This window comes from Podarcis cretensis (genome assembly GCF_951804945.1).
Source record: "Podarcis cretensis genome assembly, chromosome: 16".
In the NCBI taxonomy this organism is placed as follows: domain Eukaryota; kingdom Metazoa; phylum Chordata; class Lepidosauria; order Squamata; family Lacertidae; genus Podarcis; species Podarcis cretensis.
The window spans coordinates 20,375,981-20,515,962 of NC_137186.1; the positions used below are offsets into that span (position 1 = coordinate 20,375,981).

Genomic DNA, 139,982 nt, shown 5'->3' on the forward strand with positions numbered 1-139,982 from the left:
CATTACTTATTCAGAAAAATATATAACACAGCTGAGCTTTAATGTGTCGAAAAGCAGGCCACGCCTTGATGGGGGAAGGCCTGCATGTTGCCAACACTAGACCATTGCATTCCCCCACTCACCTTCTGCTTCCTAACTCTTATCTTCAGGTTTTTCAATAAGATTTTCCGGAAACATAAATTATCTTCCTTATCCAAGAATGTCCTGCCCACACCTGACCTTACCCAACTCCCAAAAAGAAGAGGCCATTCGTTTTCTTTCTTAAGGTAATATTTAATGAGCCAATATTATTCTGAGTGGGGCACTGATGTGAAGGGGAGAACAGCATGGCTCTAGTGAGCAAGTGTGTAACTGAGGAGCTACCTGTTATTCAAAAGCCTTTTATTCCTATGGTTGTCCAAAAGAGGGTTCGAAAACCAGCCAATAGTGCTCGTGAACACATTGTGAAAATAACATTGTGGAAGGCCTCCTGGAGAGACGGATGTAGGCAAGGCCCCACCAATTGATTTTTCTCTTTTCTGCCTCTGCCCCCCTCATAAGTGATGGAAAGCAACAAAAGAGCTTACAACCTCTTTATAGACACCAGTGGGCAACTGGTACTTTCCAGATAGCTAGCAGCTGGAAGGATCCAAAAGGGTACTTGAAGTGCCATGGGCCTAGAACACAGTCGAATTCGGTCATCAGCAGCACAGCCTGTCCCAGAAAGGGAGAGTGGTGCTTCCTTCTGAGTGGAGTATCCCTCCTTGTTCTTGGAGGTGGACATCCCATCCTGACCAGCCAGCAGGCTCTAGTATTTGGTGGTGAAGGACTGGAACTCGAGGGTACTGATCTCCCTCTCATTGGAGAACACAGCCTGGTCAATACGAGACATGGGACTTCCTACGCTGCGTAGCCAGTTCTTCCTACAGAGGAAAGGAACACAAGTTAGCAACCCACCCATGCTACCCTCGTCTCTCTTTTAGTCCCACCTGTGCTCTCTGCATGGTCATAAAAGGAACATGGATATTGACGGAACCAAAGGGTAATCAAATCTAGTGTGTACACACACACACACACACACACACACACACGTCTCTCTTTCTCTCGCTCTCTCTCTGCTAGAAAGAATGGGACTTTCCCATAGGCATTTGGTTGACTGCTATGATAACTGAAGGCCTTTGGTCTGATCCTGCAGGACTTTACTTATGTTCTTCCATTAAGTACACTAAATAAAGATTCAGAGAAATTGGCTCCAGCTGACACAAGAAACTAAGCCATGCCAGGGCAGATGAGGGGTAGATTCATGACATAGTGACTAGCCAATCTGGGCAAAATAAATTCATTTCCTGCTCCAATTTTAGGGCTCAATCAGGCTCATATCCTGAACAGTTAGAGCGGGGACTTTTTGATAGTTGCCCCAAAACAGTGGAATCCTTTCCTCCTTGAGATTAGGCTAGTATGTTATCTCTCTTTCCAAGGGGAATAAAGATCTTTCTGCTTTGCTGTGCCTTTCTAGTTTGGAGCATATTCCATAACTGTTTTCCTCTTCTGTTTGCTCTTTTGCTTCCTTTAGCTGGTGATAGTTCTAAATTACTTTAATTAGTATTTTACATTATTTTTATTACTGTTGCACTGTTAGTTAGAAATACTTCAAAAACCATTATGGTCGAAAAGCATAATGTATACCAATGTCATAGATGAATAATAATATCCTGGACAATGTCTATGAAGTATGTGGTGCTTTGCTGATTAAACTAAAAAGATAGGCCCCTGACCCAGTGAGCATTCAGTTTAAAGTAACTGCTTCCAGAGAGGTAGCTGCATTAGTCTGTTGCAGTATGAAGAACACACAAATGCTTGCAGACTGAGGACTAATTCAGACTATTATTGCAAGTAGGTTGTTCAGATATCACAAACAGGTGACTGGCAACGGCTTTTTCTTCTTTTTTTTAAGTATCAGGTTTTTTCCAGGAAAGGGTAAATCCAGATTAATGGGGGTGGGGGCATTTTCATGCCATCATGTGGACTCTACAAACAAACAGAAAACACCCCACCATTGCAAGCCTTTGAAATATCTATTCCACAATAAACACCTTTCTAGAAACACTCAAAAAATCTGCTGGGAATTTTAACAGTTTTATTATGGGATAAGCTTTCCAGGCCTATGGTCATCCGACAAAGCAGACTCTAATCCACAAAGGTTTATGCCAAAATAAAACTGCTAGTCTTTAAGGCGCAACAAGAATATATTTGTTTTGGTTTAAAATGTACCGTAAGCTGCCAATTGCCAATTTACCCAGCCTCTAATGAGAAATAGTTGCCCACATTCAGCAAAAAATAATAAACCTGTTTGTTGTTTTGTTTGTCTGTCTGTCTGTCTGTCTGTCTGTTTGTTTGTTTGTTTGTTTGTTTAGTCAGGAAGGAAGCATCTGAGGAACCTGGAGGAAAGCTTTTTCATCCTCAAAAAGTCCAAAGAACCCATGAATGAAGCTCTCCCGTTAACGAAAAATAAAGCTGTTCAAACATTGCCCACGCACGATAAACTTACTCAGCTGTTCTTCCATTTCAAAAATTGAAGTGAGTGCATATGGGGGGTACACGTGGGGGGGGGCGCTACAGATTCCCACCTGAACCCTAATTGAAAAGGAGTGGGGGCTCAATAGATGGCTGTACACTTTTGCTTTGTTATTCCCTGCCAGGATCTGAAAAAAAGAGAGCAGGAGGAGGAGAGAGTAAATGCGGGGTGGGGTGGGGTGGTGGAATACATGTTGCTATGGATTATCTCACTCCTGCTTATCTCCTGCAAGGGATGGAGTAGTATGGTTGCTATGGAAGCGGCCCCAATTTCCCCCTCCCCCCTCAAAGACATGAAGGTGGAAGAAATGGAGAAGCTGGTTGCTATGGAAACTGTCCCAGTTTCCTTGCATGTTCCCTCTCTCTATGTAACTTCAAGGTGATGGGGGGAAGACTTGTCGCTATAGAAACTGCCTCTGGTTGTCATCTCTCTGAAGGTGACAGAGCCCGTTGTTAGAGAAGCTGTCTCACCATCACCACAAACCCCCAGGGTCGCCCTGGGAGCGCACCATCCCTCTCCCCACCCCCTTCTCCACTCCCTTGCTCCACCCCCACCCCCACCCACTGCTGCTGCTGCTGCTCACAAATTCATAAAGCAATTTTCTCCATCTCCTCCTGGACCAACTTCCTAATTGCAAACTGACCCAAGTCTCAAATTTACAGGGTGTCAATTCACTGTTGAGGGAGAGTCTGGGGAGGTGCCCTATTTAGACACTTCAGATGGAGAGGGGAGGGAGGGGTGGAGTGGGATTGAAGGCTGTACAGATTGCCAATGCCAGGCTCTCTTCAGATAAGGATAATGGGAACCATTATTACAGGCCATTTATCCTTCTTCATCCCACCAGTTTTCCTCCAGATAAGAACCAGGGATGCCATTTTGGAAGGACAAGGGGGCAGTCACCCCACTTCCCATGTTTCAGATCACAGCAGCACCAACATCTCTGGATATTAGAAAGAATATACAAGTAACCATGACAATCACTTTTAAGATGAAATGCTCCCCCCTCGTTTCTCCCTTTGCAATTTAATTTTGAACATAACAAAGACCAGGCTTTTGAACTTTGCTATAAATCTTGCCCTGTCTCTTTCAATGGGGAGGTTTATTCACCTGAAGTGGTACATTAGTTCTGTATTCAGGCAGGGCACTAGATATTTAACAACAACAACAACAAAAAAAAGAGATGGCTCAAGAGAGACTCTGGTTAAGGAAGGAGTTTGCCTGACATCTATATACATGCCCAATGCCCTGTGCCTCACTCTGCTGAGTAACATAAAGTGTCAGTGTTGAAACATAGATGTATGGGACTTGCTGTGGTGGATTCAGGGTGCTCTGTCTATGATCAAGTCCAACAAGTCTTGGATTTTATGGGGAGCTCGTGTTCCAAGGTTTGTCTCCAGTTTCCATCTTGTTAATGCCATGAACAAAGCAGATTCCGCATGATGCACAAAGTTGTGCCCCTCTCCCCCTCTCCTTCACCCTGACCTTTTCTAGTCAGCTAAGCAAATTAAGTGGTTCCCCTTTAACCCTTTATACTCTGCTTAGCTGACACCACCCCTCACTCAATCCCCAAAATACAGGCCCTGAAGCTGCAAGTCAAAGTGCATCGTATCCAAGGCTGGCCAAGTTATTTTAGCACCCAATACAGAAAATCCCACAGGCACATTTCCCAGGCAGTAAATATATATATAACAACAATATATTAAATAACTAATAATTTGCAGCCCTTTCATAACAAACCGAATTAGCTGCCTCATTGTAAGGTCAGCCCTTCCCTCAGCCACTGCTGAAGGAGCCCAGTTCACATACTTACATGATCTCCACTTTCTCCTTGGGCCCTTGCACTTGTCCGGTCACTGTCCCGTGGGCAGTGTTCTTCACCCAGCCAACCACTCCCAACTTCCTCCCCTGCTCTTCTGTGTACTGGTGAAAAAAGCCAGAAAGATAGTGGTCAGGGAAGCTTGCAAGGCTGATTCTCAATGGCACATACATTGCTCAGTTTCTTCATTTGATGACTGGTGGCTGAATGAGTGAGCTGCCTTCATTGAGTTTTGTGATTATGCCAGGTGACATGGAAGCTCAGTCAGTGGTATATGCTCTGTGAGGTCTCTTTTCAGATGGACAAATGTTTTCATTCCTGGAAATGTTGACAGCGCAAAGTGAACAAAGAAGTATTATTAGGGTTCTGCTTCATTTCCCCATAGCATATGTGCATAGTACCTGTGGAATTATTATTGTTCTTTTATGCACTTTGACTTGCCGTTGTTTTATTGATTATAGTTTAGAAATTAGTTATAATTGTTAAGAGTGGATTTCTGTTTAATTTTTATATGTTGATAGTTAATATTATTCTATACTATTCCAATGGATTGTTGAATATTACTTTATTTGATATAAGTTGCTTATTTTAAAGTTATGTTTTATTATCACATTTCCGTATTGGATTAGATTGTTATAAGGTGTACATTCTTTGTTTCTTCAGCTTGTAAACCACCTTGGGTATTGTTAAATAGAAAGACGGTATACAAATTAAAAGTGAAATGAAAAAAATGAAATGAAATAATATCTCTGCCTGTTTGTACCCTGGTGGAAACAAAACCAACAGTACTACTATGGCAAAACCAAGCAACCCACAACATCAACAGCAATGAAATCTTTCTCTCTTCCTACAGAGATTTCTAAGGCCCTGATTGCCTCCCAGTCTTGACATCTCATTGGCTGGAAGAGGTATATAAACCTCCTAGGTTCACACTGACATTGATGTTTACTACTAGCAAGTCAGGAGTCAGACTGCTTTGTTCTCTACAGTTTAGTTTGCTTGAGTTTGCTTCCAAATGCCATACTCTCCTCTCTGCTCCTATGGGCAGCTTCTCTGGGTATACATTACTCTACACTAGACTTGGACCTGTATACAGGAGGAGTACAAGCTTCGGAAGCTGGCTTGAGAAGTGCTCTCTCCAGCTATTCCAGTAATATACCGTCCAAGTAGAAACATCAGCCTTTGCAGTCTTAAGCGCTACAATTTGGCTGTAGAATGCCTCACCATATCTCACACGCAGATATATCCTACCTTTCTAAAGAAGACACCTAGAAGATGAAAGAAAGAGAAGTCAGTCAGCGATCATATTCATCAAAGTATCAACAATCAAAGTCCTATAGCTACATATTTAGTGTATCTATAGTCCAGTCTTCTGTTCCCTCCAGTAGTGATTGTGTCCCATCTAGTCCAGCATCCTGTTCTCACAGTGGGCAGCCAGATATTTAGCAGGACATCAGCACGCCTCATGGCACACCTCCTTAATGAACAGGCTGTGTTACATTGTTTCTCTCTTCCCAATCAAGCCATGTGGCTTCAACTACCAACAATGTGTTGAAATTTTAGGGATTTTGGAAAGGGAACTCCTAGGCGACACACAAGTATTTATCACACCTGCAAGTATACAATTGCTAACTGGCCTATGCTTCCATGTGATCTAGTGACACATCTGTGAGGGACTGGTCCCTCACTCTGAAGGAAAGCAGATTTTGTAATTAGCATAATCTTCATATATATTGCCTTAATATAGATTTTAGAATTCTTCTCTTCTTCTTCACTGCCCCCCCACCCCATTCTAATAAATTGGTGTTTGTTTGTTTGTTTGTTTAAATGCTTGATTATTTGATATCATTTGAATGGTCGGTTGCCCACAATTTTATTTGACTGGTCTAATACTGACTTTCATTTTGGATTTAATACTTTCTCATTAGTGGTGATTATGCTTTTGCCTTCAGCAAGCTGTGTTCCAATCTTTATGCCTGATTTCCCCAGCTTTTCCTCCTGATATTTATGTATTAGTTTATTCCCTATTACACTTCTATCCCACTTTTCTTCCAGGATGCTCAAGGCAGCACACGTCCTTCGCCACCTATTTGCCCTCACAGCCCTGGAAAGCTTAAGAGAGCGCCTGGCCCAAAGTCATTCAGTGAGCTTCATGGCTGAATAGGGTTTAAACATGGGCCTCCCTGATTCTCCCCCAACGTGCTCACTCTAGCTCTCAAAATGTATATGATTTACCGTATTTGTTTTAGTGGTAAGTTGTCATTTTTTATTACTGAAAGGGATATCTTGTTGTGTCAATCCATCACATCCTAATCTGCACCTTCTTGTCCCTAACTGTTGTACCTGCCACCTGAATCTCCCTGTCCTATCATTTACCCATGAAATCATGACCCACTTGGCAGTTAATGGAGTGCCTTCAATCTGAAACTTTGCTCATATCACTTCTGTAGCCTTTGTTCCCCCTTAGTTCCCTGACCCACCCCCCAGCACCTTTGTTTGCCTACGTCCTTTCTCTCAACAGCACACATCTCTTTTTGGTGTGTCCCACGTGAAGTTAATTCCATTCAAAATCATCTTCCCTTATGGAAGCTCCATTCTTTTTTAGCATACTGTACATGTTCAATCTGAGCAGTTAGATCCTGCAAGGATATTGTTGAACATTCCATTAAATCACAGTAACTCAGCTAATAGCTAGGGCCTAGAGGTAACATGATTTTTTGGCCCATTGTATGTCCGATAATGTGAAACTAGCTCTAGCCTGCACTTCAAAGGGCTGACAGTCTAAAAGGCAAACCTACCACATCCTGTCACTAAGACCTAAGTGACAAAGGATGCAGCACAAGAACCCAAATTTCTTCCTTTTTGCCACAGAAGCAGCTCTTTCGAGTTCTCATTTCTGTACTGTGGTGGCTTAGGTTATGCTGCATCCTGAATGTTACAGATCACGTTACAAAATTGCTATTTTTTAAATAGAGTGGGGTGGGGGAGTGGATTAAATCAAGTAAATGAGGTTGAATCAAGGATGCTCAGCCTCCCTCCCTGTAATGGCCCAGATCTCCACACCGCAAAGATACAGCACCTTCCTACTGTGCTCTAGGATATGCAGATCCAACACCCAATTGCATTAATGTTCCCAATTAGTTTCCTCCATATACACCCGTGTGTATTATCTTCAATTAAGTTCCTCTGGAGTCCTTGCAGACTGTCATTCTAGCTGCACAGCAGCTCCAGCCAACCTAGCTGCAGTTAGAGCCGAATAAAGATTCTGCAGTTGGAGGAGAGGGCTCTGCTGCTAGCATCTTATTTCAAGGGCTATACTATTTGCAGTATGAGCCGCAGGGGAACTGAGCAACCATCTCCATAGCCCATGCACAAAAATCCCACCCAGAGCAGCACAATAGCAGTACAAGGGATGGGGGAAACTAAACAGACTCACCCTGGACTTCCCCATAAACCTCATAGTCGATTGCCCAGAGAACAGAAGCAGCCATGGTTCAGTGCAGGCCACGGGCAGTTGTTAGGAGCTTCCACAGAGACGGAGAGGGGTGTGCTATTCGATCTGCTTCACACTGCAGTCAGTTTGGCCAGCCTGTGTTACTAAATTCAGCCGCAGAGAACCAGGGGATGTGGCCTACCTGGAAAAAAGAAACAGGAAGAGAGTCTCTCTCATCTTTCAGCCAGACAGGTACAAAGAATCCTCAAGCCCATAGCAAAAGGGTTGTGGGGGGAGAGAGAGGGTTAAAATCTGAAGCATAAATCAGGTCCTCAACTCTCCTCTCTTAGGTGTGATCTAATGTGAAGGAACCTGATCTCGTGTTACAATTGGATGCTGTACCTACAGGTGACATTTACTGTGCAAGCAGAGTTACGAATACCTCCGGTGCCTAACATTTTATTCAAACACCTAGGATTTTGACATTTTTTCAACCCTGCCTGCAAGGTTGCCTTGCTGCAGTGCATACCGGTAATCCATAGGACAAAAATAACAACATTAGGAAGGCAGAAGGACAACAATCTAGCCTGCTTCCGACTAGTAATGTCCTATTCTCCTTACATATTTTTATATGAGATGTTGTCTGATTTACACATTTTTCAAGCAATTTTCCCTAACACAATGCATTTTATATACTATTTTCACTACTATATACCTTTTTGTACACATTTTCCCCTAATGTATGCATTTGACACGTATTATTTTATTGAAGTGTGGATTTCGAAGGATAGCTTTTATTTGTTTGCATATTGTTTTGGAAAGTACAAATTAGGTAGGTTTGCAATAAAATAAAACTGAACCAGATTAGTACCCATCCATAACTGTAACCCATGATACGTTAACAAAAAAACAAAAAAACAAAAAAAAAAACAGAAAAACAGAACATGCCATGCCAAACTCAACCCCCATGGAAATGTATGGCACTTTCATGAAAGGTTGCCACATCAAAATGCAAAATAGAAGAGAGACTCAGGTTCTATTTCTATGCATTATGAAAGAAGGAGTGTCCCTTCTGCTTTATGAAGTAGTGACAGTCTGCAAGAAAAGCCATAGTTTTAAAGGGGGGGGGGGAATGCCAGGCTTCTTTAGGCCACATTTGCACCTTCTTCTTTTCCTGCTGCTTTGACATAGCAGGAAGGGTAAATAACCAATTTGAGGTGCTTTATAGTTTACTGTATACCATAAGATGTAATGATGAGACACAGCAAAACCTCAGGGGGCAACACTGCTTCTGAAACTCAAGAGACCTTGGAGGGCTGCTGTCAAAGTAAACATTACTGCTCTCAACAGACAATTAACCTGACCTGGTATAAGGCATTTTATTATATTCCTATTTAGGATTCACATAGCACATATTATGTGTTCAGGGCTTATTTTCTGTAATGTTTTGGCATTATGTATGATCCAGCCCATTGTTTATTCCTCTTTATTCCTGTTTCTAGGCCTCTGAAAGAATGCTGCAATTAACAGGGTCAACCCGATACATTTTAATTGTCTTTCTCAGGCATCTGCACCTGCACAATCCAAACGCCTTCTTCCCAGATTCCTTGCATTGTTACAGGGAACAATGGGTGCAGCACCTGGTTGGCATGCGTGATCATGTGGTACACATGACACTAACAGCTTCACGAGTGATTTGTGTGCTCATGTCAACCTTGGAAGTCAGGTATTACCCTTTTTTCCTGTTCTTTTTAAAATTAGGAATCCCAAATGCCATAGTTACAGACAGAAGCCATCTGCCTGGCCTAAACTAATGAATTTGAGATTCTCTCTCTGTGATGCAGTGGTTAATCTTGAAGTGCAGGAGCTCATCATGACAGACCCCATAACCAAACCTCCAAGGAGAGCTCCAAAATGCAGACAGCTGTGTTGATCCCAAATGCATGCATACACAGACATCAAGGAGCAGAAGTACACGTTCAATGAATATCTAATACATGAAGATCAGCATGACTGCAATCCTATCCACAGTTTATTGGAAGTAAATATCACTGACCTCAGTGGTGCTTACTTCAGACTGCATAGGCTCAGGTTGTAAAGCATACAGAGATCTTCAGCCAGCTGAATTGCAGCCTTTAGCTTTTACTTAGGAATGCAAACAACCTTGCAAAGAATTGCTGCCATTTAAACTACTAGTATGAATTAGGAACCCCATATAAGAAAAGGAAAGACGTATCCAACCTCTGCTTGATCATTTCCCTCATTCTCTGACTTCCTTAGTTTCAAACAAACTTGAAAGATGCATTCACTTTCCAGGTGCTTCAGCATACAGCTCCATTACTTCTGACCTGAAAAAAAAAAAAGTCCTGGAGTTCTGCCACCCTTCCTTCCAGCACACCACTATAAATGACCATCACGGCCCCATTTTGTTTCCTCCACAAGGTTGGGAAAAAAATACCCACTTTCCCCTTCAATGCCAGGAACCCTATGTTTCAACCAAAACAAGTTTGACCTCAAAACTCCTTACCTTGCCATTTGAAGGGGCGTGGGTGGGCAGCATAATGTGCTAGCATTAGGGGCGGAAAATAGGAGATCGAACAAGGTTGGCAAGGAAACCAATGTCTGTACACCCAGTAATTTTAATAATGTGAATGTGGTAGGAGTGGGTAGGTGTGTTTAGCAGGGGTGCCCAAACTTTTTTCAAAGAGGGCCAGATTTGATAAAGTGAACACACATGAGGGCCAACTAAAATTGTTGCTTTTTTTACGATTTTACCCCAAAGTTATTGGGCCTTTTTTTAGGACTGAAGTTGTTGAGCTTTTTTTTTTTACCATTTTACCCCAGATTAGGCCCCCCCCCAAATGGACTTTGAACATGCGCCTGATTAGGGGAAAATGAAATGTGAGTTTGGAGATAAAAGTGGCTGTGTACTAGGGGAGACAGAGGGCAGCTTCGATGAGCACAGACCCAGCAATCTGGAAATTGTATATAGGAAGACAGCCCGCTGGTGCAGAGGTTAAAATGCTGGACTTGGACCCAAGAGAGACTGCAGTTCAAATCCCCACTTGGCCATGAAGTTTACAGGGTGAGCTTGGGCCAGTCGCTCGGTCTCAGCCTAACCTACCTCAAAGGGCTGTTGTGGGGCTTAATTGAGGGGAACCAGGTAGGATGCCTCGAGCTCCTTGGAGAGAAAGGTGGGATATAAATGCAATCAAACAAACAATCAATCAATCAATCTGGAGTGGGTGTTACTGAGATTGCTGGATCTGATGAGCTCCTGGGTGGGGGTGTCAGTCAATTCTTTTGAGGACAAAGCGTCTTTAAAGATAGGAGGGGTGGGGGGGATATCTGTTGAAGTCCCTTTTAACCAGGCTTTTGGTTGATTGGATTGACATCCTAGTCCTTTTAAAACGTGGGGGGTTTTTTGGTGATGTGTTATTGGGTTGTTGTTTTTATTTTGATTATATATTTTATGGTTTTTACCAGCATGCGTTTGACCAAACTGTGGGAGGCAGTGGAAGACAGGAGTGCCTAGCGTGCTCTGGTCCATGGGGTCACGAAGAGTCGGACACGACTAAACAACAGCAACAACATTTTGATTTTGTTCTTTGAACCGCCCAGAGACCTCTGTGTATAGGGCAGTATATAAATTCAATAAATAATAATATAAGGCTAGAGGTGGAATTAAAAGTGTGTTGCTGGAGTGGGGGGCGGGGGGAAATGTTCCTGAGACATAAAATGGAGATACTGTAATTATAACCGCGGCGTGTCATCTAAACTTAGCAATATCGAAGGACTGGTCGATATAGTTACAGGCATAGTGAGGGTTGAAAGCGAGTGGACGTGAAGGGTCAGTAAAGATTAATCATCATTACTATCATCATCGTTATTGTACCGGGAGGAGGAGGAGGATGGGTGTGTGGGAAGGAAGAAATGGGATTTGAAGAGGGGGACGGAACGGGTCTGACTCTTGACTGAAAGAGGGAGGAGCCGGGGACGCGCTTTCCTGTCCGCGAGGGGGGCGGGGGGAATGGTGTCCAATTTTGCGCGGGAAAAGAGACGGCCGCGCGCCTAGCCATGGGGGACGTGGCGTTGGCAACTCGCACGGTGAGCGCGCGCCCCCTGGGATGGGGCGGGAAGGCGTTTCATGTGGTTGAAATGTGTGATGGATTCAAGTGAAAAAAGAAGGGGGGGGTTGACAGTAGTGAGCTATGAGGGGGCTAATTTTAACGCACACATACTCTCTAATCAACCCCCTCATAGCTCACAACTATAATAAGTATCACAAACACCGCCTCAAAATGTGTGTGGATGAGGATGGGGAGGTTGTTGAGGGTGCTGGGAACCAAGGAGGAGCAGGTGGGCTTGTAGTTGTGAGGTGGTGTTGGGGTGGGGGGTGGGGAATGGGAGGCCTGGCCTGAGGTACGAAGAAAAGGTGGCAAGGGGATAACAACATTGGGAGCAACAAGTTGACCTAAATTGTTGAGGTCAACTCCTGGGAGGGAAGGTAGAGGAAAGAACTGTGGAAGAAGGGGGTAGAAGTTTGGGGTCAGGGGTTTTCCTTGTTTGTTGAAATTTACATAATGGGCTTTCCCCACACATCTATGAGGTAGAAAAAGAAAAGAGAACATCACATCGTTTCAGGGATATACTACATGGATAGGCACCAGGACTAAATAACAATGGAAACTATCAATTTCCCTAAATTTCTAGCTGAAATCCACATCATTCATTTAAAGCTTATCTGGTGCACATTTAAAGCACATGACCCCCTCCAAAGAAGGGCTTGGATTTAACTTTAGCTTCATTTAATGTCTCAATTTCCCTTTCTGTAAAGTCTGGGTAGTATAACCTACATGGCCAAAGTGTTCTAGTGCTGAAGACCAAAACAGATAATCTGAACAGCATCTTTTAGTGGGGGAGACTACAATAATTGCATCTGAATACAATTTCTTTTTATCTGACCTGTGAAGCAACATGGCCCAGAGTCAGCATTATATATTATAGCCTCTATGCTTAATTGATGTACATGCTCTTATTCTACCCTCTAGTGGCCACTGAGAACACATGTATATTGCTCAGGGCCTTGTGGCTTTCAGGTTGAAGGAACCTTCTGTTGAGCAAAATCTTCAATGGTCAAAATAAAGCTAGGGTTTTTGTATATCATGTAGAGAAACATTAGGGGCCAAATCAAAGGCATTCAGTTGATGCAAGGCATTTTGGAAACCTCCCACCTGAGGGAAAAACTCTGTGAAGAGATAATGATGCTGGCAGTGGTACTGTCTGATACATTCTAATCCACTTTTTACCTTGCTGCCAGGGATTACAGAATCTAGGGCTGCTGGAGGAGAAAGGCTTTGCTATTCAGTATACTTTGCCAGTGTTTTCCCCAAACATTTTCTTCCCCTAGGACAGACAACATTTGTTGTTGCAAGCTGTTTTCTTCCAAAGGACTTTCTCCCTCCAGGTTTGCTGTGATTCCCCAGCCAAGATTTCAGAATTTACTCCTGGATTAAGAGCGCCTGATCCATTCAGTTTCAGGAAGCAAAAGTAGAAAAAAAAAACCCAGTAGCAGATATTTATTTCTATGACTGATAACCTTTATATAGAACTCGTCTGGATGAGACCTCTATCCTAAAATAAAACCTCCTTATAGTTATTTCTGATTTTCAAACCTTTTAGAGAAAGAACCCTGATTGGAAATTCAAAATAGACACGGTAAAAAAATCATACCACAATCCTTGGGACGAAAGAAAAGCTTTGAGTAACACTGGTATTCTAGAATTGTGTGGTAGCAGTAAGAGAAACTGAATGCCGCCTTGGACCCAGAATTGCCTGTAATCCCTTTGAATCTTTTAGGGCATGACACCAGACCATCCCATTTCCAGGTGGTGGTTTCAATCCTGCCAGTGCTCAAATTAGTAGAACAGGATAGTGTGTGTCCACACTCTTCTTTCAGGACAGAATTTGTGTATATGATTACATGTTTCATTGCATGTTTCACAAGGCTCTTTACAATTTCAGATTCTAGAATATCTATTTGTTCGCCTTCGGTATGCAAAGGAAAAACAGTCAGAGGGATTTTCCACATTAGAACGGATACTTGTAGTTTCGGTGGACATTGAAGATTCTTTCCAGCGTGTGCATCATTCCCACTGTACTACTACTAGTGAGTATAGTTTAAATGGTGCCTTCAGAAGGACTCTTACAATGTCTATATTTTACAGAGGGGTAAAAAAAGAAGGCAGGTGGAACTTGATAATGCGCTCATATTTACCAACTAGGAATAACCCACCCACCCGGACAACCATTTTCAGGCCCTCTTGCCCTCTGCATGACTACCAATAGTTTGGATGACTGTTTCCAGCTTTCCCATTGTACTGTCATTTTACTCAGCAAGGTTAAACTGATTTGTGTTTTCATCACAGTGCCAGCCCAATACATTTTGCTGCTTGGAGCAAAGGACAAAAAGTCACTCCCTCCTATTTCATACAAAAAAGCTGACTTGATTGGCAGTTAAATCTTACTAGAACACTGGCTACAGGTCTGCATTGTTCACTGTACAGTGGTACCTCGGGTTACAGATGCTTCAGGTTACAGACGCGTCAGGTTACAGACTCCACTAACCCAGAAATAGTACCTCGGATTAAGAACTTTGCTTCAGGATAAGAACAGAAATTGTGCGGTGGCAGCGTGATGGCAGTGGGAAGCCCCATTAGCTAATGTGGTACCTCAGGTTAAGAACAGTTTCAGGTTAAGAACGGACCTCCAGAACGAATTAAGTTCTTAACCCCAGGTACCACTGTACATGTAGGCAGGAAGCTAGCTTAAGAGGTGCAAGGCAGGCCACTTGGCACACATAGTCCTGTCCTCCCAGCACTTACCACTTGAGGTATTCACTCTCCCTCATGCTACAACCAGTCTTGAATCGCCTATTACTGCTGTCGTGAAGCAGATTTTACATACATTTATGCTGTAACTGAGTTGTCACAGACCTTACTTTTTGCATTCCGCTGCCATTTAACTCTGACTTTTGTCTTTTCCCCTTGACACCTGATCACACTCCATGCATCAGATGAAGAGAGCTCTCATCCACAAAAGGTTATATGGCATAATAAAAACGAGTTAGTCTTTAAGGTGCCACAAGACTATTTGGTGGTTTTGGTGCAATGGACTGCATGTCTGGAAGCTGTATTTTGATGTGTCATTATTCATAGAACTTAACAGAAATCTGAAATAAAATACAGTAAATAAAAGTTGTCCCTTGTTTGTTCCTTGCAGTTTCAGCAAAAGGTGACTTCTGCTACAAACTTCTCAGTGATCAGATGTGTAGAGGTAAATAGCCTTTCAGTTACCAATGTCTGAAGGTTCCAGATTGTGGCTGTAGATTTCCTGATCTTGGAGACAGCTCAGGCTTAAGGCTTGCATCCCATAATAATGTCCTAAGTTACAGGTAGCTTTAGAAGGCCCAGGCAGTGCTTGAATTTATGGCAGGGGGAGGCAGGGGCAATCTCTTACCTTTTTTGACATCTACTGTTTTTAGAAGACTACAGTGGGGCATGATTTGTCTGAAACGGGGTGAGGGGAATCACGAGTTGAGCCGTGTGGAATCAGTTCAGGCCTGTCCTACCTTACTCCACATAATATAACCATGGCCTTAGGTAGGAAATTGTTCACATGCTATGCTAACATCAGTGTGGGAGAGTTTTAATGCCTAGTTGCTTTTCTTCCCATAATGAAGTTAGTTGGTGCCAGGTAATTTCACAGTTTCTGCGCAGCAAGAACAGCAGTGTTCCCCTGAGATTTATCTGTGTCTCCTCCTTCACACTAATAAAATATGGTAAAGCTGTCCTAAATATAAACCTTGCTAGTTTCATTTTAGAGCCAGAGTTGGAAGAGACTAAAAAAGGCCACTTAGTTCAATCCTCATATGCCCAAAGACAGGACCACCCACCTCCCCTCCCTTGACCCATACAATCCTGACCACCACCCACAGAACACTAACTTGGGATGCTTCCGGCAAGTGAGCAAAGCCACAGATTGCTATAAGCGATCAGTCGGACATAGGGATTCCCTCCTGAGTCCTAATATTGCAAATTCACTCAGCGCTTGCTGGTCCAGACATAATGCTGGCTTCCTTTTAAGCATAATTAAGAAGCCAACTGTGTGAATGTGTGCTCCATCTTTTTTGGGTGGCTATGTGTTCTACTTTGTAAGCCAGATAGTCTTCTGTAAAGGGCAGACCTTGGTTTGAAAGATTACCTGGTCAAAGAGCGAAAAGAAGAGAGGGGGGGGGGCTTTGAAATTACCCACCACCAGTTAGCTCCTGGACAGCAGACTGACCACTGGTCACTAAATCTTCCCAAATATACTGTAGTGTCATCTCCCTATTCCTTAAGCACCATTAAGGGAAAAACCAGTACCAGCCTTATTCACTGTTAATGCTGGGTTCCTGTTAGCCAGCACCTGGAACCAACATTAAAAGGTCTGCACGATCCCCAAGTCATTGTAAGGAAGATGTATTGTGGACAGCTACATACACACCTCTGTTCCATGTCTTCTAACCATAGTTTCATCCAGAGAACAGGATTTATTTGCTGGCCTTAACAATGTTTGTCTTACATTAGTAATTTTCCTTCCTGCAGAAATGAAAGATTTGCTGCCTTTATGCCAGAGCAAAGCCTTGAGTGGAAGGGGGTGTCCCCATGAATGTATAGACATCATGCCTTTTCAACTCTCCTTTGAGGTTAGACTCTTTTGTGGACTTGGCCCTTAATTCTCAAACCTGGTGCAAATTATCCTGCAGAGCCTGGATGATATCTTAGGCTGTGCACATATTACCACCTTAATACACAGCTGGGTTGTTCTTTTTCTCAATTTGGATCAAAACAGGATGGGGAAAAACACATCAAAATGCAGTATTTCATTAGAAACTGCAGGAAAGATATGGATTGTGGCTAATGACTTGTGTTCACTTCTTCCCAAACTAGCAGTTGGAGCACACTAGATGCAGTGTAAATGGGAATGTGTACACAATGAGGAGAACCCATGCGATGGCATTGGACATATCGATGCCAGCCCTGTGAACAATTATGAGGACATATTGGCCTGTCTGCAGTTTTGCTAGCTATAAATCTCTCTAAAATCCCTCCTGCTGCTTTTCCTCAAACACTGATGCCCTATAAGATCTGGACTGCAATATTTCAATTAGATTTCCTGTGAGGCCTCTGGTTAGAAATGTACTGCAACTGCATCTAAGAGCAAGGTGTTATATCTTTCCATGTAACAATGAAAGCTTCATAGCTCTTTGCTATAAGATCAAGCCCCAGGAGGATTTGCTAGTTCTTTTTTGGGGGGGGGGGTGTCTTTTTTTTTGCAACTGCCTGAACTTGAAAGTTGCCTCTAGTTTTTTTTACAAATAGTTGCTTGCAAATAAATATGTTACCTCTGTTCCTGCAGAGGACTGAGGGCCAAACTAGAGGTAATGTTAACTGTTTTGTTTTGTTTTTTTTAACAACCATAGTCTAAGTCCATGTTTTCATTTCTAAGAGTCTTGGGCCTCTGAACTCACATCTCCAAAAGCCTCTGGCTTTTATGGTGCCAGTCTTCACAACTGTGAGAGGGTGGCAATCTGCAGCTGTCCCTTTTTCATGTACTGTATCTTGGCCTCTTGCCTTCTCTTCAGAGAGATGTTTAGGTGGGATAGCTTTGTAGACCAGCCCTACTTATCTGCCCTACAAAACTGAAACCTCCAAAACTGCCGTTGCTGTCACAGTGTTTTCTAGAACATATGTACAGTAAAATGGGTTATATAGATGCCTAAAATCCACAGAAAACTGCTGGGAGGCAGGGAGTTATTCCTGCACCACCACCATAAATGTAAAGCACATTAGTTCTTCTGGTACAACTATCCCCAAGGTTAAAGTCAGTGGCCTGATTCTTCTTTACAGCATAATGACAGGTTCAAGGACCTAGATTCCAATTTGAACTGGTGAGTGAAAAAAATCCCCTTGCACGGTCTCTCTTATGTAAGGGAGTGGGTTGTGCCATGAGCAAACAGATGTATTAAAAATTTATTGGTTCCCACATTTCAAAAAACAGACAGTAAGAGGAAACGGGAGTCTTGTTTGTTTGAAATATAAAGTGCTGCACTTCACAGGTCCTGGTTGGCTTAAAGTGCTTTACAGTAACAAAGAAAGAATTGCATGCCCTCTCCTTTCCCTCACCAGTGTTTTCAGTCTCTAAATTGAAACTGAGGATTTGATGGCCACGCAAAGCGGTGACGTGAAATAAATTGAGATCTTTGGCAGCTTACGGAATAAAATACAGCTTTAAGGCAAAGTTTTTGGAAAGGGGCTCTTAACATGGTGCATCTTGTGGCTTTTCAGCTTGATGAGAAATCTGGAGCTATCGAGGAGGACTGTTTGGCATTGAAGCAATTCATCCACCGGATCAGCCTTACACACACAACAGTAAGATTCCACTTCTGCGTTTGGTTTTGTAGAATATCATTCCATCTGAAGCCTCCTCAGGACTAGTTGATTGAAAACAGGGGTGCTACGTTGAGGGGCTAGGAAGATGTTCAAGGAGCTGAATAAGAGGATAGTTCTCATTCTTGACCTTTGAAGCAGTCCAGGTGCTAGCAAACTTTTTTAGCAGGGAGCCGGTCCACTGTCCCTCAGACGTTGTGGGGGGCCGGACTATATTTTTTTGGGGGAAATGAATGAATTCCTATGCCCCACAAATAACTCAGAGATGCACATTCTATTCATGTGAAAACACACATTGATTTCCAGACCGTCCGCAGGCCGGATTTAAAGGCAATTGGGCCGGATCTGGCCCCCAGGCCTTAGTTTGCCTACCCGTGTGCTAGGATCCCCCCCCCCGATGCTGTTTGACTTGATTTTATTCATTTTATTTTCATACAAGGGAGGAAATGAATATTTTGCAGTTCTTATACAATATGAAGAATGCCGACATGGGGCTTGGTGTGTACACACATTGTGTCTAAAGGTATTTAAAAGGGAATGAGATTAAATGGGTTTAGTGCCTGCCACATCTGCCATGCTTCATTGGTTGCTGGCAGAGCTAGGGCGTGAAGTGGACAGAACTAGGCATGCACACAGCCATTGTCTGCATGTAAACCTATTGTTTACTCTGGGTTTCATGCAAAGTTTACTCTGCATTTCTTGAGGAGTGATTGCTTAATGATAGCATGCCAGTAAGCACAGGTGCAAAGTTAACTGGAATATATGAGGGCTGTAGTTTGATTGACAAAAGAACAGGCAGGAAGGGGAGACATAGCTAGTACTTCAGTATTACTCCCAGCCCCCAGTCAACACACCAACAAGACACTGAAAACAAATGTGCACCAGCCTAAGTGTGTTCTGTAAAAGTAGAGATTGTTGGGGATGAGAACCTCATGGAAGCCATATCTCCAACTCAGAAGCCATGCCTCCCAGTGTCAGGATTGAGGACTAACATAGCACTTTCTGAGAGGTATTCTGCCTTCAGCCCACCCACTATGCTGCAGGAAAGGCGGGGGGGGGGGGGATACTTGCCAACATTTTCAGATTAAACTCTTGGACGTAGGTTATACTGCAGGATGTAAAATTACTTTGTGTTTCGTATGGCTCACCTGTACTTAGTTATAGCTACAAATATATTGATTACTGTGGGGATCCCATCTCTTCTTACCCAGTCTTACAGGCAAAGGCTGTATGCATGCAAAAGTTCCCAAGTTCAGCCCCTGCCATCTTCTGGTGGGGCTGGGAAAGGCTCCTGTCTGAGACCTTGGAGAGCTACTGCCAGACAGTGTAGATGAGGGATGGTTAACATTTTCCAGGGATTGACAGGTGGCAAACGCTCTGGGGCCACATGTCAAAGTGTCCATGGCTGAAGTGCAAAAGTGGGTGGGTGAAGTGCAAAGGTTGGGCATGGTAGAAGCCAGTATTTCTTGCCATTACAAATTATTTGTATTATTTGTCACCACTTATTCATTTCCCCTTGTTTCTTATGAACTTCCATCACAGCCCCCATATTCCTTATTAATTTTCACTCCTTCTTTACTAAAACATTCTGCTTTTTGCCTGGCTTACCATGGGCACTGCAGTCTCTCAGCACTTCTCCATCCTAGCACACATCAGGATGCAGATCTTCCCTGCCCCCCCCCCCCAGATGACACAAGAGGCAAAACTGAGCTTAGATGGACCCATTGTCTGTCTTGATAGAAAGCCACTTCCTATGTTTCTTTGCTGTTTTGAGTCTAATTTGAATTCTCTACTGCTCTGCTCCGTAGGTAAAATTTCATTATTGTGTAAAAGTGAACGGCTCAATCTCTGCTGAGACTTATAAGTGAGTAAATGTTTCCACCACAAAGTAATATTGATAGCTGTAAAAGGTTTATAAGGTTCAGTTGTTCTGCCAGTTGACATGAAACAATAGTTATCACGCCTGCTGAAAAGGCGGGGAAAGAACCCAGCCCCTGGCCTGGCAACAAGAGAGCTGAGGCATGCCTTTTCTCTATCGGTGTGGGAGATACCTGAAACACCTGCTATCCATGACTGAGTTAACCATGACCCTGTATAGCATAATCATTGTATGATACTACAAGGGACCTGAACTTCCACCTCCCCCAAAATAAAAACAATATCGCATCCTTTACCTGCTAGCAGGGCAGCTCCTGCTCAGGGTTGCAACCCAAACATGTATCCTGAGGTACTTGGGGCTTTCTTTCATCAGCAGTCCAAACTGCTAAACCTAGATGTCTTTATTGTCTTTTGTTGTCACTTCAAAAGCCTACAGGCACACTTCAATCTCAAATGTATATATGGTTTCTAAACTAAACATTTTAGGGCCAACGTACTTACAGGTTTTCCTTGAGTACAGGAGAGATTGTGAAAGTTTCTATCAATCTCATTTGGTCTGCAGAATTGCCCGTGTTGAATTCTGCAGGCAGGTCTGTCCTGGTGGCTTTGCTGTCAGTTCCTACTCAGTGTGTGCCAAGAACAAAGGATGTCCTGTTCTCCTTTCAATGGCTTCAGAAGAGTCTGAAATTTAACTGCCCTGAATAAGTTGCCAATGATTTGGCACTTGGCAGTGTGGCCTGTGTTAGGCTGAACAGGCTCTTATTTAACATTAAGGCTGTGTGCGCACTCCTGTTTACTCTGCATCCATTGTGCACCTGCTGCTGGTTTGTGAAGTGTGCACACAATGTTAGCCACAATCCGTAACTATCCTGTCATTTCTTAAGAATACTGCATTTTTATGTTTTTGCTCCATACCAGCTTTGATCTGAATTGAGAAAAAGAATGACCTAGCAACATTTTAAGGCAACAATATGTACATAGCCAGTCTTGCAGCTCTAAAGCCCAATCTCATTTTTCTGGTAAAAAGTGGGGCGGGGGGGGGGGAGATGGATGGAAAAATCCATCCATAAGAAAAAACTGCAGAATCCACATTTTACAGATACTTCTGGATTTTTCTATGTCTTGTCTGCAGGTCAGAGTGTTTTCAGTAGTGCATTTAGTTAGCTCCTTTTCAGGGAGGAGTTGTTATTCACTTTTGGCAAGTGGCTATCAGCAGTGAAGTTGTAAGCATATACACCCCAGTGTAATTTGTATGTTAAAGGTCCTGAAACTATCAGAGGACTCTAAACATAATTATATTGCACTCTCTATAACTGAAAGCTAATGAACTTCCCAATCCTGGGAGAATCTGAAAAGCAAAGCAAAACCCAAAGCAAATCCGCTGCTGCTGTTTCATTTTTCAGTGCCCTAAATGGTAGCACTCTATTCTGTGACATGTTGTAGGTCCCACTTATTTATATTATTTATCTCCATTTGTCTCTCTCTTTCCCCTTCAAAAGATGGATATGGTGTCCAGGTCCAAGCTATTATCCTTAAAGTTCAAGTGCCTTAAAGTTCTTGAAAATTGACTGGCCCAGTCATAAAACTTTGTCATGCTGCAGCATATTCTGTGTTGCTCCTTTTAGAATGTGTGCAGTGCTAATTGAAAATTGTGAGCATTGGTTGCTAAGGAAAGGGTGTAGAAGGGGTCTTGTTTATTTATTTTTATTGGTGTTCTGTTTCATGATAAAACAAAACAAAACAAATGCTGTGATTGTTCAAAATATATATTCCTTCTGCTGCTAGCACAGAGAGGGGAGCTGCCACATGTTTGCCAGGTGGGACAAGACTACTGAGTGAAGGGAATCACTTTGTGAGGTGAGGAGTTGGAGGAAGGGGTCTGTACTGCAGGCACTAAGTTAGCAGTTACTGTTGAGCACTAATAAAGGAGATGGGATTCAGGGACACTAGTGGAATGTTTGGGATTGTACGAGGCATGATGAAAAGATTAAAAGGGGGCAGAACTGTTATTCTTCCTGTTTTACAAAACTGGAGCCAAAAGATTTTGGGCACAATGGACTGGAAGTTCTTTTGTACAAGCCGCGTGTCAGCTTACGGGAACTCTGCTAGAGCACTGTTGTAGGTGACCTTAGTAAGTTTCCATTGCTGGCCGAATTTGAATTTAGGATGAATGCCAGACATTGAGAGGGTTAAGCAATGCTGCTGCAGGGTGAAGGAGTCTGGGCGCCAGAATATTTGTTTCATCTCCTTAATCTTCTGGTCACAAAGCCCTGCTTTAGGCACCTCAGTTATTTGCTTGCAAAAATACTGGCTGAGATGTTTTTTTAAAAAAGAAGTAGAAGAGAACACCTTATCTCATAAGCAGTCTGTGTAGCCACCTGGTGGACATGGGTGCGGAGAGCTGGTTGTGTAGTAAGGATCCCTGGCTTTTGTGAAACAAGCACCTTAGAAAAACCAAAGCTAGCTGCCAAGTGGGACCTGCCATAGGCACCTATGAGACAGTGCCACATACCCACAACCCCCTAAATATGTCTTCAGATGCCCTCCAGGTGGCCATGGAAAATTAAGGGACTCTGAGTGGATAATTGTGGGGGAGGGTGCCAAGGCAGGCTGGATGGCTTGAAACCCTAAACAAAAGGCTTCCCATTAGAAAACAAGATACACTGCAACATTTTGTTGCAGGCTACACTTGTCTTATTGACTGTAAGAGATTTTCACCATGCTTTGCTACACAAAGTGGTGTGTGTGTACAACTTAGCCTGTGACAAAAAGAAGGTGCTATGCAATCCCATGTATGTTTGCTCAAAAATAAATTACAGTGTTCTAATGAAATTTATGTGAGTCTGTGTAACTTGAGCAAATTATAACCAGTCACAAAATGTGGGGTTTTTCCCCTGGTTGCATAATTTGAATTTGTTTAGCTCACAGATGTGACAAACCTAATAGAGTGCTGATTGATACAAAAGTATCTGAACTGTCAACGCAGTACAGGTCTGTTAGCTGCAGGTGGATGTCAGATGTGGCCTGAAAACACGATGGTTTAGCCCTGCCTTCCTCAAGCTGGTGCCCTCCATGTTGGCTGGGGCTGATGGGAGTTGCAGTCCAAAACACCTGAGGGACACTAGGTTGGAGAAAGCTGGTTTAGCCCATGGCCAGTCTTGCCTTCCTCCTGCTATTTCCTTGTTTTCTTCCTAAACCCCTTTGTCCCTTTCTTTTGTGTGTATGACCAGGTCAGCAGCCAGGGATGTGCCTTCATCTTGTGACAAAATCCACCCCATGACTGGTGAGCCAATTTGCCTCTTAATTCCAGATGAGGTAGCTGAAAGAGGCTTCAGTGGAGAGCTAAGGCTCATGCCTGTTGTCTCCCTGTGTCCCTGCCAGAAACCATACCCTAAGAAGCCAGCACAAATAGCTGCTGTCTCTGTATCCTTTGCTGTGATCAGTGAGTGGAAGGTCAAAGTGAATCTTGAAGGGGATTGAGATACGGATATGCTCGTACCCCTTCCAATCTGCGCCCCATCCCGAGAGATGAGGGTAGGGTGAGCAAGAATTACTCATCTCTGTCGCTGGTGTTGTGCAATGCCAGGTCTATAGGCAACAAAACCGCCACCCTGCGAGATTTCTTCATCTCGCAGGGGGTCGATCTGGCTTGTGTGACGGAGACCTGGGTGCGCGAAGGGGATACTGTTACCTTATGAGAGATGGCGCCCCCGGGTTTCTCCGTCCTCCACCAGTCGCGGACTGTGGGCCGGGGGGGAGGGGTGGCATTATTAATCCGGGAAGATTGTTCTTTCAGGGCTCTACCATTGCCATCGATCCCCGGCATTGAATGTGTTGGCCTAGTTTGGGGCTCCGAGGTGAGCTTGGCTGTCTGGCTGGTGTACCGGCCACCTAGCGCACCAGCAGCCACCCTGTCAGGCCTGCTGGAGGCGGTGGCCGGCTGGGCCTTGGAGTTCCCTAACCTATTGGTATTGGGGGACTTCAACATCCATGCTGATGCCACTCCCTCCTCACAGGCTCTGGACCTGGTGTCTTCCATGGCGACACTAGGGCTCTCCCAGTTTGTTTCAGGCCCCACACATCAAGCAGGCCACACGCTGGATCTGATCTTTGGCGTCGGTATAGATGTGATCATGTTTCCTTCGATGAAGGTGCCATGGTCTGATCACTACGCTCTGAAAGCCAGGATTGACGTTCCACCCCCCCCTGCTTAGGTGGCGAGCTGATTTGGGCTCACCCGCAGAGGCTGATGGACCCTGATAGATTCCGTCAAGCCTTGCGGGACCTTTCTCCCCCTGGCGACTCATTGACTGAGCTTGTTGAGGGCTGGAATACCCAGCTCCTGGCAGCCATCAATGAGATTGCACCTAAGCGCCCTCTGCGACCCCGCAGAAACCGGGCTCCCTGGTTTACCGAGGAGCTCCGGAAAATGAAGCGGGACCTCAGACGGCTAGAGTGAGTATGGCGGGGTGCCCGTGACGGAGCTTCAAGAACATCTTATAGGGTTTTTATGAAAACCTACGAGATGGCAGTGAAGGCCGCTAAGAAGTCCTACTTCTCGGCCTCCATTGCATCCGCTAGCTCTCGCCCGGTGCAATTATTTAGTATAATTCGGTCTTTAACGTCCCTCGAAGGACAGCCAAATTTAAATAACAATTTGACACACAGCTGTGAGGCATTTGCGAGCTTTTTTTGCGGAGAAGGTCCTGTTGCTCTGCCATGACCTCCCTGCCAATTTGGATACAATAAAGGAACTGGAGGCCCCTCGACTGTCCTCGGGTCCAGTATTGGACCACTTTGACCGGATATCCCCAGATGTGGACAGACTCCTCCGAGCTGGAAAGCCCACCACTTGTCCTCTCGACCCATGCCCGTCCTGGCTGATTAGAGCGTGTCCAGACGAGGTGCGGGCCCCCCTGGGGGATATCATCAATTTGTCCCTTGGCACCGGGACATTCCCTGGGGAACTGAAGGAGGCAGTGGTGCACCCGCTTTTAAAGAAAACATCATTAGATCCCTTAGATCTATTCAATTACCGCCCGGTTTCGAATCTTCCATTCCTGGGTAAGGTGATTAAGAGAGCGGTTGCTGAACAGCTTGGTAGGTTTCTGGATGAAACATCGGCTCTGGATCCATTCCAGTCCGGCTTCCGCGCTGGTCATGGGACCGAGACGGCTCTGGTCGCCCTAACAGATGATCTCCGCAGGCAGCTGGATTGAGGCGGGTCGGGGCTGCTGATTCTTCTAGACCTGTCAGCAGCCTTCAACATGGTCGATCACAAACTCCTGGACCACCGCCTTGCTGACGTGGGGATCCAGGGCACAGTCCTTCAATGGCTGCGCTCGTTTCTCTCTGGTCGGGGACCGAGGGTGGCGCTTGGGGGGGAATTGTCATCCCGCCACTCCTTGGAGTGTGGAGTGCCCCAGGGTGCGATACTCTCCCCGATGCTTTTTAACATCTTTATGCGCCCCCTTGCCCAGCTTGTCCGGAGTTTTGGGCTGGGCTGCCATCAGTATGCTGATGACACCCAACTCTATCTGTTGATGGATGGCCATCCTGACTTGGCCCCAGACACACTGATCAGATGCTTGGAAGCTGTGGCTGGATGGTTATGTGGGAGCCGGTTGAAGTTAAATCCTTCGAAGACAGAGGTCCTCTGGCTGGGACGGGACGATATGGGATTGAGGGGGGCAACTCCCATCTCTTGCGGGGGTGCAATTAGTGCCCTCACCGTCCGTTAAGAGTTTGGGTGTAATCTTCGATACCTCCCTCTCCATGGAGGCGCAGATTGCAGCTATAACAAAGGCAGCATTTTTTCATCTCCGTCAAGCTAAGCAGTTGGCTCCTTACCTCTCTCGCCCTGACCTAGCCACTGTGATCCACGTGACGGTCACCTCCAGACTGGATTATTGTAACTCGCTCTACGTGGGACTGCCCTTGAGACTGACCCAGAAACTCCAGCGGGTGCAGAATGCCGCAGCGAGACTCCTTACGGGGTCTTCGCTGCGAGATCACATTCATCCGGTGCTATACCAGCTGCACTGGCTCCCAGTGGAGTACAGGATCAGGTTTAAGGTGCTGGTTTTAACCTTCAAAGCCCTATGCGGCCTAGGACCCTCGTACCTATGGGACCGCCTCTCCTGGTATGCCCCACAGAGGAACTTACGGTCTTCAAATAAAAACATCTTGAAGGTCCCAGGCCACAGAGAGGTTAGGCTGGCCTCAACTAGAGCCAGGGCTTTTTCGGCTGTGGCTCCAACCTGGTGGAACGCTCTGTCACAAGAGTCAAGGGCCCTGCAGGACTTGACATCTTTCCGCAGGGCCTGCAAGACAGAGCTGTTCCACCAGGCCTTTGGTCAGGGCGCAGCCTGACTCCCTCCTTTGGCAATCTTTACAAAACTTTAGTTTATGGTTGCCATCAATTTTGATTTTAATTAATTTTTATAATGTTTTTATAATGTTGCACTGTTTTAGTGTTGTTAGCCGCCCTGAGCCCAGCTTCGGCTGGGGAGGGCGGGATATAAATAACATTTATTATTATTATTATTATTATTATTATTATTATTATTATTAATGTGGAGTAAGGTTCACTGTTTGCAGGTCTAATGTAACATAGGTGTAGCTGCCCCCCCATGAAGTAAAACAATAAAAATACTTAACTAACTGACCAATCATGTTGGTTCTGCCCTCCCCACACCCCCTGCAACAAAAGTCCTGCCCGCCCTAACCAAGTCCTGCCTCCCACAACAAAAATCTGGGCTACGCCCATGTACTGTAATAATACCACCATTCATTTGCTTATTTTTTCCTTAGCTAGTAATATATCTTTCTTTATGACCCAGCAGGTCTGCCTGTATTGTTCTCCACAAAGGAAGCATCATGTTCTTTTTTTAAAGATCCTTCATGTCTAATAGCATGGGAGAAATATGGCTATCAGGCAACACTGAATTCAGATCCCCATTGGGAAGAAGGTAAAGATGATATATTTGTCACTTGCACAACTACCTGTGCCCAGTGTGAACATGAAAAATATATGCTATCCATGTAACTTCTCTGGGGAATCTCATGAACGCCTGGGACTGAAAGCAGAAATATTTTGTATATTATATTTTCAGTGCAAATAACAACTTTCCTATTTACCCTCTCAAGAACTCTGTAACTTAGGGTTGCCAGCAACTCATGCATAGAAGTAACAAGTAAGAAAAGAAAAATGTTCTGGTGGTATCTGGTGAACAGAAATAGCCAATGCAAGTTGTTGTTTTTAATGAAATGCAAGAGAGAAGGAGGGATTATTTGGCTAGAATGAAAGAAATTAAGCAGAAGGTTGATAGGATATCATCACTGGTTTAGGAAGAACATATGGATATTTGCACGGAAAAGCGTGATTGGACAGTATTTGGGAATAATAGAATTGTAGAGCTGGAATGGACCCTGAGGGATAATCACACTTGACTGAACAAGCATTCATGCTTGGTGAAAACTCATGCAACAACACATTTGGTGGTGGGGAAACTAGGGACCATGCAAGGAAGCATGCGACCAATATAACATGTAGTTAGGTCTCTAGGTATGGGTGAGAGAAATGAGTGGCTCACCTAAGGCCATCCACTGAGCTTCACAGCTTGAGGTTGGAATCTGTGTCTTCTGCATTCAAACTGAACACACTGCTTCTTGGTCAGTGGAGGAGTGGAGCACAGAGGCAAGGGTTAAGTCCTCCTGGAGGCAGAGTAAAAAAAATTCAGTGGCCAGCTGCAGCAGGAAGTAACTTTCCACTGACTTCTGGTTTGTGATACAGCTTGACCATAAGAGGCCAGCCACTTTCTTTAAACTGTAAACAACTTGAAACATAGAACAGGTTAGAGAAATAGAGGGACAGGAGGGTGGTTTCCCTCCTGCAGATAGCATTAAAAAAAACCTGCCTTGATGATTCACTTGGGCTTTGGCTATATTGACATCTGTCCTCACTAGCACATGTGACTATTCCGGGATGAGGCGGGACTTGAGGGCTTGTCAAATAGCCCTGAGCTCCAGCCTCCTTTTAAAAAGAGATGCTGGCCCTCCTTGATTTTTTTTATAGCTTTGCAATACAAATCTAAATAATTTTTAAAAAAATTCTTGCACAATCATTATATGCAGGTAGACATAAGTACAAAGGTGGAATGTCTTCATTTGCCCTCAAAGTGCCTTCAAATCTGCCATCTTGCACAGCAGGGGTGTTAAACTAAAGAGTTTCAAAACAAAAAGATAGGTATTTTAAAAACTGGGGTGAAGCACATACTGGGGAATTAGTTTACCTTACACCATCCAATTGCTTTGATACAGTCATTCATCCTTGGTGCTATCTATATATGCCATGTGATGTGTTCTGTCTCTTAGATACGGCAAAACCTGATATCAGATACAAGCTTCATACCAGCCACCAACAGGACTCAGATGCTCAGGAACAAACGCTACTCCTCTTCCTCTTTCTCAGCTACTCAGATCAGTTTAATGACGAGACAGTCTATAATTTCTGTACACACTGCTATTTATTTCTACATTATTCTGGGGAGTGTAATAGAATAATGTACCATATGAGGTTTGGAATGATCTGCCATCTGAAGACTGGCCAGAGATGATGAATTATTTAAACTGAGATTTAGGGTCATGTTTACCCCACACTAAAAATACAAATTCTGTGCGGATGTGGTTTTTAGAACATTTAGTGGGGCCTCACAGCTGTTGTCTCTAGAAACAAAGCAAATAATAATAATTATTATTATTTATACATTACCCTTCTTTCTGAAGAGCCCAGGGCGGCAGACAAAATGCAAATTGCCAGGGCGGGGGGAAGTGGTTTAGAGACCATTTCCCTCAAATAACTGCCCAGTTAAAGAACAATTTGCAACACTGGCTGTGAGCAGAAGGGCATGCACACAGATTCAGAATCCAGGGTATTGGAGAAGCAGAGCCAAAACAAGTGTGTGCACTCTTTTAGCTTTCCACGGCTTTTGGTCCTTAAAATGCTCAGATCCTAGAACAGATATTCATCAATTGTTCTGGATTCCCTACTATGCATCATTATGCAGTTCTCAACATGTAATCCCCTACTTGTTTTTTCATGGTTTAAAAAAGCAGTCTTTCATATTAGAAGAGGAGGATACTGTCATTGCCATGAAAGTTTCTGCTTTGGGGGATTTGCTGAGAGGAACAGCTCCAGCTAGGTAAAGCTGCCTAGTTTAGCTTCTTCTGACTTATTTTTATCAAGCACAGCACTTAACAGTTATATTTTTAATAAACACAAGGAACCTGAGGGTGGAGACAGATCTGAGCAGTGCTTTCCCCCCTAAAAAAATGTTTAAGGGTACTCTCATTGTACGCCGGTTCCCTCGGCCAATAAAGCAAGATGACCACCGCAACCCCAGAGTCAGTCACAACTGGACCTAATGGTCAGGGGTCCTTTTACCTTTACCTTACATTTTCCTACTCATATTGAAATACTGCCCTCAATGAGGCCAAACTTAAATTCACAAAATGTTTAGGTGTATGCATACCCTTGCATCCCCCCAGAAACTTCAACCTTTTCATTTGCTAAGTATTCCTACATTCAAACAGTATAAAGCTCATGAGTAAAAGGTTGGTCCCTATCTAACATCGTGTTACTTGGTTCTTCTCTAGAGGGCCAGTCAGGTCAATTTGTCTATATAATATCAAAAAGTGTATTTGTTTCTTTAAAACATACCTTACTGTGATCTCTGAGCTTTTGGTACATTCCTCTTGTACTAATTTTGCATATAATATTTGCAGCTTGACCACTTGGTGTCCACTGCCCTTTACCTAGATTTAATCCTTTGTCATTTTCACTCTTTGTTTGATGCAGGGGACCGGCAAGTGATCTTATCACATCTCTCTCCTATCCTGTTGTGCAGCAAACAAGCTGTGAAAGGCTGCATCCAAGGAGTGGTCAATAGGATCCTGGAGCAGCATTACAAAGTATCCCAGGTGAGAGTTCACTGCAGAAGACAAGGACCATTGAGGTTAAGAGTTGTGGTGAGGGGCATGGGGCAGAGAGTAGGGGATCTTCAAATTCTTGTCACAGATCTGTCTCTGGAGAAGTGGTATGATTTCCAGTACTGGCAGTGAGTCGGGACTGAGGACAGGGAAATCTTGCTCTGATTTTTATAGGCTGTAAGACACCCAAATGCCATGCAATGCTCTTGGGTCTTCACAGGAACAGCAGAAACTGGCACAGTCTTTGCCCATCATGGTAGATGCCATTTCAAGTATAGTTTCAAGCAGCACTGAGAGTGAGTTCAGAAGGAAATGCCTCCAGTCTTTGCAGGTATGGCCAGAATGATTTATGTTACAGGTACCGTTACAACGCGCCTCTTCCACCAAGCTTTTTTTTTGGGGGGGGGGAGTGGTCTGGATGAATTTTATGAGTTTCCCCTTGTGGAACTGTTGTTTTATTATGTTTTTGTATCATCTGTAATATATAGCTTATTAAGTTTGTCCTTGTTTTGTTTCCACACACTGTCCTATAACTAAGGTGACGGCCGGTATATTCATAATAAAATAAATGTCACTGAGCAGTTGGAATTGGTGGTGTAACAACTGTGCAAATAAGCGTAGAATAAGGAAGTGAGATTTTCAAGGTTTATCCCTTGAACTTACTTTAGAAAGGCATATATGGAAGAAGAGGGAAGTGAACTGATGAACTGAACAAACACATGTTCAAGCTATATTGAGCAGAGTTAAAATACAATCTCAGAGGAGAGGGAGAAGTGGTTAGCACGTCAAAGGCAACGAGAAGCTGGTTGGTGTAGTGGTTACAGTGTTGTTCCTTGACTGGGGAGACCTGGATACAAATCCCCATTGTGCCTAGTCACTCTCTCTATCAGCCTCACCTCCTTCCCAGGGTTGTTAATATAAGATGGTGTGGTGGGGGAGGGGCATGTTGTAGAGGAAATCATGTAAACTGTACTGCCTTGAGCTCCTGGGAGGAAAGGTAGGAAATAAATGTAATGAATAAATGAATAAAGTTAAATTAAGCATGCTTCCAGATTACTCCATTTAAGTGAGTCCATTTTACCTTGTGAACTGCCCTGAGATCTTTTGATAAAGGGCAGTATATAAATCTAATGAATAATAATAAAGTGACATGCTCACTTCCTCTCTCATGGAGAGTAAAAGCTACAACTGTTTCTCTCTTTCCCTGTGTTTATATTTAATTATCTGTAGGTTGCAGATACCCAGAAGTTCCAAGTGACCATCAAAGATACCTTCAACAAAGTCATTCTTAAACAGTGGAAATGTAGCAGTGCATGTGACGCCAGAAGGGCAAGTTTCTCTGCTTAAGTGTGTTTGCTGGCCATCCTTAGATCCTTGTGATATCTCCATCCATCTTCTGTTCAGAACAGTCCTGGTTGCAACTACTAGCAACAAAGAGTTAATCTTTCACGAAAATATCTATTCTAGAATCCAGCTCAGACCTCAGTCTAGCCCATTTTGTGGAGAAATACCTTTTAACGATGACTGCTGACAAGTGCACCACGTTGCCCCCAACGGCAGAGGGTGCCTGGGGTGTGCTTATTGAAAATTTGTGAGTGCCTGGGCCCCCATGGCCCTGCATAGAGGGCGCCTATGTCTGCTTATGGGATTGGGCTCTCAGTTCAGCCCTGGACTCACAGTGGGCTTGGCAAATCAGTCTGAGCCTCACTTGTCCTTCCTATGGTGACTGATTTCATGAAGATACATGTGACTAGATGAAATGTCTTCTCAGGTCAGGCCTGCAGAGTGAATTTGCTGAGAGAGTTCTAGTACTGTTGATCTAACACCTCCCTTACATTATTGACTCTCCTTCCTTGGAGGTTTTTAAGCAGAGGTTGGACGGCCACCTGTCATGGATGCTTTAGCTGAGATTCCTGCATTGCAGGGGGTTGGACTAGATGACCCTTGGGTCCCTTCCAACTCTTAAGACTCTATGATCTATTGTGTGTCCCTTTCTTCTTTTGCAGCCATTGCCTAAAAATGATGAGGCAGGAGTAGGGTTGCTTAGTGCAGACCTTCCTTTACCCACCATTCACCAGAGGTTATTGGGCTCGAACTTCAGTTCTGCACAGCTGGAGCAAGGAGGAAAAGGTACATCAGAAAAGTGTGTGCATGAAGTCAAGACAGAGATCCAATGTACATTGTTGAAGCGTTTGTTTTATCAGATGTACTTAATGTAATTAAGAGAGAGAAAGAAAGGCAGGGCAGAGATCCTGGAGTTTAGATGATGAGAGACACTGCCGCTCCCGAAGCTGCTGCAGGTTTCCCTATAGGCCTTGGACACACACAAAAAATCAGTAGTGGCTCCTTAACAATCTGCAGCTCGTTTAGTGAGTTATTTTCAGCAGTAATTACATTATATAATGCTCAAAACACAGTCCTAGCACCAGCTGGTTCTTGTGATGTTGAGAATGAAATGTCTTCAGGTCCTTTTGAAGTAGGATTTTGAAGGGATCAAAGGTCTGGAATATTAACCTTTAGTCTCCTTGTCTGTCTGAATTATATGGAGCTCTGTTATATGTGGTATCTGGACTCCTGATTAAACCTGTGAGAAACATCCCATCAGCTAGTCACCTGCCTTACTTTGGCTCCCAAGGCATCCAGATGAGACAACTGAAAGCCAGGGTTGAAGCTGATTATCTTAGGAACAGACTATGCTTGGTGGAGACCAGGGTGTATTTATAATTTGGGTGTACTTGGGGTGGCTGAGGTGGATTGTACAGTCATTTCTTCACCTTTCACTAGATGAAGCTATTGGGTTACAATGTAAGTAAGAAATTATCCAGTTGAAGAAAGGGCATTGGTGGGTGGCCCCCGTTTATTAATAAAATTTTAAGTCAACTTTTGACTTGCCAGGAACCTTCGAAGCAGCAATACAGCCATCACAAGTTAATTCAAAAGCAGCATAGAAATAGTAAGAATATTTAAACTAACACTAGCAAGTCTGTAGAAAAATCAACAGAGAACAATTCCATCTAAGGCAAAGGGACTGTGAAGGTTGCGAAGGCAAATCTGGGTTTAGAAGGCAAAGAAATCCAGAACAGACCCTCACCAGATGCTCTAAGTGAATTTTGCATGTGTGTGACATGAGATTAATTAAAGAATGAGAGAAGCATAATGGTAGTTCTGTTTCGTTGATCTAAGCTTTTGTGTTGTTTCAGCATTGTTGATTGCACCTGTACATGTTTGTGGTTCACAAATTGTACTTGAGTGTGTGGCTTCATGAACACCAAGGGTGTCCTGCCCTGGTTTTATGTTCTGCAGGATTTCTGTTTGTCAATTCAGACTGTGGTGGAATGAGCCAAAAAGGAAGCAGGGAGATCCATATGGAGGATTCAGGAGAGCCACATGTCACTGGGGTGACTAAAAGCAAGGAAAAGAACAAGAGTCTGTTAGCAGAATCAGGCACCTCTTCAAGCTCTTTCTTCTCATATCCAACTAAAATTGGGTGTGGTGCTCTCCAAGATAAAAGCCAGGTGGTGTCTGCAGGTCCTTCAGTGAAGAAAATCCGAAGCAATGAAAATCTATGGCAGGTTTGTCAAGAAATATTGCACCATGAAACCAAAGCAGAATGAAAAGGCCCATCCCAGTTCCAGTTAATAACCAAAAGAAAGCAGTGTAGGGAGTAGGTGCCACTAGTCATATGGTTAATTGCCAAAGATGCCCAATACGTTGTCAGAGGAGCACCAGTGAGTTCTATCAACCCATCTGCAAAACAAGGCCAAGTGTGGAGAAGCAGTATTCACAGCTAGTTTGCAAGGCATTTTGAGAGGCCCTTTCCACTTTTCAAAACTGGGTAAATACAGATCTTCAATGGAATCAGTTTCAACAACTCTTAGTTGTCAAAACCTGTTTTTAACATGTAATGTAAAAAATGTACAAAATATTCTGGAAAGGCTGGGAAAACAAGAACACTTTCAATGGGGAATCAAAGGGCATGCTATCTAGCACCAAGCAAGGCTCTCTGGTCCTGCATTTAACAATACTAGCTCCCTGGCCACCACCCAGCTAACTTCAGAGTGTGGGAACTCAGAGGGACTCTGAATATGAACATAATATTAGGACAGGCTTCTGTGTAAATCTGAAAATAGTCTTCCCTCTGATGTCCTTATTTGATTTCACTTTTGTATTACAGGATGATCACTTTTGGAAACAAGAGGTCTCAAACTTGGCCAAGTGGACATCCTGAAATGGTTGCAGCCTGAGGACATTGTATTTCTGCATTCTGAAATTTCTGTGCAGGCCAATAAAAGGGGGGAAATCATTGATGGTCTCACTTCCCTTCTATTACAAGTTGAATTGGAGAGCAAATATATAACCTTGGCAAATAAAATATCCACCACTACTGCTGGACCCAAGAAAAGTGAAATCTCCCACCTGCCTAATTTTGGAGAGAGAACCAGTTCACTGGAGTGCAGAATCCTGAAAAATTGCAGTGGTACCTCGGGTTAAGTACTTAATTCGTTCCGGAGGTCCGTTCTTAACCTGAAGCACCACTTTAGCTAATGGAGCCTCCTGCTACCACTGCGCCACTGGAGCACGATTTCTGTTCTCATCCTGAAGCAAAGTTCTTAACCCGAGGTACTATTTCTGGGTTATCAGAGTCTGTAACCTGAAGCGTATGTAACCTGAGGTACCACTGTATTGGCAGGCATGTCCAGAGGGAAAGCATTGTCAAAGAGCATTCACACAAGAGCATACAACTACCAGAAGTGCAGGGCAGGAATGTAGTTTGTGAAGGCAGGTTCCATATTTGCCAGAAGAACAGGGGTGGGGTGGAGAAATTTGCAATGATATTCTGGGCAGGAAAGCTCTGAGAGACAGGGGGAGGCGCAGAGCAAAACAGTTTGGGGACTTTTGCCCTTACCAAAGAGGCATGAGTTTAGGAGGAAAGTTTCAAAAGAAATACACAGAAAATTATGGGGAGCTTTCTTGTTGTTCTTCAAAAAGTGAGGGGAGCTCCTGCTTTTCGTAGCTGGATGACAGACAGAAATTCAGCAGGTGAAGCTCTCCTTACAATTGTGCATCTGCTGACTGTCTTCCAATTAGTAAAAAGAAATGGTGGCTCCCCTCTTCCTAGGAAGAGAAGTTGGGCGAATGAATACAGTACTGGAAAACGAAACCATTCTGCTTATCTACTTGGGGCATGAAGTGGGGGGGGGGAGGGGTACCAGTCTGTTCGCAGCGGGGATGGGGGGGGAGAGAGCGCGGTGAAACCGCTGCAATGTGGGGAGGGGGTGGAGCTTGCCGTGGGAAACGCTTGCAAGCCGCGAAGTGGGCGGTGGGTGGAGCCCCCGCCCCGGCGCCCCCGCCTTGCCCCGGCTGGGGGTCTTACCGTCGCACTTGCTTGGCGGGCTGGGCCCGCTCCCCTGCCCTTGGCTGCGCCGCCCGCTCAGCTGGCTTCCTCTTCCGCGGCCTGGAGGCGGAGGCTCCTCCACGCGGCCCAGCCTGCCTTGCCTGGGCAGCCGGGCTGTTCTGATCTCCTATGTCGGAGGAGACGGCAGCGGGCGCGGAGCCGGGGGGCTCCGGCTCGGGGCTCTGCTGGGCCTCGCTCTTCTCCTGCCTCAGCCTGGCCTGCTGTTATGTGGGCAGCCTCTACGTGTGGAAGAGCCACTTGCCCAGGTGAGTGGAGGAGAGCCGAGATGCGCCCCCGTGGGGGGGAAAAAAAAAAGCCCCGCTCGGCTCCCCGCCGGGCCAGGCGCGCTGCGTCTTTCGCTTGCTCGGACCCCATCACCCACCCGCGAAGTCTTGGCTCGCAGGTTCCCTTGAAGCGTCTAGGCTCCCTGGAGGAGGGGGGAACCTTTCCCGCTCTTTGGGGGCTGGACGGGGAGGGGGTTGCTCGAAAACGCCGCGGCCCGAACAGACGGGAGGCGAGTGCTCCAGGTGAGGCAGAAGTTGCCCTGAGTGTCAGTTGCAACATTTAATGCACTGAGAAAGATTGTAAAATGAGTGCCCCCCCCCCCAGATCCGACGCTGCACTCCAAACGTGGGCGCTTAAGGTGGCCGAGCTTCTTTGAAGTCCGCGCTCAGCTATGAACGCCCGTCTGCAATGGATAGCAAGAACTTCTGGGAGTCTGTAGTATCCAGGAGCCTTTGCTGGCGTAGCCGGGCCCCCCTCCCGCACTATATAACTTTGCTTATATAATCGCTTTCTTCCTGGATTGAGACATGGGTCAGGCAAGAGTCTGTGGGTTTCTTTGCAAACTCTTCAAACGGGCAGGAAGCTCTGCGTTGAATGGGGGAAGCTGTTGGGGGTTCCTATCCCAGGGTAAGAAAAAACATGTAAGAAATAAACGCTGTGAATACTGTAGCTGTGCTCCTGCTGCAGTCTTGCCTTGTGGGGATTTGCATCTTTGCCGGGTGGGCAGCCTCAGCCAGGGCCTCTAGAGGTCCAGCTCCTGCAGCTTCTCCTGCTGGGCCTTTCTTTCTCCTTCCAGGGACCACCCAGCTGTCATCAAACGGAGGTTCACCAGCGTCCTCATTGTCTCCAGCCTCTCACCCATCTTCATCTGGGCCTGGAAAGAGGTGACAGGCATTAAGGTGAGATCATGGCCAGGTCTGGAAAATGCCTGGCCAAAATAAGTAGGAGGTTTCTGTCACTTCAAGCTTCTTTAATTAGTAAGGTCATTTATATGCCACCTTTTTAAACCCTAAAATCAAAACAATAAAACATACAAAACGGTCAGCATTTAAAAGCCAGAGAGTTTAAGACGCTGAAGGCACTAAAATGTTTTTAAATATCTGGGTATTTTTTGAAAAACCAAAACTTACCTGGTGCCTAAACGACTTGGGCGTGGGTTGCAGCACAGTAGATGCAAAGTAGAGCATCTACTTTGCATGCAAAAGGTTTTAGGTTCAATCCCTGGTATCTCCAGTTACTGAGCTGGATGTGGGCTGGTACCCATTATGTGCACTCAGGTTGGTACAGGAGGAGGCTGTTGGGTCCTAAGCTGCTTAGGACTTCAGTGGGTGAGCACCAGCCTTTTGAATTGGGCCTGGAAACAAATAGGCAGCCAGTGACATTCTTTCAAAACTGTTTTGGTGATCGGCATGATCAGTGCCATCCAAAACTCTGGCTGCTGCCTTCTCCCCTCATTCCTGTTCCGATGCCTCTGCTGTGCCCCTGTACATTTTGGAATGATTGTTTGTATAGTATTATGGGGGTGCCTCCATCACCACCACTTCTCGGGCATCTGAGCCTGTGAAGACTACGTAGGATGTTATTGGAACTGTGTGACATTGTTTACAGTAAGGCTTTTTATACCGCTTGTGTGATGGAAACCATCTACTGTCGCCCTAATGGAAAAGAAAATTGTCCTGGGGGACAGATTGCCAGTTATGTAAGAGTGTCTGGATGTGTATGGTGTCTGCTTTTAGCACAATGTTCGAACTTTGCATTCAGGAAGGCACCATACAGGTGGCAGTGATCTGGATGAACCCAGTGGTCTGACTTGATACCCAGTGGCTTCCTGTATTCCTATGCCTCCAGTTGTGGCTTGGCTCACTTGTGCAAGCCGTCATTTATTTCATAAAATTTATACACTGATTGATTGTACAAACAAGCAAACCTTAAAGCGGTTTACAAAAAGATAATAGAATCAAGGAAAAAATACAATACGTTAAAACATACACGGAAGTTAAAATACTAAACCGAGTTAAATTCACACCGGCATTTCTAAGAGCCCAGGTAGGCTTGCCTGAACAATCATGTTTTTAGATGGCGCCGAAAAGCTGTCATGAGCTATTTGTTATGTAAGCCCCAGGACAGTGCCCCAGTGGGGAGCCCATATTTATTAGCGTGTATAAAGGATCCTAGGTTCAGTTTTTAGTATCTCCAGTTAAAGGAGCTCCAGTAGCCCGGGGCAGTCAGGGAAGACAGTCCTCAGCTGGGTAGACCTGTGGCATGAATTGATGTCCGGTTGTGCTTTGTAACTTATATGCATTGCACCATTGCAAGCTATGGCAGATTGTTTGGGGAGGGGGGGAATTTGTGCTTCCCCAGGGCTAATGAAGGCGTTTCCTCTTCTGCTCAGCCAGATGCATCCCTTCTTGCCCTGATGGGCTTCCGGCTTGAGGGCATTATACCAGCAACCATCCTGCCTTTGCTGTTAACCATGGTAAGTGCAGCTCTTGATCAGCCAGCTAGGATTCAGCAGGGCTCATTTCAGTGGCGTAGCGTGGGGGGTGCAGAGGGGCCGGCTGCACCGGGCGCAACATCTGGGGGTTAGGGTTAGGGGGCGCAAATCCATGGGTTAGGGGGTGCAAATTACTTGCCTTGCCCCGGGTGCTGACAACCCACGCTACGCCACTGGCTCATTTACTCCCACATATTTAAGCCGTTCTCCCTTCTGGGGACCACGTACAAGTGCTGGGTGAGGCCAGCGTAGGGAGCAATTAAATAATATACAGCCTTACGCTTCACCCTAAGGTCCCACCGCAGGTTACGACATTAGGACGCAATATTAAAAGCAGTTTAAAGCAACTTACAACCCCCCAAATAAGGTGGGTCCTAAAGATATACACCTCAAGTTTCAAAAGCCAGAGTAAAGAGGTTTAAAGGATAGCTCTGTTGGTAGAGCATGAGACTCTTAATCTCAGGGTCGTGGGTTTGAGCCCTGTGTTGGGCAAAAGATTCCTGTGCTTCAGGGGGTTGGCCCGGATGACCCTCGTGGTCCCTTCCAACTCTATAAAAATTGTTGTTGTTGTTTAGTCGTTTAGTCGTGTCCGACTCTTCGTGACCCCATGGACCAGAGAACGCCAGGCACTCCTGTCCTCCACTGCCCCCCGCAGCTTGGTCAGACTCATGCTGGTAACCTCGAAAACACTATCCAACCATCTCGTCCTCTGTCGCCCCCTTCTCCTTGTGCCCTCCATCTTTCCCAACATCAAACATCAGGGTCTTCTCCAGGGAGTCTTCTCTTCTCATGAGGTGGCCAAAGTACTGGAGCCTCAGCTTCACAATCTGTCCTTCCAGTAAGCACTCAGGGCTGATTTCCTTCAGAATGGAGAGGTTTGATCTTCTTGCAGTCCATGGGACTCTCAAGAGTCTCCTCCAGCACCATAATTCAAAAGCATCAATTCTTCGGCGATCAGCCTTCTTTATGGTCCAGCTCTCACTTCCATACATCACTACTGGCTATAAAAATAAGAAAAATAGGACAGAACTTTTTTGATGGAGGGCAATCTCCACTCAATGCACTTCATTTCAAGAAAGATGAAGCGGAAAGGCTGAAGAATAGTTACGGAGATTGGGATGGAATAGATTCTTGTTTATTCTGGAACAGGTGTACTAATCAAAATGTTTTGCCAGGAAAATTGTTCTGATCTTTTATTCTTTTAGTTTATACCCTTTTTATTATGCAAAATTTTGAATAATGATGTTGATATGTAGCAATTTATACTAGTTTAAAACTTTTCAATAAAAAGCTTTTTAAAAAGGAGGAGGGGGAAAAGACAATCCCTCAATGCCATGCTGACCGATGTGGCCCTTCCATATTTACACACCAGGTGCAGAAAATGCAAGGGCTGATTTTTACATGTGCTTGTGAACGTGTTCTTTGCCCCTTCTCCCTCGCCCCACAGGTCCTATTCCTTGGTCCTGTTATCCAGCTCTCGATGGACTGTCCTTGGGACCTGGTCGAAGGTTTGAAAGTTGCGTTTGGTAAGACTACGTAGATTGGCATGTGATGGCAGGGCTTGGAGAGCAACTGCGAGAGACTCTAGGGGTGGGGCTGGGGAACTTTTACAGGCCAGGGGCCACATTCCCTTCTGGAGAAGCTTCCAGGGGCCACTTTCCAGGGTGGGCGGAGCCAGAGGCACAAAGGGGCTGGAGTAACGAATGTGAGCGTTACCCTTGTACAGGAGGCTAGTTTTTATCTGAACTTACCCACCCACCTTCCTCTGTCTTCTGTCCTGGCAAACAAGAAGCATTACCAGAGTTCATAGACACATTCCAGCCAGGCAAAAACACTGAATGGGTGGGGGGGACGTGAAGCAGGTCTGGTAAGGGTTGCAGCCTGAGAATCAGATAGACAGTAAAGGCCTGGAAGGCTGCATTCGGACCTTGCTGTAGGGCAACAAGCGAGTGTCTCCTTGTTTTCCCTCACGACACTCTACTCCCAGTATGCAATGCGCTCATTTCAGGAAGCAAGCTTTTCATGCTGGCTGGAGTGATGGGAGTTGTAGTCCAAAGCAGCTGGAAGGCTCACAGGTTGGTTGATGGGATGTCATCCCAGTGCCTGCTTTTCCATGCCTCTGTGGAATGTGTGCTTTAAGCCCCTGGCCAAGTGGTTATAATTGCCCTCCTTCTTGGACACCCATTGACAAAACACCCCCTTTTTGTTGCTACTGCTGTGCCTTCTCAGGAGACCAAGGAGGGATGGGGTGTAAGTAACACTACTCCTCCTCCTCGCCCCCCCAGACCCCGGCTTTTGGGTTCTCTGTCTGACTGACATGCGCTGGCTCCGCAACCAGGTCATTGCGCCCTTCACGGAGGAGCTGGTCTTCCGGGCCTGCATGCTGCCCATGCTCGTCCCTTGCACGGGATTGGGGCCTGCTGTCTTCACCTGCCCGCTGTTCTTTGGAGTCGGTGAGTGCCATATTTCCCCCCGGCAAGAGGAGACTGTTTCTTGAGGCGGTCCCAACCTTCACCTAATTGGCTGGACTTCTTAACACTAGGCTGATACATTTTTGTGGACCTGAAACCAAGGATGGTGAACTTTTCAAGCTGTGTGGAGGTTGCAAGACTCCATCTCCCATCATCACTTACTGGCTGGGGCTGATGGGAGTTGTAGTCCAGTGAGGCCTGCAAAGCCACAGATTTCTCAGGGCTGAAACTGGAGCATTTGTTTGTACTACAGAAAGTTTTGGGGCACTTCCTACTCTTTCTGCGGCTTCTTAATTTTTTTTTTTATCATTTCCTGCATATTCTAAAGAAACCTCACTTGTTCTTTTATTCAGCTACTTTAATTATTTACTCTTATGAAACTGCAGGTTATTACAACAATCCTGCCAATGTCCTTGTCTGTTTACAACTCCCCTCTGAAGAAAAGTTGCAGCGGTTGTGCCTTTTTAGTTTAGAGAAAAGGCAAGTAAGAGGCAACATGATAGGAATTTATAAAATTACGTATGGCATACGTATGGAATGTTGGGAGATTCAGGGCAGACAAAAGAAAGTATTTCATGCATTTCAGATTTAAACTATGGAACTCAATCCCACAGGAGGCAGTGGTGGCCACCAAGTTGGATGGGTTTAAAAGAGGTTTAGATGAATTCACAGAGGAGAAGTAGCTATCAGTGGCTAAAACTTAGCCACAACGGCTGCACTCTGCCTCCACTGTGAATCCAAATTGCTGGGAATCACAGGACAGGGAGTGCTCTTGTGCTCAGGTCTTGCTTTGGGGATTTGCACAGGCATCTGGTCAGCCAGTGTGAGAACAGGATGCTGGACTAATGCAATGGGCTCTTCTAACGTCGCGGGAAGAACCTTGGCATTTTGCAGGGAGATGATGTGGGGAGGGAGAAGGCCATTCAGAAGGCTGTTCTGCCACATGTGCTGAGTTGCGTCTTTGTTTTCTAGCTCACTTTCACCATGTCATTGAGCAGCTACGGTTTCGCCAAGGAAGCACAGCCAGCATCTTCCTCTCAGCAGGTATGGCTTGGGCGGTCCCTTATTTTCCCCACCATCAGAAGCCAAGAGGGTGGTGGGACATTGGCCACAGGGTCTTTTTGATATATACATACATATACGGCTGTGTTACCATTTCGGGAGGAGATGTAAGCTGAGTGGCAGAGCGCACACTTTGCACCCAGAGGTTCAATCCGCAACTCCGATTCCTGGCATGTTCCTTTGGAGGAATCAGGTGGTCCCGTCTCTGCTGGAGGGCCAGGGTAGCTGCTGCCTCTTGGAAGTCGACCATTCGACCTTGGAAGTCGAATGGAATCCATTCCGGAAGTCCATTCGACTTCCAAAACATTTGAAAACCAAAATGATTGGAAGCTCCTGCAACCAATCAGAAGCCACGGAAGCACCGTCGGACATTCAGCTTCCAAAAATAGTTCGCAAACCAGAACACTCACTTCTGGGTTTGTGGCGTTCGGAAGCCAAAATGTTTGACAACTGTTTGAAAACCAAGGTACCACTGTACAGGGCTAGATGGAAGAAAGGGTCTGACCTGGGCTAAGGAATTTGATTGTTCGTTCTGCACAAATGTATATATTGGCGTTTAGCTCAGTCTGAAAGGTGTAGATGGCGTTGGCCAAGCAAAGTAAGCCAATTTCATTATGTGGTGTATCACTGTCTGCGCAACCTGCTCACCCAGAGGATGCTGCCTGAAAATTGATGCTCTCCCCAGCCCCCTACCACCCTCTTCTCACTCCTCTGCCAGCTTCTGACGGACTCCTTCCTCCCTTTTCAGTGTTCCAGTTTTCATACACAGCTGTTTTCGGAACATATACAGCCTTCATCTTCATCCGGACAGGTAGGTGGGGAAAGTGAATAAGGGAATTGCACCAGTTGGGGTGGGGTTTAGGAATGAGAAGGTCTGCCTATGTTAATGGGGGGCCCCCGTCCCTCTCCTTCTCAGTTGCTCCCCAAGGTAGCAGCTGGCAATCACATTATGCATGTGAGAGAGTTTGAGTATCTCAGTTCCCTCGGATACCAAAACCAAATGGTTAATGGCCGACGTTTGGCACCAAAACTGGGCCATGGAGAATCAAGGGGTGGGAGGTATTGGCATGCATTGGGTGAGTTCTGGTGGGTACAGCAGTACTGAAAGAGAGAAGGCTTAAAAAACAGCCCAATGGGGACAGAAACCTTTCAGCGCAGTTTACAGGGGCTGCACAATGCTGAGTGTCAGCCAGAGGAGGAAAGCCGAAAGAGGTGGAGGCACGAGAGAATGTGAAATGATGCCTGTTGTGATGCAGGCCCTTCCCTTAGGGCGCCCCTGGTGTGGTGCAGGAATGAATGTCAGAGAGGCACTCCCCTTGGCCACGAATCTTTCAGTGACTGCTGTCTTTCACCCTAACCGGCCTTTACCAGGTTGTCTTAAGGAGAAGTGGTGTGGAAGCAGAGGGCAGGATTAATAAATAGCCTAAAATCAGTGTGTGCTGCTGCTTCTTTTTACTTTAGAACACTGTACTTCCCCTGATAGGCAGATTTAAGCAGATATTATGAGCAATCCAGATTTCTTAGGGCAATAGCATTAAGGTACCATATAGGTTAATTGAATATTCAGAGAGTGTGTGTGTGTGTGTGTGTGTGTGTGTGTGGTGAAAGGAATTAGGATGTCTTCAGAGAGAACTCTTAGCCTAAGCCATTTCGATTGCAACTCCACATGAGTTTTCTCTCCAGCCCATAAGGACTAGGATTTTCAATGGTCTCTGCTGGAGGCATTCTGCTCATCACCTCCTCCTCCCTCTCCCCACAGGGCACCTCATTGGGCCTGTGCTCTGCCACTCCTTCTGCAACTACGTCGGGTTCCCTGCTGTCGGCGCAGCCCTGGACCACCCGCAGCGCTGCCTGGTTGTCTTCTTCTACCTGCTGGGAGTGATCCTCTTCCTCCTCCTCTTGCACCCCATGACGGATCCCGCTTTCTTTGGCCACCTGCCCATCTGCTCCCTCTCCAGACTGACTTCGCACACCAGCAGCCTCGGCAGCTTCTCCCTTTGCTCTTGACACCTGCCTGGGACCTTCTTCCAATCTCCCCACACCCCTTGCACCCTTGCGTCCACAGTGGCACACAGCGCTGACGCTGTACACTTGCGCCGGTTTTGAGGTGGCTTTCTCCTCATGGCCCCCACCCCTACCCTCCTCGTCCTTTTCTGCAGTTGTCATGGGGTGAGTGGGAAAAGCCATTCCCTGAAACCCGTTTGCGGTGGAAGCGTAGCTGTGCCTGCGTTCTTGCACACTTCTCCGCCTGAGCCAGACAGCCCTTTTTATAGACCCCTGGGGGGGCCTTCTTTTCCTCCGGGCCCCAAAGAGCTCTATTTTTTATTATTAAAGGACTTTAACGAGGCCCTGTTGGTGTTTTAATTGTGGCTGGGGTTTGAAGGTGGCCCGTCCTTCCGCTGTGTCGTTTGATTATAGACTTGGCGCTTGCGTTTTATTCAGGACTGGGAGTGGTGGGTGCTTGGTGAAGGGGCACAGCTTGCTGAGTTTCTGTTGGTTCTGGCAGAGGGTGGGCCACAAGTACTTGCGACCAGGCAACAACTTCACTGAGGTCGTGGGGATGGGGAGGCCGACCTTCCAGGTGTTGGGAGATTCCATCTCCCGTCATCCCTAAGCCTTGGCCACATTGACTGGGACTGGGAGTTTGACGACAGCTGTTCTCCCATCAAGCTCTATCCCAGATGCAGTTCTCTGCTGAAAACAAAGGGAGGAGTGTTTTGCTTCCGGAAAGTAGGTGCTTTTGCCCCAGTCTGCCCAGAAAGTAGCTGGAGCAGATGAGATGCAAGTTTTTAGCATCAAAGTCTCTGCTGGACTGATGGAGCCCTGCTCTGCCACACAACTTGGAAGGAGCACAGTACGAGAAAATGTTTCTTCCAGGAACCTTTGGACATGCAATATGATCATGGCAGTGACCTCACATGCCTCCACCAGTGGCCTTGCACGTGACAGTATCCTGTTGTATGCTATTGCAGGCTCATCTGGCCCAAGTTCAGAGTGAGGAAGCTTCACGCTGCTAAGGCTGGTGTGGGGGGAGCCTGTGGCCTCCAAGTGTTTGTGGGACTACAAGCCCAAAGCTGCCATTTGCACCAGAGGATGAAAAAAAAATTCCAAAAGTGCTGAGCTCCCACCCTCCCCTCCCCAAGCTGCTATAAGAACCAGGGGCGATTTTGCAGAACTGTGTGTATACTTTTTCTGTCTCTGGATGTGGTTAAACACGATCCACGGTGTGTTGAGGGTGGGGGATAGCTAGAGAATGAACTGTATATAAAGCAGCAATGGGACACCCTGAACTTCACACTCTGTGGCTCCTAGAAGCTGTCAGCATGCAGCAGTGGCCTCCCCCTGAGAAACTGCTTTGGCCGGCTGACTATACCTGGTGAAGATAGCCGATGAGTCTCAAACCCTCAATGAGTTAGGGACTTCCCCCTTAATGCAAAGACAGGCTCTGGTGGATTGAGCAGACAAGCCCAATGGTGGATCCAACAGTCAAGAAGGTGGTTTCTGCATGTGCTGTAGAGGGAAGTGAGGGGCAGATTGGGCTCGTCAACTTGGGAAGGTAGCCCATCTAGGAGAAGATAAACTCTGATCCTAAACCTCCACCGTCTTGTGGGATAGCTTGGGGAGAAGAAAAGGCTAAAGAGTAAACCCCACACAAATCCAGAATGGAGTCCCAAAGACAGTTGGATGGCACCTTGTATGCCTCCTTCCTGCAACTCCTGCAGCCAAGTTGGAGCCAGATGTATTGCTCTGCCTTCCTTTGGACCACATCAGCAAGGCCAAAGGGGGGGGACTTGTATGGGCAGCCAGGACCTCCATACGCACTGTCCAGGCTTGCGCTCCAGGGAGGTCACTTTGGTGCTGCTAACGCAGCCATTTGACTTCATCCATGGAGGCCCACTCCGTTATCTCTTGAGACAATAGACCAATTGTCCTCCAGATGCTTATTTGAATTTGTTTTTGCTTAACAGCTTCCATCATCGCTGGCCATGCTGGCTGGGGCTGATGGAAGCTGCTGCCCAACAACATCTGCAGGGCTACAGGTTCCCCATCCTTGGCTCCCCATCTATTCCTACACAAAGCTCTAGCCTTCCCCTCTCCTGTACATGCCATTCCATATACTTGTCCAAGTGCAACAGGGTGGGGGGAAAAAAGGACTTCCATGCTGGGTGGGCCTCCAGTGGGCGCAGTTTATTGGTACAGCATTCCTTCCAAGCCAGCCCTCCCCTGCCTCCTCTGGTACCCGCCTCCTTCCCAGTCCCAGCATAAATCCCAGGAGATGCACTTGGCGGTGGCCCGTCTGGTCAAACGGTGGCCCCTCCCTCTAGGTCAGCAACAACACTTGCCTCTCCTGTGGGGGTGGGCCAAGGGAAAGAGGGGGGTTCTGGGGAAGAGGGAAGGGAATGCGTGGGACAGAGGGGGAATGTGTGCAACTAGCTCAGCAGCAAAGAACAGACACGACAGCTTCTACAAAGGGGGAGGGGGAACCTTGAGAGACTTGTTTCCTCACCAAAACCACCCTGGATCCACCAGCTGCAGCATGTGGGTGGAAGTGGGGGGAATCTCAGCCTCTTGCCCAGCAGCAGGGGAAGATGGTTGTGGTGGTGGGGTTAGTAGCGGTAGTGCCCTCCCCTCTTCCATGGTGGGCACAAAGCTCTCGATGGCACCAGTTCCCCACAAGCGAGTGTGTGGGGAGTCGCTCTGCTCCCATGTGCTTTTTTTTGTTTCTGGTGAGATGGGGGTAGGTGGGCAGGGTGGGACAGGGAGCAGAGAGATCACAGGTCGCTCTCTCCGTACAGGGCGCTGGAGAAGGAGACATAGTCCAAAGCGCCGGACACAGCGTCAGCTCCTGTGTACTTCGTCATCCTGCTGATGCAGTATTCGGCCTGCTCTGGTGGCAGCTCCCGACGTAGCTCTTCTATCGTGATGTAGTTCTGCAGCAGGGAGGAGGATCAAACAAGGAGGAACAGCATGTTACTCAAAAGACCAAGGGTGAGGCATCTCAGGCTTGGGGGCCAGATGTGGCCCTCCGAGGTTCCCTATCTATCCCCCCCCAGATTACACATCCTTACCCATATTTTATTTCCCTTGACTGCATGCTGTGGTGGCATACTTTGCACCCTCCACCAGCATTTTTGCCTGCCAGGAACATGCCCTCAAACTCAGATAATGTCTCTTCTGAGGCTGGATGGAGGGTAGAGATGAGCTAATAGAAACTAGCCTTCTGTAGCATGGTAATTTTTTTTTTTTTTTACTTTGGTTGCTCTGTCCACTTTTGCCTCTGGTGCTACCCAACACAGAAGATGGCTCAGAATGGAATGTGGTTGACGCATTGCACACCGTGCAGGCCTGTTCTAGGTTGCAATATTCCACTAACAGAGTCCAGGAACCCTTTTTCTGTTAGGGCAGCTGTGATGGAACCTTGGGTTCTCCAGCTGTTGTCAAACTACACCTCCCATCATTCCTGGCTGTTGGTGGGTTGTGGTCCCAGCAACACCTGGAGCACCAAAGGTTCCCCACACTTAGGGGCCGTTTGTCAAGGGCTGCATGCCAGGGGCAAACAAGGCCTGAGCCTAAAATGGGTAGGATAGCCTTTTCTTCTCTGCTACCTGAATGGAAAGAAGCCACCCCCCCCACTTCCCCCTGCAAAAACACTTTCTAGACCTGCCAGGAAAGGCTTGAAATGTGCCCGGTGGCAGGAGAGGAGACATAAAGAAGAGAGGAAACAGATTATTGGAAGGCTTTGAATTCTGCTTCAATGCCTAGATCTTAATTTTAACTGCAGAATATCACTCAACCTCAGCATAATGTTGCTGGGTCCTATGAATAAGCAAGAGACACTAATTTTGCTTCTGTGGACAAGAGATAGCTCCACCACTTCTCCTGTTCTTTTGGTGCAACGCTTACCTTGTCTGAAGCCAGGATCTTGAAGGAAGCCACGACTTGCTCGGCAGTGTCTGTCTCAGCCGTCTCGCGAGTCATGAAGTCAATGAAGGCCTGGAAGGTCACCACGCCTGTGTTGTTTGGATCCACCAGGGTCATGATGCGTGCAAACTCCACCTCGCCCTGTCAGGAGAGAAGAGCAATGGCGATGTGGGTCAAATAGGGATGCCAAGGGACATTCAGCATCCCTGACCAGTTTTCCCACCCAGAGCCACCCTTGGATCATGGAATGGGGCTGAAAACTGCCTCAGGGCAGACCCTACCCATTTCCACTCAGGTTTTGCTGTCTAGGGATGGCCAAGGCTTTGGTTCAGTCACCATTTTCAAGCAGACCAGGAGATCCTTGTGATATTAAACTACCCAGAATTTGCCCTCCAACGGATGTTGTAAGGAAAGCTATCCTTCTGGGCCCCCAAAAGGGGCAGCTTCCTACCAAGTCATATCCCATGGAGATCAAGCAGGCCCGGAAGTCATCAGGATCCATCATTCCGTTTCTCTTCTGCAAAGTGCAAAGAGGGGGAAAGAAGCTGTTGATTTGGAAGGAGACACCCCCAGCCCCAAATTCCACACTCCTGAAGGGAAACGCTCCATAAACTGGTGGCACTGGGCACCCCTCATAGGAACACAGGAAGTGGCCTTACATCGAGACAGACCATCCGGTCCACCTCACCCGCTATTGCCTACACTGACTGGTAACAGTTTACCCAGGTTTCAGGCAGGAGACTCTCCCAGCACTAACTGGAGATTGAACCCATGACCTTTTGCAAGCAAATCAGATGCTCTGCATCTGAGCTATAGCCCTTCCACAGTCTGTGAACAAGCCCCGCGCTCAGCCAAGTCCTCCTTTCTTGTGGCTTGTTTGGAGCTGGCCTCCTCTCTGAACGGTTGCTGAGAGAGAGAGAGACCAAAGCCATGTGTAGCCATTGGGCGGCTCGGGAGTCCCAGCCGCCTCACAGATTGCCACCATGCCTCTTGCGACTCCTTCAAAGTTTTTCCGTTGGCCAGGCTGGGATGAGCTGGCCACACCCTCTTTGTTGCTGGTATCAAGAGCAGACATGGGCTGGCGATGGTAGTAAGCAAGCCTTGAGCTAGGCCAATGTGAGGAACCTCTAGCTGGGCTAAGGTGAGGAACCTCCAGCTTGGCCAAGGTGAGGAAAATCTAGCTAGGCAGAGGTGAGGCACTTCTAGCTAGGCCAAGGTGAGAAAAATATACCTAGGCTAACGTGAGGAACCTCCAGCTAGGCCAAGGGGAGGAATATATAGCTAGGCTAAGGTGAGGAACCTCCAGCTAGGCCAAGGTGAGAAAAATATACCTAGGCCAAAGTGAGGAACCTCTAGCTAGGCCAAGGTGACAAAATAATAATAATAATAATAATAATAATAATAATAATAATAATAATAATAAATTATTATTTGTACCCTGCCCATCTGGCTGGGCTTCCCCAGCCACTCTGGGCAGCTTCCCCAAAAAATATTAAAATCCTCTAATACATCAAACATTAAAAGCTAGGCCAAGGCGAGGAACCTCTAGCTTGGCCAAGGTGAGGCAAATCTAGCTAGGCTAAGGTAAGGAACCTCAAGACCTCTCTACCTGGCCCTTGGGACTCTCCCTGAGGCATGGCCCTTCCCTTTCTTCGCTGGCCCTGCTGCATGCTCCGCTCAAGTGCCCTGTCCTATGATCATGCTTCTTGCTTGCCTGCGTGGGCTTTTGCCCAGCTGGAGTGTGACCTCTTGTGCAAAGGTTGTACCCATTGCCCCTCCCACTTTTTTGCCTCTCATCCTTCCTGCCACTGGGTTGCCCATGAGGGAATGTGGCCCTTGGGCTGAAAAGGAGTCCCTCACCCTTGGTCTAGGACAAGAGACCAGACTCCTGACTCCATCGTTTGATCAGCTCTAGATTAGCCTCCATGGCTGGAACAACAGCAGGGATCAGGTATGAGGGCTGCGTGAGCTGGAGGTGCAGGCAAGAATTTGGCAGGAGGCTGCCTGTTGCAGGCTTGCAGTTGGATTAAGCTCGGGAGAAGTGTGCAAGCGAGAAGCGGCGGTGAGTGTGCGAGTGGTCAGGGCTGGGTTTGCAAGAGGCCACCTTACCCGGTCGAAATGGTTGAAGGAGGCCCGGAACTCATTCATCTGTTCCTGGCTGATTCCCTTGGCATCGCGGGTCAGAATCTGGTTCTCGACTTCGTTGATAGTGCGGGCAATGGTGGTCAGCAGCTGTTCCCAGCCCACCCGGATGTGCTGCATGCAAAGACAGGGGGGTTTGCAGAATGAGATCCAGAAGCACTGGGGAAGGAGGTGGGGGCAATCACACCCACCCAATCCTTCACCTACTTGCTGGAGATCCATTGGGGGGGTGTTCAGCCAGGAATTATCCCCCCCCTTTTAATATTCACTTATTGAAAATCAAAATAGTATGAACAAATCAGCAAAAATGCTGTCAATAAATTCCACCTGGTACAATCCCACACTTTGTACAATTTTGCCTTTTAAGAGCTAAAAGAAAGATAAAACAATTAAAGGAAAGGAAACAACCCCAACAAATAAGAATACCAACACACTAAATAGGTTCCAGTTCGAATTTCAAATTGTCATGGAATAAGTATCTGCCTCAATTTCCAATTTTCCTCATGGTATTCCTTGTGGATTACAACTACTACTATATGTACTATTTATATGCTGCCCATTTGACTGGGTTGCCCCAACCACTCTGAGTGGTTTCCAACAAATATAAAACCACAGTAAATAATAATAATACTCCTATAGTTCTTTAATCTTGCATGCTTCAAAATGCTTATATTTATGTGCAGGAAGGCAAGCTGCTACTTGGAAGACTAAGCAACTAGTCTTAAGTTGGCTGGTTTTCACAAACATATGAAAGTTATTATTTTTACACCCATGCATCGTGGAATTTGACTTTTATGTATCTTAACAGCCCACCCGGGAATTATTTCCGAAAATGCCCCCACCCCTGCAACACACACGCAGACCCCCCACCTCCATAGTGTAGCTGGTGTGCTTGTTGTCAAAGATGAGGGCCTCTTGGATGAGTTGGTGGTCTCCCTCCAGCTTGTCGATGTTGGCCTTGTAGTTGATGATGTTCTGCTCATGCTGCTTCAGGTGGTTCATCTGGTCCTCAAGAGACCCGCTGATGTCCACAGAAATGTGGCCGATTTCCTGCCAGGGAAGGGAAGCCTCCTGTTAGCTTAAGACCCTAGAACCTAGCTCTTGGGGCACTCTTCCTCTACAGCAGCACTGGGAGAACCTGTAGCCCCCCAGGTGTGGCTGGGTACCAATTCTTAGTGGCCTCAGAGAACACGGCCAGTAGTCAGGCTGGTGGAAGTTGCTGCACAAAAGCACCTGGGGAGAGCACAGGTTCGCTATCTCTGCCCTACAAGTGATGGTTTGACACTGGCAAAGACAGATTCACTATACATTAGCTTTACAGAGCTGCCGCATTTGGTCAGCACTTATTGGCTAACGAGAGGAGCCATAACCTGTTGCCTAGAGGGCCATTTCACCCTTTCCAAAGCCATTTGTTGGATCCCTCCTATGGGTGGCATCCAGAGGGTTGTAAGGTGGAAGGGTCAAGAAATAGCAGTAAGATTCTGACTTAGGGAAGCAGTCCAAGCATCCTGGAGTCTCAAGCCTGCTCTGATGCTCCAAAGCCCATCCTGCTTCTAACCCACTAGACAGCCCCCTCACCAGACAGAGCTCATAATCTCTCCCAGGGGATGTAGGTAGATAGGGGCATAGGTAAGGAGTTGCCATACAAGGAGTCAAATATTTGGTGCATTGTATGCTGATCAGCAGCATTTCTCAAGGATTTTGGGCCAGAGTGTCACCCAGTCCTATCAGTAGATGCCACTGGGGACTGAACTTAGAACCTTCTTCATGCAAAGCTCTACCACTCAGATGAGGTCCTTGAGGGCATTTTGCCCTGGCAGATGGGGCAGGAGAGGACCTTACCTCCATCTTTGTCTGGATCCAGGGACCAATGATGTTAGCCTGGGCAGCAAACTGGCGTCGGAGGCGTTCATTGGCTTGCTGTCTTGCCAGCTCTTCTTGCAGGGTTTGATCACGGTGTGGGACCAGCTGCTTCACCTGGAGAAGCAAGATAAAAGAGACTCTGCACATAAGTATTGGGGTTTAGAGACCCTACTGGAGGGAGATGTGGGTTGGTGTGGTGTTGGGTGTAGTCCTGGGAGGACAGGAGGTACTCTGCCCCCTCACTTAGAGCCTTTCCTGCCTAGGATGAAAGCAGGACTTCCAAAGCACATGCATCAAGGCAGCTGGAGAACCTCCAGATGTTCCTCTTCTTGGCATTTGTTTAGGGTAGGGGACCTGAAAGCCCTCCAGATGTGGTTGCACTACAGTTCCCATCATCACTGGCCATGCTGACTATGGCTGATAGGAGTTGGAGTCCAATGACAGCTGGAGGGCCTGACAGGTTCCCCACATCTGGTTTAGAGGCTCAATGAATTAATCAGCTACTCCTGGAAAGAGGAGCTCTTGACTTATTGTCACTTATTGAATCAGGGATGAAGGACCGCAGCATTGTTTAGCTTCTGCATCAGCCAAGGCCCCAGAGATTGGGAAAATGCCCTCCTGAAACTGGACAGGCAGCTACAATTCTGATATTTCATCCCTTGCTGAAAACATGGATTGCTTGCTAAGCTTTGTTGGAGAATTAATTTTCTGCACTGTTGGGCACTTGTTCTTCATTTTATTATTCTTTAATGATTTTAACATATCTTTTTAATGAGTTGGCATTTTGTAAATCATTTTATAAACAAACGGGGGATGGGTCTGTGCCTTGGCAGTGGACTTTCCATTCCTCTCTAGAAAACAATCTGGAGCTGGCAGAGGTGAGGGTGTCTGCTCAGGTCCCCCATAAGAACACCAGGTAAGACCTGAAAACTAAAAAAGCCCCAACTAGTCCAGCATCCTAGATGCCCCCATGGGAAGCAGGCAAGCAGGATGTGAGGGCATCTGAAGGCAGCCCTATTCAGGGAAGTTTTTAGTGTTTGATGTTGTGTTTGTGTTTTTACTGTTTTTTGTTTGGAGCCGCTAAGAGTGGCTGGTACAACCCAGTCAGATGGACAGCATACAAATGGATAGATGGATGGGTGGATGGATGGATGGATGGATGGATGGTTAGCTCTCTCCTGCCACCATTCCCCAGCAACTGGTATTCAGAGTTACTTTTGATTCTGGAGGATGTATATAGCTTTTGTGCCCCATAGCCGCACACCCCATCTAGACGTCTCCTGTTTCTTGTGGGGGGGGGGCACAAGCAAGGAAATGAAGACAGTATCCCCAGGAGGCTGGGAGGAGCACAGCACCTTGGGGGTGACCCGAACCAGCAAAAGCCTTTGCCCAAGACCCTCACACAGCTCCCACAGACACACCATGAGGCTGGTTTCTTAAAAGGATGCTCTCACCCTGTCCCACTTGTTAGCGATGTCAAGATGCGAGAGGTTGGTGTAAGGGTTCAAGCCCGACAGCTTGATGCCGTAGGTCTGCGCAATCTTCTGGATCTCATTCTGGATTCCCAGGATGGCCATGCGCTCCTTGTCAGCCTCAGGCAGGGTGGCTTTGAACTGCTCGTGGGCTGTTATCAGGCTCTGCTCCAGGAGGAAGGGGTGAAAATTAGCTGCTGTCCAGGTGAGTACGGCAGGCAGAAGGAAATGAGCTCTCTCTACTTCCTTTTGCTTTGCCTAAATCTATTGCTCTTCATAAGAACATGAGGTGCGCCTCCTGGATCAGGCTCACAGCCCACCTGGTCCAGCATCCTGTTGTCCCAGTGGCCAACCAGGTGCCTCCAGAAAGCTTGTGATCTGGACACACGTGCGTTGGCACCCTGCTCAACTGTGATTCCCAACAACAGGTATTCAGTGGCGGTAGAACACAGCCATCCATCAATAACTTTCTCCTCTATTAATTTGACTAATCCTCTTTTAAAGCCATCCATGTTGGATAGCTCTCACTCTCTGCATGATTCATACTGTTATAAACCTGTATCATGTTCCTCCTCCATCATAGCTAAGAAGCCTTTTTTTTACCAACATGAAGTTGCTTCCAACACCCCTTGTTGACCTGTACTGTACCTTCTCCAGCTCTAATTTCAGGCCCAATGTAATTGCTTGGAGTTCTCAAGAAGCATTGCCCTGCTGATGCGCCTCACCTGGATCTCTTCAATGCTGTGCACAATGAACATGTCCTGAAGGTCCTCGATGGCCCCATCCATCCAGTTGTTGAAGGGGGCAGCTCTCTTGGCGAACTCCAGGTACAGCTGGTCAATGGTCTCCAGCAGCTTCTCCACACGCTGGGTGGCAAGGAGAGGAAAGAAGGTGAGAATCAGAGAATAAAGTCACCTCCCTCATACTGAAGAAGAAGAGACCAAATCCTGCCAGCGCTCCTTTCCTCACCTCCAGGGCATCTCTCCTCTTCTGAGTGAGTGTCCCCAGGGTGTCCCACTGGTCACAGATGGCCTGGCAGCGGGAGTTCACAGAGGCTGCGTCGTGGTAGTCCAGCTCACTGTAGTGAAGGGCCACAAGGATTATGGGCGCATAGCTGAGGCTATGGACTTCCCCACCCGCAGGAGAGCATCAGAACGGACACCTTTCCTTTCCCATCACCCACCCACAAGTCTGGAAGAGGAGGCTGACTTCACCCCAGCCAAGGGACCGCGACAATTGGGAAATCAGCCACCCAAAGGCCATGCAACAGGAAAACTATGTGACCACTTTAAGCGTAGAACCCATCATTGCTCACACCAAGGTTGTCTTTCAATGGAGCACAATAGTGAAATTAAAAAAGTTCAAGAAGGCCTACACATTTGTGGGGCTGGCAAGACAAGCATTCTGCAACCTGAGAATCTCGGCAGTCCTTTAAGAGAAGGATGAGGGACTTGTGGAGGCCCTCCAAAGACTCTCTTTTTAAATTCTTGCAGCTCTTCCCAAAATTCACCAATAACTGCTTGGTATGAGAAGTTGAAAAAAGAAGACCCCTGTTGAAGTTAAAACTCCACAAAGAGTCAACCTTTCTTAACAGATCCTCACAATCCCAGGAGTTTTTGTTGATGGCCTTTCAAATACTAGTTGCTGGCAGGGGTGTCATCTGGGTCAGGGGGCTGAGGCCCCCCCATTTTGAAGGAGGGGGCTGGGCTCCCACAATATTCTGTGATTTGCAGTGGGCTCCGCTGGGCCTTCCCACAGCTATGACAGGCCCTGCCGGGTCTACCTGCGGCTGCAGCAGGTCTCCTCCTACTGTATGACGTCACACATGCTTGCCAGGGTCCCCCAAAGTTGGGTGGAACCCAGCGCATTTGGTTGCTGGGTATAACCAGGACTTTTTTTTCAGGTGCAATTCTCCAGAACTCAGTCCTGGTACCTCTAAGGTGGACAACATTGCCATTATAAGAGAACAGAGGAGGTGTTAATGTTGAGTTCCGGCACCTCTTTTTCCTAGAAAAATAGTCCTCGGTACAACAAGTGGAGAGAGTTTCTGCTGTGCTCATGCAGGCTTCCTCAAAGAGACATCTGATTGGCCACTGTGAGAACCAGATGCTGGGACAGATGGGCTTTTCTTAGGTGAGTCAGTATTTGGAGTTTTCCTCTCCTTTCCCTTCCACCCCAATGAAATCAGACATCCCTGGGATTCTGACAGACATGCAATAGATGTATTGCTACCCCAGTCCCACATAAGAACTGAGCCATGAACCTCCAGCCTTCAGGAAGTGAGAGGTTGGGGGTGGTGGCCAAGGGTTGAAGTGGGAGCAGCCAGGACCCTTCAACTAGCACCCAACCTTCATCTCAAGGGGGAAAGGGCAATGTTCTCTCTCCTCGGCACCCACTTGAGTTCCTGTGCGATGGCTGCGATCTGCTCCACACGGTCCTGGTGGGCGGCCAAGTCGCTTTCAAAGGCCTCATGCTTCCGCATCAGGGCTCTGATCTCATACAGAGATGCCGATTCGTAGTCCTTCTGTGAGAGCATCTCCTCCTTCCCTGTGGTGGGAGGAAGCAGAGCTGGAGTGAGAGGCTGGACTGTGAGCAGAGCAACAAAGAGTGGAATATGAAGAGTGGGATGGAACAGGAGGAGAGGGGATCTCCGCCTTTGGATCTGTCCTGTGACCTCTCCTCTTAGGCCCCAACCCTCCCCCACAGACCCCTTGCTCCCCAAAAAGGAGTGAAAGAGAACCTTTCACTAACTTTTGGGAAGAGGTACGTGAATCCTGGGGACGCAGGTGGCGCTGTGGGTTAAACCACAAAGCCTAGGACTTGCTGATCAGAAGGTCGGCGATTCGAATCCCTGCAACGGGGTGAGCTCCCGTTGCTCGGTCCCAGCTCCTGCCAACCTAGCAGTTCGAAAGCACGTCAAAGTGCAAGTAGATAAATAGGTACCGCTCCAGTGGGAAGGTAAATGGCGTTTCCGTGCGCTGCTCTGGTTCGCCAGAAGCGGCTTAGTCCTGCTGGCCACATGACCCGGAAGCTGTACACCGGCTCCCTCGGCCAATAAAGCGAGATGAGCGCCGCAACCCCAGAGTCGGTCACGACTGGACCTAATGGTCAGGGGTCCCTTTACCTTTACCTTTTTAGGTGAATCCTGCCACTACTCATTAAGTACCGTAATTTAATTAGTTGGAATTATAAATACTTTTATGCATTACCATGTGATTAAATTTGATTGGTTGGTAACTGGATTCTAGAGTGCTCTAGTATTTCTTATGTGATTGGCTAACACTGATCACATGGGAGGTATCTAGTGAAGGAGAGGCTCTGTTTTACGTGAAGCGAGATGATTGTGTTTTAGAATCCACTGTGAACACTGTTAAGTTGAATAGAGGGTTGGAGCACTTCTCTGCTTGAAAGAAAAGGGAGCAAAGCTGCAGGAGAAGGCAAAAAGTTGGAATTGCTCATAGGAGCTGCATGGCGTGGCCTAACTGAAAACATTATGTTTTAATTTATCTGTATAGTTTTCTGCAATGGAAGCTTTTGAATGTTAAAGTCTGGGCATTGGTTTAATTTCCAAAGAAGGGTGTCAGTCATATAAACAAATCGAGCTTCTTAGCTGTGTTTTTGCTACTCTTACTTCAACACTACTGTCCTGAAAATCTATCCATAATTAGGCTTAAAAAACATGTGAAAGAGAATGTAAGGCGGCGGGAGGATAGTGGATTGGGAGGCAGAAAGAAAATGAGTGGCCCACTGCTAGCTCTGGCCCTGCCTACTTTTGGCCCCACCCACCCCTGGCATGTAGTTCCAAAAAGTTTTCCCCTAAGGGAAAGGAACCTTTGATATAAAAGCAGTTCCCTGCCCCTGGAATAGAGGGAGGGGCTCAATTGCGGTCAGGTTACCTCTGGTCCAGGTCTCGTGCAGGGTGGCTTTCTGCTTAAATTTCTCAGCCAGGTGGTCCAGGCGCTCCAGGCGCCTGATCTCGGTCAGCAGCCATTCCTCATAGCCTTTCTCAACCTGCTCCAGCCCCTTCCAGGCATTTGCAATATCCTGCAGGCAAACAGAGGGCAGCTTCAGCCTAGCTCAGTCGGTAGAGCATGAGGCTCCTTAATCTCAGGGTCGTGGGTTCGAGCCCAGCATTGCAGGAGGTTGGACTGGATGAACCCTCACGGTCCCTTCCAACTCTACAGCTATTCGAATCTCCCCTCAAAGTGGCAGGGCCTGCAGCTGTGCCCACCAGGAGCTGGTGCCCAGGCAGAAACATGGGAAAGAGATCCTTCCTGGCACTTGGGCTCATAGCCTACAGCCACATCTGTCCCCACTCTTGACACCCCCTGGCTCAATGCACGGCATTGTAAACACTTGGCTGGGGACCAGGAGCTTGTGCACTCACCCCAATTTTTAGCCTCTGTTAAACAGAAACGTTTCAAAACCTTACAATACCTGTTTGTGCAGAGCAGGGTAGGGAACTGGATCTGGCCCATGGGCCTGATTCTTGTTGGGAATCAATGGAATGACCCCTCCCACCTCAAACCACTTTCCACTCCCTTGGACACAGTTTACTGTCTCCATTGGGCAGTGGCGTAGCGTGGGTTGTCAGCACCCGGGGCAAGGCAAGTAATTTGCGCCCCCTAACCCGTGGATTTTAGCAGGGGGCAGAGAGCTGTGAGTGTGAGCGCGCTCCCCCCCCAGATGTTGTGCCCGGTGCGGCCGGCCCCCCTGCACCCCCCACGCTACGCCACTGCCATTGGGACCCCCAAGCTTAATTAAGATCCAATTGACTAGCTATCACTTGGAACAGCCTCCCAAGGGAAGACTGGCTCTGTCACTGCTTTTGCTTTTTCAGACTGGCAAGCAAGGATGGTTTTATTTCAGCCATCTTCTGTGGAGCTTTGTTTCTCATCCCCCGCCTGCCCTATGCCCACCTGCCGCCCTGTGACTTACAGAGACCATCTTCCCCTCGGAGGGCATGAAGGCCGGGCGGTTGCTGAGGCGCAGTTTTGTCTGCAAAGTGTTGAAGTTGATCTCCAGCTGGCATTTCTCCTGCACGCGGGGTGGCTTGTGCACGCGTCGATAGTCCCGGAAGTCCTCCAGCTTGCGCTGCATGGCGCTCATGCTTTTCTCTGGCACGCGGTTCTCCAGCCATGGGATGGTGCGCCGGATCCATTCCAGGAGCTGACCGGGAAGAAACAGAAGGTGGCTTTAGTTGGCTGTTTGGGGCTGCGGAATCGAGACATGCTGTCTTGTATGCTGCCAACCTCTTGAGACCTAGTAGCCCACCTTTAGCCCAAACAACCATTTTGGGGGCCCACGTCTTAATCTTTTACCATATCTTTGGGTTGCTGCCATGACCCAACTTGGATGCAACAGCAGTGCAAGTGTGGATCTATGATTCCCCTCCCACCGACCCACGAAAGCTTCAAGGGAAGTAAGCAAACAAGCATTAAATGCTGGGACAGGTTGGACCCTGTGAAATGAACCCAGGAATTTTGCTTCTGAGTTCAGTGCTCTGTTTCCTGGTAGGAAGGAATTGGCCTGGAGATGTGAAAGGGGCATTGCTTTTGGGGACTTCCGCGCGGGTAGTTTCAAGATACCTCGCTGGCCAGCTTCTCATACTCCTGCATCAGCTTTTCATTCTCTTGATTGACAGCAAGCACCTTGCAGATCCTGTTGGCTGCTGTCTCAGCCTGGAAGAGAAATGCACTTGCTGGTTAGAAATGGGAATAGTAAATAACAACACCAAAGAGCTGTGGGCAGGGAGGAAGCATAAAGAGATCATCTAGATTAGACTGGGAGTTGGTGGGCATCAAGTGAAAGACATGCCAGGGCATTCAGAGCTTTAAAAACTTCCCATGGTACAAAAATTTGCCTCCTATGTGATTATAGAAATATAGAATCATTAAACAAAACAAGATAGAGAGTTATACCAGCGACTGACTGACTGAGAGTAGAGGATGGTCAATATCAGGATTGGAAAACTTGGAAGTAATAAAGAAGAAAGCAGAAAATAAATGATGGACATTAGCTCTTGAAATCCAAACCATGGGACGTCCCATTGAAATTATTTAATTCTGACTCTATTGTTTTTTGGTTTTGAATGTGGTAAGATTTGGCTTGATTTGTTATTAATATGAATGTTTTTTTAAATTGGAAAATGAATAAAAATTATTTACAGAAGCAAAAAATAAAATAAAAAACAACTTCCCATGATGCAACCTCAAATTCCAAAACAAACTATGTACATTTATCAAATCTACTTGCCTAGGGCTCAGCATCTGTGCTTCACTCTGGCTGCACAATGGGATTAGTGGGTAAGTAGCTTTAATGCAGAGCTTTCAAAACTGTGTGTTGTGACATATTAGTGTGTCAGCTGCAGTGTATAGGTGTGTTGCGTGAACACTCCCCATACTCCTCCTGGGGCTGGAAAGTTTAACCTCCAGTTTGCTAGTAAAACTGAATTAATATGTCGCAAAATGATGCATGTCTAAAAAGTGTATCACTGTTATTAGTGATTATAGCACTGGCATGAGAATACCAGCCAGTGCCTTGGAGGAGGGAATGAAGGAATGGGTTTCCCAAAACCCCAAAACTGACTGTGCAGGCAGTTTTTAAACTGCACCAAAAAAATTCCCCCCCAAAATGGGGAATTTTTTTGGTGCAGTTTAAAACTGCCTGCACAGTAGAAATGTTCTGCATTGGTTCTGCATTGCTCCGGGACAGGAGGAAGGAAGTCAAAATGACACCGAGTTGGTTCAAAGAAAGAGTTTATTCTGCTCTCCGGATAGCAGAAGGCACTTGCGTGATCAAGTCCACAGCAAGTCCAAAGAAATGATAAGTTTCATGCAGTATTTATATCCTCTAGACATCCTCTCCCCCTTCTCCAGCCACGTCAGCTTGTATACGCAGGTTGACATCACATATGTTCCTGCTCTGGCACTCTTAACCATAAAAGGGATTTCCTTCCTGCACTCCTGACCATAAAAGGATATTCCTGTTCCTACTCCTATCTTGGTGCAAGAGGTCACTACTTCCGAGAACGTGCTCTGGCGTTAGTCCCAGACTTGGGTCTCTGCGTCATTTGTGGTCAGGACATAAGATATGTCTGTGTCTGTTCTACTGGTAAAGTCAAGGCCAGTCTTGCCGTCAAACTGATAAGGGAGAGAGCTGTGTTCTTGTTTTGCATTTGCTCAACGGCTAAAGTTTATGCATTTTAGCTAAGGAGAAATGGGAATTTTGGTGCAGTTTAAAACTGCCTGCACAGTCAGTTTTGGGTTTGGGAAACCCATTCCTTCAAGCTCTCCTTTGCTGGAGGCAGTTATGCTGTGTCTTGATGGCAGCCTGTTAGGGATGCTTTAGCTGCATCCTGCACTGAGCAGTGGGTTGTCATAGAAGACCCCCAGTTCACTGATTCTAAAAGGAAGAAGGAACTGGGCTAGCATAGTTCTCTGCTGCAGATATGTAGACCCAGGGGGAAATGCTGCTACCGCTTCTTTTTGCTTACCTGCTCTGCCCCTGCAAAGGCGTGGTAGAAGCAGGAGACATAGGTCATGATGGCTTTCTCGTCTGGTTTGGGGGTGTTGACAATATCTGTGGGAAGAAGACAAAAGCTGAAGGAGGAGAGCAGCGAGGCGCTCAATAGAGAGGGCTACTTGCTAATGCTACTGAATTATATTGATGGCGCAAATGGAGATACATTGCCAAGAGAATTGGTCTTATATACCACCCTGGCAATTCAAAATGGTAATTACAATTCAAAGGAAAACAGCCCAAAATCTTACACTGAACGCTAGGTACCACTCGCTCTGGAATACAGCTACAATGGAGAAAAATCACTCTTAATTTGATATTTCGACAAGAGCAAGAGAGCTCAGTTGGTAGAGCTGAGATTCTTAAGCTCAGGGTTGTAGGTTCGAGCCCCAAGCTGTGCGAAAGATTCCTGCACTGCAGAGGGTTGGACTAAATGACTCTCGTGGTCCCTTCCAACTCTACAATTCTAGAGCATGGTGCTGATAACACCAAGGTTGCAGGTTTGATTCCCATATGGGATATATTCCTGCGTATTCCTGCATTACAGGGGGTTGGATTAGAGCAGGGTTTTCCAAACCTGGGTATCCAGCTGCTTTTGGACTACAGTTCCCATAATCCCCAACCATTGGTCCTGCTAGCTAAGAATGATGGGAGTTGTAACCCCAAAACAGCTGGAGAACCATGTTTTTGAAACTGTGGACTAGAGATCCTCAGGGTCCCTTCCAACTCTCTCACTCAAACAGAAACACACACATGGTGCCTGGCTCCTCACCTTCTGCATCCAGCATCTTAGGGATATCCAGGTACTTCTCAGCCACCTCAAAGGCTGTGTTGAGATTCCCAATGGGGTCATCCTGTGGACAGACAGACACAGTTGCTCAGAGTGAGTCGCTACACCATGGCAGGGAGTAGCTGGCAGGGTTACAGGTGAGGATGAGTCGGAAGGTGAACAGCCCCTAACGTATTGCTGCTCATGCTGAACTAACTATGGCTATAAAAAGCTGCTTTGTGCTGCCAAGACTTTATCTATCAAGACAAGTCTCCCCCATTCTATCTCATCTTTTAAACTGGTGACACCAGGAACTGAACCTACAGCCTTCTGCATGCAAAGCAGACTCTCAGCCACTGAGCTACACCCTTAGCAAAATGCCCTCCATAATGGGGGACAGGGACAAAGCAGTGGATCTTTGGGCCCAGACACACAGGGGTCGGATTGCTGGCAATAAGCGCCACAAGGAGAGTCCTATTTGCTCTAGCTGGGTGATTGGCAGGGCGGGAGGGACGGGTGCTGGAAATCACAGGTTGACTCAAAGGACAAAGATGCCAGCAGACACTGCAGAGATTGCACGCAGAGAGCCTGAAAGGAATGGGAGCAGCCAGGAAGACGCAAGAGGAAGACAGCACCTTTCTGAGCTTGGCATAGTCAATGAGGTCAGGGCGGTGCCTGTGGATCAGGGCGCAGAGTGCCAGGCCATCCTTCCAGCTGGTGGGCAGCACGCGGGCATGGAGAGAGAAGAGGGAAAGAGTGAATGAGTGAGTCCTGGGTCTCTTCAGCTGGGTCTGGGTGGCCTCCAGCTTTGGTTCAACATCCTTTGTCAGAGAAATGGCAGCTGCCCCATCCAGGTATGGAAAGGCACAGGGGGCAAATGAAGAGGAAAAGGGAGGAACAGAAGCAGACATTGCGGAAGGAGCAAATCTAGTCCATAGAGGGGAGGGGAACCTCAGGCTCAGGGAACGGATGCGGCCCTCCAGGCCTCTCTATGCGGCCCGGGAACTCTCCCCAAACCATGTCCCTCAACAGGCCTGCTTTGCGCCTTCCTGGGATGCTTTTGGCTGGCTGAAACATGTCCCTACATATCTTTAGGCACCAGGCAAAAACTTTCCTCTTCTCCCAGGCCTTTGGCTAATTAAACAATTGATGGTCTTTTTTAAGCTGTAGGAAGAGGGCACTGTTTTTCTTTGTCACTATGTTATGCATTTTTTGTGTTTTTATATTGTAAACCGCTCTCAGATGAAGGGCGGCATAGAAATTTAATAAATAATAATAATATTCATCCAATGCTCCAGCCACATTTGCCTCTGGCTCTGCCCAACATGGGCGTGTGGCCCTCAGAAGGTTGTCCTGAAAGGAATGTGGCCCTCGGGCTGAGCAAAGGGGTCCCCTGGCGAGAACTGGCTTCCTTCTTCCTGCATGAACATTGGCCCTGTTGCCCTCTGGGCAGAGGAGGCTGGTTGCAGGAAATTAGTCTAGAAGCTAAGTCCCTTTTGGCACCCAGCTCTGGTGTTGTTCCTCCATGCCAGGGGGCTATGCTGCATCAGTTTCAAGCCAGCAAACAAATGCTGAATCCAGCTGGTAGGTGTGGTATTTATTTATGTTTAAATGTCCCTATTGCAGAGTTGGGGTTCTGCAAAAGCTCTTTTGCCTCAAAGCAGGCAGAACTGGGAACTGGGGGAGGCTTCTCACACTGAACAGAACCAGGGACAAAGCCCTGACTGTCCCCCACCCCAATCCCACCCCGTTTTCCTTTAGGGAATTCTGTTGTCAGCAGACAGAAAGTTTATTTATTTTGTTGCATTTTTATCCTGCCTTTTTCATCTGAGGAGCTCAGGGTAGTGCAGATGGTCCGCCTCCTCATTTAATCCCCACAACACCTCCCTCCCATTAACCTATCAGGCAAGTGCCATAGAATCATAGAACTGTAGAGCTGAAAGGGACCACGAGGGTCATCTAGTCCAACCCCCTGCAATGCAGGAATATTTTTGCCCAATGTGGGGTTTGAACCCTCAGCCCTGAGATTAAGACTCCCATGGCTCTACTGCCTCAGCTCTGTTTTTATATATGGAAGGGTTTTTAAAATATTGGGGTTTGTTTATACACAGAATTGCTTTTCATTTGAACTATTTTACACTTTTTCTTGTTCTGCCATTGTAACTATTGCATTTGTTTCATAGTTAGGTGTTTTATTGCTGTAAGCCGCCCTGGGAAGGGTGGGCTAGAAATCCAATTCAACAAACTAACAAAAATCATTTGCCATAATTTTATTTGTCAAATAAAAGCACCTGCCATTGATGCTTTGGCTGAGATTCCCGCATCAAAGGGGGTTAGACTAGATGACCCTTGGTGTACCTTCCAACTCTACAATCCTATGATTCAATTCTTCTTATTCCTCCTCCTCTTCTTGTATCCTGGCTGCATAGAAATCTTGTCCCTCTTTCACTATGCACAGCCTGTGCACTTGTAAGCGTGTAGCAAACAATGAATGCAGCTGACCCCAAATTGTGTGTGACCCCCCCCCACCTGCCTCATACCTGATGTGGAAGTTTTGCACGTTGACATTCCGGTAGGGAGCAGTCTTCCTCTGGCACCACAGCAGCAGCCCCTCCTTGGCTGAGGTTTCTGGAAAGAAAGGAAGGAAGGAAGGCTCAGGCAATGGACCCTCTGTGCTGGCTAAGACCCAGGAGTTACTTCGATACCCGGCAGGGACACTGGCTCTTGTTTACTCTTTTCCACTCAGAGTAGATGTCATTTTCTACTATTGACTGACAGCAACTCTCCAAAGTCTCAGTCAAAGTCTCAGCCAGTGTGGTGTAGTGGTTAAGAGCGGTGGAGTCATAATCTGGTGAACCGGGTTCAATTCCCCACTCCTCCACATGCAGCTGCTGGGTGACCTTGGGCCAGTCACACTTCTCTGAAGTCTCTCAGCCCCACTCACCTCACAGAGTGTTTGTTGTGGGGGAGGAAGGGAAAGGAGAATGTTAGCCTCTTTGAGACTCCTTAGGGTAGTGATAAAGCGGGATATCAAATCCAAACCTCCTCTTCTTCTTCTTTCCCATCATTACACCTTACTGCAATGCACTTGCTCCAGCACCACTAAGCCATGCCAGCCTGCCCACCTATTGCAGGGTGGCCCATTCCCATTGCCATTGCCAGTGGCTTTTCAGGATTCCCAGCAGAGGACATCCTTTCCTGACACATGGCGGATTTAACTGGTGGTGCTGGGAGTTGAGCTTGGGACCTTCTGCAATGGAGGGGCGCAGGGAGACCATCCCCAGAGACTGTCATTGTTGGTCAGCTGCCAGGCGGGGGCACACCAGAGTAGGAGGCTCCCCATTCTGGCCTGGTTGCTGATCTGCCTGGGCGTTGCTCCCTTTTCTGAGCAAAGGCCAGAGTGAGAGATGAAGCAGCCGCTGCCTCTACCTTCCCTGCCTGCTCCTTTGCAGCAGCGCATATTGCGGTCAGAAAGAAGAGGACAAGGGAAAAGGCAGTGAGGACCATGGCAAAAAGGACGAGGGCTTCTTATCTATGGGACTTTAAGCTGGTCCTGTTCCCTTTTCCACTTGGGTCCTAGGAGAAGCTGCATTGTACTGAGTTAGACCCTTGGTCTGTCTGGCTTAGTATTGTCTATACTGACTGGCAGATGCCACTGGGGACTGAACCCAGGATGTTCTGTATGCAAAGCAAGCGAGTCAACAGCTCTTCCCTTAAAAAAGCAGACCAGGATGCTGCGAGGGGCTTGTGTGCCCTTGTGTTCACCTTCCACTGAGATGTCCTGGATGGCAAATCGAAGGATGATTGTCCAGATCATGCCCAGAGTCATCTTCAGGTTCCCATCCACGATTTCTGGAAAAGCAGGAGGGGATGGAGGGAGCTTAGAGAACCACAGTGTTTGGGGTAAGACCTGCATCGTTTCAGTTGTCTCAACAAAACCACACAAATGAGACATGGATTTTCACCAAAGGGATTCCAAACATGTTTGGAGATATAATCTCCTTCTGTGGGGGCACAACCTGGGGAAGGATGTCTGTCCAAAACATCTGACAAGCAAGTCTGGATTCAGTCATTATTGGGCTTATTTATGTACCACTTTTTGAGTTTTGCCAGGCTGAATAATTTGGTACTATCCACTCTTTTACCCATTTCGCTGCTCACCCTGACTCCAGATTGTTTATGAATAAGCTAAATTGTACCAGTTCCAGTACAGATCTTTGAAGGGGACCTTGCAATTTACCTTTAAAGGTAGTGCTGTTGAGTGGGACATCCATCTGCTCAGAGGGCTGTACTGGTTGCCAATATGCAGTTTAAGCTTTTGCTTTTAGCATTTAAAGCCCTCAACAGCTTAACCTAAGGAACGACCTCATCCCCATGTACACCTGTTCTTCAGCATCCATGATCATTGGCCGTGCTGGCTGGGGATGATGGGAGTTGAAAAACAACATCTGGATAGCACCATGTGGCTACTCCTGGCTCTGAGAGCACTACATGCCCCAGAGATGTGCTTAGCATGCACTACAAACCAGGCTTTTAGTGTTACATCTCCAGCCCTCTGGAATGAGTTCCCAAACAAAACACTCACCCTCAGCACCAATAGATACCAGCTTGACCCCCTTGCTGGCGATGAAGTCTAGTGCCTTGTTGACATTGGCGATCTTGTGGAAGCGCATCTTCCCTTTATCTGGCTTTGGCAACCTTTCACCTTTGGGGAGAAAAGGAAGAGGAGGGAAGATGGAGGATGAGGGAGAGTCAAATATAAAGTATTCGTTCAAAGCAACACTATCAACAGGAAACTAATATATTATCTTAAAGATTTCAAAATGAAACATCACAAGGGAGGTTGCAACAGACCAACTGCTAACTCCAATTAAATGTAGCAGATCCTGGCACTTGGTGATTTGGAGTCTTAGACAGAAGTTGAACAAATTGTAAAAGTTTTATTGTGTTGGTGACTTGCGAATTTTGCCTCAACCTCTCCGCTTCACATTTCTTGCCCCTGGGCAGCTCCACAGATCATCACCCTTGCCAAGCTTTTTTTTTTTTTTAATACCTGAAATCACCTCCAGCAGAAGCATGAGCTTCAGGCCATTCCGGAAATCTTCCTCAATGTTCTCGATCTGCGTTCCTGCCTTCCTCAAGTGAGAGTTACACCAGGCTGTGAATGTCTGCAGGAAACACAATGGCAATGGTCAACTGAGTCACCGAATACCCATACACATCACACCTCTGTTTTTATGATGATTGCATTGAAATGCTAATGATTAAGCAGCATAAAGATGCCTTAAGCCAGGGGTCAGCAAACTTTTTCAGCAGGGGGCTGGTCCACTGTCCCTCAGACCTTGTGGGGGGCCAGACTATATTTTTTTTTGGGGGGGGGAATGAACAAATTCCTATGCCCCACAAATAACCCAGAGATGCATTTTAAATTAAAGGACATATTCTACTCATGTAAAAATATGCTGATTCCCAGATCATCTGATTGGGCCAGATCCAGCCCCTGGGCCTTAGTTTGTCTACCCATGCCTTAAACAAATAAATAAAACATGCACACCGTAATTACTGAGGGTTATATTCAACTAAAGAGCGACTCAGCCTCTGCATATCAGTTTCTGGGGATCTCCAATGCAAGGAGAACACTGTTGCACACAGGCCATGCTTGTGGACTTCCCTGGGGGAATCTGGTTGACCATTGTGAGGATGAGATGCTGGACCAAATGGGTCTTCTTAATGATGTCCTTTTCCAGCTTCGCTAAAGCTGCCAATCTATTGTCCTTTACATACAGACTCCTTGCTTACGGTACTTAGAATGGGGTGGAGATGCAGGAAGGAATGCCCCTTATCCAGAATATCTCCCCCCTTCTAGAAGGAGTATCTAGCTATTTCCTGGTGAAGATACTGAAACACTCCATTTAGACTTTGCAGGTGGGCACTAAACCGACACTGCCATGAGACCAGCACAGCTTGGGTGTTGGAGTGCTTTGTTTTTAAAGGGTTGCCATATTCCCCAAAGTGAAAATCTGGACGAAGTTGTTGAGCTTTTTTATTTTTGGCCTTTTTCGAATTTTCAAATGATTAAATATATATATATATATATAAACACCCCCCTTTCATGTGTCTGGGTTTTTCAGACATTTTGCCAATTTGCCGAAAATCCACCCGGACGCCATTTTCCTGCACAATTTCTGCACATGTCTGGGAAAACCTGGACATATGGCAGCCCTAGGTAAAAAAATAAATACATCTAGATATCAGACCCTCCAAGTGTCCCCATTTTCTAGGGACAGTGCTGGATTTACAGAAGCCATCCCAGTTGATCCTGGCATGCCCCATCTTTCCTTAGGATGTTCCTATTTTCATCAGATAAATGTTGGAAGGTATGAGCCAGCAAAATGAGTAACTATACAAACATTAGAAGACATCTGAAGGAAGCCCTATATAGGGAAGATTTTTTAAATGTTTGATGTTTTATTGTTTTTTATACATGTTGGAATCTGCCCAGAGTGGCTGGGGCAAGCCAGTCACATGGGCAGGGTATAAATCATAAAATGATGGTGATGATGACATAGAATAGGACATCTTTATTTTCATCATAGAAAAGTTGGAGGGCATGCGATCATTCAAATAAAGATACTGTACACAACATTTATACTTGGCAGGCAGGTGTTAAACCGACACCGCTATGAGGCTAGCACATCCTGGGTGATTGGTTTCTAAATCATGGTAAAAAATAAATACATCCAGCTATTCGGGGAAGCAGGTGACTGGCTGGGAGTTCCCTGTTTTTGGAGAAGTAGTGGGTATGTTCCTCTCTGTGTGTGAAATATGACTAAACAGGTCCAATTGGAGCATATGGGATCATACATTGCCTTCAGTTCATTCCGCAGCATCCTGATCTCAGCTCCCCTGCCTCCCACCCCGGTGCCTGGCCAAATTTAGACCTGGCCCTCAAGGTGCCTGCAATGAAGCAAGTTTCATGCAATGCCCTGAGTCTGCAGAATATATTTATGGCCAGCCACCTGGCGCCAACAGAATGGGAAGGATGGGGGAAGAGCAGTGTTTCCTGACCATCCCAGGGCACTGAGCTTGTGTACAGCAGAGAGCGTACAGTGCAGGACGTGGCGATGGCAGGCACATGGCAGGCTGTCACAACAAGCAGCTCCAGCTGGCAATTAATAATAATAATAAGAATAATAAATTTTATTTACATCCCGCCCTCCCCAGCCGAAGCCGGGCTTAGGGCGGCTAACAACACTAAAGTAGTGCAACATTATAAAAACATTATAAAAATTAATTAAAATCAAAATTGATGGCAACCATAAACTAAAATTTTGTAAAGATTGCCAAAGGAGGGAGTCAGGATCAATTGGATCAATTGTTGCTGCATTTTGTTTTGTTTGTTGTATCATTTTACATTACTGTATCGTAAGCCACCTTGTGTTTGTTGCATTGTGTGACTGCCTGGTTCTGGGTTCAGTTTCAGATTAAAATGGGTGTTCAGGTGTACACTCTGAACCCCGCCCTTTCTCCGCATTACCTTGTGCACACTCCCTTTAAACTCTTACCTAGGGACTGACTACACTTCAAGGATTTAACAGAGGTCTCCTCAGTCCAAGGATATTGTGGGGCCCACAGTGGTAGTAATGGGGTTAGGGGAAACTTCGCCTCCAATTCAACAATTCCCAGAATCCTTTGGGAGAAGCCATGGCGATTAACCTGGCATATAGCTGATACTGTATAAACATTTGTGTGTGCATGTAACTCAGGCAGGCCTCTAGAATTACACGTCCAATGACCAGACAAAACAGAATCTGGAAAATCTGAACTGAGCAGTGGTTTGAGATGGGAACTCTTGGGGTCAGGGGCCAAATGCAGCCCTCCCAACTTCTCCCCTATTTATTGTTATTTTATTAATTGCGTTTACATTCCAGCATTTCCTCCGAGGAGCTCGGAGTGGTGCACGTGGTTTTCTCCCTCCACAATTAATCTCCACAACAGCCCTGTAAGGCAGTTACCCAAGCAACTTTCCTCAGACCGCACCCCTTCTCCCCCAACCCATGCACCCCACTAGCTCTGCTTTGCGTCTTCGGTGAGTGTTTATGCCTGGCTGGAATGTGTCCTTGAGCTCTGACAACGCTCCTTGTTTGCCTAGATGAGGGAGAGAGAGGGGGAAGTGTGTTGATAGAAGCTACCCTGCTGTACACATGTGAAATGTACACTTGCTCCACCCATTTTTGCTTATGACCATATGCACCACTGATAAATGGCCCCTCTGGGAAAATATATATTTCTCCATCTGTTCTAGGAACTGGGAGTCAGCACAACATTTCCAACAGCTTTAGAGTCTGGGGGTTCTGCTGGCACACAGCTGGTGCTCAGCACCTGTTTCTGATATTTGAATTGCTATGAATTGGTCTTGAATTGCATTCATTGTTTGTTGAATTGGTTTGGTTTTTTGCTCTACCCGGTACTGCGTTTTTTTGATTAGGTATAAAATGCCCTTTAATGAGTCGGCTTTTGTTGTGTTCTATCATAACATGCAATTTCCAAAACCAGGTCTAGGGGGGAAAATATGGGAGGACAACTCATAAAGCACCAGAATCAGGATATTGTCTGGATTCTCCAAAAAATGCACATGAACAAAGGACGGCAGTTCCGGAGGAATGGGCAAATGTGTGGAAACCACATTAGAATGGTCCTTACAACCTGCTGTTGTGTTTTTCTTTAAAAACGAGCAGCTAAACACCAGAAGATGGCTATGAAGCGCTAGATAGTAAAAATGGGTTGGGGGCCATTTATTTATTGGAAACAGCAACATGAGGGCTAGAACCCTCATGTTAAACTAGGAAGCTGCCTTATCCCATCAGATCATTGGTCTGTTTAGGTTGGCAGTGCCACAGCCCTGTTTGGAGATGCCAGCTGTTACATGCCACCCCAATATCCAAGCAACAACAAGACATTCCAGGGGTGCCTGCACTTACCCAGGGTTCAGTTTCCTTGGAATGAGGATCAGTGGAGACTGTGGTGTCTTTAGGAGACATGGTTTTATTTATACTTATATACAAACTGAGCATGGGGAGCCTAGGGCTTGCTGATCGGAAGGTCAGTGGTTCGAATCCCCGCGACGGGGTGAGCTCCCGTCGCTCGGTCCCTGCTCCTGCCAACCTAGCAGTTCGGAAGCACACAGTGCAAGTAGATAAATAGGTACCGCTCCGTAAGCAGCGTTTCCATGCGCTGCTCTGGTTCGCCAGAAGAGGCTTAGTCATGCTGGCTACATGACCTGGAAGCTGTCTGCGGACAATGCCGGCTCCCTCGGCCAGTAAAGCAAGATGAGCGCCGCAACCCCAGAGTTACCCGCGACTGGACCTAATGGTCAGGGGTCCCTTTACTTTTACCTTTACAAACTGAGCATAGTATGGAGGGTCTCACATCTTAGGTTTCCAGGGGGAGCTCCAAGTCCACAGAGCAAGGCATGTCTCTTGCAGCTTCCAGCTCTCTCACTCAGAACTCTGGGTTGCATCTACCAGCCAGGTGAGAGGTGGCTACTTGTGATTTATCTTGTATTTTATTCTGTGAACTGCCCTGAGATCTTTTGACGAAGGGTGGTATATAAACCTTAATAATGATAATGATTTGCTCTATGGCACAGAGCAACTTCTTTGGATATGTTAAATCGCTATGCTTAACAAGGAGCCAAAGTCATTACCTCGAGGAAGGAACTGGTTTGGCAATCTTTCTCTTGCACTTTCTTCTACCCCCACAGATACAGGATTGCACATTTGGAAAGGGAGACTTACAGCACCCAGCACCCTCTGCTGCCAACTCAAAACACCAGGAATTAAACCAGCAACATTTTGCATGCAAGGCAGGTGCTCTGAGCTACAGTTCTTCCTCTGTTAAGATTTGTGGGAATGGGATGGAGTAAGCTGAGCATGGAAAGGGGCAATTGACCTGTTTAAAATAGTCTCGCAGCATACCCAAGAGCTCAGTCCTGCTTTTCTAGATGTATTAGCCTAATCTGCTCCCTGAGGTTCTGGTGGGGAAGAGCAACATTCATTCCACACACCCACACCCACACCCCTGCCTCAAAACAAAAACACCATAGCACTTTGTCCTCTCCTCAGATCTTTCCTGAATCCTCTGATTCCTTCTCCCTCCCAGTCCCCTTTCCTTTTGAGTCGTACCTGGCTAAAGGGAGCGACAACATCATTATTATTTTCCCAAAAAAGTGCAGACATGCATTTTAAGCATCAAACAGAATAGAACGTGCTCCTAAAAATAGGCAGTTTTACAGAGGCATGGGTTCGTCTATTTTAAAAAATAAAAATACAGTTGAGCTGCGTCTGTGCTTTAGTCTATTTCTAGAGACTCCTCAGAGGCAAGAATTTCGAGACAGGAATGTTGCAGGAAGCTTCCCAGCAACCGCTGTGTAACCTGAATTAGCTGGCTTTTGAACCCAAAATAAATTAAGCTCCAAGGCAAGCACTTCTGCTGAGCTTCCAGTTGAACCAATAATGAATTTAATCCTGTTTTATTTTTAAACCCAAGTCTAAACCTTTTTTTAAAAAAAGTGTTAAACTGTCAGCCTTCTGTGGAATCGTGTGTAACTAGAAATGACTGCCCTAAATATTTGTAATTGTGCTTTGGGACATCTGTGGCACACAGCCTCCCCCAAAGAATCGTGGGAACTGTGGCTTGTTAAGGGTGTTGAGAATTGTAGTTCTGTTGAGGCTAAACTACAGTTCCCAGGATTCATTTTGGGGGGCACCATGTGCTCTAAATGCGTTTTAAATGTATGGTGTAATCCCTTATATCTCAATAACTCCAGCAGGAGAGAGAGATAAATACATACTTAACACCGTCTTCCCATTGAAACCAATCGGAATTTAAAATATTTCACTTTGGCTAGGATTCTGCTCTATGTGGGGGCAATATGGCCCAGTGGCTAGCCTTAGACTGGAGAGAGACGGGTTCAAATCCCCACTCAGCCAAGAAGCTCACTCGCTCCTTGGGATCAGAGACCTAGGTCACAGGGTTATTGTGAGGATAAAATGAGGGCAGGAAGAGAACCATGTACACTGCTTTGAGCTCCTTGGAAGAAAGGTATCATTACAAATAATAACACAAGAATCATATTTACGGCTGCATATTCAGGCTCCAACAGATTTAATCCTAGCAGTCTGGGATCTCTCGTACCTCCTTGCAGGGAGCCTCTCTCACTGTCCAACACAGGGGGGTGGAGAAACCACAGGCATTGGCTTGGGGGCCAGATACGGACCCCCAGGCCTCTCTGTTTGGCTCTCAGGCTCTCATTCCTCAGTGGTCCTGCTTGGGGTACTCCTGGGGTGCCTTTGCATACCTGGAAGTTCCCTTGAGCTAGGATGACAAATCATCCTTGCTAGCCTGGATGGATGTGCAAATATGTAGAGGAGGCACCACTGGTTTACGGTATGTGGGGCTGGAATGTGGGGCTGGTTTAAAGCGATTCAGACACTGTTGGATTTTGGGGTGTTAACTACGAACCCCAGGTTGATTTATCAATTACTTGTTTTGAGGGGTGATGCAAAAACGCAGGGTTTTCACTGCAAAATGACTGCAGAATTTTGGCACAACAGGATCATTGGGAGGGAGGAAGAGAAGAAGAAGAGGAGGAGTTTGGATTTGATATCTCACTTTATCACTACCCAAAAGAGTCTCAAAGCAGCTAACATTCTCCTTTCCCTTCCTCCCCCACAACAAACACTCTGTGAGGTGAGTGAAGCTGAGAGTCTTCAGAGCAGTGTGACTGGCCCAAGGTCACCCAGCAGCTGCATGTGGAGGAGCGGGGAAGCGAACCTGGTTCACCAGATTACGAGACTACCGCTCTTAACCACTACACCACACTGTAGACAGTTTAAAATTCTCACCAGGCTACCAAGGTCACAGGGTGACCTTAGGCCAGTTGTTCTCTCTTTCTCTCTCTGTCTAAGCTAGTCTGCAGGGTTGTTGTGAGGATAAAGTAGCGAGGAATCTTTTTCGCCCCCTTCCAGCTTCTTAGAGGATATAAATCTAAATGCCTGCTTGCTTTCCGTGGCCCAAGAATGGAAAACCTGTGTGGCCCTTCAAAGGTTGGAGTCCAACTCCCATCAGTGCCAACTGGCATGACCAATGCTGATGGGTGATAGGAGTTGGAGTCCAAAAACATCCCAAGGGCTGCTGGTTCTCCCATCACTGCCATGGTTCTCCCAACCACTGAGTGGTTCCCACGGGAATACAAAAAAGTCCCACGACACTTTAAGCTGCAGTCCTAACCTGACTTACCTGGGAGTAATCCCCACTGAATTCAACAGGAGTTGCTTCTGAATAGACATGCTTAGGTCTAGCAGCACTGCACAGCCCTGCTTCCTATTTTCTCAGTTCTTCACTAGACTGAACCACTGTGGGTGCAGAACAGGTCTGCCAGTTCCTTCCCGCCCACCCACAAGTGTGGTGCACACCACATGCTTGATCCTGGCCACAATCCAGAGAGCCATGCATGTGTAACAGCCATGCTGTTGTAATGAAGAGCAGGAGGATACATTGCAAAACCAGCCCCGGGCCTCTCAACTGATCCCTTGTCCCCTTGTCTCTTTCATAGAGTGTGCTCAGCAACCTGCTCTTATGGGACAGTTCTGAAAGTCTGTTTGGAAAAGAAGGTGGAGGGGCTGCTTCACAGAAGTTCAGAGCAGTGGCGTAGTGTGGGTTGTCAGCACCCGGGGCAAGGCAAGTAATTTGCACCCCCTAACCCGTGGATTTGCGCCCCCTAACCCTAACCCCCAGATGTTGCGCCCAGTGCGGCCGGCCCCCCCTGCACCCCCCACACTACGCCACTGGTTCAGAGGAGGCCTACATGCTTGCTTTAAGCCTGCTTTCAAGAGTTACAGATTTATCCAGGTTCCAGATCTACTACCAGATATTGTAGGATGCAACAGAGAATGCCCGTGCGGAACTGTGAACGTTATCTTGATCAGAACATGTGCAGTGGTACCTCGGGTTAAGAACTTAATTCATTCCGGAGGTCCGTTCTTAACCTGAAACTGTTCTTAACCTGAGGTACCACTTTAGCTAATGGGGCCTCCTGCTGCTGCCACACGATTTCTGTTCTCACCCTGAAGCAAAGTTCTTAACCCGAGGTACTATTTCTGGGTTAGCAGAGTCTGTAACCTGAAGCGTCTGTAACCTGAAGCGTCTGTAACCCGAGGTACCACTGTACTGTACTTGGAACTTTGAAATCTCTTGAAATGTTAGATCTTCACATTGTTTTTCTTTTCACAGAATTGTAGAGCAGGAAGGGACCCTGAGGGTCATCTGGTCCAACCCCCTGCAATGCCGGAATCTCAACTGCAGCATCCATTTCTTCATTGTTTCTCCAGTGAAGACTGCTGAAGACGCCTTGCCACTCTGCCTGAGCAATATTCAGTAAGTTGTAATTTTCTATATATACGGTATACATCCATGCATCTATTTAGCTTTTAAATGATTCTATGATTTGTTGTTATATGCTGGTGGATATGTCAGTGCAACCATAGAGGGGAGGTCAGACTGAATGATTGATGAATAGTGATTTGGTTTGCCATATTTTTAATCTGATGTGTTTGCCAGACAACATGGGCAGGCAGGGGGGGAAATTAGGTGTGCATAACAGCTTTTGTTGTACAGCTGATTCCCACCTGGCCAAGCCTGGTTTTTCTCCAGCAAAGTTCTGAGGATGAGCCTAGGCAAAGTGCCACCCTTGCCTGAAAAGTCCAGTACATCTGAACTGTGGGAGTGTGATAGATCAGTGGGAGAGGCTGAAAAAGAGGCGGGTATAACCATCTTAAAAGTTTGGAAAAATCCCAGGCATCTGGTTACCCTGTTACGTAGAAATCTGAAGCTGGCACATAAATGTGCCACAATTCTCCTGCACCTATACTGCTGCACACAAGGGCTGTGGCATGTAAAACATTGATTCTGGCACTTAGGCAGTTCTGCAAAGTTTTGCTGAGAAATTTGATGCGGTATAAGCTTATGCAATCAACAGACCACATCAGGGGTGGGGAACCTTGGGCCCAGTGGCCAAATGCGGCCCTCCAGCACTCTCTGACTCTCAGGAGTCTCTCCAGGCCACACACACCCCTGCCCTGTTCCATGCCCTCCCTGAATGCTTTGGCCTGCGAGAATGCTTATGGCTTGCCTTGATGGAGGGTGCAAAGAGGTGTGGGGTGTCGTGTGTATGTGTGTAGAAACCTTTGACTTTTGTCTGCCTGGAATGTGGCAAAGGTCAGGTTGGCATCTGTTGTTCCAGCCCTGCCACGTGGCTCCCAAAACGTTGGCCATGAGGGAATCTGACCCTCAAACAGGAAAAGGGTTCCTCATTCTGCTGGCCTAAGACAGTGCACAGTACAATCCTTTTTGCATGCCTACTCATAAGTAAATCCCATTTAATTCAATGGCACATACTCACAGATAAGCGGGTAGAGGTTTGCACTATTAGGGGGAGGGCAGACATCAGATAGAAAAAAAGCTCACACTCTGCCCCTCAGTCGTGGGCTTGGCCCAGCTTCTCCTGTCTTCTCAGTTGTATTGACCATAGTAAAGGTAAAGGTAAAGGTACCCCTGCCCGTACGGGCCAGTCTTGACAGACTCTGGGGTTGTGCGCCCATCTCACTCAAGAGGCCAGGGGCCAGCGCTGTCCGGAGACACTTCCGGGTCACGTGGCCAGCGTGACAAAGCTGCATCTGGCGAGCCAGAGCCGCACACGGAAACGCCGTTTACCTTCCCGCTGGTAAGCGGTCCCTATTTATCTACTTGCACCCGGAGGTGCTTTCGAACTGCTAGGTTGGCAGGCGCTGGGACCGAGCAACGGGAGCGCACCCCGCCGCAGGGATTCGAACCGCCGACCTTTCGATCGGCAAGCCCTAGGCGCTGAGGCTTTAACCCACAGCGCCACCTGCGTCCCTATTGACCATAGTACACACCAGCAAATCAAATACTGGTTCAGCTACTGCCCTGTGTTTTGTTTTTCCTGGTTTATTTACATCCATAATCCATATATTCATTTTGGTGAGAACATTGATATTAGCCGGTCCATGCTGTACCCCTGATCATTTTTATTATGTGTCTATTTCTGCTCATTATACTATCAGGGCAGTCACACGTGATCTCATTTTCGATACTCTTTGTGCCTGCAAATGTTTTGGGGCAGGCATCTTGCTTCATTTCTTATCAGTGTATATTGCACAACTCCCTAGTGAAATCTTGTAACTTTCTAATACCACAAATGTTCTGGTTAATTTTTGTCCCACTTTTGTTGCCCTATAGCCCCTCAGGATGGCAATAATGTGGCAGCATCAGGGAAGCGTTGCAGAACAAACTAAAGCAGACTCAATCCACCACTAATTATTGTGCCAATAACATGTTGCGGAATAAACCTGCAATAAAAGACTTGTTTGGAGGGGGTCCCCAGTCTGATTTGGCTGCAGTTATTTGGAAGATTCAGGACAAATAAAAATCCTTCTTCACACAGCACATAGTTAAGCTATGGAACTCCTGGCCACCAACTTGAATGGCTTTAAAATTAATAGCCACAATGGCTATGCTCCACCTCCATGTTCAGAGGCAGCCATGCTTCTGAATACCAGTTGCTGGAAATGCCAGGAGAGGGGAGGGCTCCTGCGCTCAGGTCCTACTTGTGAGTTTCCCACAGCATCTAGTTGGCTGGTGGCTACTGTGAGAGAACACACAGCTGCATACCCTCCAACTTTTCAGACCAAACACCAGGGCTGCACTCCTGGGCAAATCACGTGACCCACACAGTGATCTTGCCCCCCAAAAGCGCTTTTTTTGGGGGGGTGATTGCAACGCAAGAATGTGGCACCTGAATGGCTGCCAGGATCTTGCATGAAAACATGGGGTGTCCTGTTTTTTCCCCCCGGGACAGTTGACAGGTATACTGCTGGATTGCCCTGATCAAACAGGCTCATCTTATAGTCTTATGTTCAACCCCATAGAGTAATGTGGGGTTTTAGAGCTCGACCCGGGAGAGGAAGAGTGCATAGGACTTGAGCACTCCCAACTTGGAGTTGTTGCTCCAAAATGGCTGTGCATGTACATACACAGGAGACTGAGCAATCTGCCAAAGACAGTGTTTGTGAAGGTTCCAGCAGATAGGGCTTGAAAGATGTTTCAAATGCCAGGGCGCATCTAGAAGGCTGGTAGGATTGTAGAATGCAACAACTGATTGGCCTGCAGGAAAAGACCAATCAGACTCCAGGAGGGAAGCAGAATCAGCCAATCAGACGGGACTCATTGTGTAAATAATGCATATAAAAGCCTGAGGTTTGGGGGGCAATTCAATCACTGTTTTGCAAGCAGCAATAAAGAGCATGAAATCACTACAGGACTCCAAGTATATTTCACAGAGCAAACAAGCATTAGATGTTTCTGACGGTGCCACAAGACAAGAATAGGTTTTCATTCACACTTAGGGATTTCTGAACTGGAATGGATACGGACCCAGCCATGCACAACAGGTAATGATTGCCTCAATGAGACTTGGGCTCGCAGTGTCAGGCCGCAGGCTATCACTTGCTGGATCCCGCCGGTCCCCATTTCCCAAGCAGAAACAGTGGTGCAGAATTCCAGGCCCAAATGCGGCCTACTAGGCCTCTCTGTCTGGTCCTTTGGCCTTTCCCAGGCTATACCATTCACTGGCCCTGCCAGGTGTGCCAACTCTAGGGGGCTGGTGTGTCTCCGGCCCCCTCAATTTTTGTTGGAAAGGGACTGGGGCCCCTCAATGTTGAGGGGCCCCGGTGTGTGTTGCGCACGTGCAAGATCATGGCATCACACGTCACACCTCTGTCCGGCTCCTCCAAAGCGCTCGGCCTTCTGCAGTTGATGTGCATGCTCACCATTTGCACGATGTCACACATGCGCACTTGTATGCCAGGTGCCCCCAATCTGGGTGGCAACCTGGTGCTCTGGGCCCTGCTTTATAATCTCCTTGAAATTGCTGGCTGGAAGATATCCTTGAACTCCAACAATGGTTGCCAGGATGGAGGATAGGGAATGTGTAGAAGCTAGCCTCAGCAGCGGGCCTACATTTATAGGGCTCTTAAACTTGAAATGTTATGGGTGCCCCTTCGCAACCAGCAACAAGGTCTGGGGAACCACTGTTATCTTCTTCAATGGGGTTGTTCCACAAAACACCACCACATCAAATAATAATAATAATAATATCAACAACTCGGATTTTACTTAAAATTGCTGTCCTGGATTACCTTTCATGTCAAAGTCACCTTTACAGCATCTGTGGTACTGACTCTCAAACTTTGGGATTGTGGAAATATATACTAGACCCGATTTTTTTAAAGCAATGCGAACTAAAGTCACTTGTGGGGCCCTTAACGGATTAGGGGCCTTGAAGTTTCATAGTAGATACGCCCCTTACTGCGCAAAATTTAAATCCTCATTCATTGCTCTGGTTGCTTTTGTCTCTGGCCCTGCCCACTGTTGGTCTGTGGCCCCCAGAACGTTACCTATAAGCAAATGTGGCCCTTGAGCTAAAAAAAACTTTCCCACCCCTGACGCAGAAAAATATCGAGAAATGTAGACAGTATGGAAACGCATGGGACAGGCACCTCCTGGAAGCCTATGCAGAGATACCACAAAGAGCACCTGCTTTCTCGTTTCCTACGCTAGTTCGGTGTGGTTTGTTAGAGTTCTGGACTACATCTGAGAAAACCCAGGTTCAAATCCCCCCTTGGCTCTGAAGCTCATTCGCTTTCTTCAGGCCAGTCACAAAACTGATTTAGGTCACATACATTTAAAGCACATGGCTTCCCCCAAAGAAGCCTGGCTACTGTAGTTTGTTAAGGGGACGGGGGATGGTTGCTCTGTGAGGGGTGAACTTCAGGTCCCAGGATTCTTTGGGGGAAGCCATGTTCTTTAAACATATGGCGTGATCTGAGTGCAACAGTGATTGCCAGCAACTGCAGACCCTGCAAGTGTCCCTATTTGCCACGGACAGTTCTGGATTTATAGTAGCCATCCCGGTTTCTGATTTGATCCTGGAATGTCCCCCTTTTCCTTAGGACATCCCTATTTTCATCAGAGAAATTCTGGAGTTTTGTGATACTGAGCCATCTAAAGGCAGCCCTGTATAGGGAAGGTGTTTGATGTTTGATGTTTAATGTTTATTGTGTTTTTATCTATGTTTGGAAGCTGCCCAGAGTTGCTGGGGCAACACAGTCAGATGGGTGGGGTATAAATATAATAATAATAATAATAATAATAATGATAATGATAATGATAATTGAATGGGACGTCCCTGTTTTCCACAGAGGCATGTTGGAGGGTATGCAACTGGCACTGAGGGATGTTCTCTTTTTTCTTGGAGATATATATATATATATATATATATATATATATATATATATATATATACACACACACACACATACACACAAAGAGAGAGAGAGTGAGATATTTTTCAAAAATGATCTTACTGTGTTTTATGTAAACCCCTTAGGGAGTTCACATATTAAGCGTGGTGTTGTTGTTGTTGTTGTTGTTGTTGTTGTTGTTACTCAGCAAGACACCATGTGGTTTGTCTTTCTGCTCTCAAAAAGTTCAGTAAAGTGGTTGGGATGCTTAGTGTTTATCACATCCTTTGTCTGACAATTGTTCTGGCGTTGGCCCAGCTTGTAGGTTTGCCAAATGGTACTCCACCCAGTATGATGTGTGTCTGGCACTCACAATGGGAAACTATTTGCAGCCTCATGAGAGGGCATCTCCTCACAGGTGCTTTTGTCAACATAGGTCCAGAATGGCCCTGCCAGATTCACCACCCCTGTTTACTAGGATTAACAGTGCTGGCGGGAGCCCACATGACAAACCCATTCAGTGCTCACTGCTTGCGGAAGCCAAGAGATGATGAAATTGAAAGCAGAGGGTTCGGGGCCCTGAGGAGAGGGGCAGAGGCGGACTCTGCTTCCCTTCAGTGCTCAAAAGTGTCCGTGTGGAACGGATTCACTAGGCAGTTTTGTACATTGCGAGTGCACCACCACTTAGAGATGCTTGAGGATTCCTATACAAAGTTTCCTCATCCACACCTCTCAGGACTAATGTGTGGATCAATACTAAGCTGTTGTGCAGAATTACAGATGTGTTTTATAATAAAATATATATTTAAAAATGCATGTTTGCATGTTTCTGAGCTGAAATTCAGTTACGTTCTGATCTGCACACTGATTCAGAAGGTTCCGTTTGCATCAGGACTTGGAAAGATTGGATCCCTCAAGCATCCCAATGGATGTCACATGTAAGTAGATGTTCCACAGAAGAAGAAGCCCACATGTTTTCCTGTTTCTTTTTTGAAACAAGAGCTGAAAAGTCATGGCAGGAATCCAAAGTAATTCTGGGGGAGAGGGCAGGCCCTCACAGTGCTTTCCCACCTTCCTCTTCCTCACCACCTCCTCAGTGGGATCCTCCACCGCCCTCCCCCTCTTTTTCTCTTGGCCAGCCCAGGTGTGGGGTGCATTCTTCCGCAGGCCACAAGGAAAAGGAGGCACCTGCCATCGCCGCCCCAGCCCGAAGGCCCGCCCCAGACACAGCTTGTCTCCCTGCAGCTCCAGCCTCCATGAGGGAGCCTGTCATGGGACACCTGGTTGTGCCCTCTCAGAAATTTGCTCCCAGGGCCCCGGCCCCCCAACGCCACGCTACGCCACTGGGACTAGTCAACCTCCCAACAAATTGAACCACTCCATCCAGCCAATGAATCATAGCCCCAAGCCACGGAAGCCTCTTTAAATAGCTACTTTGTTCTTGAGGAGGCCTGGCCTTGCCATCCGCCTGCCCATCCATCTCTCATGGAAGGTGGGGGCAGAGGAAGACCCTTCTCGTACCCTAAATAAGTTCTGCCCTCTTCCAAAATACTGCCATTAGCTCATCCCCTTGCCTCCTTGCAGGGAGCACAGGCACAGGGCAGTTTTTAGAAACAGCCTTATAAGGGCAAGGCATCTGGAACAGCAGCAGCTACCCGATACCCCGTTGCTGCGAAACCACCCCCACAGATCTCTCGCATCAGCAGGAAAGGGTGTCCCTGGCTCCCTGCAGGAGCAGAGGAACAATCCCATATCAGTAAAGCTGTACAGAGAGGAAGAAGCTCCCAGGGACAGGAGGAGGAGGAGGAGAAAGTTGATTTTCTCAGGGGTGATCGTTTGGAGGGGGAGAAAATGGCCTCTCTGTGTTCTTGTTCACACCAGGACCTCCTTGCCACTTCAAATCTGAACAACTCAACAGGTGTGGAGTTACTGCCTTCCTTAATTGGCAGGCGGCAGCTATGTCTCATTCGCCTGTATTAAAGCACATTCAGCATGGCCAGGGACGGACATTGTTGCAGGAGATCCATATTCCCCAAATCCCTGTTTGGACACGGAGCTGCATTCAGTCCTTTTCTCTCTGCCTTACTATGACTCATTGTTGGACGGTTGTTCATGCAACTGGGGTATAAAAGTGGATGACACCCCATCATGGGGTGGGGAAAATATAGGCTGGCAGGGTCTATTTTGTTTTTCACTAGGATTCTGTGGCTCAGCAAGGCGGAAGGAAGGTGCTTCCGAGTGCATGCACTCAGCGCAAGGATTTGCTTTTAGGAGCTGTTTTTCCATAAGCTTTCTTGATTTCAACAGGAGTGAAGAAAAGGCTTTCTGCTGGTGCTGCTCTTAAAGCAAGCGCAGCCAACATGATGCCCACCGCATGTTGTGGACAACAACATCACCCTCAACCAGCATGATAGGAGTTGTTGTCCGGGAAATCTGGGGGGCACCATGTTGCCTGTCCCTGAGTTAAACCGCTGAGTTTTCCAATCTACTGCAATTGATTTGGAAATCTACCAATAGATCCTGATCTGAAGTGAGAAGCTGCTTGGAACAGGAGTGTGTGCAAGAGAGTGTGAGCATTTAATGATGTGAGATAAGTTGGTTAGTTCACAGGAACGCAGGAAGCTGCCATTATCTCAGTATTGTCCACAGAGACTGGCAGGAGCTCTCCAAGGTTTCAGGCAGGCTGCTCTTCCAGCTCTACCTGGAAATGCCAAGGATTTAACCTGAGGCCTTCTGCATGCAGCGCAGGGGCTCTTTCCCCAAAGCATCAGCCATTCATTGGGAACAAGCGCTGCAGGAAATGCTGCAAAAAATAGAACAGGGTTCTCACCCACCCAAGAATAGGACAGCAGCTTAGTCTTGGCCCAAAACCTTGAGATTTATCTGGAAACCTCAGTGACTCCCCACCCCCCGTTGCAAAGTTTGCCACAATCTCATTAACTGCATGTGTTTACCTAGCATACACATGGCTTTGTGAAAGAGGGGCAAAGCTGAAGATGCAAAATTTTCCAGTTTGGGGAAGGAGACCAGCCTGTAGGAACTTCACATGAACCTGCTGAAACGAGTGAGAACACCAGAAGAGTCTGGCTGCTGGATCAGCCTCAATGCCCAATGCTCACACTGACCAACCAGATGCCAATGCGAGGATCTGAGTGCAGCAGCTAATCTTCCCACTTGTGATTCCCAGTGAATGGTATTCAGAGGCAGGCTGCCTCCAATGGTGGAGATGGACATAGGACCAAGCAGCCCATCCCCAGAAATGTGTGGTCCCTCTTATCTCATGCGATGCTCGAAACCCATTGGGGATCCTGTTCCGCTCTAAGTGGCGGCTGGTGTCCAAGGATGGTGTGCAACTTTGCCATGAGGTCTTCCTCTCTCTTCTGTCTCTCTCCGACACTGCAGTGGCTGCAGGATCAGCCATGTCGCAGGCCCAAAGGAACAGGTGTGGAAATACTGTCAGCAATGAGATAAGTCGGAACGGTGCCCAGGCCTCAAAAGTGCAGGGTTAGGCAGCCCAGCAGAAACCCCTGGGAAAGGCCAGTCTGAGTCATTTAGGGAGGCCATAGCTCACGTTTTAAGCAAGGGAGATGTTCAGTTGGCATTTGCCTACTGGTAGATTAAACAGACCCTCGCAGACTTAACGTGGCCTTGGGGATGAATTGGATCTGATAGTTCCCCCCTCAAAGCCAGAAGCAATGGAAAAGGACCTCTCAGCCTGGAGGAACCGTAATGTGAAACTTGACTCGTTCCTAAGGCTAATTCAGCCTTAGCAATGAGCAACATGGTCATAAATCTAGTGTGATCAGGAGATCTCAAGCCACTTAGGTTTAAGTCCCCCAACATAGCGGGAGAGGCTCTGTCCTTAACTCTTAACATGAAAATGCCAATCAAATACTGTGTAAAAAATCCTCACTGTCTCTGTCATTACAGGGATATAGAAAATCAGATCTTTGGTCCATCTTGCTCAGTATTAACAAGAGTTTTAAGCTGGACACACCAAGGATGAAACCAGGGGCTGTTTGCATCCACAGCAGATGCTCTACCAATGAACTACTACAGCACAGGTAGGCAAACTATGGTCCAGGGGCCGAATCCGGCCCAATAGCCTTCTAAATCCAGCCCACAGTCAGTCCAGGAATCAATGTGTTTTTACATGAGTAGAATGTGTCCTTTTATTTAAAATGTATCTGGGTTATTTGTAGGGCATAGGAATTCGTTCATCCCCCTCCCCAAATATATAGTCCAGCCCCCCACAAGGTCTGAGGGACAGTGGACCGGCCCCCTGCTGAAAAGGTTTGCTGACTCCTGAACTACAGCCTTCCCCATAAATTTGAACCAAACTAGACCATTACCCTTTCGCTTGTTGATGTTTCAAAAGTTATTTGGCACAGAACGTGACCTGAGGGGCAGGGATATCCTTGGGGTACCACAGCCCTAATTTATTTGCTAAGTGCTCAGGCAGTGGTGCCAATGACGGAAAGACTTTGGAGCACCCACCCACTGCTGGTCCAGAAAAATGTACAGGATTAACACAGCAGAGCTGGATTATTGCATATTGAAGTAAGTTACTACTTTATTAAGACAGGGACAACCCCCCTCTCATAAAACAATTAAGTCCAGAATCTGAAATGACTTGTGCATAGATAAGCATTGTTCACTCTCTGAATCCTACCTAGGTACAGAAATCACAATGCAATATTCCCCCACCAAGGGTTTCCTTCAAAGTAGATAGATAGATAGATAGATAGATAGATAGATAGATGATAGGGGAAAATGTTATAATCTTGGACAATTGCTTGCCATTTTTCTCTCCACATAGCCATTTCTGCATTATGCATTTAACATGCAGCTAAGGCTTGGTTCACTTGCACAACAACAGTTCTATGAGGCTTTTTTCCTTTATTTTAACAATTGGGGAACTGAGGCTGAGAGCCAGAACGAGATGTCTGATGGCTGCTGCCACCTCAGTCCATGAGGAAACAAAGCAAGAATTTAACCCAGAGCTCAAATCTAGCACTTTATTCTCTAGATTAGACTCGCGTGCTTTAGGCCTACCAATCAATGACAGTGAGTGCCTTCTTTGTGTCTGTTTAGGGTGCAGAACACAGTAAGAATATGTTATGTGGAAACCTGTGAGAATTTAAGTGAGCACACCTGGAGGACAGTGAGGGAGTCTGTGAAGAGATTGGTGTTAATGTTTTTTCTGGATGAGACAGACTTGGGGGGGGCAGTCACTTGGCACATGACTAAAGCAGTGGATTGATACTTGTGATTAGCCTTTCTCTGTGTCAAGGGGGAGGAGGTTAAGGGGAAAATCTATGGGCACTTCCAGATGACCCACTTATTGAACAGTCGTCCTCATTTCCTTGCCGCATGCTTACATGGAGGTTATGCAATGCCTGCTTTTTATTGAGCATTTGTTCTGAATTGTTAGCCTTACGATTATACTTCTTCCTGATCGTCGATCATTATCGCACTATTTTAAAGTGGACCAGTGGTGCAATGGGTCAGTGCGTCTGGCTGTCAACCAGAAGGTTGGTGCTTTCAGCCCGTTCAGGGATAACTGTAGGCAGGATTCCTGCATCGCAGGGGATTGGGCCAGATGGCCCTGAGGGTCCCTTCCAACTCTACAATTCTACAATCTATGATTTCCCTGTCACTTTCCTAACTGCAAGCAGTTCAGCTTGATTTTAGAAACATGGATTTGTTGACCCGTGGTGTTTTAATTGCAGAACGCGCTTGAATCCCTCCCGCAAAATTGCAACTGCTTTGAGCATGGTGGTCACAGGACCTGGGCAGATGATGGCTTCCCTGGTAGCTCACATGGACTTGCAGAGTGGTTCTCGTACGTTTAAGAGTTGCAGAGAAGGCAGAACCAAAGGGTGGAGGTCTGGCCCTTTAGCTACTGTTATTAGAAGATGGGGCTTGTAAATTTCCATCTTCCCAGCCCTGAGCAGCATTGTCACATGTGGATTTTTCAGTTGTGGTAGCGTCGGTATGGGAAGCGATAAGTCCCAGCGAAACGTCGGCCTTTGATGCAAGTCTTAGAGCCCTGGGTGGGGCCCTGAAAGACTTACGCAGATGCTTTTCTTTTACAATGTGGTGAACGAGTCTGATCTCTCTTTGCACCTGTAGACCCGGCGCTTTTTCCACACACCAAATTCAAGGCGCCAAGAGGTGCGGCAGCAGAATGCAGCCCTGAGTTATGTTGCCAAGGTGGAGAAAGGGCCTGGGACTGTTCTTCCTCTGAACATTTGCGATTAGGACATCCCCCATCTGTGGTATTATTTCAAAGCTTAGCTTAGGACATGTTCCCCACTGCCACGCACAGATATATTTAGCTGATTCCTTCCCCTCTCCCTTGGGTCTCCATCATTCCAGGCATAGCTCAGACGCAGCCCGGGCCCTCGATAGATGCCACTGCACTGACATATGCTCTCCTTCCCCCTTTCTTTCTGGACCCACCCCGGGCCCTGGTGCGAGTCTCTTCTGACGTACTCTGCCCAAAATGTCACTTGTGGTTCCATATAGGATAAGGATCTGGGTGATGGCAAGGGACAGCTGCAGCCAACAGCATCTGATGCTCAGGGGTGGCAGCTGGCTCCAAGGGGCTGCCCCCTCCCCTGCCTGCAATGCAATGCCTGCTTGTAAGTTTAAAGGCCCGCAGGGTTCTCGAGAACCTCAACATGGCGCAGAATCGGGCAGCGAACATGAAAGAAAACACAGTATTTGGGGGCAACGATTCATTCCGGAGAAGCAAAGACCTCCTCAGACACTTGGAGTAAATTTCTCCACTGCAGCCTTCCAGCTGTTTTGGGCTACCACTTCCATCAGCTCCAGCCTGCTCGAGGGGGTCATAGTGCTTCCATCATCATAGAAACCTCTTAAATTTGGGAAGCATTGCTGCCCATCTTCCATCATTTCCATTGAGGCCCATCCAAGGCCTTTCGCCGCCCCACAAGGGAAAGGGGCACCCCGGAACATCTTGCAATCTTTTACTGGTGTCTCCGGAAATAAAACAACTGTGCAGGGTTATCCTATTCAGAATGACATCTGTGGAGAGCTGCCCTCTGCATTTTTAGCAGCTTTATGGGATTTTTTTTTTTTTAAAAAACCACACTCTCTAGCCACACAATAACTTATTTAAATATATGTGAATGCAACATTGCCACCTTTTTTAAAAAACAAAAAGCACAGGAACCAAACAGAAATGAAGAACCAGCAAAGCAAAAAAAGTTGCTCGCGTGACCATCCTTGACACCTCTCCCGGTGACAGAAAGTCCGCTACGGCCTGGTCCTTGGTCCAAGCCTGCCCACCCCGTCTCTTGTCCCTTGTCCCCCTACCTTTCGCTGTTGCTTCTCCCAGGCTGGGTCGAGCAGCAGGTCGCGGTCCCAGTCTTCTTCCTGTGCCATGTAGTCCTCCGTCATCATGTACGAGTGGTTGTACTGGACGTGGGTCTCTATGTGTGTGGTTGACATGTTGTCTTCTTCCTTCTTGCGCCCCCTTTCCCCCCTTTTCTCTCTCCTCCCTTGCTCTCCCTCACGCTCTGCAGCAGCCCCCTTCCTTCCCTTTTGCTCCCCTCAGCTCCTGTCGGAGGACAAGGTTCCCCCCAAGACTGTTCAGGCTGTGCGGTGGTTGTCTGCCTGCTTTGCAGCTGCACCTGTCAAAACCAGCCCACGTGACCAGTCCTCAATAAGTATTATCAGCCCTGGGAAGGGGGATCAGGTTCCATCTTAAAAAGGCCAAGGGGAGGGGACAGCACACATGTCCCTACCAACCAGATGGGGGTGAAGACAGCTGCTGGCAAGCCAAGGACCCCCCTTTAAAGCACAGCCGGTGGGCTCTTAAAGGAGAAATCGCCCCATCGATTTGTGGGGGACCCCACGTCCGACACCAGCCTCGCTGGACGCAGAGGAAGGATTGAGGGAAAGGGGGAAACGGTTCCTATTTGGGCCAAATGTGTCCGAGGTTCATGGGGGTGGGGTGGGGTTATTTCGATCGGTTCCTACTGAGATACCAGGAAAGATTCCTTGGATGCCATCTGCTTCAAGAATAAGTATATGGCCTATGAAGAAAAGGTTTTGTGAGACTCCGTTTTGGGAAGGAAGCAAGGTCAAAACGCTTGGGGTCATGTTTGGACTAGGACCTGGGGGACCAGGGTTCAAATCCCCACTAAGCCGTGAAGCTTCCTGGGTGACCTTGGGTCTCTCTCTCTCTCTCTCTCTCTCTCTCTCTCTGCCTAGGCTGCTTCACAGAGTTGTTACTGGTGTAAAAGAAAAATGAGCAAAATGTTCCTAGATGGACTCCTGTGACCTTGGGTTGTTCCTTGGTTTCCCGAGCACACAATGAAAACTGCACAGTAAAGTCGTTTTCCAGAAGAAAAAGCAATGGGCTCAAGGCTGGAGCCTTTGAGTTTTTCAGTAGTGGAAGAAAGGCACTCTGTGCATAGAATAATAGAACTGTAGAGTTGGAAGGGACCCTGAGTATCAAGTCCAACTCCCCTGCAATGCGGGAATATGCAACTGTCCCATATGAGGATCGAACCTGCAACCTTGGCGCTATCAGCGCTATGCTGTAACCAACAGTGCTATCCAGGCAGAAATGTCCAGATGCAATATCCTTTTCACTGCTGCTTTGCATGTTCTGGGACCGGAGTCCTGGTATTGAAAAGAAGCTTTGCTGAACGTTTGGGATATAAAAAGTGGTCCTGAAAGGCCATTGTATCACCCTTCTTATTTATGTAACTATTCATTAATTGGTTCAGTTTCTAAACCACCCTTCATCAGTTGCAATCCCAGTGCAGCTTATGCTCCGAAATCAATACATTAAAGCAATATCATTCCAGTAATAGCAATTCTTAACAATTTAAAACATATTAAAATACAAGCAAAATTAACAACACAGTCGTGGGCATTATTTCACGTTTGGTTTTCACTACATTAATAAACCTTGTGACGTTAATGTAGCTCAGTCAGTAAGAGCATGAGACTCTTAATCTCAGGGTTGTGGGTTCGAGACCCACAATGGGCAAAAAGATTCCTGCTTTGCAAGGGGTTGGACTAGATGACCCTCGAGGTCCCTTCCAGCTCTACAATTCCATGTATTTATTTTACCTTATTTTGTGGTCTAGAAATCTCTCAATAGATAAATAAAACAAATTCCCTCCAAAAGCCTGGTTTTAAAAAAGTGCAGCGACCAAACAATTGTTGTGTGCCAGCCCAATCTCTGAGTGGTGCAAGATCCCCGGGGCTCCAGGTGCTTACCCAAATTTCATGTTTCCTTTTGGAATGAGACACAACAGAGGCTGTGGCATCTTTATGATACATGATTTATTTACACACATATATGCAACCTGATGGAGGGGTTCACGGCATTAACACCACAAAAGCATCTTATTTCTCCCATAGCTGCAGCCTTGGATTCAAACAGAAAATTTTAACATTGCTCTCAAACTTTACCCTGACACTCTCTCCAGCTTGCTGCTTTAATTCACCAGTGCTCCAAACTCTGGCTTTGTCTTCTGACCAACTACAAGCTAGTCTCACCTTTTCCTTTGTTTCCCTTAATGGCCCATCTCCCAGGCTATCACCTCAACACAGGAAGCTAACCTGGTTTATATTTCAACCCTTGCTGGGTCCAGGGGTAGAAAGGTCTTGCATACAGCCTACTTCCTCTTCCCCCAAACTCATAGCATAATGAAGAAGCCAGTTGTACTACCAAGGAAAGGGAGTTTCATAGGCAAGGTGCCACCACAGAGAAGGCTCTAGCAGCCTTCACCCAACAAGCTCCTCCTCTGCCAAGCTCAACAAGCTGGGATAAGTAGATCCTTCTTCCAGTATTTGGGTCCTACATCATTTAGGGCCTTGCAAGTTAATGTTGACACCTCCAGTAGCGTATAAGCAATCTCCTTCTGACAGAAGGGCGATAATCCTTTCCACCGTGCTGAAACCAGAACGAATAAGCCCCTCCCTCCCTCAAAATGTAAAAGCGTCACCTCTCCACGTTCATCTGCAAGCAATAAGCTCCAAGCGCATTAGCGTGGACGAAATGATTCTGTGTCTCTCACCAGCCCTAATAGCACAGGGCAATGGGAGAACCAGCCTGGGTGACATTTCTAGGGGGCAGGAAAACGGTCCTGCAAAAGTCTCATTCGTCCTCTCCTGTCTGGGATAGGCGATGAACCCACATTTGGGACAGATTCCAAAGAGGTTTAACCTCTTTATACTCTGCTAGCATTTGCATAACCTGGTGAAGCCTCTGTGCTTCAGCAGGGGGCTTGCTCCTCCTGTTACACTGCCGCTATTCTTAGGAGCAGTGGGAAAGTGCTTGAGAGAAGGACAAGAGGCCCAGAGAACATCTCAGGTTTGGGTGCCTGAAAGCAAAGTGACTTTGACCTGTGCCTTGAAAACCCATATCCTGTCCCAGGAAATTTCATTACTTTACCACCTTTCCTTCCAAGGCGCTCATCAGAGTGCCATACAGAATGCTCCAACTCCCATGTTATCCTCACAACGACCCTGCAAGGTAGGTTAGGCTGAGGGAGAGTGACTGGCCCAACATTTAGTCTTCATGACAGCTGTCACTCAACTAACTGAGCTACAGGACTAAGTGGGGATTTGAGCTGTATTATATCCTCTAAAAGGGACGTGGGTGGCGCTGTGGGTTAAACCACTGAGCCTAGGACTTGCTGATCAGAAGGTCGGTGGTTGGAATCCCTGCGACGGGGTGAGCTCCCGTTGCTCGGTCCCAGCTCCTGCCTACCCAGCAGTTTGAAAGCTCGTCAAAGTGCAAGTAGATAAATAGGTACCGCTCCTTAAGGAAGGTAAACGGCGTTTCCGTGCGCTGCTCTGGTTCGCCAGAAGCGGCTTAGTCATGCTGGCCACATGACCCGGAAGCTGTCCACCGGCTCCCTCGGCCAATAAAGCGAGATGAGCGCTGCAACCCCAGAGTCGGTCACGACTGGACCTAATGGTCAGGGGTCCCTTTACCTATATCCTCTAAAACAGGGTTTTCCAAAGGTGGGTTTCCAGCAGTTTTTGGACTACAACTCCCATCATCCCAGACCTCTGGCTTTGCTAGCTAGGGATGGTGGGAGTTGTAGTCCAAAAACAGCTGGAGACCCACGTTTGTGAAACCCTGCTCTAAAACAACCCTGCAAAGTAGTTGGGCTGAGACAGAGTGGCTGGCTATGGTAAGATTTCAACCTCATCCTCATGTAACAAGACTCTAACCCTGGGGTTTCCAACGTGGTGCCTGTGGGCGCAGGAATGCTCACATGGAACTCTCATGGTGCCCAGAAGGCTCTTGATGAGAATTACCGTATTTACTCGAGTCTAATGCACCATCAATTCTAATATGCATGCTAATTTTTGCAACATAATTTGGCAAAAAAAGGTGCACATTAGACTTGAGTAAATACGGTAGAGGTTTTAAACATGTTACTTACTTCTGGTTCCTGGGAAGTTGGACTGGCAGGTGCATTTCTCTCCCTTGGAACTACATTTCCCAGCATGCACTTGGCTCTCAGCTGTTCAGAATGCACTCAGGCATTTTCCTTAGGGGCCAAATGAGTTTATAGCGCATTTAGAGTGCTTCTAAGCTAATCAGGGAGGAGACCAGAGAACCCTCTTGTGGCAAAGAGCAGCCATGACGGCTTGTGTGGTTTTTAAGTGGGGAGGGAAGGAATTGAGTGGATTGCTTCTAGTCTACCCTTTTGAGAGCAGCCAGAGAAGAAGAAATACGAAAGAAAGAAGAATAAGAAGTGGGGGAGAACAAGAGGAATAGGAAGGAAAGGGGGAGCAGGGAAGGAAGAAAATAATATCAGAACCGGAAATATCCACCCAGTTCTGGGATGAGATTTTTTTTATAGAAATAACAAAAGTACTGTACTGGGGAAAACCCATTCGAGAGTACAAAAAACTAAGAGACCTTAATGGCAGAGTAGTGGTCAGCACATGAACAAAGACTAATTTTACCTTCTGCATTCCAGAATACATTTTCCTTCATATTGATAGCAGCAACTTTCCATCTCCCTCCAGTTCTGCGTTCGCAGGAACTTTACTATTATAGTTTACATTTGAACGATGCCTTTGGGTTGGGAAAAGCGGGGCAGGGCTGGGGCAGGTTGGAATGTTTGATTGGTAATCTTTTACTTCTGGTTAGGAAAAAAGAAGTGAAAATATCTAGCAGCAGTCCAGACAAGCTTTTTTGAAGACCAGAAGCTGAGCATCACACCGGGCTGCATCCCTATGTTAGAAAGCCTTTCTGTTGCTAGTCTGGCCTTGCAATGGGGGTCACTCGCTGCTCTTGTCCCCCCCAGCCACCTCCAGAAGGCAGCCCCAATTGCAGGAACTGTTGGCTGACCCTGGCCTCAGTTTCCCTTCCTAGGTTGACTCCATCACATCTGTTTTTCGGTCAGGGATCATAGGGATCAGCCTCCTGGGCCAGATTTGAGAGTTGGGCAGTCTGCGGCTTGAGGTCATTGTGGCATCTGATGCCAATATCCTTTGCAGCATTCCTGCTGAAGCTGCACCAGAAAGAGCTTCTTTACGGCTCTTTGGACAGCAGGGGGCTCTTGCGGTGGGGTGGAATAAAGCTCCTTTCTCTCCTTCACTTTGTTCTCCCCCCACCCCAGGCAGTGAAGGAAGGAAGCCAGAATGTGTTGCTACAGTGAACAGCCTTTGACATCACAGCCCTGAGGTTTATTCTTATTTTTATTTTACTAATTGAATTTATATATTGCCCTATACCCGGAGGTCTCAGGGCGGTTCACCAAAAATATCACAATATATAAAATCCAAACAATAACAATAACCCAATAACACCCCTCCCCCAAAAAGCTTTATTTTAAAAGGGTATAGGATGTCAATCAAGTCAACCAAAGGCCTGGTTAAAAAGGAACGTTTTTGCCTGATGCCTAAAGGTGTATAATGAATGCACCAGGTGAACTTCCCTGGGGAGAGCATTCCACAGACATGGAGCCACTGCAAGGAAGGCCCCGTTCTCGTGTTGCCACCCTCTGGACATCTCGAGGAGGTGGCACACGAAGGAGGGCCTCAGAAGACGATCTTAGGGTTCATATGGAAAGAGGCAGTCCTTGAGGTATTGCAATCCTGAGCCTTTTGCACCTGATCTCTCTCCTAGCTCAGGGACACTCGCCAACGCTTTTGCCAGCCTTTGGAAGGATCTCTCCCACTTTAATCTCTGCTTCTCTGCTGAGACTAGGGGGCTGCACAAACCATGCAGGATTAGAATCATAGAATCATAGAGTTGGAAGAGACCACAAGGGCCATGGAGTCCAACCCCCTGCCAAGCAGGAAACACCATCAGAGCACTCCTGACATATGGTTGTCAAGCCTCTGCTTAAAGACCTCCAAAGAAGGAGACTCCACCACACTCCCTGGCAGCAAATTCCACTGTCGAACAGCTCTTACTGTCAGGAAGTTCTTCCTAATGTTTAAGTGGAATCTTCTTTCTTGTAGTTTGGAACCATTGCTCCGTGTCCGCTTCTCTGGAGCAGCAGAAAACAACCTTTCTCCCTCCTCTATGTGACATCCTTTTATATATTTGAACATGGCTATCATATCACCCTTAACCTCCTCTTCTCCAGGCTAAACATGCCCAGCTCCCTTAGCCATTCCTCATAAGGCATCGTTTCCAGGCCTTTGACCATTTTGGTTGCCCTCCCTGTTCTCCTGTCCATCAGCTGACATCAGTAGGTTTGGGGTTAGGGTTCAGCTTAGGTTGGGGATTAGTGTTAAAACAGCTCAGGACCGCAATAGCTCAAGGACCGCCTCTCCCCATATAAACCCACCCAGACTCTGCATTCATGTGCCTCTTCCATGTGAGGTCCAGAGGGTGGCAACTCGAGAACGGCCCTTCTCTGTGGTGGCTCCCTATTTGTGGAATGCTCTCCCCAGAGAGGCTCGCCTGGTGCTTTCATGATATAACTTTAGGCATCAGGCAAAATCGTTCCTCTTCAACCTGATTAATATTATATAGCCTTTTAAATCTGCTTCTGTGAGGGAGCAGGGGTGATTATTGTTTTGTGTTTTAACTATTTATTTGCACTTTTATCTTGTGCTTGCATCTTGTGAACCGCCGTAAGATCTTATGGGGTTTGGGTTCAGGTTCGCGTTAGGGTTAACATTAATATTGGTGTTGTGGGTGGTGACCGTGCCATTGTTGATTTGGGGTTTAGGGTTAAGGCTGGGGTTGCATGCACCTCCAAATAGCACCGTACCGTGTGTCACGGGTTAACCACAAAGTCTAACTTTTACCTCCACGGTTGGAGGCAGTAATGTTTCTGAATACCAGTTGCTGGAAATTGCAGGAAAACTCAGGCCCTGTTTGCGGGCTTCCCACAGGATGCTGGACTAGATAGGCCATTAGCCTCATCCAGCTGGCCAATTTTATAGATTGTATTTATATCCCACCTTTTTCTCCAAGGAGCCCAAAGTGGAATACAGTGGTACCTCGGGTTAAGTACTTAATTCGTTCCGGAGGTCTGCTCTTAACCTGAAACTGTTCTTAACCTGAAGCACCACTTTAGCTAATGGGGCCTCCTGCTGCCGCCGGAGCACAATTTCTGTTCTCATCCTGAAGCAAAGTTCTTAACCCGAGGTACTATTTCTGGGTTAGCGGAGTCTGTAACCTGAAGCGTATGTAACCTGAAGCATATGTAACCCAAGGTTCCACTGTACATGGCTCTCCCCTTCCTCATTTAATCCACCACAACAACCCTGCGAGGTAGGTTCGGCTGAGAGTAAGTGACTTGCCCAAGGTCGCTCTGTGAGCTTCAGAGAGGTCTCTCCCAGGTCCTGGTCTGCCACTCTGACCACTACAACACACCTCAGAGTGGTTAACGAAAATGTTTATGAGCGCAGAAGTGTGTTTTGATCAACAGAAATATATAGACAAGTTGTAGATTAAAATAAAACCATCTCCTTTTATTTTACATTTCTCTACAATAATTCAAGTGGGACCCAGATCTTTAAAACTCTGCAATAAGAATTTCAACTAGAATTCTCCTTGTTTGCCAGCCTACAACTGAGAACAACACTAGAGAGCTTTTGTTTTTTTGCCAGTCTGGTCAGATCCCTCATCCGTCTCTGTCTTCCAGTCCCTAGCCCTTCTGGGCTCCTTTGGTTTGTTGCTCTTTCCAGGTTCTTCTCATTTTGCGGCATTAGTGCTAAAATGTCTTCATGGGAGGGAAGTAACCCCTGCAGAAAGGAAGAATAACAGGCTCAGTTTCAGCACAGAATAGACAGCTGAAGGTGATGCCAAACATTTAAAGTACATTTAGCGCAAACTGCTTGTCTGCAAAGAATCTTGGGAACTGTAGTTTCCCTTCCCTTGCATAGAGCTGCAATTCCCAGCACCCTTAACAAACAAACAAGCCCATTAGCATTGGTAAGGTGGCAGGCAGGGAGGCCAACAGTAGGTGGCGCCACAGTGAATGCCAAGCAGAGCCAACTAATTGGAGGAGGAGGAGGAAGAAGCTGATAGGCAGTGCCAACCCCAGGACTGGTTGTAAGTCAGACTGGTGCAGGCTGCCTGAGTTTGGTGGGGCAGTGAGTGCCCCATTTGCTCTTATGGACCCATCTCCACTGGTTGGACTCTATGACCTCCAAATCCCCTCTAGGACCCTATGCTCTTGCCCAGTTTTGTTCCAATTTGACAGGGCTGGATATGCTCCCAGGGCATTGGCTTCAGAGCAGTGGCAGGGACCCTCTCAGGGTTAGGAAACTCACAGCCGTCTCTCAAACCCCAATAGAGAACCAGGTGATGAGGCACTTCCTTTCACCTCCGTGCCAAAACACTCACCGCTGTTGTACTTGCACTGCTTCAGGGCCTCGTTGAAGCCCTCGCACAACGTTAGGTCGCTCTGGTTGGTAGCGCAGTCGAGGAACTGCTTTATCTCGTAGTGGCAGGGGCCAAACTGGGATCCCTGATAGGCTGGCTGCGGCCTGGACTCCTGTAGACAAGGAAAAGAGAGGAGTAAATAACCGCAGGTGATCCTTTCTGAGAAGGGACTTCACCCAGGGGGAAATGGTTTTGCAGACGTAACACCTCCCGATTAACCAAGGACAGCTCTACCAAGCTAATCTTCCAGGACTTTAATTAAACCCATAGCCAAACGGCTTAGCGTCGAAGTGTCTACTTTTAGCTGGCAAGAGTCATCCCACGGATGTCAAGAGGATGCCAGACTCTCTCCATCTACAATGATGGCCACCACCCCGGGTCCACCTTGCATAAAATAGGCTTATATGCATGCACAGACATTTCTCCCCCATGGCTGCTAGAGAAGTCTTTCTGCTGAGTGTGTGGAATGCAACAATGCTGGGAGGGCAGATGGGTGTGGCTTGGCTGGAATGGTCTCCTGGGTCAAATGGAGAGGCCTAGCAGACAGAAGGGATGCGGGTGGTGCTGTGGGTTAAACCACAGAGCCTAGGACTTGCCGATCAGAAGGTCAGCGGTTCGAATCCCCGCGACGGGGTGAGCTCCCGTTGCTTGGTCCCTGCTCCTGCCAACCTAGCAGTTCGAAAGCATGTCAAAGTGCAAGTAGATAAATAGGTACCGCTCCAGTGGGAAGGTAAACGGCGTTTCCGTGCGCTGCTCTGGTTCACCAGAAGCGGCTTAGTCATGCTGGCCACATGACTTGGAAGCTGTACGCTGGCTCCCTCGGCCAATAAAGCGAGATGTGAGCACCAACCCCAGAGTCGGCCACGACCTAATGGTCAGGGGTCCCTTTAACTTTACCTAGCAGACAGAATTAGGCCCATGGCTGGTGGTTCGAACCCACCCAGAGATGTCTGTGAGCAGGATTCTTGCATGGCAGGGGGTTGTTATTGTTGCTGCTGCTGCTGTAATTATTATAATTTACCACCCTTCATCAAAAGATCTCAGGGCATTTCACAAAATAAAATGACCCTTGGGGTACCATCTAACTCTTAGATTCTAAGAACACTCTCCTGAGTCAGATTTTAGATTGTAATCTCCTCAGGGCAGAGATTTATCTTCTTGTATGCTGCATTACAGTGCATAACCATAAGGCATATCAGCAGTTCTCAAAGGGTGTGGTGCACTACACTGGTATGGCAGGAGAGGATGTGAAGTATGGCAGGAAGATTCAAGAACAATAAAAGAAAATGTAAATGTTTCAGGATAGGATAGGATAGGATAGGATAGGATCAAGACTATTTTGGGGGGATATACAACCAGTAACAGCATCCACAACTCTCTTCAAGAGCACTGGCTATTCTTCTACAGTTCTCCACGGCATGTTGTTGTGAACAGGGATTTTCAACTCTGTCAAATATGAAAGATCAGAAGAGAGAAAGGCTTCTCTGTGTTGAGGAGGAGGCGAGTTTGTTCATCTCAAATTAGACCCAATATAAATGAGAAAAAGCAAGCTCATGCCTCTCATCGAGCTTGTACACATACTCAAAGGACATATGTAAGAAGCTTGTTTATAATTATATTCTGGGAATGATTCCTGTTCTCGTGTAGCTGCATTGTTTTGTACTTTCCAGATGCCCCATGATCAAATCTTAAAGTGGTTGTGTTTGATTATTTCTTGTCAGTAAAAAAATTGGTACAGCACAAACAATTTTTTTATTCTCAAAGTGTGGGCGCAGAGGAAAGCTTGAGAACCGCCGATATAGATGAAGAAGAACGAACCCACAGAAAATTGCACTGTTGTGCATTTAGAAGGCTAGCAGCCATTCCTGCACCCTTAGCAACACACACACACACACACACACACACACACACACACGGAGCAACTTGGAAATTACAGCCTCACCTGGACAGCACCGCTGGCTGGCTTGGCCGGCTCAGAGCTGCTCCCTCCGCTGAAGGCCCCGGTGAGTGCGCCGCCAACCACATGACCCACCGCAGAGCCGACAGCCACACCTGCCGCGGTCGTAGCCATCTGGGCCATTAAGCCAGGCTGCTGGGGCTGAGCTGGAGCAGCCATTGCCGAAGGAGGAGGGTGAGCTGGGGGGTGGGCATGAGATGGCGCTGGGCTGCTGAGAGAAACAGAGGAGGAAAGAAAAGAACCAATGGAAACTTGGTTCAGGGTTTGCAAACAGAGCGGTCTTCTCCAACCTGATGGACTACGACTCCCACCAAACCCATGCAGTGCATCATGTTATAAATTTCTATCAGGTCTATCAAGAGGGGCCATTACAGTAAACTTTTAGATGGATCACAGCCCGCTGGGGAGTGGGAAGAAGAAGAAGAAGAAGAAGAAGAAGAAGAAGAAGAAGAAGAAGAAGAAGAAGAAGAAGAGCAGCAGCAGCAGCAGCAGCAGCAGCAGCAGCAGCAGCAGCAGCTTGGATTTGATATCCCACTTTATCACTACCCTAAGGAGTCTCAAAGCGGCTAACAATCTCCTTTCCCTTCTCCCCCCACAACAAACACTCTGTGAGGTGAGTGAGGCTGAGAGACTTCAGAGAAGTGTGACTGGCCCAAGGACACCCAGCAGCTGCGTGTGGAGGAGCAGGGAAACGAACCTGGTTCACCAGATTACGAGTCCACCGCTCTTAACCACTACACCACACTGGCTCTCCAGTGGGTTACAACGCAATGGGAGGAATTTGATGTCACACTAAGGAGATTGCTCCATCAACGCAAACGTGACACAACCATCTCTCGCCCCCCCCCAGGCCATTCTGTGGGTTCTCTCAACCAGAGTTCAAAATTTGCCAGGTGCATTTTGCACCTGTCTGCCGGCCACTTGCGACCAAGTCAACATGCCCGGGCACCAGGATGACTAACATCTGGCGTCTCCACCATCTGGAGGTGCATGCCTGGAGATCCTTGGATCTGGATTGTGTTCACACGCTAGTGACATATCCTGTGGAATTCGACCCATCACATTTTATCTGCACAATCAGAATGAATATCGGGAACCACCAAAAAGTCGTATTGAAAAATGGCAACTAGGCATTCCGTTTTGGCGACTGTAACTCTGGTCAAAGAGGCCATTTGGCACCTAGCTTATATATCTGAGTTTCTAACACTGCTCTCAACTGCCCCCTGAGTCAATTTTGTGGGGCAGACAGGGGGAAGCCCCATTGGGCTGGCAAAAGCCCTTGTGTTCAAATCCTTGTGGGTTCCTGCTGTCACAACTGGCTAGCTGAATCTGGCACAACTTTTGGTTTACTTCTGACCTACCAGGGAGCAGAGTTCACTTTCTTTCAAAACAATCTAAACACGAGACTGACGTTAACACAACCAGCAATTCCAAAAGGTCACCTTGGGATGCTTGGCGATCTTTGCAATCAGGTGAAACAGCAAGTAAATACAACTCATAGATTTGTATCTAGAACTTTCTAGTCCTCCCTCTTCCTCATGCCAAATCCTTGTATGGTGTTTATGTATTGACAGTATCTCTGGCCTGCTCTCTAGTGAATATTTTTAGTCTGCAAACCTGGAGAGCTGCTGCCAGCCAGTGTAGGCAATACAGTGGTACCTCAGGTTAAGTACTTACCGTAAATTTCGCTCCATAACACGCAGATTTTTCCTCCTAGAAAGTAAGGGGAAATGTCTGTGCGTGTTATGGAGTGAATGCCTACAGATGGCGGGGGAATCTGCTGCAGTTGTGAGCAGTTCGTGACTCGCTTTGAAACAGCAAAGCGGGTGTAAGCGGCTCCTGTCAGCGAGCCGAGCTGGGGAGGAGGGAGAGAAGCAGAGCGGGGTTGGCTGCTTTAAAACAACCCCATCCTCTATGTTCCTCTCTCCTCCCCACTGAGCTGCTAAGTAGCAGCAAAGCTTTTCAGCCAGCCTAGCCGGAGGAGGGAGAGAAGCAGAGCGGGGTTGGCTGCTTTAAAACAACCCCGTGCTCTCTGTCCCTGCCTGCAGTTTTTTGCTGTCCGATTTTAGATTAGCCACTGTAGGGGCTGTGTGTGTGTGTGCTTGAGCTATCGTTCTCCTCCTCCTGCTTCCCGTTCACTCTCCCTACGTCCCTCCGACTTTAGAATTGACACTCTGTGTGTCTGTGTGAGAGAGAGGGCTCCGTCTCCTCCTCCTGCTTCCCGTTCCTCTCCCTGCGCCCCTCCGACTTTAGAATCGACACTCTGTGTGTCTCTCTCTGTGTGAGGGCTCCTTCTCCTTCTCTTGCTTCCCGTTCACTCCCCCAGCGCCCCTGCGACTTCCAGCGCCCTGCAACTTTAGGGCCAGTTCTCTCTCTCTCTCTGTGTGTGTGTGTTTTGACCTTACTGCGCTTGTTGGGGGAGAGTGTTGGTCGCAATTTTTCTTGATTTGTCTCTGAGTGGTTACTATCATGGTTTCCTTGCCGGGGAGGAGGGAGAGACGCAGAGCCTGCTTGTTTTAGCAGCATCCTTCTCCACACACCCCACACGTGCTCCTTGTCCCTTGAGTTCTTTTCCTTCCCTCCCCACTTAAAACGTGGTTACAAAGCACGGATCCACATGGATCCTCAGGATTTTTGCACTAGGTCACCCCAAATTCACCATCAGATCACATAGCATATCCATGGCTACAGCCTGCACCAAAAAACACACGCACCCACTGTTTCATGGGGCCGCAGTGGTGCAAAACCGTGGTTACAAAGCATGGATCCACATGGATCCTCAGGATTTTTGCATTGGGCTACCCCAAACTCACCGTCAGATCACATGTCTGAGGCCACAGCATGAACCACAAAAATCATACATCCACTGTTTCGTTTAGAATATTTTTTTTCTTGTTTTCCTCCTCTAAAAACTATGTGCGTGTTATGGTCAGGTGCGTGTTATAGAGCGAAAAATACGGTAATTCGTTCTGGAGGTCCGTTCTTAATCTGAAACTGTTCTTAACCTGAGGTACCACTTTAGCTAATGGGGCCTCCTGCTGCTGCTGTGCCGCCGGAGCACAATTTCTGTTCTCATCCTGAAGCAAAGTTCTTAACCCGAGGTACTATTTCTGGGTTAGTGGAGTCTGTAACCTGAAGCGTATGTAACCTGAAGCATATATAACTCGAGGTACCACTGTACTGAGCAAGATGGACCAATTGTCTGACTCTGTATTAGTCAGCTTCCTGTCTTCCAATATCCTGACCTCAAGCTATCTTAACACCTCCACGAGGCAACAAGTTCAATGCTGGAAATTGATGGGGGAAATCTAAAACTGGGGGGGGGGGGGAGGATGTTTCCCAGGAAACCACTGAACTGATTGCTGCTGACTTTACCAGGGAAGGGAGAGATTATAGAAACACAGCCTTAGAATGTTCCAGAAAAGAGCACCTTACAAAAACACACACCATAAAACTGAAACAGTCACATTTTTTAGAAAGGAAGAAATATAGCACCCTTACTACCAATATGATTTTGCAGTTTAAGACTTCCATACAGCCTTTTCTCATTCTAAAAAGTGGAATCTCATTATTTTAACTAGGCCTGATGTCACTGGTAGTCTTCAAATCTACGAGCAAGCCAACAACCTTCAGCTACCCACACTCTAAATCAGTGACGCACCACAGAACCTTCTAGGTGTTGGTTCCTAATTTGTGGATCGCCCTCCCTGCTGAGATGCATCTGTTACCCTCCTTGTTATCTCTCAGGAAAACATTCTTGTTTTCCTAGGCATTTGATGGCTGAAAGATACTGTTCCTAAGTGACCTTGAAATTATTACTATTTTTTACCAACCCTTCACCCTTAAGTCCCGGGACAGGTTACAATCCAGCTAAAAACTCAAATCGGTAGAGCATGAGACTCTTAATCTCAGGGTCACGGGTTCGAGACGCACAAAGGAGGGTTGGACTAGATGACCCTCCTGGTCCCTTCCAACTCTACGATTCTGTGAACTTACAATCACGGGAATAAAGTGCGTCCTTTTATAAGGCGGTGGTCCTGCTTAGTGGTAAGTGTGACAGCTTTTTGTTTCTATTTTAGTTTTCACTGCTACCCTTTAGTGTCTGCTGCCTTGGGCATCTCTGGGAGGAAGGGCGGAAGAGAAATTAAAATTAACAACCTCCTCTCCAATGATTTAATTTTTTTTTTGAAAATGTGAATCGGGAGCCACCCCAAACTTCCCCACCTATTTCCAGTGTCAGAACTCTGCGTTTCTGACCAACAAAACAGTCTGGTGTGGTGGTTAGAGAGACAGTCTGAGGCTAGGGAAAACAGACATGAAGCTCATTGCATGACCATGGCTGGGCCAGCTGTTCTCTCTTAACCTTGCCTACCTAACAGGGTTGTTGTGAGTCAAAAACTGAAGGGAGTGAAGAGAGGTCACCTTGAGGTCCTTTGAGAAACGACAAGATATAAACGCAATAACCTAAATACATAAAGAAATGTGCGTGTACAGATAGGTTTTTCTTTCCTCCTGGTATGAGGCAGGGGTCGATAGGGTTTTTTCCAGGACGTAACCTCAATAAACCTCGGGTCCTTGCAACTGCTCCTTTGAAAACTAAGCCTTACTTATTTAAAGGTGACACTGTCAACCTCGCTGCTTAGACACTGCCCTCGTACCTGGCCACAGTCGACCGGGATCCCACGCTCCTGCTGCCCCTGGGCATGTTGATCCTGGGTCTATTTGCACCAGCGCTGCTCCTGACTGCCGGCCGGCCTCCTCCTCCCGCTGCTGCTGCAAGACACTCCGAGTCTCCTTGAACTCGATCGTTGCGCAGCTAGTTTCAAGAATGGAACCCACGTGGTTCAGCATCAATCATTAGAATTAGAACGTTCGCTCTGAGCAAGCGCAAAGCCGCGCAGCCAATGAAGTCTCTGCCCTCTTCCTGCCGACGCTAGTTTGGAGACACTTTCCCCCGCCCATTCACAGACACCTTTCCTCGCCCTCCTCATAGAGCTATAAATTGTAGAGGCGCAGCAACGCCGTCTATGGACGGAGCTTCCTAGTTCCTTTTGACGATTAGGTAGATATATTGTAAATTTGTTTTGAACCCGGAGGTTCTCTTTACCTATCATATCTAACAACTGCTGGCGACGCTCTGTCAGTGTCTCTAGCCCACTTTTAAAAGCCATCCAAGCCAAGGCAATGAAGCCCACAATACACAGTCAAACATAAAGAACCCCAGTTGTTTGTTGGACTTGTTGTTGTTGTTTAGTCGTGTCCGACTCTTCGTGACCCCATGGACCAGAGAACGCCAGGCACTCCTGTCTTCCACTGCCTCCCACAGTTTGGTCAGACTCATGCTGGTAGCTTCGAGAACACTATCCAACCATCTCGTCCTCTGTCGTCCCCTTCTCCTTGTGCCCTCCATCTTTCCCAACATCAGGGTCTTTTCCAGGGAGTCTTCTCTTCTCATGAGGTGGCCAAAGTATTGGAGCCTCAGCTTCCGGATCTGTCCTTCCAGTGAGCCCTCAGGGCTGATTTCCTTAAGAATGGATAGGTTTGATCTTCTTGCAGTCTATGGGACTCTCAAGAGTCTCCTCCAGCACCATAATTCAAAAGCATCAATTCTTCGGTGATCAGCCTTCTTTATGGTCCAGCTCTCACTTCCATACATCACTACTGGGAAAACCATAGCTTTTACTATACGGACCTTTGTTGGCAAGGTGATGTCTCTACTTTTTAAGATGCTGTCTAGGTTTGTCATTGCTTTTACAACTCCCATAATCCCTGGCCGTTAGCTATGCTGGCGAGGATTGATGGGAGTCTGATAGCGTGCATTATCTGGATCACCTCACCCTAATAGCTGTGCAGTTTAATTGTCTTCGAATGATTAGAGGGAGGGGTGAAATATCTGCTTGCTTTCTCTGTATCATGCATAATTCGAGTGTCTTTGACTTAAGAAAACCATACAATAGAGCACAGTGGTTTTCCCAATACTGGGAGCAGGGTGGGTGGGAAGACACAAAAGACAGAGCGACTTGTGTTCAGGTGATTGTCACGTTGTCCTGACTACTCTAGCTGAACGATGGAGGTACTGCATAATAGCAAAAACAAAACAAACAGATGGCACTCCTCGCTCTGTGTGTGTGTTTGTATGGTACCAAGGTTGCTGGTAACCATTATGCAACTGGCAAGTGACTCAGAGAAGGTAGCCTTCATTTTCCTCCACAGGGCTTGCGTGGGTGTGTATTTCAGTGAAAAATAATAATACCAAAGTCTTGGAACATCTTTCCTGAGTTTTCCTTTGCATCCAGCTTCCCCTTGTACAGCTGAATCTTAACACACACAGGTGGGACCTGCAACATGATGTTGCAGCATAGAACACTATTGGGTGTTTCAGCCTCTCAGCCATTTCTGTTTCCAAAACGTTGTAGCTCCATTCCCAGGGCTAAGGATGAGCAAATATGTAAACTTTTGTTCATGTGTTTCTAATTTTTACAATTTTAAGTTCAGCTCTCCACATTTCCATATCAGTTTGTGATTTAAAAAAAAAACCCTCATGAAAATTGATTAGCATTTTACTGTATCTCCTAATATACTCATTTATTTTCCCCAATATAAGGCATTTTTGTGTGCTATTGTCCCTAATGACTGCCAGTGATGCGTGGATGGATTTATCTATATCAATCTAAATACATTCTCCAACAGTGGCTGGAAATATGCCTATGAAGCTGGGAACAGAAGATGTCTGCAGCCTCTTCTCCACATCTGGTTGTACTGAGGTAAGCTGCCATTGCAAATGGAAGTTCCATTAAACTAGCAGAGCCTAAGGCTGGATTCTACACTGATCTGTAAAACGTGGTTAAAAAAAAAAGTTACAGTGGTGCCTCGCAAGACGAAATTAATCCGTTCCGTGAGGCTCTTCGTATAGCGGTTTTTTCGTCTTGCGAAGCAAGCCCATTGACAGCTTAGCGGATTAGCGCTATTAGCGCTTTTAGCGATCAGCTGTTAAGCGGCTTATCAGCGGATCAGCTGATAAGCAGCTTAGGAAAAGGGGGAAAAAGGGGGGGGGGAAACCCGCAGGAACTAGCAAGACATTTTCGTCTTGCGAAGCAAGCCCATTGGGAAATTCGTTTTGCGAAGCGCCTCCAAAACGGAAAGCCCTTTCGTCTAGCGGGTTTTCCGTCTTGCGAGGCGTTCGTCTTGCGGGGCACCACTGTACATTGCTCTCAAATGCAATTTCCCATTGACATGTCACTGCTCTACAGCGCCCTCTAGTGTCACATTTTTATAATGCATTTTTGCAGATATAAAAAGCAAAGGACCACCTTCAATTCTAAGCTTTTAATTCAAAGAACGAGAACAAAGCATAAACTACAGTCCCTTGTCAACAGAGGGCTATAAACACAAGTGACAATGTATGTGTGCAGCATTCAAAGATCTCCTAAGAACATCAAAAGGCCTTGTTACACATTGGTTTAAGTGACACATTTTTGGGGGGTGGGGTGCAGGGGGCAGAGGAGAAACATTTCCAACATTAGATACTGGTATATTGGCAAAATGAGACCGAAGGCAGTGGGGTGAACCTCATCAAAAACACATCATGGACAAAAGAAAGCAGAAATTTCTAAACCGACTGCTGACGAGGACACTGGGATCCTGTGGAGATACCAAGAGAAACTAAAGATAGCCAGGATATAAGCAGAGGACCAAAGCCCAGGGAGAGGCACCTTCCAGCATCTTAAGCACAAATGATGGAGCTGCCGCAGGGTTGGCACTGCCAGGCAATGGCCAAGGCCTGCATTTTAGTCCCCGACTCTGCTGCTGGTCTTTCTCCTCGCTGTCAGCACTTGTCCTGAGCGAGAGCGCAGAAACAGGATCAAAAAGAAAACTTCCAACATGCAAATAAAAAAGGCTCCCATTTGTGGTTTAGTGCATCCATTTTTGGTTTTAAGGAGAAAAGTGGCGTTTGTGGTTTTGTTTCCCGAGTAAAACTGGACAGCCAGCAATTCCTGCTTAATGTTATCCCGCTCCCTTTGAAATCCCAGTTTCATAGCTTGCAAGGAATTCAGGGCTAAGTAACTCAACAGTCCCAGGAAAGACCTCCTTGGGCTGGGCTGAGCTTATGAACATTTGAAAGCCTAGAGCTTTTTGTTGGGGGGTGGGGACACTGTCCCTATGCATTTCAAGGTGGTGTAGGGAAATTTCAACAGCAGGGTGGAAAACTCATCAGCATGACTCCAGCAGCTCCATGCTGCTGTCCACAGTGTTTAAACCCCCAGAATCTTTGCTATAAGGTGATGGGAGCTGTTTTGAGGGACGTGAGAATCTATATAGGTTGGCAGCAAAGCGGATTCTAGAGGAGTGCGAGTTCTGTGCATCCTTCCACCCTAAAAAATGTCACCACGCCGCTCCAAAAATAGCCAAAATGCCACACACACAAACCAACTTTAGCGGAGGACCACAAAAGAGAGATGTTATGCCACAGTTCCTTTGTTGTTGTAACAAATTCATTTACTGCACTTCCGACTGTCCCCCACAATAAACTGTCTAGTATGGCCAATCATCTTCCAGAATCTATCTATCTCTGTTTGAGTTTCAGGAGCAGCTTGGAGCGGGGGTGTCACTTATTAGTCTTCAATCCAGTTTACTTAACACTACAGGAAATGGGAGTTCTAAAGACAGCCTCCTTCCATTTTGTGCCCCTTTTGGAATACAACTCGTATCAGCCCCAGCCAGGTTAGCCTATGGTCAGGAATGATGGGAGTTGTAGAGGGCTGAAGATCTCCATTCTAGGAGAAGAAATCAGAGCAGGGGGAGGGTGGGGGGCTGGAAGAGGAGAGGTTTTATTTCCCAGACAGCTGATTGTAGAGCAACGGCACATAGTTGTCCCACTCGGCCTGGTAGCATGTTCCTGCCACGGGGGGCCCCAGCTTATACTTCTTGCGGAAACTTTCCACTTTGAAATTGCCCCGTTTATCCCCGGACCGGTTGCTGAGGATGGGCTCGTTGCATTCCAGCTCCTGGGCTTGCTCGTAGACAAGCCACACGTAGCGATGGAGCCCTGCAGCGTGCGAGAGAGAAAACAAGGGTTGCGCACTTGCGTCAGGAGGAAGCGATCGCAAACCTCCCCTCCGTCACACTCACGTCACAACCATCCAGTAACACAGTGGATCCCAAAGTGGGTGGTGTCACCCCTGAGGTGCCGAGGGATTACCGGGGGGGGGTGTGCTTAGAGGCAAGGGGAGGCAGGAGGGTGCTGGGAGGTGTAATAGTTTATCAACTTTTGAAAAGCTGGTATCACTGGATCAAGGCCATTAATTCTGCAGAATAAAACGAAATTGTTTGGATTTCGATGAAATGTGCAACTCATTGTTACTGTTTTGAATTTTATTACAGTGGTACCTCGGGTTACATACGCTTCAGGTTACAGACTCCGCTAACCCAGAAATAGTGCTTCAGGTTAAGAACTTTGCTTCAGGATGAGAACAGAAATCGTGCTCCGGCAGTGTGGCGGCAGCAGGAGACCCCATTAACTAAAGTGGTGCTTCAGGTTAAGAACAGTTTCAGGTTAAGAACGGACCTCCGGAACGAATTAAGTACTTAACCCGAGGTACCACTGTGTCTTCCTTAGAGGGTGATGCAAACCACTATTCCGAATAATGCTTTTTAATAGGGTAGGGGGCACTGGGGATGAGTTTATCAAACCAAGGGGCGTGGTGGCCCAACCTTTCAGGGGGGAAACATGGCAGTAACATATGCACAGGATTCTGATTTTATTTTATTATTTTGCAAATAATTTTTGTTGCATTGTTGTAACAAAATACAGTCGTATCTTGGTTCTCGAAGACGGCATTCCACAGGGCGGGCGCCACTACCAAAGGCCCTCTGCCTGGTTCCCTGTAACTTTGCTTCTTGCAGTGAGGGAACAGCAAGAAGGCCTTCAGAGCTGGATCTCAGTGTCTCAGGCTGATTGATGGGGGTGACAGGCCAGAGGCCGTTTAGGGCTTTAAAGGTCAGCACCAACGCTTTACGGAAAAGTACTAGGAGCCTGTGTCCTTATGCTCTTATTTCAGCCATGCAAATTCCTGAAGCAGAATAGTTTAGCTTTGCAGCTTTTCTTCTGCTGTTTCCAGCCTGCCCTGATCCAATGGGTCTGCTTTCCCCCGCAAAGTGCAAACTGAGTCAAGACACTCAACAGACCTTGCCTTAAAGCAATGGGGCCAGCATTGCTGCTTGCTTACCTGTTCCTTTAGGTGGTCCAGATCCCACGTAGTCCGACAAGACAGTGCCGCTGCTGAGGTCATTGCCTTTCATATTGACCACTAGGAAGTGGTGCCACTCCCTAGAGAGAGAGAGAGAGAGAGCACGCATCTACCTCAGTTTCCCCAGAGTAAATCTTGCAGGAACACTAAAAAATTAGACCCTCAAAGCAGTTTAGTAAAAACGTAAAATAAAACTGAGAGGAAAAAATCACAAACATACTTTAAAACATACAAAAGTAAAAATACTAAAGAGATTAAAATTAGCTCAAGTTTCTAAGTATCCAGGTGGACTTGTCTCAACAAGAAGGTTTTAGCAGGAGCCAAAAAGAGGGCAGTGAAGGTTGCCTGCTTGATGTCAATAGGCAGGGAGTTCCTATTCTTATACCTAGTCTTATACAGGTGCTGCCAGATGCTGATGAGGCTCTTTCTGACGGCAAGCAATCAAGCCTTTACTGCCCTATTACGTCAGGCTTATGCAGGCCATCAAGCAGACATCTAATAGTTAATCCATTTCCAATTTTAGTTTTTTAAAATAGTATTTATTGCTTTGTTTTTATGTATAATGGATGTAAACCACTGTTTTTTATGAATAGCGGCATTGTTTTTATATATAATATATAAATAAAAGGTATTTGTCAGGCATTGAAACGGATGGTTCAAATTTTGCAGCACAGCCACAGACATCTCTGCATACAGGAACCAGTTCTGGGATTTGTCTACTATAGAGGTGAGGTCTGCTTTTCCCTTACTTCCAAGGGAAGACCCCCTGCAACCTCCAGATCACCTATCAATTGCCTCATTTGACCTGGAAAGGTAAGAAATCTTTATATATTATTAAAAACAACAACACACTTCTTTTCTGCAAATCCTGGCTTCCCTTCTGGATCAAATCTGGCATGGAAATTCTGGATCTCACAGCCTGCCCCTCTCACCTGAACTTTGGGTTTTTCCTGCTGGGTGCATCGGGGTCAGTAAGGACCAAAGTGTAGAGCTTTTCTGCACTGCAGTTCTCCCAGTCAATCTTTGTCGGGCGATTCTTGACCTGCCAGAAACAAAACGGCAAGACCTTTAGAACCTATTCAAAAATATAAAAACGAAGACAACACATTCACCATCATCCAGCCAATCAAACCATGCCTTAACCAAAGTCACATTCACACAATACCTTTAAAGCACTATGACGCCAGCAGCAATGGCTCCACCCACCAAAGAAAATTGGGGAACTGTATTTGTTAAGGGTGCTGAGAAATTCAAGGAGGCCCCTATTTGACCCCAAAATGACTCCTGAATTTTTCTGATATTGATGCTGCATTTTATGTTGTATTTTATGCTGTTTTAAAGTCACATTTTAATCAACGTCTTATATTTGCTTTTAGCCGCCCTGAGCCCGGTTTTTAAACCAGGAAGGGTGGGGTATTATTATTATTAATAATAATAATAATAATAATTCTGCTCCCAGAGCTACAGTTCCCAGTGGTTTAACCATCAAATGCTCTTCACATACAACTTTGAAAACTGGCAGGGGCCTCCTAACAACTCTCAGCACCTTTAACAAACTACAACTCCCAGAAGTCCACACGGGACAGTTATATACAGTTTTCCTGCAGGGGCACCAAGCACAGGCCTGCAGCTGGGATTCACTTAGTTTAGGGATGAGGATCCTGCAGCCCTCCAGAAGTTGTTCAGAGCTGCAATCCTGTCATTGGACTAACAGGAGTCATCTGGGGTTGATAGGAGTCAGAAGATCATGTGTTCCCAACTGGGAAAGAGGGAGAGGTAAGGCTGGATTTTATCTAGGGGAACTCAGGGACAGCCCACCTGCCATTGAATATGCGGTCATTCAAAAGTGCACCACTGGGACTGGTGCTTTCTGACAGCAAACATAGGAAGCTGCCTTCCTTCTTCTTCTTCTTCAGCTTCCTATGTTTGCTGTCAGAAAATACCAGTCCTGGTGGGATACTTACAGAGTATACCTAAAAGAACACTGTAAAAATTTAAATTCTTTGGCAGGTTTGGAGTGACCCCTGCATGACAGTAGGAAATTTTACAAAACCAATACAATTGAGACAATTTAGGAGAGACAATGGAACGTGCGCAGTTGAAAATGCAACTTAGGAATCACAATGGGGCAATCGGAAGTCATAATGGAATCTGTTACGTATGAATCTAAATTTTCTTTTTGGTAATATGTATCGATTTTGGATTGTTTTTGTTGATTTTTTTTCTTTGTAAAATTAACAAAGCATTATTTTTTTTTAAAAAAAAAATCATAGGAAGGTGCCTTATACAGAGTCTGGCCATGGGCCCATCTTTTTCAAGCTTGCCTGCACTGACCGGCAGCTGTTCTCTAGGGTTGCAGGCAGGGTGCTCTCCCAGCCCCACCAGAAGATAGGAGGGATTTGAACTTGCGACCTTCTCCAGGGCCGCAGTCACCTTAGCCGCAAGCAGCAGCAGCAGCTCCGCACCGCTCCCGTTGCCGGTGACGCCTCTCCCGGAGGGTGCAAAGGGCGGCGGGCGCCCGCGCGCGCCTCCCCCTTTGCTGCACGCCAGTCCCGGCACGCGCTCCAGGGGCTCCGGCAGCAGCCTGGCATCGGAGGAGGCGGGGCAGGCCAGACCTGGGCAGGCCGCTTGCAAGTCCCAGCCTCCCTCCTCGTCCTATTTCAGGCAGATGCCATATTCTCAACGGTTGCATTTTTGGCACAACCCCTCCGCCCCTTTGGAAAAAAACCAACCCCAAATCTTATCGTCCTGTCTATTCTAAAGGAATCTCTCTCTGAAGCAACGAACAGATGGTTGGCAAATTAAAAAAACCTCACTGTCTTAAAATAAATTGCAGAACTGACGCACACAGACCCTTCCAATTGGGATTCCTTTGCCCTCATCCTCAAGTGCACATATTTCTCCGTGGAGGCAAAAAGCGCTCTGCGCCTTTTCGAAAGCATGGCGCTTTTAATTTTTATCTGCTTGCAGCAGATCACCGGCGCTAAACGAGGGAGGCCATGCACCACGCGCGGGCCTTGCTTCCTCGCGTGGTTGCAAACGCAGGATCTATTTTATTTTCTGCAAAAGGGAGAGGTCCCACTGCGCACCTAGCAGACGTTTTCTTGGGTGATCTCGACCCAAAGAGAGACGGACGCATGCAAAAAGCAAAGCAGGCGCCGCTTTTCGCGTTGAAGGGGGAAGGCAGGGCAATTGTAGCCATTGTGCAAAAGGTTGGGGAAGCGTCTTGCATCTTGTGGGGGGGGGTGCAATTTCTTTGCACGGGAAGGGATTGTGGCGGGAGTGGATTACCTGGGTGGGAGTGAGGACTTTGCCCAGCTCGTCGATCTCTACCGACCCGTAGTTGACCGAAAGAGGAACCGCCGGCTTCTCATCCACCTCCAAGAGTTCTAGGGATATCTCCCAGTCAGAAAGATCTACCGCCATCTTCGCAAAAAGAAAACACCCAGAAAGCCCCTTGATCTCTCCCGGGTAAAGATCGCGCGCACAATCCGCGTCCGAGCAAGAGAATCTGGCGCTAGATGAGTGACAGCGACCTCCCTGTAATCCTAGAGGAGGCGGGACCTATCTGTCTTATGCCCATTGGTTCTTGGTAGAGGAAGGGGTGTACCGGTGGGGGGGGTGTTCTTTGGAGAGGTGGGGTCGAAGCCTCTGGAAATGTCATAGAGCAGAGATGGGGGTCCTGGCATCTCCAGCCTAATGTGGTCCCCCCAAGCTCCCCATCCGGCCCTCGAGACCTGTGCCGCCTATGGACTTGAAAGTGCCTGCATTAAAAATAGATATTAAAATTTAAAAGCAGCCACCTAATTAATCAATCAAAATATTATAATCACCTAAGACGCCCTGTTTGTGCAGAAGTGACTTCCCATGTCTTAAGGAGTTAAGGGCTCAATGGGGCTTAAAAAGGTAAAGGTAAAGGTACCCCTGCCCGTACGGGCCAGTCTTGACAGACTCTGGGGTTGTGCGCCCATCTCACTCAAGAGGCCAGGGGCCAGCGCTGTCCGGAGACACTTCCGGGTCACGTGGCCAGCGTGACATCGCTGCTCTGGCGAGCCAGAGCCGCACACGGAAACGCCGTTTACCTTCCCGCTGTTAAGCGGTCCCTATTTATCTACTTGCACCCAGAGGTGCTTTCAAACTACTAGGTTGGCAGGCGCTGGGACCGAGCAGCGGGAGCGCACCCCGCCGCAGGGATTCGAACCGCCGACCTTTCGATCGGCAAGTCCTAGGCACTGAGGCTTTAACCCACAGCGCCACCAGTGGCATTGTGTGGCTATTCCCGCCCCCCCCCCACAGGTTGAATAAATAAAGACTATGGACACAAGAATTCAGGTTAATGGGCGAAAATGGCCACAACTTTATTGATTACAGGTAAGAGGGGTATTGGCTTTAGGCATTGGCCCCTAAGAGACTATCCGGTCTAACCGGGAAGGGTTAAGCACCAACAGGGGGAGCCACCCGAGATGCATATCCCTGGGCGCTCCCCAAGGGGTTACCGCTCGGGGGCACGCTTTAGGCCCTAGCCTCCGTAGGTTTCGGACGAGGCGACGCCCCTCGGAGTCCTTTAACGAACTACCCTTCAAGCCTTGGGGGATGTGATGGCAATCCTCCCCCCCAACCTCATTTGCATGACAATACCCCGGCCAATGCCTAACTGCCACCCGAGCCGGCCTCACCGGCTCGCCGCCAATACCCTCAGACCTGTAACCAATCCCTCACTCCTTGACAAATGTCGGCCAACCAAATGTCATTACAGGATTGCTTTCTAAGGACTGCAATTTTTAAAAAAATATTTTTATTAAACACTTTCAACATACCAAATAATCAATTACATTATTTTCCCCCTTCCCCCTACCCTCCCTCTCCCCCCCACCAAAGACTTCCCTCAGCTCCCCTCTCTGATTTCTTTGCACATACTGTTCTCTGCATGTTATAAAATCGTACAAATCCTTGCCTTATCTGTCATGTGTTCAACTAATAAATTTGTGGTTGTTTATTCCAAACCTGCCAAGGAGTCCAATTCATTTTGTTGTCTTTTTAGATAGTTGGCGAAAAATTCCCATTCTTCCTTGAAGTCAAGGTTGTCCTTGTCTTGCATTTTATATGTCAATTTAGCCAATTCCGTATAGCTCATCACTTTTTCTTGCCACTGTTCTTTCCTTGGGATTTCCTCATTCTTCCATCCTTGTGCACTAAGGTCTGCAATTAGAGGGGTCAGGTGAAAAAGAGAGGGATCCATTCCGTGGCTGCCTCCTGCCGGCTTTCACCTGCCTGCCTTCTTTACTGACAACCAGCCAAGTGGGTGGCCCTGCCTGTCAGCTTCCTCCTCCTCCGTCTTAGTGCTGCCCTTGCAGAACTCAACAGGAAGTATGGTGGGGACAAAACTAGAATATGTTAGTTCCACCAATCATTTGATCTGGCGCCACCTACTGTGGTGCTCCCTGCCTTCCATCCTACCAGTCCCAAAGGGCACCAGTCACAACAACTCTGCCTAAGAATGTGGAGTACCACTGGGCTACATGGCTTGGGGCGGATTCCTATGAGGGTGGCGCTGTGGTCTAAACCACTGAGCCTCCTGGGCTTGCCAATCGGAAGATCAGCGGTTCAAATCCGCATGACGGGGTGAGCTCCTGTTGCTCTGTTCCAGCTCCTGCCAACCTAGCAGTTCGAAAGCATACCAGCACAAGTAGCTAAATAGGTACTGCTGCGGCAGGAAGGTAAATGGTGTTTCCGTGCACTCTGGACCTTGTCATGGTGTCCCATTGTGCCAAAAGTGGTTTAGTCCTGCAGGCCCCGTGACTTGGAAAAGCTGTCTGTGGACAAACGCAGGCTCTCTTGGCCTGAAAAGTGAGATGAGTGCTGCACCCTATAGTCACCTTTGACTGGACTTAACCATTCAGGTCCTTTACCTTTACCTATGTTGAGGCATCTAATCATAAGCCTGCATTTTTATCAAGCTTATATTTTGATCAGGGCCTGTATCTTAAAATGAGCTTAAAGATTTTCAAATGTTTCATGCCAGGCAGAAGAGCAGCTGCCTAAGAACCTTGGCAAAATGTTTTTCCTCCTAGACAAGGGGGCCCCCTGATTTATAGCAGAAAACAATTCTCAAAGTCGTAAAAAGGGAATTACAGGCTGACAGCCAAGGTTACACTGATCCTACATATTACAGAAGATAAAAAAAGAGATAAATATAATTAAGAGTGGGTAAATAGTAAAATAAAACCATGTGCCTCCCATTAAACTTGAGCCATATTTTCCTAAGGTTGAAAGGTCAAGAGCAGTGAAAAAGGCAACTGGCTTGGCTGGAGAAGAGAGTATTTTGGGAAGTCTTTTTCTAAAGTTGTTTCTTTCTTAAACTGAGATCCTTTTAAGATTTCTTTTCCTTTTAAAAGGTTATTTATGTTATGTATTAAATATATTGGCTTAAATGTAATTATGCAAAGGAATTAGAAGCTAAGAAATGTTAAATCCTTATGCTAGATTCTTATTTCATATAGTTGGAAGAGATCACAGGGGCCATCAGTCACCAGCCCAGCCCCCCTTGCCAAGCAGGAAACATCATTAGAGCATTTGTCAAGCTTTTGTTTAGAGACCTCCAAAGGAAGGAGATCTTTCAATGATGATCCTTGACATCTGTTTAAGATAAAAATTTGAGATTAAACCATTTGTTTTGGAGGGCAATAGGGCGAGGTGAGCTCGTAATTAAGGTTCCTTGTTGAGACACATGTAAGATATATTACTACTTATTTGTCATTTATAGATAGAAGAATATATAGCTTTTTGATTCCCATAAAAGGACAGAAGGAAATGGGTGTATCTTTTGTGATTGGTTCTAGCAAACAGCCAATAGGAATTTCAACCAGGCTGATTGGACAGAGGCAGCCACAGGAGGAGCAAGGGGGCTGGATTAAGGAAATATAAGTGCTGGCCAGAATGGCAGGAGGCCAGGCCAGAGCTTGGTAACCATATACCACTGTGCCTCATATTTATTTGTCTGACAAATAAATTATTATTTTAATTTCTCTATTGCTGCGTTGAATATTTCATTCCAGCTAAGCGTTAACCACAAGCAGGGTGCTACAATGTAGCCTCTGAAGAGGAGAGACCACGCTTAATAATTTGTCTGGGACACCTTAATCCAAGGATGGAGAGCCAAGGGCCTACCAGGTATTTAATGGACTCCAATTCCCATCAACCCCAGCCAGCATGACTAATATTAAGGAATTATGGGGGCTGCTACAGATGCGGGGCTTGGGGCAAACTTTGAGGGGATAGGCAATGGAGTGGGTGCGGTGTAAAAGGAGGGAGTTTGGCCAGGTGTGGGGGAAGGCGGTTTGGCAGATGGTGAGCAGAGCGGGCAGGAGTGATGGCCCTTAGAATATGCATATGTTTTAGGACCCACCTTATGCTTCTGATTCCAAATGGTTTAAGTAGGTTTTCATTTAGGATTTTTCTGCCCTGGGACTATGGTGAAAGGTGGCAATTAATTATTATTATTATTATTATTATTATTATTATTATTATTATGTAAGGACAGTAAATGGGAGGTGCCTGCAGGCCTCTACATACATGCTGCTTTTAGGAAGCAAGTGGTGCCAATTTGTATGTTCCCTCACACCCTCAAAAATAGACAGGCAAAGAGAGATCCTGGAAACTGAGCATATTTGCACACTCATGCGCACACACAATCCTAGATTGCTCCATCCTCACACATGTTGAAAAATGGTTCCAAAACAAGTCTTTTGCCCCAGAGTGTTTGCACAACTGGGATGTGGGTGAGCAGGAGCCCCTTGTTCTCCATTCCCCCAACTTAACTTTAAACACAGCAGCTATTTTCTCAACCTTGAAGATGGCAAAAAAACCCCCAAAACCCCTATTAAACACAGGATCTCCAAAACAGGTATCAAGTCTTTATACCTTTTGAGCTCGGAATGTTTCCTTGGTCTGGATTTCATCTGGCAGCCTTTTCCTCCTTCCTAGTCTTTCTTGAGCCATCTCCCCCTGCTGACCCCTCACTTTCTTCTGACTTTCCTTGCTTGATACATCGATCATCCTCAAGACGTTGATCTCTGTGGCATCGTCTAGGTGATGGCTTTTTCTCCTGTATTTCTTCCTTCCCTTCTTTGGCTTTTCTCTCCTTTTCCTATCCTTCCTTTTCCGGTAGTCTGTTACCTTTCTGCCGACTGTGCTGCGATGAGAAGCTCCTGGAAGTTTCAAGCATGGAGAACCGCACACAATCTGCTGCATTCCTTATTCGTCCAGCTCCTCTTAGTTGTAAACACCCTGCACCACTCTTTGTTTATTGCTGCTCAAAATGGTAGGTTTCTCCTGGTTATCTTGCATCTCATAGGTTGCCAAGCTCCTCCTCTGACACCTCTGGGTTGGCCTGTCTTCCCAGTGGACCTGTGGGCGAGGATGTTTGCAGAGAATGGTGCTACTACAACTTTCCCTCTCTGTGGGTGTGTTATGGGTGTGTACAGTTGTTGCTGATATCTTTGCTTAATGGCATCTGTTCTGTTTTCAGTTTCTGGGGAGCATAATCCTTCCTCTGTGATGGGGAGGAAACTCCCTTTAGGAAGCCTTTCCAAATGAACTCCCGTAGAAAGTGGGGAAATACTATATGTTCAGTGGATTATAATTAACTTGTGCAACAAAAGGTTGGTTGCTTGGTACGTGGGGAGGAGCAGCTGTGACAGGTGGCACAGCCAGGTGTGGAAACAAAGTCCTACAGGGATGGAGGAGAAACGAGATTCAGTGGGCATTTAAAGTCAAAACCTATCTGATCCACATTTTCCGAAACACGATAAAAACTCAGCCATTTTTCAAAATTTGCACCGAATTTTGCAAGGCAGATCTTCAGCCAAGTAACATATACAAAAATGCATATGCTAATGTAAGGTTTCCATAGAACTGCATCTATTAGTGAAAACAACACACACAATTGCATTATACTTGGGGAAGTTGCTTTGCAATCGTGTGGCTATTAGGCAAAACTGCAAACAAAACTGCAATTTAGGGGAAATTTGCATTCATACGCTGATGAATTTTCATAGGGACATCTTTTTTTAAAAAAAGTCACAAAATGATGTTGGAATGAAGAGAACTGAAAACTGGAAAAATGTGAATCCTAGGAATTGTGGAGTTGGAAGGGACACCAAAGGTCATCTAGTCCAACCCCCTGCAATGCTGAAAGAAACTGAAATCAACAGATTCACCTCTCTTACAAGGCAGCCACAAACTCTCGTGGCAGAATCATTCTTAGATGAACCATGACCCCTCCACTTCTCTTGCTCTCTTATATGCACTTGAATTTTGGACCTACGTTTTGTAAAAAATTATCAAGGTATTTTATTTACTTAAAATGTACTTATTTATTTAAAACCTATTTGCTGTTGCAATGATTACCAGAATAAGTGTTAGTGCAGATGGCTGCAGCACGATAGCTGCCAGGAGTGAGATCAGAGGTCTGTGCTGGTTCACAATCTGCTACCGAGCCAAGTCCAGGTTTTGTTACTCTTAGCGTAAAAAGCCCTTAAAAACTTGGGACCAGTGTACCTACGAGATAGCCTTAATCTACATATGCCCACTTGACCACTTTGATCTGCAGAATTGGCCCTGCTACAGGGGCCACATACGGTAGTACTCCTTCCGTATTTGTAAGAACTAAATCGTTTGGTGTGGCAGTCCCTACACTTTGGAACTCCTTGCCTATTGAGATCAAGCAGGCGCCTTCGCTGCAGCTCTTTTCGATGCCTGCTAAAAAACATTCCTGTTTAGGCAAGCCTACCCAGATGCTTACAGAGCTGAGGTAATTTTAATCCCTTTTAGTATTTTCACTTTTCTATGTTTTAAAAGTAGGCTTGTGTTTCTTGATTGTACTGTTTTATCTTTTGTAAATAGTTTTGAGGTTGTTGTTTTTTCCAATTAAGAGGTGCATAAATTTTATGAAATATAAATAAAAACAAAAGCATAGTAGTATGTGCATAGATAGGAGCAACCAGCTCCTTCCTCCCTTCCAATAATGTTTGACGGGTCCACCCCCCCCCCCCCAAGACGATGGGCATTGTTATTCAAATAGTACTCCATGGCCCTTGTGGTCTCTTCCAACTCTGTGATTCTATGAAATGGTGTGTGTGTGCCACATATTCTGATCAATTACGCACAGCGGGGCTTACCCGGGCACTCCAATATTTTATTCAAGTCTGTGCCAGATTACCAAATGGGCAGAATAAACACTGGCCTATGGGCCCCATGACTTTTGGGGGCCCCGTGACAACGGATTAAAATAATATTGACTTGATCTTGAAATTGGTTTATTAAAATTGTGACAACCGATTAAAATAATATTGATCTTGAAATTGGTTTATTAAAATTGTTGGTTGGTAAAACCAAAAACGTATTAGGAGATCATTTGCGAGACTCCCCCTCCCCCCCAGATTTCGACTGCCTAGGGACCTCCACGCACTGGCTCGAGTTGCCCCCGCCCCCTGCGTGTGTGTATTTATGATTTATTTTTTCATCTAATAAATTGCACGGGGTTGGACTAGATGACCCTTGGGTCCCTTCCAGCTCTACGATGCTGGGATCTAATAAATTGCATGCCGCCCTTCACCCGAAGATCGAAGGGGGTTCACGACATAAAAGCGTCAGATGAAGCGCACATCGGAGTTCCCCAGTAGCTTCGTCCTTCTCCAGAGCCGACGCTAGGCGGAGAAATGGAGCCGAGCATCGCAGCCTCTTGCAAAGGGGGTCAAGGCCCGGATCCGCCCACGACGGGGCGGGGAAGCCGCCGAAGGTCTCCCCCGCCTCCTTTCTGCGTCCCTCCCCATCGCAGCCTCCGGGGCACCGCCGGGTCGCTTCGGCTGCTGCAGCCGAGGCTGCCATGGCGTGTGGATTGGCCGCCAGACTCCTCTCCTCCTTCTCGTTGCTCCTCTGCTTGGGTCGAGGCATCGCTGCAGGTCGGTATGCGAGGTCCGGGCTTGGGCGCACGTGGGGACAGGGCGATCCGTGTCCCGCCGCGGGGCTTGTTTTGCGCGTTTGTTGGGTGCGCCCGGGGAATGTGAGAGGTGCCTGAAACAAACAGCCCGAGACACCTTCCCTACTTCTGAAGTTACTAGTGGGGTCAGGGGGATAAGTAGGTTCCCCCCTATTAGTAGCCTAATATCCCAGGGCGCTGGTTGCAAAAATGTTAAATACAGCATTAAAACAATTGACATCGCCCTCCCCCCCCCACTTCAGCTGGTAGCAGATTTAAGGGCAGTGGCCCTTTATTTTTTAAAAATAAAGAAAACTTCCCTCGTCTCTCCCCCCCCCCCCCAATTTGCAGTTGTAACAGAAGCTAAGAGGAAAAAGAAACAACAAGATTTCTTATGGCAGTCTTTCTGGCAATAGGGCACAAGCTCTGTTCTGGCCCTGCCAACGATCTGGAACGACTTTATAGTTACTTATAACTATATAATAAACCCCGCTTGCTTCTGAAGTGTTCCAAGTGTGATATGCAATCATAGGATACATAATTTGATATTGTTGTGTATACTGATGATTTGTCATCTAGATTGCCCAGGTGGCATGCAGTCAGTTAAAAACAATGATTTGTAAATAAAACAAACAAACAGTGGTACAAATTCACCTAATGCTCAACGCTGGACTGTAGGAACTATCCATAAACAAAGTAATTGCTTTTGTATCATCATCATCATCATCAATCTCAGTCATGCTCCCCACTCTTAGATTCCACCTTCTTTAGTTCATTGCAACAACCAAGTATGTAAGAACATATACAGTTCTGTACTTAAAAGTACTTGCCATTGGAGTTAGCAGGACTTCTGCCTCTGAGTAGACTTGGGATTGTGCTGTTTTTTCCTAACCTCACTGCCTGCCAAAAATGAAGATAAATAACTGAACAAACTTTATCATATCTCCAGTAGCCTCTGTGTGTGTGAGAGAGGGAGAGAGTTTAATATCTATATTCTCCATTTCTGCCAAATAATGATCAAGGTAGTTTACAGTAAAAAGGAAAATGCGGTAGGTAAAAATTAAAATTAAAATCCAAAGTTATAACCAACAATCTGACCCAGATCTCTGCAGCAAGGCCAAATTTCTGCTCACGGCACCCCACATTGATTGACCGTCAAAACACTGGCAATAACTGGCTCCTGTTAATTGGAATCTGTTGGAATTGTTTTTGGTCTGTTGTTTTTAACTTTGGGGCTGCTGCTGCTGCTGTTTTTTTTAAATACAGTATTAATAAACAGCAGTGGTTGGAGAGAAATCCAGATCAGATTTAGGGGGTGCATGGGGTAGGATAGGGAGTGAAGCTCTATTGCGCATTAAAACACAATATGAACAACAGTTTTTAAAAGCACCTTTACAATCGCAGAAATAAGGTGGGTTCCCCAAATGTACTTCTCTAGTGTCAAAGGCGAGGGACGCAGGTGGCGCTGTGGGTTAAAGCCTCAGCGCCTAGGACTTGCCGATCGAAAGGTCGGCGGTTCGAATCCCTGCGGCGGGGTGCGCTCCCGCTGCTCGGTCCCAGCGCCTGCCAACCTAGCAGTTCGAAAGCACCTCCGGGTGCAAATAGATAAATAGGGACCGCTTACCAGCGGGAAGGTAAACGGCGTTTCCGTGTGCGGCTCTGGCTCGCCAGATGCAGCTTTGTCACGCTGGCCACGTGACCCGGAAGTGTCTCCGGACAGCGCTGGCCCCTGGCCTCTTGAGTGAGATGGGCGCACAACCCCAGAGTCTGTCAAGACTGCCCCGTATGGGCAGGGGTACCTTTACCTTTACCTAGTGTCAAAGGCCAGGGGTAAAAGGTTGCATCTCCAACATTCTCTGACAGCTGCATGATGAGGGTTCCAGATGCATCTCTGTGGGGAAGAAGTTCCACAACTCGGGGGACGCCACCAAGAAGGCCCTCATTTAGGCACCAACCCACTCCAAGATTTTGAGGGCGGTCGAACTACCACGCGGCCCCCTCTGCTGATCTTAGCACTGAGCGGGTTTGTAGGGAAGGGGGTGGTCTTTCAGGTATTTGGGGCCTGAGTCGTGTAGGGCTTTAGGCACTAACATGTGCACCTTGAATTGGGCCTGGGAATGAACGGGCAACCTGCTTTAAAACAGGGGTTATGTGAGATCTCGAAGGAACCCCAGCCAGCAATCTGGCTGCTGCGTTTTGGACCTGCTTAGCATTACTTTGGAGATGAGTCATCGTCCGCCTGGTCCGCCGCAGCCTTTGAATCCACGTAGGCAGCAGGGTGGACGCTTTATAAATGTGAAATGATGGTTTGGCAGTCGTAGGGCAGCAGTCCAAGGAACAGTAATGGGTCTGCTGTGTTGAAAGACGGTGCCAGACAGAAATCGAACAGCACGATAAACGAGTGCCCTGAGATGATTGTGCTGAGGAAAGGAATGGGCGAATGCAAAGTCACGTTTCAGTGGAAACCTTCTCCACCCATAAGAAGTGTTTTGATGGAGAAGACCCAGGAACCATTTTGGCCTGTATCCTGTTCCTCACACTGGCCAAGAAGTCTACAATCTGTGTCTCCTTTGTTGTTTGCCCTCAACACCTTTGCTTGTTTGTTTATTTAGAGCATTTACTCCCCACCCTTTAGAGTAGAGGAAACAACTCGCCGTGTGACTTACAAAAAACAGTTCCAAGATGGTCCTTGTTCTCAAACTCAGGATCTTCAAGAAAATAAAATAGAAACATGGTGCACAAGGAAAAAAGGAAGGGGAGGGAGGAGGACGAAGCCAGCTCAAGCACAAGTTCTTCAAGTTATAATTCAATAATAATAATAATAATAATAATAATAATAACAACAATAACAATAATAATAATAATTTATTTATACCCCGCCACTCTGGGTGACTTCCAACAAAATATTAAAAATACAATAAAACATCAAACATTAAAAACTTTCCTAAACAGGGCTGCCTTCAGATGTCTTCTCAAAGTCAGATAGTTGTTTATTTCCTTGACATCTGACAGGAGGGTGTTCCACAGGGCGGGCGCTACCACCGAGAAGGCCCTCTGCCTGGTTCCCTGTAACTTCACTTCTCGCAGTGAGGGAACCACCAGAAGGCCCTCGGAGCTGGACCTCAGTGTCCGGGCTGAACGATGGAGGTGGAGACGCTCCTTCAGGTATACTGACAGGTATAAAGACACCGCTGGACTCCATCCCTCCTCAGCCTCAGCCAGCATAGCCAATGGTCAGGGATGATGTGAGCTGGAGCCCTACAAATCTCTGGGGAGGGCCACAGTCTCCCCTCCCTTCTGGTGTTACAGCTATCCCTGTCTTGCAAGATGGTAGAGCTGGTTTCTACCTTTTCCTGCTGCTTGAGCTCCTCAGAGGAAACAGTGGCATACAAATGTAGGAAATAAATACGCCACTGCTTTGCATGAAGGAATGCAGTGATTTTTCTTTCCCCTTTGGCCACTCACAGGGACAGAGGAGGTGGTGATTGGGGAGGTGGAAGGAAACATCACCCTCGTGTGCCGGAATATGTCTCCGCGAGCGGTCAAGGTGGAATGGTTTCATGGGGACCCGGGAAAGATCCCCATCCTCTTCTCGTCGGACGGCAGCCTCCCTTCCGACGCTCGCTTCTCCCTGGTGAGGAACAGCTCCTTCCACATCTCAGGCTTGCGGCTGCAGGACGAAGGCAACTATACCTGCAGAGAGGTCCTGAACGAGACAGACCACAGACACAGGATTCAGTTGCTCGTTGCCAGTAAGTTGCTGTCTTCCTTCTTTGCTTGGCTTTTTCTCTTTATTATTTTATAATATTTTTATTTGAGTAAAAAAAAGTAAAAAGTAAATGTACAACAAAATCAATTGCAAATCCATTTGAAGAGATTGCTCTGAATCTCAAGACCTCCCCCATCCCTTCCATGAGGCCTAATATCAACATTTACAACTGCATATCAATCCGTTATCCACGTTTTTTAATCCATCTGAGTTATCCATAGTTTTTGTTACCTTACAAGTGAGATTAAAATCCTGCTAATGTTTTCATCTGCTTACAATGGTCTCCTAAATAAATTATAAATTTTCCCATTCTTTTTTAAAGTTCTTGTCTTCTTGGTTCCTGAGCTTTCCAGTTAATTTTGCCGTTTTGGCATAGTCCATCAACTTTTGCCATTCTTCCCGGGTCGGGACTGTTTCTTCTTTCAGTCTCTGGGCTAATAACATACATGCAGCTGTTGTCACATACATAAACATACTTTTCTGATCCTTTGGTATCTCAGTAGCTATAATTCCTAATAAAAAAGCTTCAGGTTTTTTAACAAATGCTATTTTAAACATTTTTTTTCCATTTCATTATATATCATCTCCCAGAAAGTTTTTATTACCTCGCACGACCACCACATATGGTAAAAGGTACTTTCTTTTCTTTACATTTCAAGCAGATATTTGTGCTTGTTCTATACGTTTTTGCTAACTTAAAGGTAAAGGTACCCCTGACCGTTAAGTCCAGTCACAGACAACTCTGGGGTTGCGCGCTCATCTTCCTCTATAGGCCAAGGGAGCCGGCGTTTGTCCACAGACAGCTTCCGGGTCATGTGGCCAGCATGACTAAGCCGCTTCTGGCGAACCAGAGCAGCACACGGAAACGCCATTTACCTTCCTGCTGGAGTGGTACCTATTTATCTACTTGCACTTTGATCTGCTTTCGAACTGCTAGGTGGGCAGGAGCTGGGACCGAACAATGGGAGCTCACCCCGTCGTGAGGATTCGAACTGCTGACCTTCCAATTGGCAACCCCTAGGCTCTGTGGTTTAACCCACAGCGCCACCCGTATGAGTCAAATACCACCTGTACATCATTTTCATATAATTTTCTTTCAGCGTACAACATGTCGTGAATTTTAAATCTGTTTTCCAATTTGCTTGGCGTTTCTTGCTCTTCAGCCAGCTCAGGGGTAGATTGCATGGTGTTCTCCATTTGTTTTTGGATTACAAGTCCCATAATTCCCAACTTGGTTGCGTTAGATCGGGGTGTTGTAGCACAACAAAATCAGGAGGCCGCTGTGTTGACTTACTGAGGCTACATTTCTTCAGGCAGCGCTGATAGATTGATTACATTTCTATGCCTCTTTTCATTCAAATGAATGAAAGTGGCTAACAAACAATAAATAACAATAACAAGATGGAACATAACAGGACATCACAACGACAGCATAAATCGAATAGAATAATTAACAAATCATCAGCAAAACAAAGTGACTAAAAAAACCAATCTAAACATCACAATTAAAGTTGTATTACAGTGGTACCTCTAGTTACGAACTTAATTTGTTCCGGAGGTCCATTCTTAACCTGAAACTGTTCTTAACTAAAGGCGTGCTTTCGCTAATAGGGCACACAATTTCCGTTCTCATCCTGGGGCAAAGTTCTCAACTCAAGGTAACTCTTCCAGGTTAGCGGAGATTGTAACCTGAAGCGTTTGTAACCTGAGGCGTTTGTAACTTGAGGTACCACTGTATATTATTAACAAATCAATATAGCATTTATAATCTATAAAATGATACTAACAACATTAATAAATTAGCAACTAAAGAATGAACTAAGCACTGTTAAGTTCATACACACACTCGCCACACGCCCATGACTCATAAACTTTCACTCCATTTATTAAAATACACAGGATGCCTGTGGCAGCAACTCCCTTCTGAATGCTCCTCGGGCTGGAGGTGGGGCAGCCCAAATAAAACCAACCACCCCCTGATGGCAAACACGAGTTTCTCTTCCCTCAGGGTTCTTCCTCTGGGAACAGCTCCTTTTTGAAGGCTCCTGGGGTTGAAGGGTAGGACAAGGCAGGTGGGGAAAGCCATTACCTGCTAGACAACACGGTTTCTCACCCCTCGGGAGGGGAGAGGGCTCTTGTGCTTGGGTCCTGCTTGAGGGTTTCCTACGGGCATCCGGGGGGGGGGGCACCATGAGAAGAGGTTGCTAGATGGACCATAGGCCTGGTCTCAAAGGCTCTTCTTGCATTCTTCAAGCAGCTTGCTTGGTTGACCAAATGGTCTTTGTAGTAATATAGGAAGATAGGTCAGATGATTTGTTTTTATCAGATTATGTTTGTACAGTGGTACCTCTGGTTGCAAACGGGATCCCGTCTGGAGCCCCGTTCGCAACCTGAGCAGAACGCAACCCGCGTCTGCGTGTGCCGCGATTCACTGCTTCTGCACATGTGCTAGCGGCGAAACCTGGAAGTAACCCTTTCCAGTACTTCCGGGTCGCCGCGGGACGCAACCTGAAAACGCTCAACCTGAAGCAAACACAAGACGAGGTATGACTGTATACACGTTGGTAACCACCCAGAATGGCTGGGGCAACCCAGTCAGATGTGCAGGATGCAAACAACAACAATAACAATTTTTATAATTATTATTACTATTACTGTTATGATTCCAATGGCCAGCAGCCTCTTTTGCCCAGTAGATGACTAGATTGCTCCAGAAAGGTCTGGTACCCAGCCCTTGCAGAACAGATACCCATTACAACTTCACAATGACCTCTCCTCCTCATCCTTCCTCAGCAAAGTCCCCCTAGCTGCCACCCCCCTCGTGGGAGCTCTGGTATTTTCTTACTAACTGGTTCACCGCCTCCTTACTTCCTGGCTTTGTTCCTTGCACAGCACCCTGTTTGCTTTCGAGGTGTGCTTTGTTGGTCGTCGTGAAGCATGAGCAAGCTGAACAGAGGGTGGCACCTTTTTCGTTGCAGGACGCTACAGCTCCAAAAGGCTGCGACCTTGAGGCTGGGGGCCAGCAAGGGGAAGCGTGTCAGTGCAGGCTGGACCGAAGTCCAGATATCTGCCGTGCAGGGAGGGACAGGGAGAGGGCTGCTTGCCTTGTTTCCAAAGGCCCTGATGAACCACTGCAGCAAAACTGGAAATTGCTGAACCTTCAGGAATCTTTGCAGATGGAAGCTGGCATCCCCTTTTAGGGCAGAGCGGCTCTTTTGCATGTGGGGTGTTTGTGTGTATTGACCCTCTCCCCACCCCACATATTTCCTTTTTTCCCCTTCAATTTTTTTAATTAGTTTTCACAATATTATAAACAAACAAACAAACAAACAAACAAACACACAAGACAAGCAAACATAAACCATAGCCTTATTGAAAATTACACTTATTAACTTTGTTAAGTGACTTCCTCGCTTCCCCTTGGTTGAATTTCATTGCATGCCCTTTTAACGGTTTTCCAAATCCCAATTCTTATGAAATTTAACTTAAACATTAACATCCTTAAATCTTCACCTTATGGAATTAAACATATTAATTCATCACTTAACATAAATAAAATCCTAAGCCAATTAAGTATCTGCAAGCTATTTTCAGTTATTTTAACTTAACAAATTTAACTAGATAATCATTAAATTTATTCCACCCTTCCTGATACTCCTCCTCCTTCTGGTTGCGGACTCTTCTGGTTTGGTCAGCTAGCTCCACCCCACATATTTCCAGCTAAAAGGAGCAGGAGTTGGGAGACAGCTGCTTCCTATATTCCTTTGTCTCTAGCCCGCATGTGGGGCAAACCCCTCCTCCCCGCCTCTCAGCAGCAAAACTCACTTGGGGAGATCAGTGGTAGAACAGCTGCTTGGGATGCCAGCACAGCCAGTTCTGAGATTGATGGACCAGTGGGTTGACTCTCTGTAAGGCAGCCCCCATGCTCCTGTTTAATCCTAATTGGAGCCATGAGGACTAGAATCCTGCTTTATTTCTAGGGAAAGCAGAGTGCAAGAGTATCTGCTTGGTCACTGGCATCTGCAGGCAGGGCCCTGGGGAAAGACTTCTGACTGAAACTCTGGACAGCTGCTCCCAGGCGGTGCAGCCAACACTAAGCTTTAAAGGATTAAATCGTGGATGGGAAGGCTATCAATGGCTGCTAGCCACAGTGGCTATGCTCTACCTCCACTGCTTGAGTTGTGGGTTCGAGTCCCGCATTGGGCAAAATATTCCCGCATTGCAGGGGGTTGGACAAGATGACACTCAGGGTCCCTTCCAATTCTATGATTCTATGATTAATTCAGTTGTTTGCCTTCACAGCCCGGTGGAGGGAGAGCAAGGTCTGGGTTCAGGACCACGGACAGTGCCCTTTACAGCCAAGGTCAAACATCCAAGGTTTCTCAGAAAAGTCCTGGAGCATCTGGCTGAGTTTTACAAAATTTATTTGCAAATGGTAATATGAACTTGAGAGATAATCCCCTGATAGGATACTTATTGGCAGCTGTAGGTATCTCTTGATAAATTTCATTCCAGAATAAAGTACCCTGAATTCCCACAAGAAATAGGAAGCTGCCCCCTTTGTTCCCACAACCTCTCCAAAAATTTGTTGGAAGCAATATGAGATAGTTAAACAGCTTTTAAAAGTATAGTCATACCTTGGATCCCAAACGCCTTGTAAGTCAAATGTTTTGGCTCCTGAACGCTGCAAATCTGGAAGTCAGTGTTCTGGTTTGTGAACGTTCTTTGGAACCTGAATGTCCAGCGCGGCTTCTGATTGGCTGCAAGAGCTTCCTGCAGCCAATTGGAAGCTATGCCTTGGTTTCTGAACATTTTGGAAGTCAAACAGACTTCCGGAACAGATTCCATTTGACTTCTGATGTACCACTGTATATCCTTTTTCTTTTTTTTAAGTACCTGTCTCTTTCACCTGCTTTCCAGGTGGCCCCACCAAGGTGAATGTCAACATTGGTCCTGCCACAGTGCTACCAAATGGCACCCTCTACGCCCAGAGACACGGGACCCTCAACTTCTCCTGCACCAGCGACTCCCGCCCAACCTCTGCGACCAAATGGGATTTCTCCCAGTCTGGCTCCGGGCAGGAGCCCTTCACGGAAGTCAACAGCTCCCTGAGCTACTTTACCCTCTACAATTTGTCGCCCAGCTTGCAAGGAAATTACTCGTGCTCAGCAACTAACCTGCTCAGCCACCGGCAGCAGACCGTCACCCGTGAACTCCTGATCTACTGTACGTATACTAATAGGAAATGTTTGCATAGGGTCATTGCAGAGTTTGGCCTTAAAAGCACTCAGTACGGTGGCCTGCATCCCATAGAATATGATGGCCCAGCTAAACATTGTGATACATCAATATATCACGATGTCTGAAATAAGGATGGAACTATGTAGAGGCAAACAGTAGGGCCAGGCAATATCTGGTTTTCAGCATCGTGATATATCACCAGCTAAACGTTGTGATATTCTGATATATCACAATGTCTGAAATAAAGATGGAGCTATGTAGAGGCATGGGCTGGCTTGATGGTTTCCCCCACTGTGATTTTTTGCACAGCACATACCCACCCACACCATGATTTGTGATCAGTGCTTTTTTTCTGGAAAAAAGGTGGGGAAAATCACAACAAAGTAAGCTTGTTTGTTGCAGGCCCAGTCACAGTGCTCCCTGCCCCGCCGGCAGTGGCTAAATGTAATATGTGATGAATAAATTGAAGCAGAAAATGATCTGGGTTTGAAATGGCTACAACTTTATTGATTACAGATATAGGGTGGATTTTTGGCTCAGGCATTGGGTGTATATCCATTCCAGCTTCCACCCCACCCCCCGGACAAAAAATAATTATTTGATTTTTAAAAGGTTAGGGAACTCGGTTTCCCCTGAGTTCCTGCTCAAAAAACACCCATTTGCGATACATTGCCAGGTCAAAAACTGTGAAACCAATATTATGGTATGGACTTCAAACCAGTTTTGGAGGCTATATCGATATATCACCCAGCCCTAGCAGGGAATTGCCCTTTCTTGGAACCCTGGAGGGTTGCTGCCAGTTCGTACGGACAATAGGGAAGTCTCCTAGGACAGGAGAAGTGATTCAGTGGCAGGACATCTGTTTTGCATGCAGAAGGTCTTGTGTTCCTCTCCAGGTAGGACTGGGAGACAGGCCCTGCCTGATTAGCTACATATGAATGAATTGCATGTCGGCGCAAAATAAGAATGGATAAATATGAAGAAATCTGGAAAGAATATTTAAGCGATAAGGCGGATTGTAGTAGGAAGTAGAGGGAGGAGAGAGAGGTGGGAAAATATTGTTTTAAAAGGTGTAGTCATAGGCATATCAGTGTATCCAAATCTGAATTGTCAAATTGTGTTATTACAGTGGTGCCCTGCAAGACGAACGCCTCGCAAGACGGAAAACCCGCTAGACGAAAGGGTTTTCCGTTTTGGAGGCGCTTCGCTAAATGAATTTCTCTATGGGGTTGCTTCGCAAGACGAAAAAATCTTGCGAGTTCCTGTGGGTTTTTTCCGCTTTTTTCGCCCTTTTCCTAAGCCGCTAAGCCGCTTATCAGCTGTTCCGCTGATAAGCCGCTTCTCAGCTGATCGCTAAAAGCCGCTAGACCGCTAATAGCGCTAATCCGCTAAGCTGTCAATGGGCTTGCTTCGCAAGACGAAAAAACCGCTATACGAAGAGAATCGCGGAACGGATTCTTTTCGTCTTGCGAGGCACCACTGTACTGTTGTTACGGTTTTTGTTGTACAGTGGTAAAGGTAGAGGGACCCCTGACCATTAGGTCCAGTCATGGCCGACTCTGGGGTTGCGGCGCTCATCTAGCTTTATTGGCCGAGGGAGCTGGCGTACAGCTTCCGGGTCATGTGGCCAGCATGACTAAGCCACTTCTAGTGAACCAGAGCAGCGCACGGAAACGCCATTTACCTTCCCGCCGGAGCAGTACCTGTTTATCTACTTGCACTTTGACGTGCTTTCAAACTGCTAGGTTGGCAGGAGCAGGGACCGATCAACGGGAGCTCACCCCGCCGCGGGGATTCGAACTGCCAACCTTCCGATCAGCAAGTCCTAGGCTCTGTGGTGCCACTCGCGTCCCTTTGTACAGTGGTACCTCAGGTTAAAGATGCTTCAGGTTACAGATGATTCAGGTTACAGACACTGCTAACCCAGAAATAGTACCTTGGGTTAAGAACTTTGCTTCAGGATGAGAACAGAAATTGTGCTCTGGCGGCGCAGCGGCAGCAGGAGGCCCCATTAGCTAAAGTGGTACCTCAGGTTAAGATCAGTTTCAGGTTAAGAACGGACCTCCAGAACAAATTAAGTTCTTAACCCAAGGTACCACTGTATGTGTTTTTTGCGGTTGATGTTTGTATCAAAAAATTGATTAAATAAATTAAAAGGGGGGGGGTTGCCTGGAAAGCTGCTGCCGGTGTCGATGGTACTGAGCTTAGATGAAGCAACGGTCTCGGCATAAGGCAGCTTCCTCTGCGCCAGGAAGGAAAGCAGATACTGGACCATTGAGCTCGCCAAGTAAGCTGAGGGCAGCTTCCTATGCACCCCCCAGGCCTTCAGTTTAACCACACCACCACCCACCTAACCTCTGAAGGCAGGGTGGCTGCCGTGGGCCCCCCAGTGATGATCTCCGTGGGCTGTCAAGTTCAGCGTCAAAGATGGCGTTTTCTCGTATATCTTGATCCTAAACTGCTTAGGCCTTGAAACGGTATTATGAGGCTCCTGAGGGAATGCAGCCCTTGAGGGAACTCTGTTATGAAACGAAAGCATAGGGTGGATGAAAGCAGAGTGAAAAGAGGGTGGGCTTCTGCTTCTCTCTCTTTCCATCTCTCTCCCCAACACCCCCTTTTCTCTCCCTCGCTCTCTCCCTCTCTCTCCCCAACACCCCCTTTTCTCTCCCCCCCCTCTCTCCTTGACACCCCTCCTCTCTCATTCTCTCTCTCCCCAATACTCCCTTTTCTCTCTCACCGTGGCTCCCCACCCAGTGCCAGGAAATGGACAGATTGCTCTTGCTGGAGGTCTTGATGTGGGAAAAACCCCACCTAAAGGCTGTTGCAACCGGGTGCCTTAGTCACCAACAACGTTGAGTGATGCCTGAGGATTCTCTAAAAGCAAAATTTTATTTCTTGCATGAAAGGTTACTGCAAGCGATCTGGGAAGCGACCGGAGACAGAACCCAGATCTCTGTTTACACACAGTTTTGATAGTCGTATAGATTAGACCTGCCAGACACCCAGTGATAAGAGTCTTAACCGCAAAGGCTGATGTTTCCACACTTCAGTTAGCTAAGCATTTTTCCTGTTTATACCCCAGTTTTAAAGGTCATGGCCTTAAAATTTTCCTTTACACGCACCCCTTGTGGTTTGCACTTTCTCTGTCCCTCAAGCTTGCATGATTTCAGCACGAATACAAGGAGAATACAGTGGTACCTCGGGTTAAAAACTTAACTCACTGCCGCACGATTTCTGTTCTCATCCTGAAGCAAAGTTCTTAACCCGAGGTACTATTTCTGGGTTAGCGGAGTCTGTAACCTGAAGCGTCTGTAACCCGAGGTACCACTGTACATGATGATGGTGCCAGCCTGCAAGAAGATGGTGTTAGTCTTGCTTCAGCTAAAACAAAGATGGAGGTGGTCTTGCTTCAATTACAACAGTCTGAACTGTTCACTTGCTGAGGGCCACGTGAAATTGGTGGGGTGTGGATTGCTCATGCCTGCTTCAAGCCTGAACACCCCAGCTCCCCATGGCCAGCCATGTCTTTACCTGCCCTGCTCCAAAAACATATATAACCTGTTGGGCAGTTGGACATGGCTTGGCCCAAACATCCTGCTGGGCCAAATGGGAAGGCCTAGCGGGCCTAATCAAGCCTGTGGGCTGTGGGTTCCTAACCTCTGCTTCAAGGGACACATGAAAATTAGGCTTGGGAGAACGGAGAATGAAATGGGGAGGGGACCTTCGTATGTGAACACTAGATTGTTTTGTACATGCACAATGGCCCCCAAATTAAATACCCTCTCAGGCTTATATATAGCTGTACCTTGGTTGCCGAACGCCTTGGAACTTGTATGTTTTGGCTCCCGGACGATTGAAAACTGGAAGTGAGTGTTCTGGTTTTTGAACGATTTCTGGAAGCCAAACATCTGGCGCGGCTTCTACGGCTTCCGATTGGGTGCAGGATAATAATAATAATAATAATAATAATAATAATAATAATAATAATGATTTTTTATTTATATCCCCCCCTCCCCAGCCGAAGCCGGGCTCAGGGCGGCTAACAACAATAAAATAACACAACATTCTAAAATCAATTCAAATTAATCCGCATCTTGGTTTTTGAACAGTTCCGGGAGTCGGACGGACTCTGTTTGAGAACCAAGGTATGACTGTATAGATATAATTTGCGGAAGAGAAGGTGAATGTTTGGTCTCCTTGGCTCTGCCCTTTACCCAGCTTCACCCTGCCCATCCCTTATTACAATAATGCACACAGGAATCTTATTTGTTTTGCCTGTGGAGCTTTCGTGTTGAAAAACAGGTTCTGGGGCCCAGGGAGGAGGCAGCTCAGTTCAGCTCTTCCATTCTGCCATCTGCCTTATTTCTCAAATGACCTGTCCAAAGCCTCTGAAAGTCATTCTGGGTTAATAGCATTTTTTTAATGGGTTGCAAGAATTAAGAAAAACAATCCTGAACTTTTGCAGACATCCAGACCTTTTGGGTGGCTCGAGGTTAAATCACATCCTATGCTTCGGACAGCTGACTGTGTTTTCATGCTGGATTTTCACTGCATATCTTGGGATTTCAGCTGGGTGCATGCATGTGCTATTTTGTTTTGGAGGTTATTACAAAAACAAAACAAGAAATCGTACCCCAGGTTTTAACAGGCAGTGTTAAGGAGATTGCTGAATATCTTCAGTTCTGATTTCATGTCAAAATTCTGAGGCAGGTTGCAGAAACAGCAGAGCAGAAAAAATGGAAAGGGGGGGGGATACCAATTGTAAAAAAGCATATTACCGGTAAACTATCCACACAGTGTGCTATGGATCTGACACAGATTCAGATGTTCTGCTTAACTGCCTTCCAATGGCCCATCCAGCTCAGTACAGTGGTACCTCGGGTTAAGTACTGAATTCGTTCCGGAGGTTCGTACTTAACCTGAAACTGTTCTTAACCTGAAGCACCACTTTAGCTAATGGGGACTCCTGCTGCTGCCGCGCTGCCAGAGCCCGATTTCTGTTCTCATCCTGAAGCAAAGTTCTTAACCCGAGGTACTATTTCTGGGTTAGCAGAGTGTAACCTGAAGCGTATGTAACCTGAAGTGTATGTAACCCAAGGTACCATTGTATTGCCTACACTGACTGGCAGCAGCTCTCCAGGGTTTCAGGCAGGGATCTCCCCCCCCCCCCAGCCCTACTGGGAGATGCCACCAGGGATTAAAGCTGCCCTGCAAAGCAGATCCTCTACCGCTGAGCTGCGGCCTGTAAGGTTTTAAAGATTGCAGCTCCACCTGTTAATCTTGTGAATTTCTATGCCTTCCTCAGATCCTCCGCCATCACTGCCTCGATGCTGGGCTCAAACCTCCGTGGAAGGCTCTGGAGGGGTGCAGCTCCTTTGCAGTTGGACCGGGGGTTACCCACACCCCACGCTTCAGTGGACCAATCTGGGGAACCTGAGCCGGGACAGTAACGTGATGGGCATTGCGGACACCAATGTGGCCACTTTGAATGGCTCGCCTCTGCTCTCTGGGAAGGAGTTTGTGTGCCGCGGGATCCACCTATTGCAGCAGACCAGCCAGGCCTGCACCGTGAAGTTGGGTGAGTCAACAGACTGATAAAACCCTATTTTAAAGCCATCCCAAGTTGACCATCACTGCCTCCTGTGTTTGCCTTCCTTGCTTTCTGATACACCCGTTTCATCACTCTTTCCTCTCCTGCCTTGTGTTTCCTCTGGTTTAGAGGCCCCTTCGCTTGTGTCCGACCCCATGAGGAGCTGCTTCGTAGGGGGAGCCACCAGGATGACGTGTCAGGCCAGCGCCGGAAACCCCCCTGCCAATATTTCCTGGCTGCGCAACGTCTCCCGGACCCAGACAGAGATCCGCTCCGGCGGGAGGTTTCTGGTCAGCCAAAAGGGCAACGTCTCCACTCTGGTAATCCAGAACTGTTCTCACAGCGCGGACAGCGGTTTGTACATTTGCAAGGTTGAGAACCCCCTGGGGCTGAAGGAGGCGTATGTTTACCTCACCGTGATTGGTAAGCAGATAACCTTTAAAATGGCAGGCCGCTGGTATGCTAAGGAACAAGGCGGGGTGAAGGTTGCGACAGTAACAGGGTGGGTGGGAAATGCTTTATTTATTTATTCATTCTTTCTTTTAGAGCATTTGTACCCTGCGCTTTGGCCCAGAAGGAGCACAGAGTGTCTTAAGAACAATCAACTAAAACAGTGTTTCCCAAACCTGGATCTCCAGGTGTTTTTGGACTACAACTCACATCATCCCTAGCTAGCAAGACCAGTGGCCAGGAATGATGGGAGCTGTAGTCCAAAAGCAGCTGGAGAAACCCTGAACTGAAAACAAGGCAGGGCCTCCACAACCACCCATAATGCTAGAACTGTGGGCTGTCCAGGGAAGCTCAACATCGAGGGCAGACGAAAGAAACACAGCACATAGTTAAACGGGGCATTTGCTCCCACAGTGTAGAATGATGGCCTCCAACTCGGATGGTTTTCAAAAGATTATTAGGCACATTCATGATGGAGAAGGCTGCCAATGGCCATGTTCTGCCTCCACGGTCGGAAGCAGGCAGTTTGCCCCTGGATAGCAGCTGCTGGGAGTCACAAGTGGGGAAGAATGTTATTTTTCTCAGGTCCTGTTTGTGGGTTGGTTGGCCATTGTGAGAACAGGGTGGTGCACTAGGTGGGCCTGGGGCCTAATCCAGCAGGTCACTTCTTAAGAAGTCTTCTTGGCAGTTTTTGTTTCTTAAAAGAGTCTAGAACCTGAGAAGTAATATGAGGGAAAGGCAACGTGGTACTACTGAATGTTGGAAAGGGATAAGATAAAGAGAGACAATAATAAAAAATAATAATAATTTTATTACTTATACCCTGTCCATCTGGCTTGGTTGCCCCAGGAGAGAATAAACTCTGCCCCATTTGGGTAAATAAACTCTACCTCATTGGCCCATGAGGTTGAAATCAGAGGTTGAAAGGAGCAGCATTTTGGAAGCTGCTTTGTGCTGCTCCTTTCTATTATTATTATTATTGACAAGGATTGATTGATTGATCATATTGGTATTAATAATGTTATCAATAATAATTACTGCCTGTTTATTTCTCCAGAGTTTTCTAATTTTTTTAAAAAATTCTTACACTCTTGTGGTATTTGCCGTTGGGTTGCTGTGCAAGCGTCCCTGAGACATTTAATTGACAGTGAGTTATTTATTTTAAATGAAGATGTTAAATAGGCCAGAACTGCTATTTCACTGCTTTTCTTCCCACCCCCCAAACCATTCCTCCTGCCACAGAGCCAGTGAACATCGCAGGCATAGTGGGTGCAATTGTGGTCCTTTTGCTGCTGGGTGTTCTAGTCCTCTCTGGAGTCCTCTTATACGCTGGACCCCGTTGGTGCCCAAAAGGTAAGAAACAGATAGCTCTAATAACCCTTCCAGGTGACATTTTTTTTTTTTTAAAAAAACCAAACTATGAAAATTGCAACTCCCATCATCCCTGACCATTGGCCATGCTGGCAGGGGCTGATGGAAATTGTAGCTCAACAACATCTGGAGGGTCACAGGTGCCCCCCCTCCTGGGCTAAAACTTGCTACAGGGGTATTTGAACAGTATGCAGGCACCTTTTAGTGGTGAAGTGAAGAGCAGTCAAAGATGTGGCCTTTTCAAGTGATGGCACCCCAGTTTATGAAACTCCACTTAAGGCAGGATTGAAATCTGTGCAATGAATCTCTTCATTCCAGTACCAAAATCTGGGCTCTCTATTTAATTTTATATGATACCCAGTCGGCGGCTTTCAGCACACATGTGCATATACAAGAAAAAGATTTAACAAAAGCCACCGTATCTCCTGTGATTTGGGTTTTCTCGGATTGGACCAGAATTGTAGAAACACCACAAGTTTAATGTAGCGAAACACAAGCTCTATGCCCTTCGACATCACATCAGATGCATATTGTACATTCTGAGCAAGTGCATGTTTACCCATTATCTCAAACTGTCTCCTCTTCTTTCTTTTCTCTCTCTCTTTTCCAGCCAACATGCTCAGGTGAGTGTCTCCTTAAGTGGGCAAGTCCTAACCAGCGTCGCTTGTTTTGTATGCAAGTTCAATCCCTGGCTTCTCTTAATTAGAACAGTGATGGGGAACTATTTTTCCACAGCCAGAGGGCCACATTGCCTTCTTGGCAACCACCTAGGGGCTGCATACCAGTGGTGGGCACAGTCAGAGGCAAACTGGGCAGAGTATGTGAAGCTGTCCAGACGGTTGGCACATCCGGCCCTGCACTGCCTGCACCAGGGATGGGGAACCTCGTTGGGCAACTTTCCAGGGGCCACAAACCCCTTTTGGGAGGGGCAAGGGACAAAAGTGGATGGAACGGGAAACATACATTTTGGCACAGTATTGTAAGCTAGTACAGTTGTATCTTGGATCTGGAACGCCTTGGTACTCGGACGTTTTGGCTCCTGAACGCTGCAAACCCTGAAGTGACCGTTCCAGTTTGCGAACGTTCTTTGGAACCCAAATGTCCGATGGGGCTTCTGATTGGCTGCAGGAGCTTCCTGCAGCCAATCAGAAGCCGCGCTTTGGTTTTCGAATGTTTTGGAAGTTGAATGGACTTCCGGAATGGATTCTGTTCGACTTCTGAGGTACAGTGGTACCTCGGATTACATACGCTTCAGGTTACATACGCTTCAGGTTACAGACTCCGCTAACCCAGAAATAGTGCTTCAGGTTAAGAACTTTGCTTCAGGATGAGAACAGAAATCGTGCTCCGGTGGTGCGGCAGCAGCGGGAGGCCCCATTAGCTAAAGTGGTGCTTCAGGTTAAGAACAGTTTCAGGTTAAGTACGGACCTCCGGAACGAATTAAGTACTTAACCTGAGGTACCACTGTACCACTGTATCTGCATCCAAACCCACCTCTCTATCCTCCATCCAGCAAGCAAGAGGCATTATGGGAGATTAAGCCCACATTCCAGCCAGGCAGAACAGAAGCCCTTGAAGTTGTGAGCCAGGGCAGGGAGAGGTGTGGCTGGGGAAAATCTCGAGGGCCACATTGAGAGGTTCACCAGTGCTGAGTTAAAAGAGTTAGGTAGCAGGCTGTGGCAAGGACCTTTCACTGCTTGAGCTGCTGCTAGTTGGAGTCACAAATGTGCAGCTGGATGGACAAATGGGCAGCTGACATGCCTGGGGTGTTTTTTGGTGGCCAGGCCTACCCATTAAATCGTGTGGGGATTCTCCCAACCCTCTCTCAGAACAGATTCAGAGGAGACTTGGGGAAGGGGAGAAATCTCCATTGTGCTAGCCAGAGTCCTTGCAATGGCTTCTGCTAACACATGGACTTTTTTTAGTGGTCCGGTCTACCTGGTGAAATGCATTATTCAACAGAGGCATCTGTGCTGATGGGGAAAAAACCTCTACCAAGATCCCCACCCCCAAGTTGCAATATAGCTGCATAAAAACCCCAGCAGAAGCGGATTTAGGGGAGTGCAACTGGTTTGGTCGCACTGGGTGCAGAGCCTCGGGGTGGCATAGGGGCCACTACAAACATAACACAGAGGCAGGGGTGAGAGGCAGGGGGTGCCGAATTTTGGCATCACACAGGGCACCATTGAAATCTGAAACCCCAAAGTCTGCCACCAACCCCAGTCCATTTCCTTCTGCTGCGAGGGATAAACCCTGGGAGCTGTTCGCAGATGCAGTTGAGAGGGCAGATGGCGTAAAATTCCTTGCCTGTTGAAGAGGAGGAGGAGGCAGGGAAAGGTCCCGCTGACTGTTCTCTTGACTTTCCATCCTTCTGATTGCCGTAGGAATCGAGATGCAAGTGATATCCTTGTGCTCATGGATTCGGAGGAAGAGGATCCGCTGTCGGAAGTAGCCGGGGAGCCCACTTCAGATCAGGGGGCTGCCCTGGCTAATGGAGGGTCTGCCACGCCTCACCAAGGTAAGCTGTGAACCTTTGCTTAATTTCTTTATTAGCAGACCATTACAGAATTTTATAGCGATTGACAATTATGCCCGGTAGAGAACATTAATAAAAATGCACAGTAATGCAGCTAAAAACCACAGAATTAGAATTCTAGACAATAAGCAAATAACAACAACAACAACAACAACAACAACAACAACAATAATAATAATAATTTATTTATATCCCGCCCATCTGGCTGAGTTTCCCCAGCCACTCTGGGCGGCTTCCAATCAAGTGTTAAAAACAATACAGCATTAAATATTAAAAACTTCCCTAAACAGGGCTGCCTTCAGATGCTGTCGCGTCTCTGGGCATCTGTCTGCCTTGAGAGTCAAAGGGGTGGCCCTCGGGGGCTGAAGTCAAGCCGCTGTGTTAGCAGCACCAAAGTGACCACCCCGGGGCGCAAGAAGGTCTTGGTCTCGCTGATGTAATCCAAAGGAAAGCAGAGCAATGTGTTTGGCACCAGCTGGGTTGCAGGAGTTGCCAGAAGGGGCCATCCAACAAGGGGCCATCCAACCGTCTTAGGGACTCTGGTCCAGATTTGTGCAGGGTTTACTCTTTAGCCTTTTCTTCTCCCAAAGTTGTCCCACAAGGCAGCGGAGGTTTAGAATCAGTGTCTTCTCCTAGATGGGCTCGCTTCCCAAGTTGACGAGCCCCACCTGCCCCTCGCTTCCCTCTATTGCACGTGCAGAAACCACCTTCTGGACCATTGGACCCACTATTGGTCTCTCATGCTCAATCTGCCAGAGCCTGTCTTCCTATACAAAGCAGCACATGCATGTGCATGTGTGTATGTGTATATGTGTGTACGTACATACATACGTATGTACATACACATACACACGCACACACAGAGTGTATATATTGTCCAAATTCATCAACCGGTTAAAAGAGATGATAATAATAATAATAATAATAATAATAATAATAATAATAATAATTTATTTATTTATACCCCGCCCATCTGGCTGGGCCTCCCCAGCCACTCTGGGCGGCTTCCATAAAAACAAAAAATACAGTAAAATATCACACGTTAAAAACTTCCCTAAACAGGGCTGCCTTGCAGACAAACCGTTACCAGGCTTTTATTTACCTTCTTCAGGATTAAAATACCAAACAGGTAAAATGCAAAAGAAGTCCCAGAGGTGGTGTTCAGCCAGGCAGGTTAAACTAACAGGATATTTATAGTAACTGGGAGGGGGATCTGGCAACCAGCCAGCCCAATCATGTGTTCCTAATTAAAAGGCCCAATTGACACCTGCCTCTGCTGAGAAACCAATTCAACACACACACAGACACAACAATCATAAGAGGTCTAATAAGCACAGCTATAATCAAAAACTTTGCCACTTGCTCTGTGTCAAGCTTGTTGGAACCCTGTAGCAAAATGATCATTAGGGTCCCAGAGGTGCAGCCAGGGAGGGACTGTGTAATGGGATATATAAATGGTTTTAAACCAGGGTGGATAAAAATCAATGATTTTTTTTTTAAAAAACAGATTTTAAAAATTAAAATCAGATTATTTTGATTTAAATCGGATTTTTTAAAAAAAATTAAATCAGATTTTTAAAATAAAATGCTTTTGGAAGAAAAATCTTTCTAAAGATAGTTTTCTGTTTAAGTTACATTATAGTCTAAAGGCTATTCATCAGGAAATAAGGATTTGTTTTAAGTTTTTCATGTGTGCTAAAACTTGGTCTAAGTTGTTTTTTTTTAAAAAAAAGTTTAACTACATCAGTTAACAAACATGGATATATATGCTATATTGTTATTGTTTTAGTTAAATAAATTGTTTAAATTGTTATTAAGGAAATGATTATTTTTCTCCTTCCAATAAAGTACTGCAGAAAAGTTGTCCAAATACAAACAATTATTTCATAATTACCTGTCTTCGTTTTTCTAATACAAATCAGTAATTTTTGATATAACTGTAAAAACTACTATGAAAATTTATTATTCCAAAAATGAAACCTTCATCTGGTTGTAAATATTAAGATTATACCAGCAAGAACTAGTCTTTCTGTAAAAAAAT

At 46.8% G+C, this 139,982-nt stretch overlaps 7 protein-coding genes and 1 long non-coding RNA gene across 13 annotated transcripts in view; 4 read left to right on the forward strand and 4 right to left on the reverse strand.

Moving 5' to 3' along the window:
- Positions 1-252: 252 nt before the first annotated feature.
- Positions 253-35,641, reverse strand: LOC307205051 (acylphosphatase-2-like). Of its 4 annotated transcripts, XM_079957329.1 has the most exons (6): positions 35,536-35,641; positions 27,767-27,887; positions 7,807-8,005; positions 5,622-5,638; positions 4,365-4,474; positions 253-902 (listed from the first exon to the last, which is right to left on the reverse strand). In XM_079957329.1, the coding sequence occupies exons 3-6, from the start codon at positions 7,859-7,861 to the stop codon at positions 788-790; spliced, it is 297 nt and encodes a 98-aa protein (XP_079813455.1). In that variant the 5' UTR covers positions 7,862-8,005; positions 27,767-27,887; positions 35,536-35,641; the 3' UTR covers positions 253-787. The 4 variants fall into 4 exon arrangements, with proteins under 4 accessions (XP_079813455.1, XP_079813456.1, XP_079813454.1 ...); XM_079957330.1 differs by lacking the exons at positions 27,767-27,887; positions 35,536-35,641 and adding an exon at positions 20,673-20,821; XM_079957328.1 differs by lacking the exons at positions 27,767-27,887; positions 35,536-35,641 and adding an exon at positions 10,331-10,543.
- TOP6BL (TOP6B like initiator of meiotic double strand breaks) lies at positions 11,244-34,464 on the forward strand. 2 transcript variants are annotated; one of them, XM_079956768.1, is made up of 16 exons: positions 11,244-11,653; positions 13,828-13,972; positions 15,085-15,138; positions 16,449-16,549; positions 18,192-18,275; positions 20,102-20,157; positions 21,957-22,028; positions 23,402-23,593; positions 26,994-27,142; positions 28,548-28,685; positions 30,031-30,152; positions 30,382-30,492; positions 31,392-31,490; positions 32,168-32,291; positions 33,465-33,733; positions 34,336-34,464. In XM_079956768.1, the coding sequence occupies exons 3-16, from the start codon at positions 15,129-15,131 to the stop codon at positions 34,387-34,389; spliced, it is 1,581 nt and encodes a 526-aa protein (XP_079812894.1). In that variant the 5' UTR covers positions 11,244-11,653; positions 13,828-13,972; positions 15,085-15,128; the 3' UTR covers positions 34,390-34,464. The 2 variants fall into 2 exon arrangements, with proteins under 2 accessions (XP_079812894.1, XP_079812893.1); XM_079956767.1 differs by lacking the exon at positions 11,244-11,653 and adding an exon at positions 11,801-11,910.
- Positions 35,623-44,215, forward strand: RCE1 (Ras converting CAAX endopeptidase 1). Its single transcript, XM_079957106.1, has 8 exons — positions 35,623-35,822; positions 36,638-36,740; positions 38,234-38,317; positions 39,783-39,861; positions 40,621-40,788; positions 41,779-41,850; positions 42,617-42,679; positions 43,628-44,215. Exons 1-8 carry the CDS (start codon positions 35,686-35,688, stop codon positions 43,873-43,875), a joined length of 954 nt encoding a protein of 317 aa, XP_079813232.1. The 5' UTR covers positions 35,623-35,685; the 3' UTR covers positions 43,876-44,215.
- A 1,816-nt stretch (positions 44,216-46,031) lies between these two features.
- Positions 46,032-87,612, reverse strand: ACTN3 (actinin alpha 3). The gene is made up of 21 exons (XM_079956575.1): positions 87,282-87,612; positions 66,611-66,725; positions 66,143-66,262; positions 65,323-65,409; positions 64,098-64,185; positions 62,193-62,271; positions 61,561-61,642; positions 60,763-60,848; positions 58,856-58,948; positions 58,206-58,436; positions 57,164-57,311; positions 55,664-55,814; positions 54,237-54,345; positions 53,993-54,133; positions 53,250-53,432; positions 51,775-51,909; positions 50,803-50,982; positions 49,900-50,046; positions 48,242-48,307; positions 47,773-47,931; positions 46,032-46,799 (listed from the first exon to the last, which is right to left on the reverse strand). Exons 1-21 carry the CDS (start codon positions 87,414-87,416, stop codon positions 46,641-46,643), a joined length of 2,694 nt encoding a protein of 897 aa, XP_079812701.1. The 5' UTR covers positions 87,417-87,612; the 3' UTR covers positions 46,032-46,640.
- Positions 54,354-74,941, forward strand: LOC307205150. Its single transcript, XR_013833916.1, has 3 exons — positions 54,354-55,400; positions 70,994-71,088; positions 74,851-74,941. It is a non-coding gene; the product is annotated as an uncharacterized lncRNA (long non-coding RNA).
- A 7,246-nt stretch (positions 87,613-94,858) lies between the features above and the next one.
- CHCHD10 (coiled-coil-helix-coiled-coil-helix domain containing 10) lies at positions 94,859-102,624 on the reverse strand. 2 transcript variants are annotated; one of them, XM_079957313.1, is made up of 4 exons: positions 102,418-102,624; positions 97,745-97,967; positions 95,764-95,914; positions 94,859-95,159 (listed from the first exon to the last, which is right to left on the reverse strand). In XM_079957313.1, exons 1-4 carry the CDS (start codon positions 102,462-102,464, stop codon positions 95,140-95,142), a joined length of 441 nt encoding a protein of 146 aa, XP_079813439.1. In that variant the 5' UTR covers positions 102,465-102,624; the 3' UTR covers positions 94,859-95,139. The 2 variants fall into 2 exon arrangements, with proteins under 2 accessions (XP_079813439.1, XP_079813438.1); XM_079957312.1 differs by having other exon boundaries at positions 97,745-97,970; positions 102,418-102,623.
- A 2,446-nt stretch (positions 102,625-105,070) lies between these two features.
- On the reverse strand, positions 105,071-111,530 carry LOC307205009 (phosphatidylethanolamine-binding protein 1-like). Its single transcript, XM_079957277.1, has 4 exons — positions 111,298-111,530; positions 108,939-109,048; positions 107,986-108,086; positions 105,071-106,805 (listed from the first exon to the last, which is right to left on the reverse strand). The coding sequence occupies exons 1-4, from the start codon at positions 111,430-111,432 to the stop codon at positions 106,588-106,590; spliced, it is 564 nt and encodes a 187-aa protein (XP_079813403.1). The 5' UTR covers positions 111,433-111,530; the 3' UTR covers positions 105,071-106,587.
- A 7,288-nt stretch (positions 111,531-118,818) lies between these two features.
- The window catches only part of VSIG10 (V-set and immunoglobulin domain containing 10), a 25,960-nt gene continuing 4,796 nt past the window's right edge, over positions 118,819-139,982 (forward strand). Inside the window, exons 1-8 of the mRNA XM_079956834.1 lie at positions 118,819-118,967; positions 122,452-122,736; positions 127,674-127,979; positions 133,300-133,572; positions 133,714-134,007; positions 135,277-135,387; positions 136,016-136,028; positions 137,790-137,923. Of these exons, the coding sequence (XP_079812960.1) occupies positions 118,892-118,967; positions 122,452-122,736; positions 127,674-127,979; positions 133,300-133,572; positions 133,714-134,007; positions 135,277-135,387; positions 136,016-136,028; positions 137,790-137,923 (1,492 nt within the window). The 5' untranslated portion in view covers positions 118,819-118,891. The remainder of the gene's footprint in view (positions 118,968-122,451; positions 122,737-127,673; positions 127,980-133,299; positions 133,573-133,713; positions 134,008-135,276; positions 135,388-136,015; positions 136,029-137,789; positions 137,924-139,982) is intronic.

Coding starts and splice junctions, on each gene's coding strand:
- LOC307205051 (XM_079957329.1), bottom strand. CDS start 7,861: ATGGCTGCTTCTGTTCTCTGGGCAATCGACTATGAGGTTTATGGGGAA. Junction 903..4,364: donor AAGGAGAAAGTGGAGATCAT/GTAAGTATGTGA, acceptor TTTCCTCTGTAG/GAAGAACTGGCTACGCAGCG.
- TOP6BL (XM_079956767.1), top strand. CDS start 11,881: ATGGGGGACGTGGCGTTGGCAACTCGCACG. Junction 18,276..20,101: donor TCAGCCTTACACACACAACA/GTAAGATTCCAC, acceptor TCTGCTCCGTAG/GTAAAATTTCATTATTGTGT. Junction 20,158..21,956: donor ATCTCTGCTGAGACTTATAA/GTGAGTAAATGT, acceptor TTCTGCTGCTAG/CACAGAGAGGGGAGCTGCCA.
- RCE1 (XM_079957106.1), top strand. CDS start 35,686: ATGTCGGAGGAGACGGCAGCGGGCGCGGAGCCGGGGGGCTCCGGCTCG. Junction 38,318..39,782: donor TGCCTTTGCTGTTAACCATG/GTAAGTGCAGCT, acceptor CTCGCCCCACAG/GTCCTATTCCTTGGTCCTGT. Junction 39,862..40,620: donor AGGTTTGAAAGTTGCGTTTG/GTAAGACTACGT, acceptor TCGCCCCCCCAG/ACCCCGGCTTTTGGGTTCTC.
- ACTN3 (XM_079956575.1), bottom strand. CDS start 87,416: ATGTCAACCACACACATAGAGACCCACGTCCAGTACAACCACTCGTAC. Junction 57,312..58,205: donor CCGAGGGGAAGATGGTCTCT/GTAAGTCACAGG, acceptor GTTTGCCTGCAG/GATATTGCAAATGCCTGGAA. Junction 51,910..53,249: donor TCGCTAACAAGTGGGACAGG/GTGAGAGCATCC, acceptor TTGCTTCTCCAG/GTGAAGCAGCTGGTCCCACA.
- CHCHD10 (XM_079957312.1), bottom strand. CDS start 102,464: ATGCCCAGGGGCAGCAGGAGCGTGGGATCCCGGTCGACTGTGGCCAG. Junction 97,971..102,417: donor TCCCGGTCGACTGTGGCCAG/GTACGAGGGCAG, acceptor TGTTTCTCTCAG/CAGCCCAGCGCCATCTCATG. Junction 95,160..95,763: donor GCAGTGCAAGTACAACAGCG/GTGAGTGTTTTG, acceptor TCCTTTCTGCAG/GGGTTACTTCCCTCCCATGA.
- LOC307205009 (XM_079957277.1), bottom strand. CDS start 111,432: ATGGCGGTAGATCTTTCTGACTGGGAGATATCCCTAGAACTCTTGGAG. Junction 109,049..111,297: donor AAGTCCTCACTCCCACCCAG/GTAATCCACTCC, acceptor TGTTTCTGGCAG/GTCAAGAATCGCCCGACAAA. Junction 106,806..107,985: donor TGGACCACCTAAAGGAACAG/GTAAGCAAGCAG, acceptor CGCACGCTGCAG/GGCTCCATCGCTACGTGTGG.